Genomic DNA, 119,142 nt, shown 5'->3' on the forward strand with positions numbered 1-119,142 from the left:
AAATACTATGCAAAATGGCTCTTCTTTCCAAACAGATTGCTGCCCCTAAACCCTTCTAGTATATAAATTTTGGAGGCGTCACTAGATTTGTGTACTTCAGTTTCTTAATGTGTATACTACAGAATAATATTACGTGACCTATTATGCGACCTAGTTTCCTTCAGGTTGTTCTTTAAAGAGGTGGTGGCGTTACTTAAAAGAACAGCCTTTAAGAGAGACAGTTAAAACAGGGGAGGAAACTCTCAAACAGCCCACTTGTAATTCTCAGTAACTTAACTGAGATCCAGCGTCTGGGGAATCCTCCTAGGTCCTGGACGTTAGGCAGTCAAGTAAAAAGCGACCACAACTCCCGGACTACAACTCCCAGGAGACATTGCGTCCACACCCTCTGCGCACGCTCGACCTCGGTGATTGCACACGGCTGCGAGCCCGAGGGGGCGGGGCTTGGGCCTGAGCCGCGAATCGTGGGCGGGGCTAGGGGCGTGGCCGCGGAGGGGGCGGCGCTGCCGGCGCGGCCCGGAACACGCTAGTGGAGCGGAAGATGGCGGCGGCAGCGGTGGCTGCAGCCGAGACCCCAGTCGGGCTGAAGCGGAGGAGCCGCTGGCTCTGACCTCGCTCTGGCTCCGGTGCGCGCGGCGGAGCGTGTGCGAGGCCCCGCGCGGCGGGCAGGGGCGGCGGCGGCGACTGCGCGCCGCCCTGAGGAGCGCGGCGGCGGCGCGGCGGCGGCGGAGGAGAGAGCCGGCTCCGGGCCTCTGCGTTCTCCTGCTCCCCGGGCCCCCCGCCTCCTCGGGGGGGCGGCGGCGGCGATGTTCTCGGTCCTCTCGTACGGGCGGCTGGTGGCCCGCGCCGTGCTGGGCGGCCTCTCGCAGACCGACCCCAGGGCCGGCGGCGGCGGCGGCGGCGGCGGCGGCGACTACGGGCTGGTGACGGCCGGCTGCGGCTTCGGCAAGGACTTTCGGAAGGGCCTTCTCAAGAAGGGCGCGTGCTACGGGGACGACGCGTGCTTCGTGGCCCGGCACCGCTCGGCCGACGTGCTCGGTGAGTCCCCGGCCCGGCCCCCCGGCCCGGCCCCCCGGCCCGGCCCCGGCCCCGGATCCGCCTCCCGGGGACTCCCCGCGCGGGGCTTCCCCGTGCCCGCGGGCGGGGAGCGGAGCCAGCGGCGGCCCGCTCGCAGCGAGCGCTTACGATGTGCCAGGCGCCGCGCCAAGCGCTCTGGGGTGCCTTTTCCGCTCGAACAACCCCCATTGGAGAGGTGAGGAAACCGAGGCGCAGGGCTGTCGAGACACGTGCTCAAGGTCACCCAGCCCGAGGATGTGACCAGTTTGTCCGAGTCCAGAACCGCACTCTGAGTCCCCTGGCCGCGGCAGCCCCGGACGACCTCGTCCCCTCCCCCGGCGGCACCTGCAGCTCCGGAGCCCGCTGCGTTTCCTCCCCCCTCCTCCCTCCGCGTGCCCCGGGGATCCCCGCTGCTCCGCAGGCTCCGGACGGCTCCGCCCGGCCCCGGGCTGCGGGATCCCGAGCGACCGTGCGGCTCGAGCCCCGGACACCCGGCCGCATCCCTTCGCCGCCTCGAGCGTGGCCGGGTCTCCATCCTTTCCGGAGTCTCGCGGCGGGGGCCGCTGGCCTGCTGAAAAAGCACTCGCAGCGCATTCTCCCGCGCTGATCTTGCCCACTCGAGGTCACTTGGGGTGGAGGAGAATCTCCTTGACCCAAAATAGAACGGTCGAACACTCTTCCAGACTGCAGCCAGGGAAGCCTTGAAAATTGGTTAAAGGTTTTTCAGGCCACAGGTGCTTCCGAAGGCCTCTTGCAGTCGGGGGCTGGGAGACGGGGCTAAATGTAGTTCCCAGGCGATCAGAAACTTTACCTAACGGACGTCTTTGGAGGCGATGTATGTATGCACCGTGCAGTAGTATGCCATTAAATCTCCTTTAATAAATAAAGCACTTCCTTTGAAATTGAAGGACATGCTGTCATTGAACTGGGAGGCAAATGTCACTTCGGTTTCACTTCTCTGGTGAGATTAAGTTTTTGGTCACTTTTAAATTTCATATGCTGAGGCAGAGTTTGGCATCGGAACAATTGGTCCTGTAACTTTTTATGACTATAATTATTTTTAAATTTGATCTCAGCATAACTGGGTGTTATCTTTGCTTCTCCTGCATGTAGTGTTTGTGAACACGGAACTGGAAAGGTTCTTCTCAGTTTAACTTTAGATGACCCCGTTACCTGCGTTGAGAAAATCCTTTAGTGTGTAGGCAACACTCTTAATGTTAACTTTAAGAGAGAGAGAGACTCCTCAGAAGGTCGAGGAGCTTGCAGATTAAAATCCCACGACTCTACTCTGAAGTCAGCTTGACCCTGACTCAGTATCTTTGTTAAAGGGCTCTCAGTGGCTGTCTTTTTTCCAATACATTTAGGAGCGCTTCCCTCAGTGAGCTTGTGGCCTGTGCTGCTTTTTCAAGTTGCAGTCATAGTGCTACAGGATAGGGGACAGTGAGCCCCTCTGGTTCCCCCTTATACACCTGCTGTCTGCTATCTTTTGTGATTTGGTTGATGAATTGGGGGATATTGGAATGTGTCAAGTCCCTATGCTGAAGCTTGATGTAAAAATTTTTGAAGGCCATCTTCATTGGAGTGGAATATTTATAAGGGTATGGGACATTTTGGTCAAATGTATTCTGAAAAAAGTATCAGCATACCATCCTGGCAGGAACCTAGCCTGATTTGGTGCTCAGCTTCCCCACTTACCAGCTCTGGATCTGTGGTTTTGGGCGAGAGCCTCTCAGCTCCTTGTCCTCATCTAGCCCAGAGGATGAAGGGAGTGGACTACCTGACCCTCAAGGACTTCAGACCATCAGATCATATTTTCCTTTTGTTTGGAAAAGACAGCACTCTGTTATTTTGCCCCTCAAATAACGGGCATTACTTTCTATCTTATTCATGTGGGCACTTTCAGTGGATTTCTTCCGTTTTATATCTGGCACTAAGTCAGTGGTTCTTAACTTCCCTTGGTTCACAGGCTCTGAGAATTTTTGACTGCCCAAGGTCTCTCTCCCCAGAAAAATGTGCATAGACAAAATTTTGCGTAGGTGTCTGGGGACTTCACTGACCCCATGATGTCCATCCATGTACCACCTAGAGGGCCATGTGTGGGTACCAAGTTAATCTCTCTACCCCTCCCGAAAGGAATGTCACCAGGCATAATCCGACAGATTGTCACTTATGTGCCCTGGGGGTGGTCTTTGGCCCTCCCTTTGACAAAGAACCATTTTAAGAATGTGTGTGTGTGTGTGTGTGTTGTGCCCAAATCGGAGGAGACAGGTTCTCCAGGACTGTCCTGTTTTGGAGGAGCTCTTCCGGATGTCATCTTAACTTTCAGGAGCCACCTGAAACGACTGAGTTGGCCTCATTTGATCTCTGGCTTCCACAGACCAGTCCGTATGATAGCGACTTCTGTTTTATCACAGGCAGATCTGATTGTCTCTTGCTGTGAAAGAGGTGATGCATCTTGGCGAGCCTTTAATATTGCTTTTTACTCTGGAAGTTGGAGTTGTAAACTGAATTGCATTAAAAGGCTACTTTGAATAATGATGTTATGTTGAACCTCAGTGCTCTGAACATTCTAGTTCTATGGGTAATCCATTTTCTTTGGTTGACACTGTTTATTGCTGAGTATCTCTGCAAGTCACTGTGGTCATCTAGGACTCCTTGACTGTTTGGAATGAAAGCTGCTTATTTCTTTTTGTGATAGAAAGAGAAAGCTGTTTCATTTCTTTAATTTCGAATAGATCTGTCTTATTAGTCATGCAGTGACTAAGAGTACTTGGTGCTTTACAACATTTTGTAGAGTCCCGACTGGATTTCTCTTAGGAAAAACCAACTATGGTGGGTGTGGTGAGACACAGGAACCACTCCTATCTCCTGGAAAATTGGCAAAGGTGCTTTCTCTTTATTAGGTCCAGCAGGAGTAAACCAGTACCAGCAGGAAATGTGTGCACTTTTTCTTTTTTCTCTGTGGCTAATCTTGGGTTCTCTTGTTACTTTCTATGGCATGGATACCTAAGTACACAAAAATATGAGAGCTGCCTAGTGTGTAATCGCTGGACGTCCCACAGCCCTAAGCTGCTTAACAATAGAATCCAAGACTGTTGAGAGTTGTAAGACTTAGAAATCTTGGAGTCCAGTTCTTTCATTTTACTGATGAGAAATGGAGGCCTCCAGAGGGTCAAATGACTTTGCTGAGGTTACTCTCCTAGTTAATGGCAGAACCAGGGCTAGCACCAAGGCTCCCCATTCCAGTCCTCTTTCCGTTACACCTCTGGTTAAGTTTTGTTGACAAGATAGATGAATTCAAAACCAGTCTGTCCTCTCATACTGTTTGTCTTTCTAATGCTTTTCCTGCTGAAGAGTGTGTGTGTTTTTACAACTTCTTTATTCACTCTATGACTCATAATTAAAATGCACCAAAACCTCTGCATCCTAAACCACAATTTACTGAAACCACTTCTTTAAAAAATGGCAGCATCGTCTATGCCATGTAAATTCTGACCTCTGAGTATTGTTTTAAAGTAATTCTTATAAAACTGAGAGATGTTTGTTTAAGTTTGATTTAACTTGAAACCTCAAAAAGAAATGAAAACAATTTCATTTGGATCTGATTTTGCTTGTGGCCAGGATTTTGAAATGGTTTTGTGAGTAATGTGAGTCTTAAAATGTGTTGTCTTGAGGTATAAGGATTATATGAACAATATAAAGATCTGAATTTTATTTAGGAAGTGAATAGACTGAGTAGGATTTGATGTTTTCCAACAGTCATGATAGTTTCAGTATATTTGGTAAAACCTCGATATCTGAAAGCGTGTTGTCCTTTTAACAAAGCAGTCACCTTGGGAGAGGGTGTTTGTGTGCTAATTGCAGCCCTTCAGGATGTCCTGTTTAGAATTTCCCTCAGCTAGATTTCAAGCCTTGTCAAAAAAACCAGTCTTACATAGTTATAATTTTCTGAAAGTCAAAATCCAGCCTGATCTATCTATTGACAACAGACATGACCCTGGTTGAATATTTGAAAATCAAAATATGTAATTCACCTGTCATAACATTCACCTTTTAAAGTGAAAAATTCAGTGGCACTTAATACATTCACAAGGTTGTGCAACCACCACAACTAACTAGTTCCAGAGCATGTTCATCACCCCAAAAGAAACCCCCTACCTTTTAGCAGTCACTCCCCAGTCTCCCCTCCCTCACTGCTTGGCAACGAAAAATAGATTTTGACTCTATATATTTGCCTGTTCTACACATTTCCTATAAATGGAATCATAGAATATGTGGTCTTTTGTGTCTGGCTTTTTTTCACTTAGTATTGTATTTTCAAGATTCACCCACATTGTAGTGTCAGTACTTCATCCCTTTTTAGGGCAGAATAATATTCCATTGTATGGATACTACATTTTGTTTATCCATTCATGTGTCGATGGACATTGGGTTGTTTCCACTTTTTGGCTGTTGTGAATAGTGCTGCTGTGACACATTCATGTACAGGCCTTTGTGTGAACATATATTTTCCATTTTCTTGGGTATATACGTAGGAATGGAATTATTGAATCATAGTGTAACTCTATAACTTTATGAGGAATATGGTTGTTTTTTATATATTTATTTTACTATAATTCTAATATAATTATTTTATACAAGGGAAAGCGTTCTAAGGGTTCTAAGATCGGTCAGTAGTTTGAATATACCTGATACCATATGCCTGCTTTCAAGAGAAATTGGTAGAATGTAAAGGAAGTGTGAATTGTGGATTTAGTAAAATAGCCTTCAAGGACTCATAGAACACCAGGGTTTAAGAAGCCACTGACCCCCTCCCCTCCAGCCCCCCAAAAAAAGCCACTGACTAGTTGCTGTTTGACTTTTCTGACTGTTCCATCATTCTGAAATAAATAAGATTACAGGGTTGATGGGTAGAGGCATTTTGCTGTTTGTTTGTTTTTTAAAGATTTTATTTTTCCTTTTTCTCCCCAAAGCCCCCCGGTACATAGTTGCATATTCTTCGTTGTGGGTCCTTCTAGTTGTGGCATGTGGGACGCTGCCTCAGTGTGGTTTGATGAGCAGTGCCATGTCCGCGCCCAGGATTCGAACCAACGAAACACTGGGCCACCTGCAGCGGAGCGCGCGAACTTAACCACTCGGCCACGGGGCCAGCCCCATGCTGTTTGTTTTTTAAAGTCTGCTCTCTGATATTTTTCTCACTTAACTGTATAGAAATACTGTACTTTTCATAAGATTCTTAAAAGGCACATTATTTTTAAAGTCATTTCCTCATTTGTTATACTGTCAGAGCTACGTTTCCTTTGTTCACAGTCTTTAATCTAGAGATTCTCAAGCATAGTTTTAAATTTTTCTAACTTCCAGCTTCTCTCTCAATTTGTTAATAATCTCCTTAAAGGATTCTGGATGAATCTTTTTTTGTAGAGCAAGTGATTAAATTTTAAAAGCATGACTGTTTCTACTTTTTAGAAAATACGTTTTGGTAAAGGAGTTTTAAGTTGTAGCGGAAGGTAGGCCGCAGGTTTTAGCTGGTTGGGTTGGGGGGTTGGAGGGGTACCTGGGCTGGGGGAGGCTGGTCCCTGAACTTTAGCACTGCTCTGTGAAACTGGGCAGTACATAACCTGAATGCTTGCAACACCATCCAGTGGAGTTTGTACTGCTCTGTGACTCGAGGCACTACACCGGGTCAGAGTATTTGACCTACAACCACGTTCTTTCAATAAACGCTTATGTCAAGTTCAAGCTAAATGCCAAATTCATGTTTTTGTACATCCCCATGCCTTTTAGAGAGGCCTTACCTGAAGCTTTAGGTTCAGAATTTTCAGAAAAATGCTTTGGAAAAGTAAGTTAACAGTAAAGTTAACAGTTTTCTTTCTAAAGAAATTCTCTTTTCAAACCAGGCATTCTGGTTAGTTGACCACGATGTGCCTTGTGAGTTTGCCTTTCAAAATGGTCTCATTTTAAGAAGTGGTGCCCTAGGTCCTAATCTTTATCGTTAGTAATAAAATTCAGTGACCTGTCTTGTTTGGGAGTTGTCAGATATTTTTAATATCTGATAGTTTTCCATCTCCCTGAGATCTAAAATCACTGTTTCCTATTGTTAAACAGTTCACCATAAATTGCATCATAAGCCAAGAGTTTTTGCAAAAGCTGACCCACGGCAGAGGGCCTGGGCTGATAGCACACACTTACACGTTTAAACTTGAGTTGGCGGGTGGCACAGCTCTTTCAATTTAATTTAAAATGTTAAGGAAAAGATGCTCAATGCTTTTAAATAGATCCCAAAAGAAACTTGAGTGGATTGGGGACTGGGGCAGGAGTTTTCTTTACAGACTAAAAGTACTCTTCTCTGTTCCTCGTAAGCATTTATTCAATATCTGACACAAAATATGATTCATCTTACCGGGGCTTTATATAGTGCTTTAGATTTTACAGCGTGTTTTTGTTTTACCTGATTTAATCTTTCAGCTATAAACGAGCTGCTCTTATCTCCACTTAGTCTGCATCTGATTCCCCATCTATAAAGTTGACTCACCAGTAAGGTCGATACAGCTGGTATCAGAGCTGTGACTTGGACCTAAGTTTCATGCTTGCATGTCTGGTGCTTTTAAGTAAATGGTATTGTTGTGTGCTTATAAAAGTAACGCATGTTCAGAAAAGCATAGTATAAAACACGTGTAATTCGTGACTCAGCTGTACTCAGCCTGGTTTCCTCCAGCCTTTGTGTATAGATTGTATGTATATACATTATTAAAGAAAGTTAGATTAAGGTGTGTTCTGTGTGATCAGATTTTTGTGTAATGTAAATTGAGCATTTCTATACTGATAAGCATAACTACATCATATTTTACTGCCTGCACAGTCTGTAATTTATTTAACCAGTCCTCTATTTTTAGTTATTTCAATTATTTCCAATTTTCTGTTACAAGTAGCACTAGAGTGAATATCTGTACATCTGAATATTTCCTTAGCATAAATTCCTTGAAGAAGAGCTCCTGAGTCCAAGGCTGTGAACATCTACAAGGCCTCTGATATAAGTATTAGCACAGGTCCCTCCAGAAAGGTTATACTAATTTACACTTTTGCAGTTGCTGTGAAATCGCTCTCATCATTAAGCTCATTGTTGATCTTGACTCTGTCACATTTAACAATTTATAAATTTACCAGGTTCTTAAACATTGTTTTTGAGGTAAGTTTGTAGCTGGTGAATAGTTCTAGAATGATTGAGTTGGTGGTACGAATCCCAGAGACTACAAAATGACTGCAGAACCTTTGCCACAGACGACAAAAGTGACTTCCTACAAAGAGTACTTTCTGTTGAAGGCCCAGGACTATTTTGACTCAGGGCAGTTCCAACACATTTTTGCACTGATTTTTCTTTCGTTAACAGACTATTTTGAAAAGAAAGGGAATTTCTTTCTTTTTGTACTACTGCAACTGTACATTTTGGTCTTTTGAGGATGCCATCACCCAGCAAGTTTTCTGACTTCCCAGAATTAGTCTGTGCTGTCATTTGTGGTAGATGCGAAAGGTTAGCTGTGCTGAGTGGAGCAAACAAAAAAGTGCTTCTGTTTTCACTTCAGTGTTTGGAGAGCAGTTCTGGGTAAGAAAATGGATTTGAGCTATTTGCATAAGAGCTAGAAAACTGCCCATGGCCTCCAGGTTGACCACTAATTGGTAATACAGTCATCAGTGTTTCCATGAAATGAGATAGGTCTAAACAGGAATGTCCTGTACATGCACTGTTTTTAAAAATCCGCTTCTCTTGGTTCTTGAGTGGCAGCTTTGATCTTCTCGTTGTTTTTCTTGTTCACGTACGCTGAATTCACTGAACAGTCAAGGGTCGTTGGATAACAAGGTTAGTGTGTTTTATGAATACATTGTACACATGCATATTTATTTACAGATCATTTGAATTCAGTGAAGTCTGTTAATACTAATCTGTAACATGTTTTATTCTTTTATCAGAATTTAAGTTGAAAAACGGTTGGCTTGACTTTTTTGTTAGTGGCTCAAAGGAGAAAAAGTTCTCTGACATTTTAGGTGGTTAAAACTAAAGTAAAAGCACATGGATTAGTGTTTTTATTCTCGGAATTGTTATTGAAACTCCTCTGAAAACATGCATGTGGTGGTGTGCTAAGGGGAAAGGATAAACTGGAAAGCCTGAAATGGGGCCTATGCTTCAAAGCTAGTTCATGCAGTACTGTAATATTGTATGTGAAAAGTAAAGTACAGCCGCATCCGTTAACCATTATTTCATAAAGAGTTCCTAAGACAGGCTCCCTTTTCTTGCGGTGTGACTTAGAATCTCAGAACCTTAGATCTTAGAAAAAGGAACTCTCGAGAGAATTTGTCCTCCTGCCCCTTATTTCACGGATGAGAAAACTAAAGCTTCGAGAAGTGATTAGCCAGTGTCCTACAGCCAGTTAGTGGCAAAGAAAGCTGGGAGTGGCACCCTCTCCAGACTCCTTTTCAAGCCTCCTTCCCTCAAGCCTTCTTCTGAAGATGTTCTGTGAGAGGAGCGTCTTGTAGCCAGCTCTGACCCAGGGCACGACACCTTGTGCAACTCGACGATGAGATAATGGGTTCCTTCTCTTTTTGGTGTTCTTGGATGAAAGTTTGTATACCAGAGTGTTGGTATTTTAACTTTTCCGTACAGTCAACTGAACTCAGTGTTCACTGGTTGTCTCCTGTTAGTCCCTGACAGGTGCTGTGGAGAAGACCATGAACCAGACAGACTTGAGCCCTGAAGTTTCCATGTGGTGGGGAAGGCACACATATGAAAGGATCACACACGTTAGGTGTTGTGGAAGCCTGGAGTCAGGCCGTGAGAGATGGGTTTCTCGGTAAACCGAGGCAAGTGAGGAGAAGAATGGTAAGGCCGCAGAGGGAGGGCTCAGCAAAGGCACGGAAGAAGACACCCCAAGCACAGCTGCTTTGTGGCTAGAGAGTAGTTTGGGCTGGCAGGGTGGGGATGGCAAGGGCGGTTGAGAAGCCGATGTTAGAAAACAGATTGAGACCAAATTGTTGGAGGTCACAATTGCCATGGTAAGGGGTTGGGTGTTGTTTGTTTTGTTTTTTGGTGGAAAGCTATAGAAGATGTTTTTGCTTTTGTTGTTTGAGTTTGGTCTGGTTGTTTTTGAAGAGGCGGCACATTCAGATGGTAGAAAATTGGAAAGAGCACACGGTGAAGTCTCCCTCTCACCCTTGTCTCCCTGGGAGGTGTCTCTCAAGAGGAAGCAATGTTACCAGTTTCTTGTGTATCCTTCTAAAGAATGTTTTTACATATACAAGGAAGTAAGTATGTATGTGGAAGGTATTTGACAAGAAGAGTAATATGGACATAGCGATCTTGTAGGGAAAAAAAATGATACAGAGGGTATAATGGGAGAGCAAGAGGCAAAAGACCAGTTAGGAAGCTACTGAAATAGTCTGAGCTAGAAAGGACTTTAACTAGGGCCCTGGAAAGTAGTTGGACTTCAGACACATTGCAGACATAGAATCAACAGGACTTAGTGACAATTGGACCAAGAAGGTGAGCAAGAAAGAAAAATTGATTTTGAGGTTTTGCATCTGGAAGCTTCCTTAAGGTTTCCAGCCTAACAGTGTGGGTGGGTTGGGTTAGGAAATGCGAGAGAAAGATCAAGTTTAGAAACAGAAAACGGGGATTGCGTGGTGCAAGAGGGACTTCAGAGGCAGAATCATCTGGCTGGCAGGATGCTTGCATCCAGCGGCCTTTATCGAGTTCTGAGTGCTCCAGCAATGAGTCTCATTAGAAGCACCTGTGCAGTTTGGCTTTTCTACTTTGCTGGAAGGCCCACGCCCACCCTGACATACTGACTCAGGAGGTGGGGCTTGGGTTCCACGAGTAATCTCAATGCGCAGTAAGAATTGAGAACTGTTGTGCCAGGTACGAGGCCAGCCCCTGTGGATGAAACGATGGTTAGTACTGTGAAAGGGCCTCATCCCTGAAGGGTCCCAATGTGAAGAGGGAGAACAGAGACAGGAACGTCATGATAGAGGTGCTGCGGTTAGTGACCTCAGGACATGCTTAGGCCCATTTATGTATTACTAAGTGTCATAAGATTTCCCACTTAAAGTGAGAAATTTCTAATGAGCTGTGGCACATAGTAGACAGCAGGCACCTAAGAAATATTTATCAAATAAGGGTACTTCAGAGTTACGTCTGGAAAAAGAAAGCTTATTCATTTTCAAAGTATAGGTGAATCTTTTTTTCCTTGTGTATTTTTTGGAAACAAATGTATGTTTGTTCTTTAGTGTTTGAAAATGTTACTGTTAAATGTTTAATGGAATATTGAATGGTGGTGGATGTGTGGCTCAAAAAGCTGAATGGACCACTCATCTTTCATACATCATCTGTGAGTGGCAATTGTCTTTTGGTTGTGACCACACACCAGTGTTTGTAGAGCTTTGTAGCCTGCAAACACTGATCAAAGACTGTTTTCTGATTGCTACAGGCTAGACTGGTCTATGTGCTGTTATTTGGTCTTCCTTAAGAGAGGCATAACTTTTATTTACTGCATGTCGGCTGTGAGCTGACTATGGCAGGCGCTCTTTAACACGTTATCTCTGTTCCTCACACCGGCCCTGTGATGTCCATGATGTTATTCCCATTCACGGCTGAAGATACTGAAGCTCAGAGAGCTGCCCGAGGGCACCCTTAGTGCTCCTCATCCTAGTCTTGGAGGTGGGATTCAAACCAGGATCTGACCCCAAAGCCTGTGCCCTTGCCCCGCATGTGTACACTGCCTTTTAAGTCAGAAATGATCATTGAAAACCTTGAAGTGATCTTTGCTGAGTCTGAATACTACTTAGTTACTAGCTATTCCTAGGCTAATAGTTGAGCAAAGCCCCTTAATTAAAGCAAATAATGGCCTCAGCGAGCCTCGTTGCACTAGTCAGTGGGCTTCAAGGAGTTTGGTGGCCTGGGGCCAGCCCTTTTCTTCTCGGGACCTCCTGAATGCCTTCCCTCCCACGGTGGTTGTTGGGCTGGTGCTGCTTAGCGGTGCCTGGCAGAGGTGTAACAGCATTAGCTGCAGGTCGGGCTTCCCTGCTCTTAGAGCTCTCTCTGCTGCACCTTTATGACTTGCGCTTCATCCTTATTAGCCAGAGTCATAGGGACCTGCCCGAAGTGCCTCCGTCCTCAGCCTTCTCCCCTACAGCTCGTGTTTTCATCCTTCAGAGCTCTCAGACATGTCTTCTCTCCATGGACGCTTTTCTCATTCCTTCAGCTAGATGGAATCTGATCTTCCTTGCTTTTGTTCGTACTGGTGCGTGTTTGTTTTGTTTTATTATAGCCCTTTATCTTAAACCTCTTCAAGCCTCCTCCCTTACCACAGTCACTACCATTTGATTTGAAGTTGCTGTGGGCAGGAAATCTTTTGCTATTTGTAAATCCCTTTAGCTCCCTTTTGTCATCATGTCTTGCATATAGAAAATGTTTAATAAAATGTGTTGAATAACTTTAATATTTAATGTAAGTGTAAAATGTAGTTCTGACTGGATTTGTATAGTTTTTGTCGTCCCTCCCATAAGGGTAACATGTACTTGGTAACATGGGAAAGCATGGAAAAGAAAAAGAAAAAATTGTCCTATTACTCAGAGATCATTACTTCATTGAACAACATGTAGGAAAAATATAACCAGTGTTCAGAAACTAAGGGACAGTTCTCCCCCGGCAGGCTTATTCAAAGGAATTATGTTCTCATTTTAAAAAAGGCGCTTTTGTGCCAGGGCTACATGTGACTCCTGACCTCTCCCAGAGGGTGGTATTTTAGTAAAGGCCAGCTCTCATTTTTATGGAGGGGTGAAGAAAGCAGAGGGTAAATAGTATCCTCTTTGGGGTTAGGTCAAGGATATACGGTTTAATTGTCACAAATATTAGGTTAACCTTTAAGACCAGAATTCTAGATCTAATCTTATAAAGTTATAAACAGAAGGAAAAATTTTCTCTTAGCCTCAAAGGCAGTACAAGTAGGCACACATCAGATAGTTGGATTTTAATTGCTGTTCTTTCTTATTTAAACATTAAATTATTAGGTGTTCTACATATAACATTTCCTAATATCTAGAAACTAATAGAAGCCTTAGCTTTAATAGAAGCCCTTAATTCTGTAACACACTATGGGCCCTGCCTCTACGATTGGTAATTTACAGTGTGTGACGCCCCCCCCCCCCGAGACGATTTGTCTGTTGCTTCCTCCTGTCCAAAAAGCTTTGCTACCAGCATTTAGCATTTGAGGAAGATACTGTTGCAGCCCAGAAAGGAGTGAAGTGACTTTTCTGTGACTTCACCTTCAACTCTACAGTTTGTGTGGCAGGAAGGCAATGATTCATACCCAAGTCTATAAGATACCCATGGTCCCCAAGCCACAATTGAGCCAAAACACATCATTCCACATTAGGTATTTGGTATTTAAACAGAAGAGCTAAAGTTAGAAGAAGAACATTTTTATTTTAAAAAGGTGAACTTTGAGTTTCTTTGCCCTCACACTATCATTTCCTGATCCTCTTAGCATTTTTCACTGCTTTTTGGGACAAAGCAACTGCTGGAAATTACCATCTCTAGTTAGTGGAGTGTTCTGGAAAATAGGTGTGTGTATGTATGCATGTGCATTTTAATTTGATTAGTTATTAAATGATTTCATGGGGCCGGCCCTGTAGCCGAGTGGTAAAGTTTGCGCCCTCCGCTTCAGCAGCCCGGGGTTTCGCTGGTTCGGATCCTGGGCGCAGACATGGCACTGCTCATCAGGCCATGCTGAGGCGGCATCCCACATGCCACTACTAGAGAAGGACCCACAACTAAAATATATACAACTATGTACTGGGGGGATTTGGGGAGAAAAAGCAGGGAAAAAAAAGATTGGCAGCAGTTGTTAGCTCAGGTGCCAATCTTTAAAAAAAAAAAAAAGATTTCATGTGTATTAAGCTAGAAAGGGAATAACTCTTTTGTTTGGAATTCTAAAACATAAAATTGACCATTTATTCCTGCTTTGAGGCCATATTTGAGTTTTGTTAACTGTCTTGGACAGTTCCATTTCTTTAGCATTTGGGTCCATTTTCACACATTTTATCACAGGGTTGAATCTTTCTTCCTTTCCATCCTTTGAGCTCCGTTGCCTCAGCTTTTGAGTTAGCAGTTCTGCTTAGAGACCTTGAGCTCTTGGCGTAGACGAAGTCTCTGGAGAATCGGAAGACGCGAGTTTCGTTGTGATTAATGCAGAGTGGTTGCAAAGGGAATCTATCACTTGCTTGTTAAGGCAGGAAGAACATCATAATCTGTATAATTTCACCTCTAGAGAACTGAAAGGACTGTTAGTCAAAGCAAATTGTACTTTTCTGAATAACTCAACTATTGAATATATTTTTTCAGTAATCCTGCCTTTTGTTCCCTTTGGGATAATTATTTGCAGATACAACATTTCACAGTCCTGAATCACAGGGGAGTGTTCTTATTGCCCAAATAGTTGAGGTTTCAGAAATGTTGATACAAATGTGATCTGTTGCATTTGATAGAAATTGAGTTTATACTTCGGTCTCCTTTTTCTCTGGTTATCATGCTTCATGTTGTGATGTTGTAGACAGGCAAGGCTGGCTGTGCAAACGCTAGATGATAGTCTTTGAAGAAGAGCCTCTGCATCTAAACAGAAGTGGGCCGCAGCACCGAGCTGAATACCGCCTGATCGCTTCTTCCTTAGGGGGGCGCTCGCTGCGGAGCGTGTGAAACCAGATCGCTCCTCGTGCACCGGGTCTCCTGCTGCTCTTCTTGCTCAGCCCTTGTGGTCCAGCTGGATTCTTACTTAGTTTCTCCTCCGGAGTTGCAATTCACTCTCAAGTACCCATGCTAGTAGATAGGAGATGTGTTTCATTGATGGAGAAAAATCCCTGTAGAACCATCTTGCTTCATTAGTGTGAAGCCCGATGTGGAGTGCTTCAGGACCATCAAAGATGCAAGGGATAAAGCTGTTACCTTTGGTTGCTGCTTAATGTTTGAAATTCTGCCAGAGCCTATGTTTGGATGAGATCTGCCAGATTTTTCTTCACTGATGCTTATATTAAAATTGAAATTTAGTATTTGCTTTTTGGGCATTACTTTCTCCTGGAGAATGTTTGCCTTGCCACTAATTGCATGTCAGTCTGAAAGTGAGTGTGGCAGGAAGGGTTTAGGAGGAATGGCAGCCTCATGCCGATGGCTGATAAACAGAGGACAGTGCTGGGGAGACTCAGGCTAGTGTTAGCTTAGTTCAGTGTCTTTCAAGGTGAGCCTTTTGCAACTCCACGGTTAAGTGGCCATATGCAATTGGAAACATAAGATTTTTAAGCTTCCACAATTTCAGCTTACCAAGCCTTTTTTCCTTGAACTTTTGGCCTAGAACAAAGCTATTAAGTAAAATTCTGTTAATAAAAAGCTAAGTGATTTCTTAAAGTACAGCAAAATTTTGTTTTCATATGGTTATAACTAAGGCAAAGACTAAAATGTGTTAATTAGAAATGTGAAATTGGGTGTTACTTTAAGAATTTTCTTCTTATAAAAAGATACATTTAAATGATGGGATACACACCAGGATTATTCTTTCTCCTCTCTTAACCCTTCACTTTAGAAAAAGTCTATTGAAAACTTAAAATATTATAGCAAACAAAATTTATATAACAAAATATTGTATAAAATTATAAATATCATAAATATTTTCTAGTTGATTTCCCACTTCATAAAACTGACGTTTCCACATAAATGGTACAACTAAAGGAATTTTCTGTGCCCTGTAGACTCCTCTCAGCCTTTTGCTTAGCTATTTCAGATATGTAACCAACCATTATCTTAATCTGTTAATGGTTTTAATTGGATTTGGGGTCGAAGGAAACACTTAAGCTAGACCTGTGCTGACAGAATGTTATTAATGGAGACATAAGATGATTACAGTGAATTAAAGGAAATAGCTTCTATATTCAGTGCAAACTCTTTATCTTGGCGTTCAAAGCCTTTCCCGTTATTAACTGAGCCCACCTTTTCAGCTTCACCTCTAAAGAAATTATGTCATTCTGACAAACTAGATTACTTGGCTGTTCCTTAAACTTAATCAGTTATCATATCTATGATTGTAATTTGATGCCTAGAGTAAGATGCGATTAACAAATGAGTTATTTGGCCAGGAATTCTCGTTCCTAAGATAAGATCCCCCTAAACTCCTTGAACTTATTACTTTCTATACTCTCCCTCAGCATCTCATCCACCCCTGTGGTGTCAATTCTGGGTCTTTGTCAAAGGTCTCTCCCCAGTTGCCTTCCCAGCTGCAGACTCAGAGTTCCTGATTTCATGCAGAACATTTCCACAAAAATGCCCTGCTAGCACCTGAAACTCAGCAAACCCAAGACAGAATTCCGTATCTTCTAAAGGCATTGCCAACTGGAGAATCATCTAATCAATACTCATTCCTGAAATCCAGGAACCTATTGATAGAGAGCCCAGGTGTCCGTATTCATCCCTTTGTATTTCTAGTGATTGTCTATTCTACTTTTCTCATTACCTCTAACCTCAAATCTTGGAGTTAATGCCTGACCTCTAACCTCTCCCAAACCATTCTCTCCACGGCTATCAGGATTATTTTTCTAAAATATAGATTGGATTATATCACTTGTACCCAGAAACCTTGTTGACTTTTTATTATCTATAGCAGTGCTGTTCAGGAGAAATATACTGTAAACTACATATGTAATCTTAAATTTTTTAGTAGCTACATTAAAGTAAAATGAAACAGATGCAGTTACTTTCAATTAATATAGTTATTTAACCCAGTATATCTAAAATATTTCAGCATGTTCAATATAAAACTATTACTGAGATAGTTTACCTTTTTTTTTGGTACTAGGTTTTTGGAATCCAGAGTGTACTTTACGTTTAACAGCACATCTCAATCCAAACTAGCCACATTTCAAACTCATAGCCACATGTGGCTAGTGGCTCCCATATGAGACAGTGCAGGTCTGTAGCAGAAAGCTTAAAGTTTTTGGACCGCAGTTCTGGGCCCTCCACAACTTCAGCTGCTGCCCTGCATATTTCAGCTCCTCCCCACTCAGGCAAGCCCCAGCCGCACCTAGCCATCTGCCATCTTGTCCTTTCATTACTCTTCTCTGCCTGTGGAAATCTGACTTACCTTCCAGGGCCTAATTTGAATGCCACTTCCTGAAGGAAGGCTTGCTCCATTCTCGCAGAGCCCCATAAGCATTAACTGCTTGCTCTGTCGTAGCATTTCTGGGAGCTCTTAGTCCAGTTCTGTGTGAGTGAGTAGCCTGGCCACCCACCAGAAGGTGAGCTGCTCAGAGGCAGGATGGGTCTCCTCGGCCCTCAGTTTCCTAGTGTTCACTGTAGCCTCGGTTTGCTCTTAGGAATCATCTTACCCTTTGCTATTTGATCTCTTTGAGATCTTAAGCAGTCTCTCCTTTACCAGTTGTTTTCTTTACCCCTGAATGAAATTTCCCTTTATATCCGGGTTAATTCCACTGCTTGAAAGGTGCTTTCTCTCTCTGTGGATTCAAACTTTTGCTTATGCAAGAGAGGAAATATTCATTTCCTTCTAGAAATAATTGCCTAATATGAATTAGATTAGGTTTTAAATGTACGTGTGGTAGGTTATTCTGGTTTTAGCCTGATTCTAATCCCAAATACGACTCTTCCTATTATATAACTTGTTCTTTGTAAGTAAATTATATATGTATACTTAGGCTTTTTTTCCTACAGCCTTATTGAAAAGTTTATATGCTTTTTGACTCTGTTTTTTCCCCTAAAGAGATTTGGCCAATGGAATTTTGCCTGGGTTCTTTTCCCAGATAAAAGCAAACAGGTGCTTTAAGGCTTGCACTCCATTCTGGGAGAAATCTGATTAAATGTTGAAGGGCGGTGTCAGGTCAGACTCTATAACCTGCTGACAGATAACTTAGTGAGTGCCAGGATTGACTCTCACCGTATCTCAGGTTTTAATGCTTTTCTTGTGAAGGGTATTTGTAGATGAAACCAGTTGGTATTTAAAGTTAATTGTGGCTCTTAGGTCAGAGACTGGTTAAGAAGAAACTCTTCTCAAGCAGGCAGTAGTTTGGAAAGAAAGAATGATTCATCGGAGTTGCAAGGATTATAATTGCATTCTGGGTTTTAACACAAATTGCTGCATTTAAAATCGTGGTAAAATCTTACCCTTAGTGAAATAAGAATTCCTCAAAAGAAGTTCCTATCAAACTATCTTAAATTCTCTTAATTTCCAGATAGCCTCACAGCTGCTTAACAGCACAGAGAGAAGTGATCCTTCTTCCTGGCAGGGGGGAGCTCAGTGATCCCTGATGCTACCTCCCCCCCACCCCCGCCCCCTCCGCCCCGCTGCTGCTGTCCCCCGTCCAGTCCACCTGTGAGTCCTTTTGTCTCGCTGGATCTGAAACCCCTGTGCTCTGACTGCACTGCCACCATTTCACAGCTCAGCTACTGACACAGACTCCTGACTCATCCCTTTTTTCCACTCATGCTCTCCACACAGCAGGCAGAAGGATCCTTTTCCTTTCTTATTATCATTATTACTATTTAAACTTTGTATACTGGAAAATTTCAAATATATATCAAAGTAGAGAGATGAGCGTACCTCTCATTCAACTTGTTATCCATTCTTGGCCAATCTTGTTTCATCTACTCCTCCATCACTCTTGCCCCCTATTATTTTGAAACAAATCCTAGATGTCATATCTTCTAATCAACTAATTTGGAATTGCCCCAAAGTGAAATTTTGCTTATTGGTTGATCACAAAAAGTGAGGAAAGTTGCTGCCCCAATAGTGATAAGTCATTTGTCACCCTCTTTACAGTCTTCCAATTCTATTCCTCTTATTTTTTCAGGATGTGTTCCATTTCTGTTTGATAAATGCCATCACCAGAAAAATAGAGTTTCATGCATCCACTTCACGTTCAGCCAGGTTTTCAGGGACGCATATATAGGCACTCTCCTACTTTTGTACCAAATATGTTCTTTAAAATGTGTGTGAAAGTTGAGTGTACAAAAGATGTAAATGTGTATGTGGGGAGGATGTTTCATGCTCAGAAAACCTTAAAAATTATAAGATCCCTGGGGCTGCCCCAGTGGCATGGTGGTTGGGTTTGCATGTTCTGCTTTGGCGGCCTGGAGTTTGCAGGATCAGGTCCTGGGCACAGACCTACACATGGCTCATCAGGCCATGCTGTGGGGGCGTCCCACATACAAAATAGAGGAAGATGGGCACAGATGTTAGCTCAGGGCCAATCTTCCTCACCAAAAACTAAGTGAATAAATAAAATCCCTAATTTAATATTTTTATTATAAAATACATGCTCATTGTGAAAATAAAATTCAAATGATATAGAACAGTGTGAAATGTAAAAAGCTAAAATCTCCCATTTGCTCACAGATCACTTTCAGTCCTTTATTTCCAAAACAGTTGCTATTAACATTTCTTATAGAGTCTTCCAGAAAGGTTCATATATTGTCATTTAAGGCCTTAGTATATGTATTTGACATTTTCATCCTCTGTTTGTTTGAATTTACTGGACAGAAGTTGATTTTAATGTTGAATAACTAGCTTGGTGTTTTGCAGGGAGTTGAATAGGAGATGCTGTGGTGTTGACTTTGATGTCTTACTCACTTTCTTGAACACTAGTTTCCTCTTGAGAAAGGAGTCTCAGGCAGACTGTGAACTCACCAAGAGCTCTTTGGACCCGTGAAAAATCTCTGTACCAGCGCTGTCCAATAGAAATACAGTGTGAGCCACACATGGCGTTTACATTTCCTCGTATTCACATTAATTAAAAATAAAAAGAAACAGGTGAAATTAATTTCAATAGTGTATTATTCTCTTTAGCACATTATATCCAAAATATTGTTTCGATATGTATTCAATATAAAAATTAATGAGGTATTGTACCCTTTTTTTCATACTAAGTTTTCAAAATCCAGTGTGTGTTTTTACTTAGAGCACCTCTCAGTGTGGATCAGCCCCAGTTCAGGTGTTCAGCGGCGCGTGTGGTAGGGCTGTCGCCTTGGGCAGCACAGCCCTGTACGGGACAGTGCTTGTCTCTGAGGAGGAGGAAAGGGGAGGGGATAAGCACTTCAGTGACTGGACAATATGTGATGCTTGCTGCTTTTGGTATTCTTAATCATTGCCAGCTCTGGCTCAGTTTTATCATCACAAGCATCAGCACTTTTTAAGAAAATCACTTTTCCTTCTTATAAAGTACAACAAAGATTAATAACTCAGATACTTCTATACAAAGATGATAATTCTGCTGAAGTTGAATTCTTGGCTGGTAGGCAATGCCACCCTGTGGCAGCTCACATGTTTATTCATCAGTATATGAAAGATCAAATTCTAAGTAGAGAAAGTGGAGTGTTAGTGTAAAATACAGTAAACTTGAGCATTTTTTGTTCGGAATTGCAGGGTAAATATATGTACTAATTTGTAGTAAAATTAACTGTTGGGAGGGGCCAGGGGTGAGTTCCTGAGAAGCTGGTAAGAACATCCTTTAAATGTGATTATTTTTTTAGGGGTCGCAGATGGTGTAGGAGGATGGAGAGACTATGGAGTTGATCCGTCTCAGTTCTCAGGGACTTTAATGCGGACGTGTGAACGGTTAGTAAAAGAAGGACGGTTTGTCCCGAGTAATCCCATTGGAATCCTCACCACGAGCTACTGTGAGTTGCTGCAAAATAAAGTACCTTTGCTCGGTAAGTAGATATCCTGTGTGTTTTCCTCTTTAAAGCCCAGGAGATGGTTAACAAGAAAATCACTTACTGGCTCAGATTTTTTTCTTCAAGGCTCTTCCTATTAAGCAGAGTTTGATAGAGAAGCTATGGAGTAACCAGAATACTTAATACTTCCTGGAGAGAATGTAAATAGGTACAACCACTTTGGGAAACAGTTTGGAATTACAGAGTAGAGTTAAACGTGAGCAGATCGTATGTCCCAGCAGTTCCACTTGTGAGTCTATACCCTAGACTAGAGAAACTCTTGCACATCTTTGTATCAAGAGATAGGTACAAGAATGTGCATAGTAGCATTGTTTATAATAGCAGAAAACTGGGAACAACCTAAAAGTCCATTTATAGCAGAAAACCACATTTTGAAAAGGAAAAACCTAAAGCTGCGTGCAGTGCTCAGGAACATGCTGAAGGAAGAGAGGACATTGCAGGCTACCACCTAACAGTCTGATGCCATATATTTCAAGTTCAGAAACATAAGAAAGTAAAACCAATTGTTGGGATTCTAAAATAAATGATAAAAAAAGAAAGAAAAGCAAGTGGTTGTATAATTCAGGATAGCAGTTCTTTCTGCGGGAGGAAGAATAGGGGTGGGTCCAGCAGGTAAAATTCATTGGATTACCTGTGGGGAGTTCACGATGCAGACAGGCACCCCAGGGTGCTGGTGGTTAGCTGATTAGTCCATGAAATAGCATGGCACCAAACAGATCCCTGTTAATCTTGCTTTAGAAAACTTACAAATACCCAGTGTTGGTTTATCTGGTATGCTAATGGAGCATCTTTTGGCCAAGCTTCTACATTTGTTTGTTAAATGGTTTCCTGGGAACTTGCCCAACAACTTACCCAGCCTTCTAAGCAGACTCACGGAAAGGGTGTTATTAAGTTTCTGCTAATTGCCAGCATCTTTCTGCTTACTAGAAGGCCTTCCTTGCAGTTGCCATCCGCATTTAAAATCAGCCTCTGCTTAGTGTTGATGGAGATCCCGCATTGTAGAATCTTGCCTGCAATTTAAATCCTTTGTAAGAAGGGGGGTTCTTTTCATCACGCTGCCGTCTTCTGTCTTCACTGTCTTCTGTCTTCTCCCTGCGGTGATTAATCATCTTGTTTTCCGTCTAAGTGAAGAGAAAATTTGTCTTGAGGTTTCACTATACCGCTTTGTCTTAATCCACTATTTTGGACATGTAATCTGGAGCTTGCCTGGCACAGTGAAACATCCTAGTTTCTATTTCTAGCACCTCTCGTCAATTTGCCATATGAGAAACCACTTAACCTCTGACCCCCTTGCTTCATATTTTAAACTGAGAGATCTTTTCCCCCCTTCTTTTATTTATTTATTTATTTATTCTTCTCCCCAAAGCCCCCCAGAACATAGTTGTATATTCTAGTCATAGATCCTTCTGGTTCTGCTATGTGGGATGCCACCTCAGCATGGCCTAATGAGCGGTGCCATGTCTGCGCCCAGGATCCAAATCAGCAAAACCCCGGGCCACTGAAGTGGCGTGCACAAACTTAACCACTCGGCCACGGGGCGGCCCCTGGAGAGATCTTTTTTGTGAAAAGGAACAACTTAAAGCTTCATGTATTAACTCAGAAACATGTTGTTGGAAAGAGGAAAAGTAGACATTGCAGAATACTATCGAATAGCCTGACACCTAGCAGAGAGCCTGTCAGCACAGATTCCATGGGCCTGACTCTTGCATGTTCCCATGAGCCTCCTACCGACTCTCCCCCATGCATTTCCTGTGACTTGGAATAACCAGTTACAAAACAACTATCCTGATTTTGCACTTTGAAAGCTTTATTTTTTGCTGTGTTTCTTCTTTATCCCTGCTTCCCTTGTATTCACCCTCATCTAACTGGAAGATCTTAGTAAAATAAATGTAAGGACATAGAGGTTTCTTACACTGAGTATTATAATTACTTTTTTTCTCCTAAAAGACACATTGAAATAATCCTTCTTTACCATGTTTGACACCTAAACACTTCTCTCTCACCTATCACACATCGCTAAGTTGTTTGTAACTAAACTCAAGCATATTTTGGCCAAGACAGGCTGCTGAATTTTACTGAAACGCAGATATAATTGCAAATAGTGATAACTTTACAAGATTAGGTAATCCTTTTTTTTTAAAATCCAGCGATTGCTAAAAAGCCTATAAGACAATTGTGAGATATAGTAAAGGGCAAGCTCATAGCTGGAACCACTTACTTCTTGAGAAGTTCTATCTGCGTTTAGATCTGGGTTGGCATCACCAGCTAATTGTGGACATATATTTCCTCAGAAACCCTTAAGTGGATTTAGGTCTTAAGGAGCCAACATATCTTAAGAATTTGAGGGGTCAGTCCTAATAAGGTTATCCCTTTCTCTCTTTGCTGCACAAAAGGCTTAGTCGTAGTTTACAAAATGAGGGGCAGGGTGATAAAAATATCTCCATTTTCGCGTGAGGGATTTGCTTGTGCCTGTCCGGATTGGTCAGTCGTCTGAACATCCAGCAGGGTCCTTCTCAGCACTCTCTTCTCTTCTTTGCCTGCTTGTTCCTCTCCAAACACATAAGAATGATGAGCTTCCCTCCGCGTCAGGCTGTCGGGGCCTGCGCCACGTGCACACGTCAGTAACTGAAGGGCGGAGGAGGAGCGTGCGCACTCCAAGCCCAGAGGATCCTGGAAGGCCGCGCTGGCCTGCAGTGGTGCTGCTTTGCATGGTAAAGCTCTGTCATTCTCGAGGACCATTCTGCTTCCAACTCAGCCAGTTACTGCCATAAGGGTAGCAAAATGATAGCTTGGGTTTGTCAGTGAGTAACGATGAGTCAACATGAGTCCTTCCTGCTGCACAATTTTCAAGGCTGTGCTACTCATCTGTCATTTTTCATTCTCAGATTAATGCCAGCAGCTTTCAGAAGATCTTCTGTGTGGTGATTCTATTGATGACAATGATTGGAGTTTTTGTGCACTGAGTTAGCCAGAGTGATTGGTGACCTTAGCTCTAAGGTAACCTTTGGAGCAGGTCATCTGACGGCATTGCCGGTTACATCACTGTTTTTCTTCTCTGTGACGTGTAATGGGTGGGGAGTAGACAGCTTAGCATTCTAAGGTCAGGTTAGTACCCATGCATGTACTGTAGACAGCAAGGAAACAGAATTTTGAACATTACGGTGAGACAAATGCTTATATTTAGGTGTTTTTAAATTAAGTTACACATTTTCATTAAGGAAAAAATAATAACAAAAGTTAAATTACCAATAATTCCACTAAGAAAACTCTGAATGTTTTAGTGATCGTGCACCCTGATTTTTCTGTGGCTGTTTGTGCACAGAGCAATGGTAACAGGAATTCACTGTACTGTGTGCTCACGACAGCCCCACGAGGTAGGTCTGTAGCTACTGTTACTCCCCGTTTTGTTAGGAAGACACAGAGTCCTAGAGAGAAGCAGCGACTTGCCAGCAACCAGCCAGCTAGAAAAGGACAGCGTGCTGGGTTTAACACAGCTGCTTCTACAGCCTGTTTATTTTGCTCCTTTTCCTTTTTAACTGTCAGCAGTTCAGATTTTCCTACTGTTGCTTTTTGGCACAGTAAATGTCGCCCTCTTTGATGTGCGGCTCTTTAAGTGCGACATTCTTTTTTGTTTTAAGGAAACTTTAATACTAGTTTGTCATCTGCTTGTTTCGCTTATGTGATAACTTAAGTGCCCTTTCCTTTTCAAATATATTTCTATAACACGATTTTAGTGGCTATCAGATAGCTAACCCGTATTACGTGTTATAAATGTTTGACATGATTTAACTAATTTTATCCTCACAAACAACTCAATGAAATAGTTACTGTTATCCCTATTTTTAGAGATAAGGAAACTGAGGCACAGAGAGGGTGAGTAATTTGCCCAAGGTCACACAGCTAGTAAGTGGCAGAGCCAGCATTCAGACGCAGGCAGGCTGACTCCAGAGTCTATACTCCTGAATATTATATGATAGATAGTGCATAGCCTTGCTTGTATGAATGTACTGTAATTTATTTAACCAATCCCTTAATTTCACATGTTGAGGTTGTTTCCAGTTCTTTCTGATCTTAAACAACTTTAGTTTTTGTCCTTAAGTCTTGTTTGCATCTCTAATTATTTTCTTAGAATAAATTCTCACAAGTGGAATTGCTAGATGGAGGGATATGTACATTTTTCAGGGTTCTAGTGCCCTTTAGGGAGATTGTTTAGTTTTACTCTCTCACCAGCACGGAATGAGAGTACCTGTGCTCCCTACACTCTTGCCCACGCCGTGCATTATCTTCTTCTGACTCTTTGTTAAACGGACAGGCAAAATGGTTACTAGTGTGATCATCATCGTTTCATATGCGTACAGGCCATTTACATGTATTTCTTGGTGAGCTGCTTATTCTTCTCTTTTGCCATTCTTCTGTGGATATAGGTTTAAATTTTAGTACTTGAAAGCAGCCTTCCTAGTTGTACGATCAGCCTTTCAGTCTGGGGCGGGTCGTGCAACTGTGCTGCAAAGGTACGTGGGAGCTTTTTGCTGTCTGCTTGGAATGTGTTTTTTTCCTCTGGACTTTAGTAGTCTCTGTAAAGTGAACAGGTTGATTTCACAAGCTACCTGGGAAAGTAGGTCTTGTTACTTCATAGTGAGTCAGTCTCCAGTAAAGTTCTTCATGACCTTAACAGATGGAAATCTGGTTAAAAATTGTAGTTGTGTGCCCCGTCTTAAATGCTAGGGAATTTCGTGGAGAAGGCTTCCTGCCACTGACTAAGGAGAAGGACCAGGGAAATGTAACATTCTCACTCTGGCATTTAAGTGTTAAAACTTAATATCTCAACAACACGCTTCTGAGCTTTTGGCATAGATTATAGCACTGTTGAAATGAAATAGTGTGGTTATATAGCACACATTTTTATTGTTTTTTGCATCTGCAGATGAAAGAATTCAGATCATTAGTGGCTCACTGAGTGTCAGGTTACTGTTGACGTTCATTGGCAATGTGGAGCCTAACTAAGAAAGGTCCTGTTTAGACAAAAGAGATTCAAATTGTAGCATGTTTCTCTTTGAGGTGTTGTGATAAAAATGTGTGTACAGAGTAGACTAGGAAGAAGAACTAAGTGGAGATGGTTTTTGTTTCTAGGTAGCAGCACTGCCTGCATCGTGGTGCTGGACAGGAGTAGCCACCGCTTACACACAGCAAACCTGGGCGATTCGGGCTTCCTGGTTGTGAGGGGCGGCGAAGTTGTGCACCGATCGGATGAGCAGCAGCACTACTTCAACACCCCATTCCAGCTCTCAATCGCACCCCCCGAAGCCGAGGGAGTCGTCTTGAGTGACAGGTAATCTCCCCTCTCGGCCACTCGGTGTGAGCAGCACATGGCTCACCCACAGCTTCCCCCCCGTGCCCCTTAACTACAGTGGGCATGGGCGTTTTTCATTCTCATGTGGGAAAAGAAGGCACATTGAGAACGTTCTCTCCAGGAAGACCTTCTAGTTTGACTTCAAAAGATATTTTGCTTAAACTTGATATTGCAGCCTAGTTGAATTCTGATAAACTCTCAGTAAGAGCAGACTATGAAAATACTGTTTCAAGCTTACAGATCATCAGTTTTTCATCCAAGGCTACATGGCACATACACTTGTATTTGTTAACTTGTGCAGGAGAAATGCGTCATTGCTCACGTGTGCTATCGCTATACGAGACTTTGCATGTGTTACCAGGGAAGTGCGTGAACAGCCGGCTGCTAGATTTACCAGAGTAACTTCCTGGTTCCCCGGGCCTCCTATTGCATGCCTCCCATAGAGCAGCCCCTGCAGAAGCTGTCCGGGCAAAGTTAACTCGCATGAAAAGGAACCAGAAATGGTCTGCGATATGGTCTTTGGTGATGCTGTTGAGGTATTCTCTTTTTCTTCTGACACCTTCATTCAGTTCATTTTTAAATTGTCGAGAACCTTCCAAGATAATCAGTACTTTTTTGAATCAACTTTTACAGTTTCTCTTTTCTAAGATCCAAGTCCAGAGTAAGGCTAAGACAGTCTCAGATTTCACTGCCTTTAGCAGCCTTACAGGACCTGGCGTGAGCATTGTTGGCGATTCATAAATGTTGTTAAACAGATAATGAACCTTTTGTAAAAAAGAGAAGCATTCCAGCAAGTGCCTGTTGTCTCTACTTAATAGTTCTTATTAAGCCAGATCTTAAAACTAAGATAAAATGATTATTACTGCCATCTTTTCAGCTAGAATGAGCATAAAATATAAGGCGGTATTCGGTATGGCCTATCTGACTCTACTGCGGACTCCCAGCGAGAGGGAAGCATTTTCCAGTTTCAGATTAAGGCAGACTGCTATAACTGGGGGACTGATTGATTGTAGGCTTCCTCAGTTGTCTGTGATGCACGTTAAGATCAGCCATATTGGAGTGGGGAGGACTCAAATCCCTGGGGCCTTGGTTGCTATCAAGCTCAGCTAACACCTTTGGAGAAGAGTATTTTACTTTTCCTGTGTTTGACTCTTGTAGTCTTGGCTTCTGAGCGCTAGAGTGGCCCTGCCGGATCCGGCCTGCTGTCTTTGGGGTGGTCTGGTTAGGGCAGCACTTGGCCTGGCCTGCCAGCAAGGTGGAGGTGGCTTCCCCGGGAGCCCAGGGACAGCTTGCTAGCATGTGATTTCAGCTCGTGTTTCAGCACAGTCAGAAGTTTCCAGCAGCACAGTGTGTTCAGTCAGAATGGGCAGAGCTGCAGCTGGCGGAGCACCAAGCTCAGGGGTGGGCGTGTGGGGAGAGGAGGACGGACTGTCCAATGGCAGCGAGGCTCTCACAGGCGGAACAGCAGAGGACGCTCCCGGGGAAGAAAACCTCAGCATAAAATGGAGCTGCAGTGCCAACCTGCTCACTGATCCCAACTTCTAGAATCTGATTTTTCTAAAGACAGAGCAAATGTGAAGTGTCTTGTATTTCCTTTTACTCCACAGAAGAAATCGACCTGGTTTCCATCAGTTTTTTAGTGTTCTTTTCCCCTGCTGCTTGTTATCTCTTTAGTTAGTTGTCTTTATTATCTATAAAATATTATTTTACCCATAACTTACAGGTTTTCCTTTAGTAGCTGTTTTTACAAAGTATTGATTGTATAATGTGTGAGAGCTCGCTTGTGCCTTGCCAGAGCCCATCACAGAACGCTTAGCTGTGCTGCTGCTTTCTTCAGCCAGGAGAAGATGAATGAGACATTTTCTCAGTGCCCCTGGTGTGAATCCCCAGCAGGCACGGCCGCGTTGTTTGTTTTTATATTTTCTCTTCATAAATTTTATAACATGTTGCTTATGCAGGTTTTGAGGTTTCTCTGTCAAGTTTAGGGTGGTTTGGTTCTGGTCCCTCCCTCCGGGGTCAGTGTGTGAACTTTCTCCCGGCTCTCATTCCCTGATGACAGGTGAAGGCAGCGACGAGGAGCCCCCTCACCTTTCCCTCACTTTCCCCCCTTTCCTTGGAGGCCTGCACGCAGTGGAGCTGGCCTTGGAGTGGCTGGGAGCCAGCCTCTGAGGGGCCATAACTCTTTGAATACGTGGTCTTTCCTCTTCTCCCCACCTGGAGTTATTCTCCCTTCTTGTCTGTTTTCATCAGGTGTTGTCAGAGAAAAAAATCTCCTATCTTTTTAAAAGTTTTACGCAAAAACATGTAGTGAAAAATCTACCTCTTGCCCCTGCCCCCAGCCGCACGTTTCTCCTCAGGGGCAGCCACCGTGACCTGTTTCTTTGAATCCTTCCAGTTTACTCTCTGCCTACAGAAGCATCTATCTGGATCTTCCCTGCACGCTGTCTGCACCTTGCTCTTTTCATTAACAATATGTTAAAGAAGTTTTTCCCCCAATTTGGAGGGTCAGTTACTTTGTTTCTTCATTCCTTTAGTAATTCAACAGATATTTCTTGAAGACCCACCATGTCCCAGGCACATTAATAAATAAATACCTGTGCATGATGAGCACTTTGTAAGCCCTGGGAGACACACTGTCTTTACTCTGCCAGAGTAAGTATTACTTAGTAATACTAATATGGTATTACTTGTAATTACTAGTATTACAGTAGGAAATACCACTGTTTAGGTATTTCATATGAATTAATTTTTACAGGATTTGCATGCTCTCCTGCATGGTGCTAGTTGTTCCACTATAACGCAGCCTCCTAAAAGCCAGATTCAAGCCTGCAGGGAAACTGATGAGTGGAGAATGACTAAGAGAGGAAGGAATTTGGCTCTAAAGAATTAGGAAATAAAGACTCATTTCCACTAGGATTTTTAGAGGCACGTTAGTATCTGACTCATAGAAGAACCCACCCTCCTTTAAAGCACGTGATTAATCAGCAAACTCAGTTTTACTTGGTAGTTTCAGTCGAGCTTTCTAAAATTTATATCAGAGTTTTCAATTAATTTTTTTCAAGGTTAGGAATTTCAGAATGACTTTTTTATTATTGACTCTGTTTCTATAAAGCAGTTTTTCTTTAAAGTCTCATTACGTTGTAACAGAGTGCCCGTTGGAAACTTTGAACAGTATCTCTAAAGGGCTCTCTTAACTTTGCCCCTACCCTGTCCTTGTCACAGCCCAGATGCTGCTGATAGCACGTCTTTTGATGTCCAGTTAGGCGACATTATCCTGACGGCGACAGATGGACTCTTTGACAACATGCCTGATTATATGATCCTTCAGGAGCTAAAAAAGTTGAAGGTAATGAACTCAGAGGTTGGCCCTTGGAAACAGTGGCCCTCTCCGGGCAGCTCAGCTTTATGGATTTGATTGCATTACCTCTTTCTGTAGTTTTGGAAAGGACTGTCTTGTGAATTTAGGAAAATAATAATAGTTCTAATCTTTCAAGCAACTGTAAATGGAAATATTCACAGTGGGTGAACTCGAGAGTAAAAGAGGCTTCTCACTCAAGCCTTTAGTAGGGTGGTAAAGGTAGGAAAAGTCCAGATGAGGAAATTTCTTGTTTGTATTTTTAGTTGTATTTTCATGATGTTGGCTCCTGGTTGTCTTTTTCTCCTTTTATTCTCGTAACAAGCCCAGCAGGGGTTGAGGCTGGGAAAGATGGGAAATCGTCATACCAGAGCCAGCCAAGGGCAGCAGGCCACTAGGGGCCTTGACATGATCTGAGCTGTCACCAGTAATGACACAGTTCACACTCAGCCCATACAGAGAGTGGCAAGAACTGAAAACCAGCCTGTCTGTAGTCTGCTGGCTTTATAAAAGTACTAACTCTGGGAAAAATTAGTCTTTTCTCATGTTTTTACCACTAAGCAGTATGACTTTAAGTTCTAAACTTTTTTTTTTAAAGATTTTTTTTATTTTTTCCTTTTTCTCCCCAAAGCCCCCTAGTACATAGTTGTATATTCTCCGTTGTGGGTCCTTCTAGTTGTGGCATGTGGCACGCTGCCTCAGCGTGGTTTGATGAGCAGTGCCATGTCCGCGCCCAGGATTCAAACCAACGAAACACTGGGCCGCCTGCAGTGGAGCGCGCAAACTTAACCACTCGGCCACAGGGCCAGCCCCATAAGTTCTAAACTTTTTAAGCAATATTTTCCTTACCTGTAAAATGGGGCTGGGGGTGGTACAAAAGACCCTCTTTTATGGAGTTGTTGGTGAGAATTAACTAAGATGGTGCGTGTGAAATCTTGAGCACCGTGCCTCGTCTGTGGGGTCAGTAAAGGTCAGGTGCTTACATGAACTGGCACTACGCGCTGTATCCCTGCCCTTATGGAGCTTACATTCTCGTGGAGGAAGACAGATAATACAGAGAAAGGAATGGATGCTATAATCTTGGTGGTAAATAAGAGGAAAAGCAGGGTGAGGGAACAGAGAATGGAGAGGGCTGCTATTTTAGAACGATTGGTCAGAGAAGGCCTCTTTAAGGCGACATTGAAGCAGAGGCCTGTTATTATTTATACTGAAACTATTCCATGTCTTAGAGTGTTAGAGCTAAAATGGACCTTGTTTCCCATCCCCGTTTTACAGATGAGGAAGTTGAAGCAGCAGGGATAAGGGTATGGCTCAAGAATACACAGCTAGACAAGAATCTTTCATCATGATATAAAATTCTAAAGGTATTTTCAGTAGGGCAACTGGCAGCTCTTACTTGGAGAGCAGACTGGGGTTGGCCAGGGGTGCGCTCCTAAGGAAGGAAACTTTTGCGGTCATCCCTGACGTGCTAGCAAAATCCGCCTTTTCAGTCTCATCCCATTTTAGCAAGAATACCGTAAGAATTTCAAATGGGAAAAAAAGCAAAATTGAAAATCGAGACTTCAGGGCCCAGGGCCACTCTGGCAAAGGACTTTCTGATTGACATCTTGTGCAGGCAGCACTGGTGGTCTCGTTCATTTTAGTCACAGTGTAATGTTTTAATGTCTTCTCTATCTGGAGTAAAACTTAAGTAAGAAACTGTGGTTAGATCAATGTTACTGTCTTAAAAAGTGATGTTTGCAAATGTCCTTGCATGCAGAAGTCCTGTGAAGCAATGCAGTAAGAATAACTCCCTCGTCCTTTCCCTTAGAATTCAAATTATGAGAGCATACAACAGACAGCAAGAAGCATTGCTGAGCAAGCTCATGAGCTGGCCTATGACCCAAATTATATGTCACCTTTCGCACAGTTTGCATGTGATAATGGACTGAATGTGAGAGGTAAGCACTCTTTAGGGAAATCATAGGGACTAATTGGGCACATGGTAGGATGGGAGCCTTCCGGGCTTGGGCTGAGGTGAACTAGAGCACTGGGGTGAGACTGCCGGGGTGTCCTCTCCCAGCTGTGAGCCCACGGCAAGGTCAGCAGGCCTCAGCACTGGAGGACAAGAGCAAGTGCATGTCATCATGTCTTCCCCACAGAGGATGACCTTCAGAACTGAACTTCACTGGCTGCAGAGGCAGGCAGAACCTGAACCTTTTATTGCCACCGCTGCACTGCTTGGACCTGAGCCCAAAAGGCCTCCGAGTTCTGCCTGGAGGGCCTGGACATTCCTAACCGTTTAACATTCTGCCCTTCATGGGTCTGACATTTCACTTCTCCCTTCCTCTGGCTCCAGGGGACTTGTTGACAGTATTTGCCAGCCAGATTGCCTCAGCAGGTCTTGAAGAGGGAAGCAGTGTTAAATTGTCCTTGCCTAAAGAGGCCTTCTGTTTCCTGAGCGATGTGTAACTTTGGGAGCGGGCCAGTAGCTCAGTCTTAAGGCCGGGATGACATGTTGGTGCTAGCATATCAGAACTAGGAGAGTGGGTCAGTTTCTTGCTGATACAATATTATGACATGTAAAGCATTTCTTAGCCCTCCAGGAAATATTAAAATAGAAAAAAGCACATGCCATAGCTGTTTGACAGATTTAGAATACAAGGCTATTCCTAGTTTCAAAACACTGGATATGTTTGTCCAAATTAGGATTATGGATAGAAGCATGTAACTTTCTCGTCCAGCAGAATTTGCCCTAACCAGATTTCGTCTTTACTGTGATTGCTGTAAACAGAGGATATGGTGGCCATTTAAATGGAGCGTCCGTTGTAAAGGAGCAGGGAAGAGTTTTCTTTTTAAAGCTTCAATTAAAATTACATGTAATTCCTTGGTGTTTTTTAAACTATTTCTCCTTATCGAATCTTTTTTTCTTTTTTCTTCTAGACTATACTGACAAACCTAACCTGTCTGAATTGCAAGCATTTGTCTCCTAGCACTTACTTAGGCTTGTGTTTTTGATTGACTCTTCCTTTTGAGATACATGAATACATTTTCATTTTCATTTTAGGTGGAAAGCCAGATGACATCACCGTCCTTCTTTCAATAGTGGCTGAGTATACAGACTGAGTCGCCTAGGTGTCAACTCCTGCCTTTCCTTTCATCACCCCAAATTCTCCCCTGCCATGTGTGCTGATCCTGCTGGCGGGACCACGTTTCTTTGCCACTGATCTCAATGGCCAGTGATGTAAGCCTTTGCCTGTCTTTTTGAGACCCTGTTGAGATCTATGTTGAGAACCACTACTGTCACTCGCTAGCTCATATCTGCCAGCAACATTTGAAGAGAATCAAGATTTGGAGATTGGCCTTTGCTTCTCATTGTCCTTTTCATGATGGGATGGAGGTTTTCAAAGCCAAAACCGGCAATTACTTTTCAAAAATGGTTGAGGTATTGAAAATGAGTGATGTTGGTAAAGTGAAATCAAAATCACAATGTGTAAAAGTGATTTTAAAAGTCTAACACAAATTGTATGTTATTGTACAACTACTAGAAACATTATTCATCAAAAGAAATGTTACACGTGTATTATACAAGTCTTTATGATTGGGTGTGGCTTTATGTTTTCATTATAAACTCCTATTTTTCAGGGGCTTATAATTCTGCTCTAAAACATTGCTCTGGATTATGAAATCTTGATCCCAGGAGCTTTTTTGTTAGACACTTGAAGAAAAATTCAGTTTATTTCTACGGAGGCAAACATTTCATGGTTTTTAAAGGATGCTCAATTGTGTGTGATTTCAGCGGTTTGATTAGTCCATATCACAGGCTGGTGGCCTGGTCTGCAGGAGGGGTAGGGGAGATTCCTCACCAAAATGTTTTAATTGAAATACTACTCAAGATTGTAAAACTCCTCAAAGCCTAGACATTTCATGTTGTGGCTGAAATTCCTCCCAGCTGTCTGCAATGATGCCCCTGCGTGGGCGCTCTAGGCCCTCGGGCCTAAAATGGGTTGACAATGGACAGCTGTAACTTTGAATTTTGTCGGCTTTTGATGGTCATGCTACCCCTGGTCTTACTCCCAGACCTTCTATTAGTAGCTTTGCTTGCTGTAGAGCATGCACCAAATTCAGGGCGTCCACATTGAAAGAGCACCGTGGGCAGTGGCAGTGGCATGAGAGTCCACGAGGAAGACTCCTGGTGATGATCTGACATTTGCATTTGCCCTCCACAGAAATTTAGCGGTTTCTGAATCAAGCTTAATGTTTACAGTTTCCAAATAGCCATCTTGCAGTGTGTAGTTCCTTATAAAACTACCCCGCATTCAATTTTCCCATTATCTGCAAGCTCAAACTTATTTTTAAGGTTTGTGTACAAGTCGACTGCTGTAAAGATATATATTTTTGGGTCAGTTTTTTTCCTTCATTAACTTGTTGGTAGAAAAATATATATACTTAGAAATCTTTAAATTAAAGCCATGTTTTATATCTAAGTCAGGTAACGTTGGTTGTATAGATGAGAATGCAATTAAACCTGAGAAGAGTCTAGAAAGTCTCTTTCTCTAAAGGAGATACTTACTTCCTGGTTTATTGCATAAAGACTTATGTTTGAGGTTACCTCAACTTGTTTCAAAAGATTTTGTTTTGTGAATTTGTACTGTATATTTGAGTAACTGTCAAGCTTTTGTTTTATTTAAAATTGTTTAACATGTACCATGTACATGTCATTACTATATTTCAATGCATCATGCTTGTAACAGGCATTTCATTTATAATAAGAATGAGTTATTCATTTGTAAGCTGTTCAGTAATTTATCTACTATTCCTAAATTGGCATAATGTTAGATATCTATTTTAAATCACCTTTAATTACATGTCAGAATGCCTTAATTACCCTAACTTGACACAACAGAATTCTTTGGTAGAGCAGACGGGGGCGGGGCGGGAGGTGGAGGGAGACTTTAAATAATGCGAGCCCATTGTGCTACGAGAAAACACGGAAGCGTGAGTGGCAAGTGGCGGGGTATTTATTTTGCACAAACTATTTGCAGTCTCTGTGTATTTAAAAAGTAAAGAAAGTTGCATCCAGAAGGGTTTTGTGGGAAGGAATACATTTATACTTGGGCTGACGACTTTAGTTCTTTTGCTTGGGTTTTGAATTATTTCTGGTCAGAGGTATATGTATCCTTATGACCTGGATATATTTTGCATTAATTTTCCAATGCCTACATTTAATTCCTGGTAAGAGCAGTGCTGGTCAAGTCACTGGCTTTTCTCTGCTCTCATCTAACCCATCAAACACAATCTTTGTAAAGCTAGATTGGTAGTGGTTTACACAACTCATTTAATCAACTTAATCTTTTTTGAGAAATGATTGTTAGAAATCAGCAATGTGTTTGTTCCAGTGACATTGAAAATAGTGGGACAAGAATTGAGTTTCACAATGGAACTGACTTTGGACCTGGCCTGTAGATAAGTGACACAAAATATTTTCTCTGTTTTCTTTTTTCCTTGTCCTTTTTGTGTTATGCACTTAATTTTATAACCGCTGGGGGTCATGTGGAGTGCTACTTGACAAGTAACTCCTTCCACTCTCAGTGGTCAGAGGCTGTGTTTGGACCCATACTGGAATTTTCTAGATCACAGGACCCAAGTCTCTGTGGGGTGTGACTGAGATATACCACTTGGTGGGTCTGATTCTTAAACTTGATGTGTGTGTTAACTGTATTTTAAATCAAGCAGTATAAAAAACCACACACATTTGCCTCATGTAACGGACTTTTATAACAAAAGAGAATTTGGGTTTCTGATTTACAAATGGCAAATTATTTATCCCTCTCTGGATGCACCAAAGACCAGTAAAGTTTATAGCTTTTCCATCTATATTTATAAAGCAATACTGTATTATAAAAATCAATATTTTTATCACATGCTTGAAATTTTTATTTTGTTCTGTTTTAAAATGTGCACTCTAAACATATCAGAACCTTATTTCTTCCTGTGAACTTAAGCTGCCTGCGCACAAAAAAAATTTATCGAACAGATATTCAGTAGAGGCCATAGGCTCTTAAAAACTGAAAGAAGAAATGAGGGGGGAAATTTGTCCCGAATTACTGTACTGGCTTGACATGGTTGATGGGTACTAAATCACAAAAGCATCCATTCCAGGTGTGCATGTCTGGGGGTTGGGCTGTGTCTAGATTAGAGACTAGATTTCAAGCTCTGCGTGATGGGAGGGCATGCTCTCCTCTCGGCTGCCTTTGTTCTGGGTAGAACAGTAGCCTTCAGTACCACCTGCAGTACCACCAACCTACCACAGCAAGTAACAAGGCAGGAATTGGGGGAATTCCGGAGTCAGTTTGGAGCGTTGTGGAGATTGTAAGCAGGATGGGCTAGAACTGTAAATGTTCGTACTTTGGAATAAGTTCATGTTCCTTGTCACCTTTGGCAGAAGCTACAACATCCAGTTTCCCTGGAAACTATCACATTTTTGCAATTAATACATTTTACAATATTAAAAAATCAAAATCTGCTTATAAAGCTGAGAATATGAAGCAGAAAACATTTGGATTCTGTTTTAAAAAAAAATTAAATTCATTGCAAAATTGAACTTCTCAACTAAAAAGCGACAGTGTCCATGTCAAAATTTTAACTGTTAGCAGGTCGTTTGTGGCAAAGATGGCTAAATATTGAAGTAAATTTGAATTGTGTATACTAATGAGCTGCTTTTTTTCTGTTGAGACTATCATTATTTGTCTTACCCAAGAGGCAATGACCTGAATTGGATGTCTGAAATATAACTTATGCAGGAATAGTTCTGTAAATACATTTAAATAAACTGTAAAGATATTTAATAAATATAGTATTTATACTAATCTGTGTCCTCCTTTTAATTCGAATATAACTAAATAAGATACCAGCCCTTGACACTGAGTTTGTTGGTCTCTGTCAAGTCCTCATTTCTCAGCCTCGTAGTGGAGCGGTGACCCCGTATCTCTTTGCCGTCATTTTCTGTCTTTCACTGGTTTATCCACCTTAGCTCTTTTTCACCAGCTGGTTTACTACATCAGTGCAGCTTCCTCAAAAGTTCATCATAATGGACTGATTATTGAATGTAAAATATATGTTTTCCCAGCTAAGGTGGCTTTTTGCATCTTCCAAATGGTATGAAGGGAAGCCACAAAAAAATCTGATGTCATTTAAATTTAGTATTCTGTATCCAAATTCTAAAATCCAAATTCTACACCATTTAACAATGTAACTATCTTTTACAGACCGGTGCTGCATCCAAGGATTACTGATGATGCCTTCACAACCTAACTCCCCCTGCCTGTTTCAGTGAGTGAACCAGAAACTTCGTCCTCAGCAAGGAGACCTACAGTTACGCTTGTGTCTAGATGTTCTCTGTGTCGTCATCTGCGTTTGTTAGGAATGTGTGAAAGTCATTGTTAACCATCAGTGTAAGCATAAGATACATCAATTTTTAGCCTACAGTGTGAATGGACTTCTTGAAATTATGTGGGCATTGCCAATTTCCACAAAAAGCTTGGTGAAGGCCCATTTTCATTCACTGAGAAACATTTTGGGATGAACTTGAGTTTTTATTAGGTTATTGTGGGTAGTTCTGACTCATTACTAAGGTACAAGAGCCAAATTCGTTCTGGTTTTAGTTAGAACTCGTTCACAGTTCTAAAGTTTAGTAATCCACTCAGCCACCTTTGTTTATGAATTCCTCACAAATCTAAAGTACAGCTACTTGCCAGTTAACACTTCCTTGTGACTTGATGGTTTCACAGAGACAATGTTACAGAAGTCTAGTCTGTCAGGTTATAATTGACTATAAACAGGTTTGGGGGAGGGAGGGAGAGGCATGCATCATAAGATATTACATAACCATGTTTTTGTGCCAAATTTTTTAGTCTGTTTGTGCAGGTAAGAAGCTAATTCTTAAAGGGGAAAGAACAGAGAGTCATCTTCCACCTCACCCCACTCCAAACCCAGGCGCTCTTGGCAGTGGAGGTTGCCGCTCTGTATCAGATAACACAGAAATAAACTTTTGGCATCACTTAACATTAAATTCTTTTCTGATTCACACTGCAAAATTTAAAAATCACATCTGAAAATCAGAACCATTTAAAGCTATAAAATAAAATTTTACAATATATAAAAAAACTCCAAAGTGAAGGGGGGTAGCTATGTATTTTTATTCTTGACCTTTTTTCAAGGGTTATTTTACTTAAAATCTTAAAATAGAAAAAGCAATGGACAAAATAAGTCATGGCATTACATGAGTAAAGATTGCATAACTTTTTACTATGTCTGGAAGTACCAAAATGAAATGTTTGTAATCAAATACAAAAGACCTGACTACTCATCACAAAACCACAAGCCATGCTGACGCACTCCACACGGCTGCCGAAGAAAGTTTCACTACCTTGATAATACTGGCAAAGCAGCAAAGAAAATGCTAAAGTCCTAGTGTGAACGTGCATTGAAGAATTCTAACGAGCTTTTTCCCTGCACAGAAAACCCTTCTGCGTCCCAAGTAGCATAATGGATTTAAAGCAAATTACATACACTTGACAAGCAGCTATTTCTAGAGATGGTTGTTGTGCAAGATGATGTTCAGAAAGGCAGAAGCCCATCCTCCATTTCAAGGAAGCCCAAGACAATATCTTTAGACTAAGTGTGAAAACATGTTTGAGATGCAAATGAGCTAGTGAATGGCCTGGGGGCCAACTCAGTCATCATTAAGTGTTAGAATGTGGAAAAACTGCCATAATTCACGTCCTCTTCACTGTCACTTGCTGTTGCCAGACTGTCGAAAGGGTGGCTGAAGTGCTGGTCAGAAGAAACTGCTCCAAAGAACATGCAAGAAAACTGGAGGGAAAAAGGTAACTGCACTTTATTCAAAGCTAAAGTCAGTGTTCCGTGAATGCTCCAGGTGACAGCCCCTTTTCAGAAACCTGGCCAGTGTGGTCTCCCTGACTTTGATGGTGATGGTTCATGCAACACCCAGAACTGGCCAACACATCCTAAAACGCAACCCTTCCTGACTTCAGAGGCATGCAGCTTGGGATCAGTGCTCTGCTTCTGACTCTCCTGCCTAAGCCGCTCCGTACTTGGGGCTGTGGGGCCACTCTGCAGCCAATCCTGCTTGACTCCGATCCAGCGTCCCTTTTTCTCCTCTGCGACAGGAGCTACCCCTCCAGGCTAAAGCCAGTCCTTGCCCCCCTAACTGCCTCACAGCCCTTCCCGTGCTTCTCTACTGGATAGGAATATCAGCATTTTTAAATAATCACGTCTCTCATCTGTACATAAACAGCCTCATCCCATTCTTCCCTGCAGCTGTCGCCTTACCTCTGCTGTAGAGTGGTCTGCACTTGCTGTCTCCATTTGCTCATTCTCCTGTTCTTCAGTCCTAGCTGAAATTCCTGACCCCACCACTTCACAGACACTGTTCGTATTATGGTCACCGCAAATTGCCACATCCTTAAGCCAATGACCATTTTCCTTCTTCATCCCACTTGATATTCACTCTGACACTTTGTTCTTGTACCTTCCTCATACCACACTCTCCTGGCTGCTCTGTGACTTTTCAGCTGGCTTACCTTCTACCCAGCCTTTGAATCAGAGTTTCTCAACCTCAGCATTAGTGACACTTGGGGCCTGATGGTTCCTTGTTGTGGGGGCTGTCCTATGCATTCGAGGATACTGAGCAGCATCCCTGGCCTCTACCCACTAGGTGACGGTACCCCCTTCCTGAAGTGTGGAATCTAGAAGTGTCTCCAGACATAGCCCAATGTCACCTGGGGGGCATAATTGCCCCTGCTTGAGAACCACTGCTTTAAATAATGGCAGTCCTCTCCTCTGTACCCTCTGCCTAGGAGATTTCATTCAGACCCCTGGCTGAAATTAGCATCCATATGCCAGGGAGTCTCAAAGTTAGAATTTGAACTTCAATCCGTATATTCTACTACCTACTTGGTTTCTGCAACTTCACATATCCAAAATTGAATTCATGATCTTAGTGAGCATTGATCTCGTTTCTCCAAACCTAAGTCATCCTTGATACCTCCTTTGCCCTTAACCCCCAGAACCAATCCATCACCAAGTCTTGCTACTTTTGTCTCCTCTATTAGCTGTCTCCTGTGGCCACCTCGCTCCATCTGGACTGTAAGGAATCACCATCTCTCACGTGCTACAACTTCTTCCATTCTTGCCTCACTGCACCCCACTCTTCACACAATAGCTGCAGCTAAAGTTATCTTTTAAAAATTCAGCTCAGTCAGTCCACCCTATCAAAACCCTTCAAATACTTTAAATGCCAAGGTACTTTATCTCGTTCTTTAAATGGCTTACGAGACTCTTCTGGCATGATTTGGCACTCACCAATTTCTCTAGCTTCACCCTGTGCCATTGTTTCTCCCTGCCTATCTGCTCTCTAACCACACTGGCCAGCCTTCATCATTCAGTTCCTTAAAACCACCACACTCCCTCCATCACAGGGCCTTTGCACATGCCACACATCCACCCAACTCCCCACCTACTACCTTATCCCTTCCAGCTTAGCCCAAACACCAGTTTCAAAGAGAAGACTTTCTGACCTCCTGGATTAGGTCAGTTCACAACTTAAATCCTCTCAAAGCACCCTGAACTTTTCCGTTATTGAACTTATCACAGTCTTTAAAAATTATCATATATTTAGTCATGACTGTTTAATGTCTATCTCCCCCCTAGTCTCTTATAAAGTTTAGGAACTTGTTTATTTTGCTCACCATTGTAAACCCTACATCTATGACATGTGGCCCTCAACAAATACTTGTGGAAGTCGCACAGTAGACAACATGAATGAATAAATGAATGACCCTGTTCTTGGCTCATCCTCACGAACCAGAGGGTGAAGATGTCCTCTGCACGGTGGCAAGTGTGATACCAGCTGTTGAACTCACACTCCAGATGGAACACCCCAAGTTAGCTGTGATATTGGCTGTGGTAGGCGGAATGATGGCCCCCCCAAAGATGCCCACGTCTTAATCCCAGGAACCTGTGAATATGTTATGTCACATGGCAAAGGGGAATTAAGGTAGCAGATGGAATTAGGTGGCTAATCAGCTGACCTAGACTAGCCAGGTGGCCCCAACGGAATCTCAAGGATCCTTAAACATGGAAGAGGAAGAAGAGGAGTCAGCGTCAGAGTGAAGCGATGTGAAAATGACTTGATTGGCCATTGCTAATTTTGAAGATGGAAGGGGACCACAAACCAAAGAATGCAGGTGACCTCAGGAAGCTAGGAAAGGCAAGAAAACAGACTGTCCCCTAAAGTCTCCAGAAAGGAACCAGCCCTGCTGACACCTTGATTTTAGCCCAGGGAGACCCATTTCGAACTTCTGATCTCCAGAACTGTAAGATAATAAGTTTGTGTCGTTTTAGCCACTAAATTTGTGGTAATCTGTTATAGCAGCAATAGGAAACTAATATACTGCCTTTGATTGTACCTGGAGGCATAGTCTGAATTGCCTCTGAAGAGTCTAATCTTGGCCAAGGTCAAGATCCTAAAGCTAAAAGTGACCTTAAGACAGTATCTGTGTCTCTTGAATGTACAATACTATGTGCAGATAGCTCTTCATTAATGTTTATGGTGCTAATTAAACTAGAAAGCTTAGGTTTACTTTGGTCTTTGAAAACTGCCCTGAATTTGCTACTGACTTAGGGTAAATGTTACTTGCTACCCTCTCTTGTCCCCACCTACTCTTTGGCCTTTAAGTCTGTGTGGCTGGATGATTGAGTCCTTCCCTGGTATCTGACAGTCTTCTAATGGAGAAAGCTTGTGAACAGCCATGCAGCTGGGAATTAGCCTCAAGTCCAATATGAATTGGGTAAGATGATAAATTATTATAAACCATTATAATCCCAACAAAATTACTTTTTAAACAAGAAGATAAATTATTATAAAATCTTTTTTAAAAATACATATTTTTCCCATTTTGGTGCTCTGGAGAGCTGCGTATAACTTCTTGTTTAAACTTATTTTATTGAAAATCCACAATGGAAGAAATCACTGGTCACTGTTCAGAATATTCTAATACTCCTCTATCACAGTTTAAGTTTGAAAATCCCCTTTCCCAAAGTAGTATACTACCATAGATTTATTTTTTTAATAAGGTGAATTTAAATTGCTTTCATTTGGGAATTTTGTGATACGACTGGAGGGATTTTAACCTTCTTAAGCTATTCCAAACCAGGGCTGAAAGTTTGTCAACCGCTGGCTATGCACTAGGAATACAGAGATGGGTAAGACTCAGGCCTGCCCTGATGAACTCACAATATACCTAGTGGAGCGACAAGCATCTATATTAAATTATCATGTGACGGTAATAATGAATAGGATCAACAAATGCTTTGAGTAGAATGAGATGTCTTCAAAAAGAGAAGTAGCATTTGAGCTGGGCCTTGAAGGGTAGGTAGGAGTTTAAAAGGTGGAGAAGAAAGGAATAATATCACCTCAGCTGCAGGAATAATACCATGAGCAAAAGTAGAACACGAAAGTGCATGCCAAACGTTTCCACTAAGGAGCTAAGCAAGGATGGCTACTGCCCTCACTGCCATGCAGCACTGCTGAAGGCGATGAGCTGCTGCAGCTGAGCGGAGGAGGCCCACGGAGCCGTTAAAGAAAACCAGCTCTCCCTGAGGCCCACAGCGCGTCTGGAAACCTGAGAGAGAATCAAATAATTCAGCAAGACAGCAGGGAATCAAATCAACATGCAAAAAACAATACCCTTCATATACACAAACAATAGGCAGTCAGAGAACATAATGCTAGAGAAAACTCCATTTACAATAGTAACATAAAAGGTTACTTAATAGTGAATAGTGAATAGTAAAACCTATATAAGGATAGTTTTAAAACACTTCTGAAAGACACAAAAGTACACCTGAACAAGAGGAAAATACACTGCTTGTTTTAGGACAGAAGGACTCAACATCATAAAGATATCAGTTTTCCCCAAGTTAACAGAAATTTAAGGAAATCCCAATAAAAAAATACCAAAGACTTTTTAATGGAGCTAGATAAGTTGATATTAAAGTCCAAGTGAAATAGCCAGGAAAAAAATGATAAAATCTACAAAAGGATACTAACACTACCAGACATTAAATATACTCCGAAGCCTCCATAATGAAAAATGTGTACCGACACATGAAGAGACAAACAGCTCAGCCGAGTTGAAAAGAAAGTCTAGAAATAGACCCAAATACAGAAATGTAGCATATGATAAAGGGAGCACCTCACTAGAGCAAAGGTAGACCCTATAAGAAGTGGTTCTGGGATAGCTGAATAGCAAAAAGATAAAATTAGATCCATACCTCACACCATACACAAGACAAGAAACTCCAAATGGTTCAGGATGTAACTATAAAAAGATGAAAAACAAGTTCTAGAAGGAAACAGGAGAGAACTCCTCTTTAACCTCCAAGTGGGGCAAGGCTTTGTAATTAATGACTCAAAATCAAGGGGTAATTTTTTTAAAGGTTGATAAAGCTGACTACATAAAATGAAAATTTTTATGACAAAAAAAATTTAAAGACAACTGACTGTTAGAAAATGAAACTGACTGGGAGAAAATGTTTGCACTATATATCACAGATAAATGGCCAATATCCATTTATATATATATATATACCTATATATATGAAGAACTCTTAAAAATTAAAGGAAAAGGATAAAAAAATAGAAAAATATGAAGACAAAATAAACAATTCCCTAAAATTATAAAATGGCCACATGAAAAGATGTTTAACCACATGAAAAGATGTTAACCTCACAATTAGAGAAATGCAAATCAAAACTACACTGAGGGGCCGGCTGCGTGGTCGAGTGGTTAAGTTCGCGCGCTCCGCTGCGGCGGCCCAGGGTTCGGATCCTGGGCGCGGACATGGCACCGCTCATCAGGCCACATTGAGGCAGCGTCCCACATCTCACAACTAGAAGGACCGGCAACTAAGATATACAACTGTGTACAGGGGGGGTTTGGGGAGATAAAGCAGAAAAAAAAAAAGATTGGCAACAGTCGTTAGCCCAGGTGCCAATCCTTTAAAAAAAAAAAGACTACACTGAAATACCAACTGAGATATCATTTCTCAACTATCAGTTTGACAACATAAGCTGTTTGCCAGGCTGGGTTTCCCCCTGGCCCTCTCCTCCGTCACAGGAGGGGACACAAACTGGTCCAACCCTTCTGGAGAGGAAGCTGGCAGCACCTCACAAGACTACATATGCACTACCTTTTGAAGGAGCAATCACACTGTCAGGAATTTGCCTTGAAGTTACACTTCTGATAATATGAAAACATATGTATAAAAGGTAACTCACTGCAGCTCTGTAACTGCAAAATACTAGGGGATATCTAAATGTCAGCAGATAGGAGAGTCGTTGAATTAACTATGGTACATTCACACATGGAATACTAAGCAGCTGAGGGGAAAAAAGAGAAACTGATATGGAGTGATTTTCAGTATATACTGTTAAGTGCAAAAACCAAAGTGGAAAACAGCATTTATAGTATAAGAAAGAAGAGACAAAATACATAAGTATCTGCTCATTTGTGCACAAAGAAACATAGAAATGATAAGTGAGAAACTTAACGAGATTTACTCCCTACAAGGGGCCCAGGCCCGGGCAGAGGAGGGAGGGAGTGACGCGCCCTGCATATACCTTTGTATAGTTCCCACTTTCAGTGCTGCTGATGGCTCAGCACTCGAAATAAACAAATAAAATCAACAAGGATTTGAGGAGAACCAAAACGGAAGACAAGCAAACAAATAAGGCTACCTGTATTACAGAGGATGAACAACCACACCGAAATATGAGAGAGGGAAGAACTAACCTAAGGAACTTTGAAAAACAGTATTTTGAATATATACTTTACGACTAAAGACAAAATAATGATGACAGATACTGTACCTCTAGTTAGCAGATTTGTTTTTCGTTGGGTATGGATTAGCAGTTCTGAAACTGTGTGTTCTAGGATTGAACAATAAGTAAACATACTGTGAATAATAAGCCTAGTTTCTGTCAGAAAAAGGAGTTATAAATAAAGCAAGCAGGAGGCTAGCATGGACTCAGTGGTGTTGAACTGGAATTGGAGGTATTACTATGAGTTTATGGATTTTAATATATATACGTATACAAATAGATATAAAATTAATCAATACATGTGTATGTGTCAATAAATGCATATACTTCCTAGCTCTGTCTGCTGAGAGGGCCCAGAAGCAATGAAATCCTAGTACAAAAGGGCACACCTAGCACTCGGAACTTGGTTTCTATATACCATCTCCAATCAAAAGAACCAGGGCTCTTGGGAGAAATGGCTGATTCTGGGGCTGGAGCAGGAGAAATACAAGTTAAGCCTAGGACATTTTAAGCTTCCAAAAAGTAAGGAAGTGCTCAAAAAATGTTGGAGACAAGGGCTAGCCCCATGGCCGAGTGGGTGAGTTCATGCACTCTGCTTCAGTGGCCCAGGGTTTTTCCGGTTTGGATCCTGGGCACAGACCTAGCATCGCTCATCAGGCCATGCTGAGGCAGCGTCCCACATAGCACAACTAGAAGGACCCACAACTAGAATATACAACTATGTACTGGGGGGCTTTGGGGAGAAGAAGAAGAAGGAAAAAAAGACTGGCAACAGATGTTAGGTCAGGTGCCAATCTTTAGAAAAAAAATGTTGGAGACATGTCAAAGGGACATAGGCTACCAGTGGCCAAATATGGAGCAATTTAAGCAAGAAAATAAATAATGCTAGTAATGGATTAAAATTCATAGACTAATATCCAAGAGTATATCATGATATAAATAAATAATTGAATAACAAATAAATAGGGCAGAAGGGAAAGAACTTAAAGTGAAGTTTCATCCGACAAAAAGAAAAATCACCATTTGGCAAACATCACAGTGATAACTATTTTAAACAGAAAAAGAAATCAATGAATGCTAAAATTAGTAGGCAAAAAGTATGATGAGGAACAGGATCTTTTATAGTCTCAGAGTAGCTCCCCACAAGACTCTTTCAATTACTAACAGAAAAGCAGTCGCTTTACACTGGAGAAATCTGGCAGATAGCACCTTAATCAGATAAAGACCATCAAGGAGACAAATCTCCATCGTGGGGCCGGGCCGGTAGCCGAGTGGTTAACTTCACGCGCTCCGCTGTGGCAGCCCAGGGTTTTGCTGGTTCAGATCCTGGGCGCAGACACAGTACTGATCACCTGTTGAGGCAGCATCCCACATGCCACAACTAGAAGGACCCACAACTAGAATATGCGGCTATCTACTCGGGGGATTTGGGGAGAAAAAGCAATAAGAAAAAAAGAGAGAAGATTGGCAACAGTTGTTAGCTCAGGTGCCAATCTTTAAAAAAAAAAACTCCATCGTGTGCCTCCACGTATGATAGACTAAAAGAACTCAGCATCACTGTTATATTCTTACCCAAAATGCACCACTGAAATTTAATCATGAGAGGATTCAAATTTGAGGACATTCTACTAAAGCATCAAGTAAAGAAAGATAAAGCAAGACCTAGAAAATATTCTAAAGGAGACTCTATTAACCTATGATGTCAATATTTAGGGAATCTGGATGAAGGCATATGGGAATCCTTTACACTATTTCTGCAAGTGAGTCTGAATTTGCTTCAAAATTTTAAAAGTTAAAATTTGATATGCATGTGTGCAAGTATGTGTATATATATGTGCATAGAAAAAGTCTTCAAAGGTAGAGTAATAATAAAAGGATGTGTAGTGATTATCTTTGATTACCTTTGATTTGTATTTTCTGATTTTTCTCCAATGAAATGATAATTGTACTATTATAGAAAATGTTAACACTTGGCGAGTCTGGGAGAAGGGTATGTGGGAATTTTTTGTACTGTTTCTGCAACTTTTTAAAAGTAAAATTATTTTAAAGCAAAAAGCTAAAAACAAGCAAACAAATAGTGTGGGCTATATTGTTATAAGAACGTCACCAGCACCTTAATGGCTACAGCTTTAGTCTGGTCCACAGGTGACAGCCCTCCAGTGCGCCTGGCAGATGCTGCTGATCAAGTGAAGATACAGCTATGCGTCATTCTCAACACTGCTTGCCCAGACAAATGCTCGGTGGTGTTACCAGAGAGGAAACCCACGTGCCCTTCCTGGCACCGAGTGTGTTTTGTTTGCGGGCAGGAGGGAAGAAAGAAGGTGGCCTTGTGAAGATCACCTCAAATACCCGAGGGAAAGTCCCTCAATGAAAGTCCCTGAATCCAAGGAGTTTGGTGCGATCCCATGGGAGAAACGGAATGACCCAAGAGCTTTAAAGGCAGGAGATAACTAACATTTAATGAGCACTGACCATGTGCCAGCTCCATGTATAAGCTCAATTAATTTTCACAACAATTCTATGTAATGGGTAGTATTATTATTATCTTGATTTTACTGATAAGAAAACCGAGGCAAAGATAAATAACTTGTCCAAGTCACACAGCTAATAAGCGGCAAGACCAGGATTTGAATCCAGGAACCAGAACTCCAGAGCCCGTGCTCTGCAGCCCTATTCCTCGTTGTGGATGAAGGCTTGGACAGTCTTCTGCACACTGTGGAGGCGAACCAGAGTGGAGGAGAATGGAGGCCTGGAGGCCAATCAGAAGCCTGACAGTAGTTCAGGTGGAAGATGATAAGGCCTTAAATAATTTACCCATAATGTAAATTCAGTTTTGCAGGAGATTGACACATTCAAGCAAATAATTCCTTTAAAAAAAATGGAACTTCCATTTTAGAATTTAAGCGACAGGATAGGACACTTGAAGAAAAGAGTGCTGCAATGGGGCTCATGGAGCTTTCAATTCTAAAGGTCACTCTCCCTAGAAAGGAAATCTGCAATCTAAGTGGACTGCAGAGAGGTGAAGCAGCAGGAAAGTGTTTTCTTTTGCTGCCTATGAAGAAGTAAGTAAGCACAATATGTGTGACCAAAAAGACAGGCGAGGGAAAATGCTTCTGCATAATGAAAAGACAGACTTTGGTTCTCACTTTATGGCCAAGCTAGTAATACACAAGAGAAAACTGCCATAAGTGCCAGGCATGTACTAGGTATTCAATAAACAGTGATGGCATCAAACTGAATAATAAGTGGACTTTACTATCCAATTTGTCCTAAAGGTCTTTTGTACAGCCAAAGATAGTGACTTTTTGAAATATTATTTCTCCTTTCAAATTTCTAATTCTAAGAAACTCATATTTCCAAACCAATAATAGTAGCAACAGCAAAACAAGCTTGAATAAAATATTAATGTAAAGATGCAAAATCGAGATTATCATTATTTGAGATACCTCAGTTTCTAATAAATTATCTTTATCTTCAATTCAATAGATTTCATAAGGTTTGACACTATAGCATTCTGTAAGCTTATCATCCTTCTAGTAAAATACTGGTAAAATAATAATATGTTATTAACTGGGACTCCACTATGAAGGAATTTGTCATGTTTGTTGGGATGGAATTTACATTTGTACTACTATGAATAAAGGATTTCCAACAAAATTTGAAAAATAGAATTAGAAGGACACTTATTTTGAAAAACGAGTTAGGGGCCAGCCCCATGGTTAAGTTCACGCACTCCACTTCGGCAGCCTGGGGTTTCGCAGGTTCAGATCCTGGGTGTGGATCTAGCACTGCTCATCAAGCCATGCTGAGGCAGCGTCCCACACAGAACAACTGGAAGGACCTACAACTAGAATGTACAACTATGTACTGGGGGCTTTGGGGAGGAGAAGAAAAAAAACAAGATTGGCAATAGATGTCAGCTCAGGTGCCAATCTTTAAAAAACGAGTTACATGACTTAAGCATGATATTTACATTCAAACAAAGTATGCTATAAGCAATCATAATTTATTCTTTAAAACAAGTGACCCAAACCTCACTTGAATATATTTTGTTAGAAATTACTCAATGAGCAGTTTAACTATTTTGTGTTGACATTCTATAAATCAGTCTTTTCTCTACCTCAGACTGGCTTCACCTCTCCTCTATCAAAACGTAAGAGAATTAATTTTCAAGATATTGAGGGTGGGCTGGGGCAAAAGGAAACAGAGGATGAGAATTCCTGAGCGAGACCTGGTCACGTCTCAATGTTTTCTGTTACCTTCCTGAGACACGGAGACGCCAGCACTTCCTCCGCGCGCCTGACACTGCTTGCTGGTACTTCACCAACATCTCCGCTCACTCTTTTCAGTGGAGGGCTGCCACAGTTTTCCAAGGCAGAGATGTCTGTTAGTGTCTCATTAGGACAAAGCCTTTTGGGTGCCGCTTTTCTCGAGATATGCTCCAGGGCCTTGCTGGTTACATTTTTACCAGCCTTTGAATTTGAACGTATCAGATCTGACCTGAGTTATTAATAGGGATTAAATGAATGAACCGTTTACTTTGAAATACATATTTTTATATAACCAATGGAACAACAGGGGATGACAATGATAACACTAGTTTAGGAAATATATTGCAATAACATGGGACTAATTGTTGAAAGTTAAGATTTACATATACAATTATTTAGAAATTCTCTAGACAGATTTGAATTTTTCAGTAAAGCAACCCAGTGTGCATGAGACAATCTTATGATAACAGGGCCAAATCAAAAAAAAATCAAATACATTACTATACATCTATATGATAAAATTTTATACAGCCACAAATATCATGTTTCCAAGTCATAATCAGTGATACTGAAACACGTTCACAACATCATATTTTGTGGGGAAAAAACAGGATCCAAAACTACATATGCTATATGATCCCAACTTTGTTTTAAAATATAAGTGTATGCACAATAAAAAGTCTGAAAGAAAATACAGTGAGCCAAACATTAACAGTAGCTATCACTACGTGGTTCAAGTGTGGGTGATTCTGATTCTCTTCTTCGTACTTTTCTGTATTTTCCAAATTTCCCATAGTAACTTTATGCTACTTTTATAGTCTTTGTACTTTTCTGTATTTTCCAAATTTCCCAGAGTAACTTTATCTTACTTTTACAGTGAAGCACCACCCAGAAAAAAAAAAGTTACTTAAGAGACAAAAGACAAACAATAGCTGTCCCCATGTTTGAGAAGAGAGTTCTAGGTAGTGAACACAGACTCTCCTGTGAACTTCCACACTGTAGCACTCCTAAAAAGCAACTACTAAAAACGGAGCTTTGGGTAACAACAAAGATAAACCAGAGAGTCTGGTTAAATTCTGATCAGAAGGAAAAAAAGCAAATATCTAGTGCCAGATTGGTGATATTTCTATGTTACAGTTAGATCTTACTATAGCTCTTCCTGATCCAATCAAAATTTCTCATCTTCTAATATTTTTCTCTTCAATTGTTTCCTAAATGAATGCCACTGAATTATTTCAGAATAAGATTGCAATGGCTTTTTCCCAACCAATAAAGACATTAAAACACGGCCTTACCTTTTTCGTTTCTGTGACAGACACAGTGATTGTGGAGAAGATGCTCTACTCGGCTCATCAGCTAATGTGGCCAAAATAAAGTTAGCTTCCAGTAACATATCATCAATACTTAGAGCCATAGGTCTAAAAAAGGCAAAGTCAGAGCAAACATTACACTTGTTTTCTGATGGGCATTGAGAAAACATTAGAAAATGACAATTAATTCAGGAGTAAAAAGAAACAGTAAAACTAGAAGTCCTTTATGTTTTTTCACAAATTAACACAGTTCTAAGAGCCAGAGGGCCCTTAGAAATCATCAGATCCAATTTCATAAAACACATCTATCCTGGGGCTGGCCCAGTGGCACAGTGGTTAAGTGCACACGTTCCACTTCGGTGGCCCGGGGTCCGCCGGTTCAGATCCCAGGTGCAGACATGGCACCGCTTGGCAAGCCATGCTGTGGTAGGCATCCCACATATAAAGTAGAGGAAGATGGGCATGGATGTTAGCTCAGGGCCAACCTTCCTCAGCAAAAAGAGGAGGATTGGCGGCAGATTTAGCTCAGGGCTAATCTTCCTCAACAAAACAAAACAAAACAAAACACGTCTATCCTAACTCAATCTCATTTGAAATTTCAGTTCTGAAATATCATATAAAGTATCATAGTTTCATAGAGATTTAACTTGTTTAAGCCATGTATAATTTTCTAATTAGGCAATTTATTCAGCACCATGTCAAATTTACAAATGTTTTCACTCTGTAGAATATATCGTTCTCCATCAAATTACCAATTAAAAATTGCTATGTTATGGCATCTTTCAAAATTTCCGTTTGATGCGTGTTGCTAGTAAAGTTAAGGAATTCCTGAGGTGTGAATTAATTTTGAAGTGATCCAAAGGATTTTATTATTAATATATGACAAAAGGAAAATAAAAACAAACTCAGAAAAGTTCCCAAGGACCTACTTCCCAGGAAAATCAAAATGAATGGATATAGGAGCATGTGTAGCTTCTGAAAATATCAGCATTCCCTGAAAGGAAAAGAAGAAAAAAACATGAAATCTTTATTAAAAACTACCAGTGAAAATTTTAATTTGACACAAATTTTTGTTTACCTTCAATTCTTTGAAGCAAAATGTTATTTCAGTATCAACTCCAATTTGAAAGAAGTCAAACTCATCTGGGCCAACGAACATCTCACTGTGTACAGAACTGGTCAAATCTGTTCAATATTATAGGAAAACAACAAAATTAGTTCCAGGGGTATCTGTTAAATTTTAACATGAAAATATAACCTTAAGTGTGAGGTTAAAAATAGCCACAAATTCTTTGATATTCCTTCATTGAGAGATGGGGTCTACGCCTACATCCTCTCCCCTTGAATCTCAGTGGGTGGGCTCTCTGACTGCTCTGCCCATTAGGATATGGTGAAGTGACCTCGTGCTGGTTTCTGGGCCCAGGCCTTAAGAGACTGGCAGCCTCCATTTCCTCTGTCCTCTGTCCACTTCCTCTATCCTGCAACACTCACTCTTGGAACTCAGACACCAAGCTGAGTTCCTGCTATATGAAGTCCAAGTTAAAGGAGAGGCCACATATGTGCAGGCACTCTGGGTAACAGCCCAGCATCAACTACCAGGCATGTCAGTGTGCCACCTTGGATGTCTGCAGGTGATTCCAGACCTGCAAGTGATTGCCACTACCTGCAACTGCATGAGAGACCCCAAGTGAGAACTTCCCAGCTGAGCCACATCAACCCACAGAATCATGAGAGAGAAGAATAAACTATTTTAAGCCATGCCAAAACATAGTGGCTTATTATAAGCAATTAAATAATCAGGATACCATAAAAACTAATTTATTTTTGTTAGTACTATTAAAGGGAACTACTATTTATAAATATAGTTTACATATAATAACAAAGTTATGTTTTACTTATTTCATTATACCCCATCTTGTTTCAAAAATATTAACGAACCCAGTTGCCTAGTGGTTAAGTTTAGCACGCTCCACTTCGGCGGCCTAGGTTCGGTTCCCAAACACAGACTTACACCCATCGTCTGTCAGTGGCCACGCTGTGGTGGTGGGTCACATACAAAAAACAAAAGAGGAAGATCGGCAGTGGATGTTAGCTCAGGGCAAATCTTCCACAGCAAAAAAAACTTTTAAATTTTTTTAAAAAAGAGATTAACAGACAACATAGATGTATCACACTAAATTATAAAACATGGCTTAAAAAGTGAATTTTAAAAATTTTAAATTGAGATATAATCACATACCATAACTTTCACCATTTTAAAGTGTACAATTTAGTGGTTTTAGTACATTCATAAGGTGGTACAACCATTAACACTATCTAATTTCAGAACATTCTGATCACCTCAAAAAGAAAACCCACATCCATTACCAATCACTCCCCATTCCTCCCTCCTCCCAGCCTCTGGAAACCACTAATCTAGCTTCTGTCTCCATGGATTTAACTATTCTGGATATTTTGTATAAATGGAATCATCCAATATGTAGCCTTTTGTGCCTGGCTTCCTAGTATGATGTTTTCAAGGCTCATCCATGTTGCGGCATCTATCAGTACTCCATTCCTTTTTATTGCTGAATAATATTAAACTGTAGGGATATGCCACATTTTACATATCCATTTACAAGTTGATGACACTCTGTGGCTATTATGAATAATGCTGCTATGACTGTGTGGACTATGAAATAGAAGCCACTTATTAAAGATACCAGAGAAACAAGAAACAAACACCTGGTGCCTTGATGATTGTGGAGTAACCACATCTACCACGATTATTTTATTTTGTTTTCTGTCACTCCTAGTTGGAGATAATCCTAAGTAATACGCTCTCCAATTTTTTAATGTAGACTTTTGCATATCATGTTTCCTTAAACAGAGGTAAATCCTATCTTCTATGTCTTCTATTCAAGAAGAGATTATTGGATTTTTCTCAACAACTATTGTCATAATGAAGCCTTACATTTAGAACACTACATGTACATTCCAAGATAATCAAAGATACAGACATTACGGGCTTTATTCCTTTATTACATATTCTTTTATGATTTAAAAAACGATTGATGCACTACAAGCACAAGGGACAAAAGAAAGACAAATAAATTGGACTCCATCAAAATAAAAAACTTTTGTGCTTCAAAGGACACCATCAAGAAAGCAAAAAGACAACCTACAGAATGGGAGAAAAGATTTGAAATCATATTTATGATAGGGGGCTAGTATTCAGAACAATAAAAAGACAAATAACCCAAGTGAAAAACAAGCAAGGGATTTGATCAGACATTTCTCCAAAGAAGATATACAAATAACCAATAAGCACATAAAAAGATGTTCAATATCATTAGTTATTAGGGAAAGGAAAATCAAAACCACAAGAAGACAACACTTCACACCCACTAGGATGGCTATAATCCAAAAGACAAACAATAACAGAGTATTGGTGAGGGTGTGGAGAAATCAGAACCCTCATACTGCTGGTGGGAATGTAAAATGGTATACCCGCCTTGGAAAACAGTCTGGCAGTTTTTCAAAATATTAAACATAGAGTTATTGTGTGACTCAGCAATTCCACTCCTAAGTATATACCCAAGATGAATGAAAACATATGTTCACACAAAAACTTGTACATGAATGTTCATAGCAGCATTATTCATAAGAGCTAAAAAGTGAAACCAAAATGCCCATCAAATGATGAACAGATAAATAAAATGTGGCATATTCATACAATGGATTATTATTCATCAGTAAAAAGAAATGTAATACTGATACATACTACTACATGGAACAACCTTGAAAATACGACCCTCAGTGAAAGAAGCCAGACACAAAAGGCTACATGTTACGTGATTCCATATATATGAAATGCCCCAGAATAGACAATTCATAGAGACAGAAAGTAGATTAGTGGTTGCCTCGGGGTGGGTTGGAGGTTGGGAGGAAATGAGAAATGACTGCTAATGGGTATGCTTAAATGCTCTAAGATTGATTGTGATAATGACTGCACAACTCTGAATATACTAAAAATCACTGACTTGTACACTCTAAGTGAATCAATTGTATGGTATCTGAGTTATATTTCAATAAAGCTGTTTTTAAAAATGAATAATGATTTTGAAGGAAAAAAAGATATTTTTTGTCTCCCATGCCCCATCAAAATTTACTCCTACCCCACATGATCCCCCCATATCTCTATACTATTTTCAAATAGCTATGTTTAAAAAATAAATTCAATGTGATATTTATAATAAAGTATACATTCCTCTTGAACTCCTCAACAATTTAGGATCTGCTACAAATTCACCTCACGTAAATCAAACTGTTTATGTTAAATACCAGAGTTCTTATCTAAATTGACATAAGAATAAAATTTCAAATGGGAATGATATAAAGATATAATTTTGACTCACCTATACTTTTTTCTTTTTCATTCATATCTTTTTATTATTATTATTATTATTATTATTATTGCTTTTTCTCCACAAATCCCCCCAGTATATAGTTGTATATTTTAGTTGTGGGTCCTTTTAGTTGTGGCATGTGGGACACCGCCCCAACGTGACCCGATGAGCGGCGCCATGTCCATGCCCAGGATCTGAACCGGTGAAACCCTGGGTCACTGAAGTGGAGTGCACAAACTTAACCACTTGGCCACGGGGCCAGCCCCCTTAAATCTATTGATATAGTGTTTTATTTTCTTGGATTTGCTAATATTGAACCAACCTTGCATTTCTGGAATAAATCCCACATGGTCATGGTATAGGATCTCCTTAATGAAGTGCTGAATTTTGTTTCCTAATATTTTATTCAATTTTTATGTGTATTTTTAAAAATGAAAATGTGATTATACTGTGCATACCACTTTATAATCTATTCAATAATATATCGAATAAAATGTCAACAAGTACATTTTTCTAATTATTTGTGTGTATCAGTGTTTTATGTTTTTCCCTACAAAATTAGCTTCAACAAACATCTCTGATATACACACTCAGGGAGAAAGGAATGTACATACACACATATAACATTACTTTTAAGAGCTTCATAGTATTTCATTACCTTCACTCAACCAATCTCCTGTTGTTAGGTCTAAAGGATAGAAGAAGATGTACCAAGCCATTATTATTATTATTATTATTATTATTATTATTGCTGAGGAAGATTCACCCTGAGCCAACATCTGTTGCCAAACTATGAAAAGTGCTTGTCTCTGGATAGTGGGATTTCAGGTGATTTTTTTTGTTTTTAATTTTCTTCAATGAATATGAATTATATAAGTGTAAGGACACAGGATAAATGGTATATATTTTTTAAAAGGACCAAACAATATCTTACACATATATTCACCTCAAACAAGAAGGCTCATGTCACTCCCAGTGTAGTAGCATAGAGTAAGTTCGATAATAAAATTAAACAATTGGGTCCCCAGTCAACCATAACTATAAGTACTCATTGGAAAACTGCCCATGAGGGACAGTGTCTCCTGGTTACCAAATGGCATCTTTATTGAGATGGCATTATGGAATATAAAACAGACCCTTCACTAGCCAAGCATATATTTTCCAGATCATGCACTCCTGAGTGCCAAAAGAGAATGCTGCACAAGACCTGAGAGAAGCAATAATAGCACAGCGGGAACGAGTCTGAGGCCTGGGGCCCAGCTGTGTATTCAGATCATAATCCACCACTTACTGTGTGACACCAGACAAGTCACTCAGTTTCTCTGTGCTCCAATTTCTTCATATGGAAAACGGGGATAATAATAGTACTTGCATCACAGAGTTGTTATGAAGATCAAATGAATCCAGAAATGTAAACCATTTAGAATAGAACCTGGCACAAACTAAACACTAAAAAAGTCATCTGACTCAACTTAAGCCTGGAATACCTTACATTTCTAATTCAAAGTTACTTTTTATAACTTTTTATCCTTATGTGGTCAAAGATCATCTCAATTGCATTGCTGCCCTCTTAATTTTTCTTTACGCTAAACACAAAGGATGACAGGATGAGAAAGAGACCTTAAAATCTTAACTGAAAATATATTTTTCTCAGTAACCATTCTCCCAATTTTAAAACAACCTGAATCTCAAAGCCAAGTTTTTCTTTGTTGTTTTTTTTTTTTTTTTGAGGAAGATTAGCCCTGAGCTAACATCTGCCGCCAATCCTCCTCTTTTTGCTGAGGAAGACTGGCCCTGAGCTAACATCTGTGCCCATCTTCCTCTACTTTATATGTGGGACGCCTACTGCATCATGGCGTGCCAAGCGGTGCCATGTCCGCACCCAGGATCTGAACCGTGAATCCCGGGCTGCCAAAGCGGAACGTGAGCACTTAACTACTGCACCACTGGGCCGGCCCAAAGCCAAGCATTTTTAATTACTGATTGTGTTAACCTTCCTGGATCTCTTGAAAATTTTAATGATCTTTCTACATCTTAGAGCTTTTTTAACAAGAATAAATATTATGCCACTAATATTTACTGTATACTTCAAGAAAGCCAGGAAGTAATATTCCATCAAACACCATGACAGATAGAATCCTTACCCATTGATTCCTCATTAGAACTCTTAATGCAAACATTGAATGGAGTAACGGCAAGAGTAACTTCCTCTTGACTTGATGTAAAAAGAACAATTGCTTCAGCAAGCACTCTATAAATAATGAAAAAAATTACATTATTTGCAAACGAATAGAAATAATCTTATTAAATAGGACTCAAATCTCTAATATGGAAATAAATAGGTTAGTTCGCCTGGATTTAGAAAAATTTACCCAAAAGACCTACCTTCTTTCTTCTATATGAACTGCTTTATTTTTAGTATATTTTAAAATTGTCACTTCATTTGAAAGCCAAGAGAATAGTAAAATATATTCTTAGTAAAACATGTGAAAACTGCAGGATAAACCAAACACTAGAACAAAATGTCTCTAATTCTATGTTTTTATATACCCAATATATTTTTTAAAAAATTTGAGCAGCCAACCCAATGGCATAGTGGTTAAGTTCGTAAGCTCTGTTTCAGTGGCCTGGGGTTCATTGGTTCAGATCCCAGGCGCAGACATGGCACCGCTTGGCACGCCATGCTGTGGCAGGCATCCCACGTATAAAGTAGAGGAAGATGGGCACAGATGTTAGCTCAGGGCCAGTCTTCCTCAGCAAAAGGAGGAGGATTGGTGGCAGATGTTAGCTAAGGGCTAATCTTCCTCAAAAAAAGCCAAAAAACAAAAGAAAAACAGCCCGAGATCATACTCCTATGGGAGATAGTAGAAAACAGAGCTGTTCAAATAGAACTGGGGTGAACTATGCTGGAGACCCAGTTGAGGGGCAGAGCTTTACAAGCAGCCTGCTGCCTAAATTCTCTTTCCCTTTGTTACTTGCCCTAGATATTACCTATTACTTTCAAGATTGTCTTGATATCTCAAATGCCCTTTCATCTGGGCTCCCTTGTTAGAAAGAGCTTTCTTGAAATATATTCACATACTGCACAAATCAGATTTAAAGTTGTTTGATTTGCATTTCCCTAATGACTTAATAATGTTGAACATCTTTTCTTTTTTTTTAAGATTTTTTTTTAATTTTTCCTTTTTTTATCCCCAAAGCCCCCCAGTACACAGTTGTATATTCCAGTTGTGGCATGTGGGACGCTGCCTCAGCATGGCTTGACGAGCAGTGCCATGTCTGCACTCAAGATCCAAACCGGTGAAACCCTGGGCTGCCAAAGCAGAGCGCAAGAACTTAATCACTCAGCCACAGGGCCAGCCCCTGAACACCTTTTCATGTGCTTGCTGCCCATTTGTATATCTTCTTTGGAAAAATGTCTATCCAAATCCTTTGCCCATTTTTTAGCTAGGTTATTTATCTTTTTATTATTGCATTGTAGGTTTTGGGCTACTTTCAAAGATTTTATTTTTCCTTTTTCTCCCCAAAGCCCCCTGGTACATAGTTGTCTATTTTTATTTGTGGGTCCTTCTAGTTGTGGCATGTGGGATGCCACCTCAGCAGGGCTTGATGAGCGGCGCCATGTCCATGCCCAGGATCTGAACTGGCAAAACCCTGGGCCGCCAAAGCGGAGCACATGAACTGAACCACTTGGCCACCGGGCTGGCCCCATGGGCTACTTTTAAAATTGAGGTGCTGTTAGATAACAGTGAGATCCTTAGAATTTATGTAATGTTGGTGTTAACCTGATGCTAGACATTAGCTCAGCACTGTTTCTTGATGCCAAAATGTCAGGAACACCTACCAAATTCATTTGGGAACATTTCCAGTGTTAACGGGGAGGTGTTGTACAAGATATCAAATAACCTGATACAAAAAATGACAACATGAATGTGCAATTCAAAAAGGAATAAAAATATAAATTGCTAATAAATATATGGTGATGCTTAAACTCCTTTGAATAAACATGACAATAAAGAGCATCTAATAATACCATTTTCTACCTATCAGATTGGCAAAATTTTTTTTTTTTTTTTAAGATTGGCACCTGGGCTAACAACTGTTGCCAATCTTTTTATTTTTTTCCCTGCTTTATCTCCCCAAACTCCCCCTGTACATAGTTGTATATCTTAGTTGCAGGTCCTTCTAGTTGTGGGATGTGGGACGCCGCCTCAACGTGGCCTGACGAGCGGTGCCTTGTCCACGCCCAGGATCCGAACCCTGGGCCGCCGTAGCAGAGCGTGCGAACTTAACCACTCAGCCACGGAGCCGGCACCAGACTGGCAAAATTTTTAAAGATTGATCATATCCTTTACTTGGAAGGGGTCTCCTTACACTTTTGGCGGAAATGTAAATTGGTACAAACTTTTCAGATAGCAATTTGGTAGCCAGTATGTATGCAAATTTAAAATTTGTCTAAGCCTTTGACCCAGCAATTTCATTTCTAGGGCTCAATCTGTGTTAGGCAAACAATAAGATGGCCCCCAATGATCCCCACCTCCTAGTATTCACCCCCTTATATAATTCCCTCCCCTCAAGTGTAGGCTGGACAAAGAGAAATGGCAGACACCAGGAAATGTCATTCTGAGATTACGTTACAAAAAGACTATGGCTTCCTTCTTGGGAGTTCTCTCTGTCTCTTTCTCTCTCTGATTACCAGCTGCCAGGTTGTGAGGAGATCCAGGCAGCCTAGAGAGAGGGCTGCATGGTGAGGAACTGAGGCCTACCAGCAGCCACAGGAGTGAGCTTGGAAGTTGGTCTTCTGAGGCCTTGTAACAGCGTCAGCAAGCTTGGGAGTGAACCCTCCCAAGTCCAGCCTTCAGATGAGCCTACAGCCCTGGCCGCCAGCTTGACTTTAACCTCAGGAGAGACCTGGAGCCTGAAGTACCCAGCTAAACTGTACTTATTACTATGAAGTAACAATGTCTGGATTTTTAAAGCTCTCAGTTTTGGAGAAATTTGCTCCACAGAAATAAGTAACTGATACACCATCCTATGTACTACTAGCAGCATTGTTTGTGATAGCAAAAAGTTGGAAATTATGGCTCAGTTATACAATGAAAAAATATGCAATCATTAAAAATAATAATATTGATTTAACTGAACTGACATAGAAACTAAAAAAAGCAATTTGCCAAACAATAAGAATACTAGGACATTTTCTTTGAAAAAACTATGTATAAGTATGTATGCAGTATGTGATATAAATTTGAGAGAGAGGGTGAAAGAGGGGGAAAGGAAGAGATATCCATAGCTATAGGGAGAGGGAGAGTTACAAAGAGACTGGTTATAAGTAGAAGATCTAGAAGGATATACACCAAGTTGTTAATAGATGTTACCCCGCCATGTGGGATACAGGGGCAGGTAGAGGAGAAAGGCTTTCATTTTTTATCTTTGTGCTCTTCTATAAATTTTAAATATACTGTAAGGAGCATGTATTACTTTTGTAATTTAAAAAACAATAAGTATAAAATATCTTTAGGCTCAGAAAGTAATTATGTTTAACGCTACACCTTAACTGAAAAATTGGGTGCCCTACACTGACAAATATGCCTCACTCATTCTCTAGAGAAAAAAATGCAAACACTTAGAGATAAAATCAGTTCATATCAAAAATGCTAAAATTTCCTCATCCTGTGTGTTTTAAGACTCAGACAGAAGGCACCATATAAATGCAAAGTATTATTAGATAATATTTTTCTCTCGATATCACTTGATATAGAAAGCCACTGATGGGACATTTTTAGAACTTTACTAGCCACTAAATTATTATTGCTACCATTAGACAGTCATTATCTACTATTATCTTTCTCAAGATCCTGTAAGGTGATTTCTCCAAGTCCAGTGGGAGCTTTTTTAAAAAAAGTAACTGATTTAAAAGCTCTAGGGCATTAATTCTTTACTCTGTGACCATAATATATTCAGAAAAGGAAAATAAACAACAGAGAACTCATTACCTTGGTTGAATCATTAGTGTATTAGAACACGTACTCTTTTCAAAAATAACTTGCAAAGGCTGACTTTCTTGAAAACACACATTGTGAGTCCTTTTAATACCTTAAAAAGAATAAAGCAACTTGTTAATAATTTTATGTACAAAATTAACACATTAGAAAGTCTGTAAGTTTCACAGCCAAGTTAAAACAATAAAATTAAAGCAACATTTAATATCTGGCAGGTACACACAGCTTAGAGCAGCACTATTCCTTAATGAATGTGTTTATCGCTCCCTGGTGGACACCATGCAACATGTCATACCCTCTGACCAATCAGGCAGTAGAATTCCCACACTGTTTTGAAATACAGGTAATTTCTTAAATTGTGTATAAAATAGTGATTACCCATGACAGATCATACATCTCTGATTCTCTCTCAGTACTGGACATCCGGTCTGTGAATTCTTTTCCTCTGAGAGGAGGAGGAGAGGAGTGTGTAGCAATAACGGCTATGGCCCCGTTTGCCAGCAACTGCAGTGTACATTTTACATACATTGCCTCTGAGCCTCACAATAGCCCTGTGGAGCAGGTACTTAACCTCAGAAAAGGAAACTATAGCTCGGTGAAGCTAAATGACTTTTCAAGGCTATGCTGTTTTAACAAGTATAGCTAGAATTTGAATCTAAGTTTGAATATAGAGCTCATGAAATAAAATCCAGCTGGGCAATAAGTTTCTACAGCATAATAATGTTGTAGTAGGAATCAAAAGGGCTCACTAGAAACAACATTTCTCAACTAATTTTTTTTTCACTGAGTCAATAACAACAGCAACGTTTATTAATTTCATGAATACTTACTGTGCACCTACTATGTACAAGGTTGTATCAGTTAGCTTTTGCTGGATAACAAACCACTCCAAAATTTAGTGTTTCAAAATAACAAACACTTGTTATTTTTCATAATTCAGCTGAGTTGTGCTGGTTTAGGCTGGTTTAGCTGTGGCTGGATCATCTTGGTCTGACTTTCAAGTCTGAGGTCTCAGCGGGGCAAACTGGGCCAGCTGGGCTGGCAGAGACCTCTTGCCACATGCTCCCTAACCTTCCAGGAGTCTACACTGTGCTGCGCTTGTGCTCAAGCTGATGGGGAGCTTCTTAGTTCAACAGTGGAAGCTGACAAGCCTCTTGAGCCTCGGCCTGGAACTCACACAGTATCACTTCCACTGCACTCTACTGTTATCACAGAAGTGCAAGGCCGGCCCAGATTCAAAGTGGGGAAACAGACTCCAGCTTCTGAAGGAAGGGGCTGCAAATAATTTATGAGCATTTGTTTTTGTAATCTACCACACAGGGACTATTTCAGGAAATGTGAACCAGCAAAAAACAAAACTCTCTATCTTCACAGAGCTTACATTCTAGTGAGAGGAGACAGACAATAAGAAAACAAATAAGTAAAACAACTGGTATGGCACATAGTGATAAGTGCCACAGGAAAAAAGGAAAGCCACAAGGGGACGGGGGACTGCTAGTGGTGGTGGGCAGCAATTTTAAACAGCAAGGTCAAGGAAGACCTCATGGAGAAGATGTCACATGAGCAAAGGCCTGCAGGAGGTGAAAGAGCAAGCCGTGTGCCCTCTGGAGCAGGAGGCTGTCTGGCAGAAGCAGCAGGCCACAGTGCCCAAGTAGGAAGCACGCCGGGCTTCCTAATCACAGAGCCATTGTAAGATCTTTGGCTTTTACCCTGGATAAAATGGGGAGCTTTTTGAGAGTTTTGAGCACTAGAATGACATAATATGACCTATTTTAAAGGGATTACTGTGGCTGCTATTTTGGGAAGACACGAAACTCAAAAACTGACATATTTTACCTATTTGAAAGAAAATATTTTCAAGTTACTTTTGGAGTGACATATAATAGGTGCCCATGGTATAAAATTCAAAAGATACCAAAGGATAGACAATGTAAAGTAAGCCACCCAAACCCCTGACTCCTGACACCCCAGAACTCTCCACAGAAGCAACTACTGTTACCAGTTTCTTAGGTATTCTTCAGAAACAGCCCACGCACATACAAGCAGAATCATACCTCTATAACAAGTATCTGACTCAGGTGAATAGTGGCATTGCCGAGGACATCCAAGCTGAGACATATCTGATTTCTTTGTCATCCCATGCTCCTTTTCTTGCTGCTGGCTTCCTTCCCCTTCTTCCTTATCAACACACACTAAACACGGCCTACACCTTTGATCACACTGCTCCCTCATCATTGGATGCCTTCCCATTTCTGCTACTGGACACTTCCCCCGATGTGATGCCACTCCCCAGAAAAAGCCTTTCCTCTTCCCCTTTCTTTCCTTGAAATCTCTTGCCCAAAGACATCCATTGTACCCTTTTTAAAGCAATTCAGCTTGATGTATCTCTTCACTGTGGTTTTTCTAGTCTTCCCATTTAATAATAATTTTCCTTGATAGGATGCAAATGGGATAATAATTTAGAAGTCCTGTTTTCTTTCTGTGTCATTTATTAACTTTACCTAGTGCTGCACAAAGTACTGGGCTGTAATGAGATAAGGAGTTTTCATCAGAATTTACTTCTTTCACCGAGAAAGTCTTATTATTAAAAAAAGAAAACAAAAACAAAACAGCAGAAGTAAAGAGAACAGTTAGTAATGTGCTTGACTTAAATTCTGGCGTAAGCTCCTTATCTTCTCACAGACCAGTAACAAACAGTTTGGGGCCCAGCAGCCAGCCCATGGAACACTTTGCATGGCAGTGCATTATACCATCTGCTCCCGGCCATGGATGCTATAGCAGAATTCTGCTTGCCACTTCATAAGCTCAATTTGCAACCTCCCTCAGCGGGTCCAGAGAACTCTTTCAAACTCGAAAAGGTACAGCTAAGGAATAACCATTATTTTGGAGATGTTACATTTGTGGAGTTTGGAATTTCAGAGACCAATGATACTTCAAAAATCTTATGAGTTATCCAAATATTCCCCCAGAACCTTCAAGTTCACTGTTAAGTGAGTTTAAAGTCATTTGCACATCTGTAGAATGTCCTTTTGCAAAAACTTAAAAGCTTGAAGAGGGAATCCTGCCTCCTGATATCATTTCATTAATATACGTGTATGAATCAGAGTTTTATTTTCACTCAATAGCCCAACGCACTTCTCAAGTGGAAGCCCCTCTCTGTCGGAGACCTGTCTCCTTGAGCCCTGAACTTATCAGCAGGTGGTTTATATCAGAGTGTGCTCTTCAGGGACAACTCACTGACTCATTTTTCACAACTCTGGGGCCAGCGCAAAAAAAATATGGCGAATTGGTGAAATTATCAATAGGCAGATAAATATTTCAGATGAATCTTGGTTCTTGATGATATAAATCATCCTTTTTTTCCTATTAGCAGATGCTAAATAATCATCTTAGCATCTTAGTAGATGCTAAGAAATCATCGTTTTAGAAATTGTTTATGGTTAGATTCAGACAAGTTAGTCCTTCATAGTAGCTCGTGTTTTTGCAATTGTTTTCTATCAAGAAGAGAGCCAAATTTACTCCACTATCCTTAATTTCTTCCCAAATTCCAAATACATATTTCTAGCAGCTTACTGGATACCTCTGCCCAGGTGATTTTTCTTAACTAAATTTGAACAATGTTTCTCCAACAGATTATAAATGTAAAATCGCATGCATAATTTGCTGAGGACATACAGTTTTGGAAAGTATAACTATTTATCCCAATTACTATAGCAGCATTTATTCCCTGCTTCTCCCTTCCTTCCTGAGCCATCCCTTCCCTATTGTGTGGCAGCCATGACGTTTGGGTGGGACTGACTGCACTTCCAGCATCACCGGTGGGCCCTCACTGGTATAAACCAGCTGATGTAATCTTATCCTCCTGCAGTTGAATTTGGTCCAGATATGGCAATAAGCCAAGACAGAGAATGGCATTCCCCTGGCCACCAGGATTAGTTTAGGTTGGTCCAATCAGAGGAAAGTCAAACACTTTTGTTTAATGGATGTATGAGGTAAGGCTCTCACTTCCCCTGGATGTAAAACAGCAGGCATGTAGCCCCAGCTGCTGCTAGAAGTCACCTTATGGTTAAAAGTTTATAAGAGAAGCTGGCCTTGGGATAAATCACATGGAAGAAAGCAGAGCTGAGAGAATTTTAAAAAGAAGGAAAAGAGGCAGCAGTTGCTGCAGGCTGGATAGAACCACACCCATGACTTAATTGTGAACTTTTCGTTTACGTGAGCCAGTATTCCTCCTTATTGTTTAAGCCACTTTGCGTTCGATTTTCTAGTTATTGTCTTTTGTTACTTGCAATTAAAGCAACCTAACTCATACAACTTCCCTACAAAAGATATTAAGTATCAACCAATCACAAATATGTACTGGACACTAATCAAGCCACTTGAGAGACACTTAAGAAATCAAAAAGCTGGTTCTTCAAAATCTAGCTGGAAATAAGGGATGAGGAAAACTGTAATGATAGCAGGCCCTGACTACTTAGTGCTCCATCTGTGTCAGGCACCATGCTACGTGCTTCACATGTGATTTCGCTTCATCCTCATGTTAACAACCCTGGAACACGAGGGTAGATAAGATTACCCCCATTTTACAGAAAAGAAAGTGAAAGTTCAGAAAGCTTATGTACTCTCACAAAGCTAGTAAGAAGTATAGGAAGTATAGAAGAATCCACGCCCAAATCTGTGCGATGTCAAGGCTTGCTGTGCTTTTAATCACGCTCTTTACAGGATTCTGCTATTATACGAACTAAAAGTCAAAGAAGGCAAAAAATAACGTTAAATCGTTGATATTTTGCAGTGAAAAAATAAGGAATATAAATATAAGCTGAAATAAAAATACTAAGACAAATGTAAGACAAAATTAAGAAATATAAATTGTAACACTAAGATAACCTTCCAGAAGACCATTCTGCTAGGAAAAAAACATTTAGACCATTATCACAAGTACAAGATTTTTTAAAGCATACAATTCTACCTGCTAACTTCAAATAAAATAGCTGCAATCATAATAAATATAACTAGAGCTAACAATCAGACAATGTGCCAGGCGTTCTTTTAAACACTTTAGAACTGTAACTGCCTATAATTCACTGAATCCTCACAAAACCCTAGGAGGCTGGTACTAACATTATCCCCATTCTACATATTGGGAAACTGAGCCACAGAGATGTAAAATAGTTTGCCCAAAGTCTTAGCAAGGAAATGGCAGAGCAGAATTCCACCCCAGACCTTGTGGCCTCCAGAGTCCACGCTCCTAGTCACCATGCTACAGGTATTTAAGCATGTAACGGTCCTGAGTACAGCATTTAAATATCTACCATGCAAGGCTGGGAGGCAGGAAATCGGTTTTACAGCTTGGTGGCGCAGAGAGTGAATGAAGGGTTTGGCTCCTACTGTTGTGGGGCTGGATAAAAATCCAGGCTCCGCGACTTACTAGTTCTGTGACCCTGGGCCAGTTACCACACTTTTTTCAGCACCAGATATACTACTATCTGCCTCCTAGCGGACTTTCAACACAGGTAGGCATTATTCTTTCCTGTTCTCACCAAGGAATGCTGCTACCAAAGCTCTCTTACAGAATATCATCAAGCAGCCAGTTAATTTTAGAACCACCAACTGAATTTGGTTGAATTCAAACTGACATTAAAAAGAAATTGGTTTGTATGCAGGCAAAACTTGTGCCACTGACAAGTCAAAAAAGGAGATAATACCATTCATCTCACAATAGAGAGACTTTTCAAGTACTTCCAACTGTCCTACCACAAAACAACACAAATTCTAAGCAATAACGCAATGTGAAGTCTTGACGTGCAGTCTGAATATCCTAAACATGAAAAATATTAGCAAAAACACACAATACTTTAAACTAGTTTTAATTATACCTACCATGTCTGCAGAAGAATTGAATGACTACTTTGCACTTATCTGATCTGGTGAATATTTTGCAGCTCTCTACATTTCTTTCGAGGGAATTCAGACATTTAAAGATGGGGAGAATTGACTGTAACACAAACACATTATAGAACAACACAAATAGGGTTGTTTGATTAGTTAAAAAAACAAACAAAAGCAGAGCATGTATAGTCATAAATGAATAGACTTGTCCTGAATGCCATTTAAACCAAGTATGAAGTACAGAATAACTATTATGTCCTATATAATGAATATTTCTACAATACAAGAGAAAACCAGGGCCACTTATATTTACCTTCATACCCAATTTGCAATTTAAATTCGATATTGTGTCATTATCATTCATTTTCACTGAAGTTGACCATTGATATTGTTGAAAAAAGACAGGAGAGAAGAGAACACATCCATATGCTGACCGACAAGAATTCACAGATCTTAAAGCAAGCTGGAAAAATAAAATAATAGCTATTTAGGAAAAAAATCAACTTTCCTTAAACGATTAATTCAAAAAGTTCTATTACCTTTCCCATCGCAATTAAATGTGTTCAAATAAGGCTATGAGATATTACCTGCATTATATGGACTACATTATACATATGAATTATTATATATATATGATATAGGCTGCATTATACAATGTGTATTGAATTTGCGTATATATATGTGTACATATCTATATGGAATACCTATGTCTTAAATCTAAAATCTTCCATGTTGAAATAGTAAAACTGTAAATGCCTACAGGGGCCTTAACTTTAATGCACGAAGTGGCAGACAGTAATATAAAAGGGAGTAAAAAGACTGCAGCAAAATGACGATCTCTTGCCTTATCTTACAGGAGAAACAGCCAACTACCTCCACTTGGGAATGGAGGCCCAAAGTTGTCAGATCTGAGTTTTCAAGAGATTCAGATTTTTACGTGGACTCTCCCAATTATTTAAGTATTAGAAAATTATTTCAATTTTTTAAAAAACACAGCACAGCCCCCACAAAACACTGCTGCAAGCCATATCCAGCCTGTTGACCACCAGTCTGTGACTTCTGGTTTAAATAAGTTGGGCTTATCTGCATGATTTTTTTTTTCTTTTTTTTAAAGATTGACACCTGGGCTAACAACTATTGCCAATCTGGTTTTTTTTTTTCTGCTTTATCTCCCCAAACGCCCCCTCCCCGGTACACAGCTGTATATCTTAGTTGCACGTCCTTCTAGTTGTGGGATGTGGGACGCCGCCTCAACGTGGCTTGACGAGTGGTGCCATGTCCTCGCCCAGGATCTGAACCCTGGGCCGCCGCAGTGGAGCTCACGAACTTAACCACTCGGCCACGGAGCCGGCCCCTATCTGCATGATGTTTAAGTTTACTATGCTCTAAATGTATTCAGATATGTAAAAGAAGGATGAACAGTCAAAGGGATAATTACAATTTCTGAATTTCCTGGTTAACATTCAATCTGGACTGGGACCTTTAAACATCTGCTTCTGCCTTAATAGGAGGTCTGTTAGTTAACGTCCTTACTTACACCTTTTTCAGATGGGTCCAGCCACAGCTCGTCACTAACTCGTGATAGAGCTTGGATTGCTTTCCCAAACACTGTGGAGAAAAAGGAAAGGTGCTGCTGACATTCTTTCAAACAACAAAGACAAACCAGAGGGCCACTTCAGCATTCACTCAAGCAGGACTCAAGATAAACCCATAGGGAACAGTGTTCTATAGACTAAGGCTACTTTGCTTAAGAAATACAGTGTAATACCCTTGGCAAAATGCCACGCAGAGCTCCATAAATTCAAAGAATGAGTGTGTGAAGTGACCAAATGCAACACAATTCTTCTATATGTTTGCAGCATTGCACAGAGCTACTGCAACCAGGCAATTTCACACTAATGCATTTTTAAACTTGGTTTAAATAAATGTATTCCCCTCCACCCACCCCCACCCCCCAAAGTGTGAAAACAGCATGGAGAGGATGGTTTGAAGTGTTTTAACATCTTCACAGGTGGCAACGTCAAAACAAGTCATGAGAGAGACTGTAGAGACATTCAAGATGCATCTCCGACGTTTGAGGGCAGCGTGCAAGATGCCAATCTTTCCACCAAACACACTCATACGGCCTCTGGGAAAGAGGCTTAGGCGGGACCAACGATGGTCTCATCTGCTATGACACTGCCAACGTTCTCACGATTACAAATAACGACAAAATGTGGCAAACAGAGGCGGAATACTATGCTGCGTTAAAAAGGGATGCCCTATCAACCCAGTAGAAAAATGGAAAGATAATCCCAGAACATAAAATCAGATTATAATACTTAAGAATCAGAAGGGTGTGAGTTACGCGCGCAGCCTTCAAACTGAGAAAGACAGCATGACCACGCGAAAAAAGGGGGGGGGGGCACCTGTCCTTTTTACCCCTTCACAGTCACCACTTTTTCCTGGAGCTGCTTAATGCAGACCTTTCATCCATCCAATGGTGTGTATCGAGCAGCTGCTGTGTTCCAAGCACAACCCAAGGCAATGGGGGAACAGCAACGAACAAGCCGGGCACAGCCGCTGCCTCGCAGGGCCCACAACCCAGGAGGACGACACTGAACCATCGCCCAGTGCTTATTAAGAAGCGAGGTGCCCACTGCCAGAGCACCGCCTAGCGCCCGAGGACGCGAAGGGGGCTGTGCCCCTCTCCTGTCCACGAACACCGTCCCCCACATGTCCCCCACGGGGCGAGCCCGCTACAGCACAGGACGCCCTTCCGCGCTCATCCTCAGGGTCCGATCTGTAGGAAACCATTGCTCTTCTAAGGAGGGATTTCCTGGAGTGACTCTCACGTTTAAAGTACGGTTTAGGATAATCGTTCCGTGCATTCCCACCTATTATTGAGCTCCTCACATGCATTTCCGTTTCATTCCTACAGCAAACCCGATAACAAAGGGGCTGTTACTATTCTCACTTAACACATGAGGAAACTGAGCCTCGAAGAGATTCGGTGGCTTGCCCCGGGTCATACATTAAAAAATGGCAGAATCCGGAATAGAAGCCGGGTTTGCGCTTTTCTCGCGACACTAAGACACTGTGGTCGTGCGAGCCTTCTTGCCCCCCATCTCTTCCCCGCACGCTCCTCCTCAGCCCGGTGCGAGGCCGCACTCGGGGCTCCGGCCCACGGCGCAGCGTCAAAGCACGGACACCCCAGAACGACAACAGGACACCAAGAAAAGCGGCTGGGCCTCCCCCCGCCTCAGACGCTAACGGGCCTCGGTGGGCGAAGGCGGGCTGCGGCCAGGCCTCCTGTCCCCAGCCCCCGTGCACGAAGGCAAAAGGGAATCCAGACTGCCACGGCAGAGTCGGCCCCATGAACCTCAGGCTTTCGTTTTCTACACAAGAAGGTAAGCAAGGCCGTCCACCTTTCACCTGACTGCCGCCCATTCCGCACTTCAGCATGGCTGGGGCCCTAACCAGTCGGGTCGCAAAACGCGCCTCAGCTTGACGGCCCCGAGTGCCCGGATGTTGCCCGCGCTTTTCGAAGCTTCGAGATTTCACCCCTCCCCTCCTCCTCCTCTTTCCCAGAGATGAGTTTCGCTTTACGGCGTAAAAGGGCCTGTGCGGGCCGCCGTACAGCAGCCTCCTGCGGACCTCGTGTTTCATTGGCTGCGAGCGGGGTGGGCGGGTCGCCGAGGAGCCTGAGGAAGAGGGTGGCGGCGGTGGTGGTGGTGACTGAGCGGAGCCCAGTGACAGGATGGTGAGGACGGCAGCCGCGGAGCCCGGGGCCTGGCCCTCGGCCGGCGTGCTGTGTCGTTGGGAGCCGCTGGAGTCTCGGGGCGAGGGCGTGGGCGATCCCGGAGGCTTTGGCGGGCGGGCCCGGGCCTGGGGGCGGCCGAGGGGGAGAGCAGGCAGGGGCGGGAGCGGCCACCTCTGGGTGCGGCCGGCGCGGCCTCGCACCCCCGCCCTGGGGGCCGGAGGACTGCCGAGGGGGAAAGGGCCCCTCTCAGCTGCTCGGCTGGTCACGAGACCCGCACGGGAAAGGCCTTTGGGCCTGCGCCTGGAGCGTCCCCGAGAAAGGAGCACGGGCCCCTTCCGTTTCCAGACGCTTCCCTACTCCTTTCCCACAAAAAGCGTCTCCCGCTGGTTGGGATGCACCGGTTACCACCCCAGTGTGGCAAAAGCTGGCTTCTCAGCTGCAGAACGGGAAGTCGCAAGCAGAATCCCCTAAGCATTTTAGTTTGCCGTCTAGGGAAAGGGGGTAAAAACCCTCCGCTTTCCCCGGAGATAACGTCCACCTGCCATTGAAACGTGGTAGGATGCCCACCAGGACTGGAGGTGGCTCTTAGAATTCTTGGGACCCTGTAGAGTAGGATTGCTTAGCGGTTTATGAACTCTTTGAAATTGTTTGGAAAATTTTGTGAATACGTACGTTTTTCTGGGTAAAAGGTCAGTGATTTACCTCGGTCGTTGATCACACTGCCGCAGCCAGCTTCAAGGCGGCCCGTCACCCCCTCGGCCCCAGAAGGTTGCTACCCCTAAGACCTTCCTACATAGAAACTCGGGAGCATCTGCTGGAGAGGGTGCATAGCTGTAATCAGATGTGCAAAGGTGCCCTTGATCCCCTAAAAAGTTAAGAACGGTTTCAAGAGGAGCTCTGATTATCTTGGTATTTGTGTTGATGAGGTTAACTGTAAAGGGACTTCTCTCTCAGATGAGCATCCATTGCATTTTGAAGGTTGTCATGATTATGTGACAAACAGCCTTTCAGGTGGCTTATAGACGTGACAGCTAAAGATTTATGGTGTATGCTTCTTTAGTTTCTTTATATATGTAAAAGGCTTTAATCCTACTTTTGATTTTTGCTTCTAAACGGACTCCACTTTAGAGTAATCCATCTTACAGTAATTTTGAGACATTTATCGCTGGGAGAAGACGAAATTATCTGACATATGATTCCATATTCATGTTTCTGCAGTTTTTTTGAGAGGTGAACACTTTTTTAGAGTAGTTGTACTGGAACATGACTTTTCACATGAAATAGGAAGAACTGGGCAAAATTTAGCATTAGCTGATTCTTTTATGATTAAAAGCGTTTTATTTGGGAAAGGAGACTAAACTAAAAATGTTCAACACTTAGTAGTATCCAGAGTCTATGGGCAGCAAATTCAAGTGTGGGGAGGGTCCACTTTTAGTGGAGAAATGTGTTTGCTGTTATCATCTTTAGTTGGTGACTTCATCACTTGATAATGTATTCATAGCATTGTGTTAGATCTTCTATACAAAATAATGACCTACCTGAGCATACTTTCCCAACTAGTAGAATTTTGAACATAAGAAAATTAAAATCAGTGTACTTGAGGAATAATTAGATCTTAAGAATCCAGAAAATGTTAGCTTTCATTTAAGCTATTACTAATGAATTTTCCAAATTGTCTTGTAAAATTCTTAACAGAACCGGAAACAAAAGAGATGGGAGTCGATGTGGAGAACAAGATTAGGACTAATAGGAAAAATTGACGAGGCAAATTTTTTTAAAGAGAGAGCCTGTGTGTGTATGTGTGTAAAATGTTTAAAAATACAGCAAATGGTTCTTTTGGTATTGTTTTGAGCAAAGCTGATTTTTAACATTTTCTTTCATAACACTCAGAAATCATTAACAATTGTTTGCATATTCATTTGATACGAGTTTTTTGTTCCTTTTTTTGGTTTGATTCTTTTTGTTGCTTTCTTTTAACATTGGTCATGTTTCACCCTTTTTTTTCATTCCCCTGTCTGCAATCAACTTCTTCATTCCACTAAGGCTGGGCACAGAGTAAGTTTCTTCTCTTAGCTCCTACTAACAATGGTGATCGGGTGGCTGATTACTGGGATGTTCACCCTTTTATGGTCTGTCAAATAGGAAGTAACCAAATTCCTATGCTTTGATTGGGTTGGTTCTTTATTTGAATTTAACAAGACTGCCATTGCCAGGATCTTTTGCTGTCTTAAAAGACGCTGTAATCTATGTCTAACCTGAATTGTCAAGTGTGGAATTTGGGCAAGGAGACGCCTTCAAGAATGACATTTGTTAGGTGACACTATTTTCCCTATAGCTTTGTCATGTGCAGGAAACCAGATTCCTAGTAAGGATCCTTACTACTTTGAAATAATTTCTGTGTAGTCATTCATACAGTTATATCCTTAGACGGCTAACAGTCTGGGTACACGTGGGCATAGTCCAGAGTACATTGTAGAATAGGCCATCAGTTATTATAAAGTATCATGTCTTAGCTAATGTTCTTTCTAGCACATTCAAATGGAAAAGTGCATTCATTATTAGTCCTAAACATTTTCAGCCTGGTATAGACATGTACCCTTTTAAAAGGTTGAAGTTCTTTTTTTTAATATAGAAATCTATTTTTTACCTTTTTCTCAAATGCCAGCTTCCCATATTAACTATGTACTTCAATCCATATCTGAAGGGATCCCCCTCTAAAGATGAAGATTGTTCTATATCCAGGTACTTTTGTATGGATTCCTGATGAGGGTGGAAACTTCTCGGTGGTTTTTAGTTTTACAGATGTTTTGTCCACTAAGATCTGGATTGAAACAATTAATATGTCATTGAGCAAATACCAGCTGAAACTGCTTTTTATAAAGAAGAAACTTATTTAACAATTTCTTTTAAAGTGTGCTAATTTTGTAACCTTGTGTTACTTTAGTTGCTCTACATCCTTTCCCTTGTAATCATTTTGGTATTTGTTGCAAGATGAAGGAAGCTTGTTCTAGTAATAATTTTAATTTCACACATTTTGTTTTTAATTTCAATTAAAAATTGACAGATTTTAATTTGGTGACAGTCTGTGGTGGCAAAACTATTTTCTGGGGGCCGGCCTGGTGTCACAGTGGTTAAGTGCGCACGTTCTGCTTCGGCAGCCCGGGGTTTGCCAGTTCGGATCCCGGGTGCGGACATGGCACCACTTGGCAAGCCATGCTGTGGTAGGCGTCCCACGTATAAAGTAGAGGAAGATGTTAGCTCAGGGCCAATCTTCCTCAGCAAAAAGAGGAGGATTGGCAGCAGATGTTAGCTCAGGGCTAATCTTCCTCAAAACAAAACAAACACTATTTTCTGTTTTACTCTATTTCAGATATTTAATGTCTTCTTTGATAATATTAAGGAATAGTCATGCCTTCTTTAAAAGCAGTTAAAGGGCATGTACATTTATGGATGAGATGTCTGTGTGGGAAGACATCCTGACATAGAATAAAGGAGCTTATTCTAATCGACATGAAGAAATTGATTCTCTTGTTCTTTAGAGGGCAGATATTATTTTTAAATGAACTTTTTGACAATATTCTATTAAATGACTGAATTAAATAGTGTTTATATGTCAACTGTTAAAATTTTTAAATTAAAATTTTACAGGATTGAGGTTTTCTATTCTTTTATGTTTAAGTGCAAAATTTATTTTTGTCATCTGAGACTATGTTGCAACTCTACCTCCTGCTAAATTCATCAAGCTTTTTTTTTTTAATGCTTTTATGCACATGATTGAAAATGTTATTTTAAGTTTGAGAACTAAACTGGGGGTACATAAGCAGTTTAATCTAGATAATAACGTGACAGTGAGGATTTCTAATAATGAAGAAAAAAGAAGATAACAGATTATAATTCAGAAGCACACATTTGCCCTATTGAAACTCTTTGAAACATAGGCTGTTTTTATTCTTCTGTAATGTATAGCTAATAGTTTTAAGTAGCAAATATTGTAAATTTTGGCTACTGTTCCTCCAAATAGTTGTTAGTCTGGTAAACATAAATTATAGAATTAACTTTGTTCTCTGTTATTACATTTTTAGTAATTCTCTTCATTAACATTCTATGAATCAATATATAAGGTTTTACAACTGCAGAAATATGGGGGCCGGCCCGGGTGGCGCAGCAGTTAAGTGCACACATTCCACTTTGGCAGCCTGGGGTTCGCTGGTTCGGATCCCGGGTACGGACCTACACACCACTTGTCAAGCCATGCTGTGGTAGGCGTCCCACATATAAAGTAGAGGAAGTTGGACATGGATCTTAGCTCAGGGCCAGTCTTCCTCAGCAAAAAGAGGAGGATTGGCAGCGGATGTTAGCTCAGGGCTGATCTTCCTCAAAAAAAAAAGAAATATTAATTACCGTATCAGTCTTCAAAATGCCAAATTCCACAGAGCCCAGTAGTATTTTTTTCAGTGTAATTCATAGGTCTCTAAGTGAACCACACTAGAAAGCTTGATTTTATTCTTAGTAAATAGAGTGATTACCTGTATTGTGTACGCATACCTGTTTATGACCAAAATAAGATAAGATTGATTTAGAACAGAGTATGTTACCATATGTGTGTTTATTTAAATGATCATGATAGGAACTGTGTGAATAACTTTTGCTCTTTTGGGTTCTGGAATCTCTGATTAGTTTAATTTAAAAGGGGAGTTTTGGGAGGAGAATCCTTGTTTGGACATCATGTTTAACGTTACACCTTGTCTCACCTTGACACTTTAAAGTTGGTGTTGGTATTAGGAGACCTGCACATCCCGCACCGGTGCAATAGTTTGCCAGCTAAATTCAAAAAACTACTGGTGCCAGGAAAGATTCAGCACATTCTCTGCACTGGAAACCTTTGCACCAAAGAGAGTTATGACTATCTCAAGACTCTGGCCGGCGATGTTCATATTGTGAGAGGAGACTTCGATGAGGTGATGTATTTCCCTTTCCCTTCCCAAATAGTTCCTTTTCTGGATAGTTACATATATAAGCTTTATCTTTTAGACCAGAATTTTTCAACTGTTAAGGTCTTTTTTCTTTTAATTTTCCAAATATAAAATTACTACACATACTCCTCTCTTACTGTTTGAAAATCACTGATTTTAGATTAATCAATAAACATATTAAGTATTCGTTCTAACTAAATTGATACGAAATAGAAGTGGTTTTGTCATTATTTTTTGTACTACTGTCATTTAGTTTCTAAAGTTTTTGTTGCAAACTTATCACCGCCCCCACCTCTGCTACCCTGTTCCAAGCCACTGGACCCCTTTCTTGGGGTCCCCTCCCTGATTCTACCCTCCTCTTTCCATAGTTTGTTCTCCAAGTAGCAACCAGAGTGGTCCTTTTTCGGTGAAGTAAGATCACATCACTGGTCTCTGAAAACCCTGCCGTGGCTCCCTGTCTCAGGGGTGAACTGTAAGGGGGCATGAGGGAGTTCTGAGGAGGTGGTTGACCTGTTCTGTATCTTGATTGTGGTTGTACTTGAATAGACGTGTGCATTTGTCAAAACCCCTTGAAGTGTACACTAAAAAGGTCAGTTTTACAGTATGTAAATTATACCTCAATAAACCTGACTTTAAAGAAAGAAAATAAGTTAGGAATTCTGGAGTTCCAACTTTGCCCATTAACAATGGGCCAAAAAAAAAGTTAGTAATGAGATTTTAGGCAAATTACATCCTCTTTCTGGTCTTAATTTCCTCCTACATAAATGTGATTGGAATAGATGATTTTTAAGACTCCTGCCAGTGCTAACATTGTATGATTTAGCATAATAAGTCTGATTCTAGTGTGAAAAATCTATTTTGTGTTTCTGGGAATATAAGCTTTTTCATTAATTATTTAACTTCATTGGTGCTCTTTACTGGGGTTCCTGTATACCAAACCCAATGAGCGTAGTGTCTTTTTTTTTTTTTTTTGAGTGGATTTAAAAAAATAGTTTGGATAAGGGGGCCAGCCCGGTGGCGCAGCGGTTAAGTTCGCACGTTCCGCTTCTCGGCGGCCCGGGGTTCGCTGGTTCGGATCCCGGGTGCCGACATGGCACTGCTTGGCAGCCATGCTGTGGTAGGCGTCCCATGTATAAACTAGAGGAAGATGGGCACGGATGTTAGCTCAGAGCCAGGCTTCCTCAGCAAAAAGAGGAGGACTGGCAGTAGTTAGCTGAGGGCTAATCTTCCTCCAAAAAAAAAACAAACAAACAAACAAACAAAAAGAAATAGTTTGGATAAGCTAGTGGTGGCATGGAGCTAAAAGATAGGGAGATGAGAAGCAAAGGGGCCAATTTCTTGTCGGTAATTAGAATGTAGTTCTGGTTTGTTAAAAACATGTTACGGGTTCCATTTGTGTGATGCTAAAGACAGTTTCAGTAGCAAGAATTAAAATTTCTTGCTTCTAATTTGCTAAATTCATAGACCCTGGAGCCATTCTACCAGGGTTTGGATGTTGGCTCAATCCCTTACTAACGTGACCGTGGGCAAGTTATTTTAACCTCTCTGTGCCTCAGTTTCCTCACCCATAAAATGGAGGTCCTACTAGAACCTACCTCTTAGGATTGTTCGTAAGGATTAAATAGGTTGCTATTTATAAAGCCCTTAGAATAGTGCCTGGTTCATACTAAGTGCTATATAAGTGTTAACTATCATTATGATTTTGAGCCATCTATAAAACTGTTAAAGCCTGGAATATGATTTCAACACACCCTAGCTTACAGCTTATATGCCTAGGATTCTTAGGTAGAGAAAACTCACAAATTTGGGGCAATAATTATTCTCTACAGCATGCCCCAAAGAACCCATATTCTATAAAAATAAACACAATAAAGGGGTTGCATGATAAATTCCAGTTTACCTGATGTAAGTTATGTTTTTTGCATAGTTGCAGCCTTAGTGACTGAGAAGAAATCAAATATTTAATAAATGTGTTGGTTGTGAGGCACTGCATCAAAACATACATATGAGATTGAATATTTAAGCAGATTGTTTTTTAAACATCAGTATCTCTAAAATATATTTTTTCTTACGTCTGTTTCTCATTTTAGAATCTGAATTATCCAGAACAGAAAGTTGTGACTGTTGGGCAGTTCAAAATTGGTTTGATCCATGGACATCAAGTTATTCCATGGGGAGACATGGCCAGCTTAGCCCTGCTGCAGAGGCAGTTTGATGTGGACATTCTTATCTCGGGACATACACACAAATTTGAAGCATTTGAGCATGAAAATAAATTCTACATTAACCCAGGTTCTGCCACTGGAGCATATAACGCCTTGGAAACGTGAGTAGTATGCAATTTGGGAATTGGGGTTTTTTTAAAGTTAATAATTGCACATGACATTTCATAAAAGAGAAATGTGACCATTTAAATATTTATAGCCTTCTTGGCAATCTTCTTTTGGTGATGATTCTTTTTTATGTGTAACAACAAGATTTCTCCTTGAAACCAGTTGTCATCCTAAAATGACTTTGTAGTGCTGCTGCTTTTAGTACAAAACACTGACATTATTTATGTTTTCTTCCAGAAACATTATTCCTTCATTTGTGTTGATGGATATCCAGGCTTCTACAGTTGTCACTTACGTGTATCAGCTAATTGGAGATGACGTGAAAGTAGAACGAATCGAATACAAAAAATCTTAAAGCTAGGCCTGTCTTGATTTTTCTGTTGGGTTTTTTTTTTTTTCATTTTCCTGTTCAAATCAAGTAATTAAACATTTAAGAGCCACAAAACTGTATCACTTTTATAATATTTTGCAGTAAAATATAATAGCGTCTTCTGTTAATACAATGTTCTAAGCTTCTTGTAAACTATAAGAATATATTTAGTTTAAGTATATGATTTCTATGAAAAAGTGTTCTCCACACAGTAAATGGTCACGTGTTAGGGAAAGTTTATCCTTGTAAATATTTTCAAAGTTGGTATTTGGAACTTTAGTACAAAAGTGCATGAGAAGAAAGAATCTAGTCTTTCTTGTATACATTTTTTTCTTCTCCAGGAATAAACAGTTACCTTTCATTTATGCTTTCTTGATAAACTTGCGTTTTAATTTTTACAAATCATAGAAATAAGAGATTGAATCAAACTGTGGACAAGTATTAAAGTGATAAGGTAGCTGAGATGACCTTTCAGAGCTCTCTCATTTCTTACAATGTTCTGGGTCATAATGGTGCACTCAGATTTTAGTTTCTAAATAATATACCATATTGGCATGTGAAATCAGCAGGGATTCTTCAAACTGTTGCTTTAAATTGCCCTGTTCCTATTTTTCAAGTTTTAACAAAATTTTTTAAAAACAATATTTAGAAGGAAAGCACACTAGAGTGCATATATAACGTAAGGAATCGCCTCCTTAGCACTATTCCCAACTTAATCTAGTTTGAGAGTCCAAGTGTTTGTGTGGCAGTTTTCATAAAATAGGGCAAATTTATATTTCCATTTTTAAGTTGTATTCAAGCAGCAAATATTTATTAAATACCTTCTTTGCAAGCCAGGATGCTATCTCTATCAAATGCTGTTCTGAATCGGAAGATTTCAGAGTTTTCCTCAGCTCAGTCAAGAAAATACTTGTCTATTCTAATGTTGCTGTTTTAGGACTTATTGTAAAGCAGAGAAAGAATTACACAATGTACTTGTTAGATTTAAAGAAAAATTACTCAATTTTAAGTGACAAGAAAAATTTTAATTGTATCTAGCTAGAAATATAAGCATATATTATACGCAAATTTTATTACACAATCCTTGGTACATGGACCTACATCAAACCAATTAGATTGTTGTAAAAGTTTCTGAACAAACCAAAATTACTTAATTACTTAATGGTAAATAACAATACTATCCTAAATGTAGAGAGAGGACACAAATCACAACCTCTTACCCCTACTTTTGGCACGTTATCAATACACAAGACAAGATTGTCAAGTTAGCATCAGATGTTCTCCCTGTTCTTCAATTGACATTGATTGCATACACTTTAGTAAATCTTCTTCCTTTTTTTCTTCATTCGTGTATGATTCAGAATCATTTGTAGAAACTAAGGGGAAAAAAAAGAGTTTATAATGTCTGGTTTGGAAATAAGTTGTATTTCATCCTGAAAATTTAGACTTGTATATAAGAACCGCCTTCAAAATGACCTACGTCACTAATGAGCCTTTAGCAAAAACAAATTGCCTGCAAGTTTCAAAACTTAACCACCTCCCCTCCTTCCCCCACATCTCTTACTTTTTAAAATAAGATACCCAGTACTGTATTCTAGCCAAGTTACTATGTAGCAAATTCTCTGTTACTAAGTCCTGTTTTCCCTTTGCTTTTCAAAATCTTTTGTTTAAGGGGGAGTTCTAGCCTCAATATTCTCCATGTTCCTTAAGTGCCTTCTCATCTCTCTTTTGGGGACCACAGGGACTTTTCCCCTATCTGGAGTTTCCTCTAGCTGATCTTTTTGGAACCAGACTTACCTTCTCCCCTGCCATTTCACTCATTTCTTGGATAGGCATAGCGTGATATTTACAGCAGAGCTGAGTGGCACTGTCACACGGAAATGGGATATGGGTTCAGAAGGCCTAACTTCCCTACCCACTGTAGTAGTAAGGGGAAATTATTTAACTTTCACTTTATCAATTCTGAGGAATATTTCTGAACGTTCAGTCTTTCTCTTTTGCCTTTTTCATTTTGCGGTATTCTGCACTTGTGTAGAAGGATCCTTTCTGCTGATCCTTCCCAAGTCTGGATTTGTGAGTTGCTCCAGAAAATTTTGATAATATCACCTGATTGGCTTGCTTGCACTGCTTTGTTGAAAATTAAACAAAATGGTATAGGTGATGCAGCCCTTTGTAAACTGTTCAATGCTGTACAAAATATGTTGTCCATCCAAAAATGTCACTATCTCATAAAAGGAGTGCTGTGGCTTGGAAAAGTCATGTTTGTGGCTCTGGGTTGTGACAAATTCATTCTCTGTTAAATCTTTGATGTTGATGTTATAAATATCTTTATTTAGAATTAGAAATACCTTGAACCTTACTCCCCTGAGCAGTGTGTTCTTTAAAATGAAAGCAGAAACTATATTTTACTCTAAATTTTTTAATGTCCTCTGTAATAGAAATGAAACTTGGGTTTAAATATTTGTTAAGCATAAGATCTTTTAAAATGCATATTTTAAAAATTCCACATTTACCTGATTGCATGAACAGTCTCCCTGGTTTTCTAAAAATCTTCAGCAACTTACATCTTGTTTTAGATGCATATCCAGTTTTTAAACTATAAGAAAGAGAAGCATCTTAGTTGGAACCAGCAAAGTGAACAGCTGCCTAATGCATGTGCAAGAGCATACAAATACTTTTTATTAGGCTGCCAGCATCACCAAAAAGATCCTTTCAGCCCCTGAATTCTCCTGTGGCTTATTAACCTTGAAATGCAAAGCTAACTATTGTAGTTCAGGTTGGATAATCAGGCTTCTTAATCTCTTTTCCTCTTTCCTTTTTTGTTTATAGTATTCCCCCATGCAGAAGCAACCATATGCTTCTTTTGGAAGTGTTTGTATTATTTTGAGTTTGAGTGGGAATCATTGAAAGGGGCAGTCTTCTATATCTCTATCTGATGAAGAAATTTTTACAATTCCACAAAATATGTTCCAGAAGAAGTGGCATATCCCAGTCAGCTCAGTAAAAGAGACTGTGAGATAACATCCTTTTGTGCTTTTTGTCCAACCTCTTCTGAATTTATCAAAGTGAACATATTAGGGAACACAAGCTTTAATATCATTTAGCTACCCTTCACATAAAATTGGAGTACATTTTCCTCCTTGGAAACAATAAAAAACAGACCCTTCTTTGTTTCTCACTGGTCGCCAAAGGGAATGCTGTATGATCATTTCAGATGCACATATGGCTGCGATGTGAGAAGGCCCTGAGTCCTCTCTCTCCAGTTGATGTCGCCATGTAGTGCAGGGGTAATGCTTCTGTGCGTAACGAGAGCTGAGGCGGCTCCTGGGATGAGTGAGGGCACCTGTCATACATACAAATCACCTCTATTAGAAGACTTCCTCATTTCTTGTGAGAACTAGTGAGGGACTAACTGGGGGTGCACCTGCCTGGCTTGTGTGAGCTGCGCTGGATCACATGCATGTACTGCCTCTTCATTAACGTCCTCAGATAGTTTGCATTATAGATCTTAGCAATGCTGCACAGATAACGCTTCTGGCCTATGGTGAGGTCTCGATGCTAAAAGACAGAACAAGATTTATAGGCTGCATTGTAGAACAGAGGTTGGCAATATTCCTGATCCGAAAGGATGCATGTTCAGGACAGTTGTACCATCTGTACATTTTACTTACGCAAATCAGCTATGTTAATTTGGCCAAAAAGAGAGAGAAAGAAATGGCCATTTAAACAAGTGACTGCTTGCCATTTCCACTCAATTCAGATGCCCAAAGAGGTTTGAGAACCACTGCCCTAGAAGAATAGGAAAGTATGAATCTGCTGTGCTGTCAGTGAGTCTTAGTTCCCATGTGCCTCTCAGTGGGTATAGGCATCTTGCCCTCTATGACTTTTGAGGTATAATGTGACACCTAAAAGCAACCCAATTACTGTACTTAGTTTTAACTAAAGAAACAGCCTTTTCTTGCCCCAGAGAAATAACTGTTGTGTTGGACAGACTCAGGGATCTGTTGGTCTCTGATATAAGTAATTTCAACTAAGATTTTCACTGTGCTTGCTGATTTGAGAAGTTGACGCTCACCTAAAATGCAAGGCCCTGCTGTGTAAGCATATGTATGCACACACACACAGGATTTACTGAACTGAATAGGTAATAAATCCAGAGGAAATTCAAGATGTTGGTCAGAAAAATTTACCAGTTTGCACCAATCTGTAGTAACCCTAATTCGCAGTGCTCTAGAGAGGATGCTCCTGGCAGCTATGATCTTTAATGGGGTAACACAGGTCAACAGTTGCAAATGCTTATTGCCATTTTCTTTACTTGCTTCTAATTTTGTAGTCCTTGAGCAAAACTTTATAAGGTTGGGTTTCCATCTCTAGAATGGAACTTTCCTCAAGCATCTTTGTGTTTGGGGCAGTGAGCTTCCTGAGTGAAGGTGCATTAGATCTAAAGTATCGTAAAGCCCTGAAAGAACTCTTGACAGGGAATCTATAATGATAAAATCCTTGCACTCATTCACAACTTTACCCAGCAGATCTTTACAGACTCCTAGACAATATGCTGGGTGTATTTTGTCTTCCACAGTGCCTTACCGTCGAAGCAGCTTACCTTCAATAAAAAGTGCGGTTGTGAATACAAAGAGTATTGGTATTTAAATAAAGTAGTGGTATTTAGTTAGCATACCTTTAGAAAGGGCACATCTGTCATTGATTTAGGGATGTGAATTCTTTGAATTTGAGGAGTTTTCCATAACTCTTGCAGCTTGGCTATGTTCACTTTATGTCCACCTTTGAATCTATCTGTAGGCAAGGACATTATTTTGTCAATTTCATGAGCAAAGATCAGTTCAACAAATTATTAAGATCTACGTACTTACATGTGTCCGTGATTGTCCTGGAGTAGTAGTATGAGTCAGGCTGTTAAATCTGAAGACTGTACTATAGGCCATTTGGTTTTAGAGCACGCAAAAAGCGAAGACATTTACAAATATTTAACTATATATATATTTATCATTATATATGGACTACATTATTTTGAAGTCAGCTGAGATGCAAACTGTTGACAATAACTTACTTTTTTAGTTTATTGTATATCAGACCATACTAAACAGGAATATACATGTAGGATTTGCACTTTAAAGATTTACAATATTTTATCATTCATTTGACTTTAGTATATAGTTTTAAAATTCTTTTCTGCATTAGACTCAAGAGGGAATAACATAAATTTTACCACTTTAATGAAGCAGTGTTAAAATGAAGGACTTTGCAGAAATTTATTAAAGTTTTTACATAATTTCAGTTAGTACACTATTTTAGATACTGATGTGGGTAGATTAAAAGAATAGTCTTTTAATAAAAATAAAACTTGAGACATATTCCCAGAAGAATGGAAACTAGTTTTCAATTTCAGATGTATTGAGACCAGTACCTTAATATAGGCTATAAAATTCACTAGCAGTTTGGGGAAAAACAATATCTGGAAAAATTTAATCAGGAAATAACTCTTTATACACTCTCTTCCTCTCCACACACCTACTCTTTGCAGGCAACTACTGATGTGCTTTCTATCACTAGAGATTAGTTTGCATTTTCTTTTTGTGTGTGTAAGAGGAGGATTGGCCCTGAGCTAACATCTGCTGGCAATCTTCCTCTTTTTGCTTGAGGAAGATTGTCCCTGTGCTAACATCCGTGCCAGTCTTCCTCCATTTTGTATGTGGGACGCTGCCACAGCATGGCCTGATGAGCAGTGTGTAGGTCCATGCCACGGATCCAAACCTGTGAACCCCAGGCCACCAAAGCAGAGTGCAGGAACCCAACCACTGTGCCACTGGGCTGGCCCCAGATTACATTTTCTTGAGTTTGATATAAATGGAAACATACAGTATATATTCTGCTTTTGTCTGGCTTCTTTCATTCAACATAATTATTCTGAAATCATTCATATGACATGTAGCAATATTTCATCCCTTTTTATTGTTGGGTTGTATTCCATTGCATGTATGTATATACCACAATTTGATTATCCATCCACCTCTGGATGGACATTTGAGTTGTTTCCAGTTTTAGGCTATTACAAATAAAACTGGCAGAACAGATTTTAAGTTAAAATTTTGTAATTTGTAAACTCAAAAGCACAGTTTTGTTTCAATACTATTGATAATGAAGGCCATAATTTTACATATTAAACTTTAAATTTACTTATTTCTTCAAGATTTCAGCAAGTTGAATGGTTAGTGCAGATAAGTAAGAGTTATATTTGCATACTTGAAGGACAAACTAGTTTGCCAACAAATAGAAAATCATCTGGAAATTATGTTATTATGACCCTTAAAACATAATTTGGAATCTGTAATAATAAAATGAATACCATTTCAAAATTTTAAGTTTTTTAAATCCTTTTTCAAATCATAAATGTGAGTTAATTAAGAATATAGTTTTTGTGTCCCTACTAATCAGTATTTCTGAGATGTGTATTATAGCCTAGACTAAAATTTAATTTCTCAAAAGATAGCATTTCTTTACAGAAAAATGAAACATTTAAAAATAATGGTTAAATTCAACAACAAGCAACCCAGTTGAAAAATGGGCAAAGGACTTGAACAGAACAGACTTGGGATGTCTCCAAAGAGTATATACAAATGGCCGATACGTGCATGAAAAGATGCTCACCATGGCTAGTCATCAGAAAAATGCAAATCAAAGTCACAGTGAGATACCACTTCATACCTATAAGGATGGCTACCATTAGACAAGCAGAAAACAGTGTTAGCTACGAGATGAAGAAATTGGAACCCTGTGCATTGCTGATGGGAATGTAAAATGGTGCAGCTGCTGTGGAAAAAGTATGGCAGCTCCTCAAAAAGTTAAACAGAATTGCCATATGATCCAGCAATTCCGTTTTTAAACGACCATATCATTTATTTATATATGTACATGTGTGTATTTTTATATATATGTACATACAGTCAGGCAACTGTGAGGACTATAAATTTTCCAAGGAAAAGCAAAGTGAATTCAGCTTTATATAGTATTGAACTGAAATTGCTCTACCTGGGAAAAATTAGTGAGAGGCCTTTGGCGGGCCTGTCTGACTCTCTCAACTCCAGCAGCTCTATCCTTTATTTCAAGTGAGAGGAAAATAGCAGCACCGAGAAATATTTCATGTTCCTCAAAGTTGTTCAATTTGGATTTTTTCCCTTCACTCTGCATAGAAACCCCAGGCTGTGCTCTGTGCTTTTCAATCAACATCGGTTATAAACACAGTTCTTTTCAGATTCATTGCTATTTTGAAGCACTCTTTTTAAAATGCTTGATGTGAGATATCTTAGCAGGAGAGAAAGAACCTGCTGGATTATGCTTTGTAAATCTTAAAGGCTGAGTTCACCAAGGATGCTGATAAAGTCTATTTTTAAAACTCCATTGTGTGAGTAGTTATAGCAAAATTGGCTTCTCTGTACCATGTTATTTATAGGTATTATCTGCTTTGTATGCTCTACTCACCGGTACCTTTGGAATTCTGGTAATAACAGTGTCCAGCTGATCTGTTAAAAAAAAAGATTAAATAATATGTAATAGTTGACAGATTTATAAGCAGTAAAGAAAGTATTTTAAATGAAAAAAAGACAGTATTTCATATGCTTTTTACTTTTCATGTTTCCATCAGACAGCAAGTCTTGCAAATTTTCTCCTATAATTCTGGTTGTATCCCAATGGTTCCAGGCTTTTTCAAAATGAGTTATCTGAGATTTTTACCATACTAGAAAGGATTTACTTTAAGTCAGATTTGGTCTTACTCTTACAGCCTCGTAATCTAATTCCTGCATTAAGCTCAATAAAGTATTGGGCTTCGGTGCTATCCATGATATTTTCTTGCTCTCTTTATTTTTAATAAAGTAATTTGGGTATGGAAAAGATTATCTTGTTCTTTATTGCATATATTTAAGGTATACTGGAACTGATAAGTTGGTCTGGAATGTTTCTAATTTTGTACAAGTTCTTTTTTTCTTTTCTCAAATTAAGACAAAACACCGTTGCATCCCTCTTCTTTCTATTTATTCAGTGAGCAAAAGTTCATTGATCTCCCAGCATACTAGGATCCAGCACTTCACCAAGCACTGTGATGAACAGAAAAGAAACACAAGACTCCATCCCATCTTTAAAAGTCTTCAGTCCACCAGATGTATATCAGAAGGAGCCATGACTGTGGCCTGAATTCAGAGAGGGAACGCTGGGCAGCTCTAGATTTGGGGAATAACTGATGATAGGGATGAGGAGTTACTGCCTCCAGCAGTGACTTCAGCATCAAGGAAAAAGTAGTAAAAACCTGCTCAAAATGAAATGGATTTACTATGGAAGGAAATTCTGTGGGAAGAAAATGTCAAGATCAAGTGCCTCTAATATTCATAATCGTTTGTCTCATTGGCGATTATGAATCCCCTTGACATGAAGGTGCCTAGTGTCACGTACAAGGAACTGATTTATCGACTCGGAAGCCCTCGGTGGAGCCGGAGGAATCTGTTCCCCTACCTGCCTTTATATAGAGATCTTGCGGCCGGCCGGCAATTTTTCCAGTAGGTTTCGCAGCGCCCCCTCGGGGCAGAAAGACCCACGCAAGCGACTGTCGCAGTCACTGCATTTAAGTCATTGCACCAAACCCTCCTCGTAAGCTTCCTTCAGAAGCCCTTCCCCTAAACAGTGTGTCGGCTTCCATATTTCCCATCCCGGCCACCAAAAAGGTTCTCTCCTCCTCTCACCTCAGTGCACTGGGGAGCCAGCTCCCACCCTCTCCTCTACAGGGGGATCTCGACCCTGGGCTGGTCGCCTCCTCCCTAACCCCTCAAGGCCCCGCAGTCTCACCCGCCGCCGCCGCCCACTGTCCTGGCCACTGCGGGCGGCTCTGCGGAAGAGCTGCACTCCGTCCAGACGGACACCAGACCCTGGCCGGGCATCTCCTCCCGGGGGCCAGGACCGCGAGGTGTGTGCGGGAGCAGCTTTCCCCTTTCCCCTCCCCTGTCAGCACGCGTGCGTCAGGCCAGGCGATACTGGGGGTGAAGAGGTGGACGCCGGACGCCAGCCCCCTCCGAAGCGGTCCGGACACTGCCCGAACAGCTTCGGGAGAGCGGGGAGGACAGATCCACGATCTTGGAGTTAAATTGGGGGAGGGGGCGGGAGTTCTTTAGTTGATTGTGCGTTTGCACGTTTGCATCTTTTTGTGGAAGGGAGGTGTCACGGGAAGGAAATATACATGCTCTCCAAAACGAGAGGTGACTTCCACCTCAGCATTCCAGACCCTCAGCAAATTTGCAAGTCTTGAGTGTCACCATATAGGTCAAACATCAGTACGCAAACCAAGGTCCAGAGCGCCCGGTGCAGGGATGCTAAGTGTTATCGGTTATCGGTTATCACCAAGGCAACCAGTCTCCGCCAGTATCGCAACGGCTGATTTCCACCAACTACTGCTGCGCACGCGCAAACGCCCCCTCCCTCCTCGGAGTTGTCGGAGGGCGCGTTTCACACGGAATTTGGCCTTCGGGACGCTCCGTAGTCAGAGGTGTGGCAGAACAGAAGGCACAAAAGGAATTTGGATTGCGATTAGCTCGCACGCCGTGTTCCCGGAACTCAGAGGGCGTCGCGCGAAGGCTGAAGGGAGCTTGGGGGTCCGGCTGCTCGTCCTGTGGTGCGGGGGGCGCCGGAACCGGGGAGCCGGCATGCCTCGCTATGCGCAGCTGGTCATGGGTCCCGCCGGCAGCGGGAAGGTGAGGATTTGGCGGGAGAAGGGGAGAGAAGTCGGGGTTCGTGGGAGGCAGAGAGGTTCAGGTTCTGAGGGAGGGACCGGCGGGTGTGTGTATAGGGGACTGACCCCGAGACCCTGGGCAGGTCGCTTCTACAGTCTGGGCTTCAGTATCCTTTTTGTTGTTGTGTTGAAAGGAAAGTAATGATACTTGCTAATATTTATTGTGTGCTTCTGCCCCATATACTGCGCTAAACGTCTCATTTATTTTCCACAATCCCTCTGTGGGATGTCCTATTATTCCTATTTTACAGATAAGAAAAATGAGACACAGAAAAGTTAAGTTCTTTGCCCAGGATCACACAGCTCGTAAGTGGCAGCTGGAATTTGAATCTGTTTTTTTCTGCCTCCGGAATCTAGCCCTGTATCCCTCCCAGGAGGATAAAGTGGGGTCTCGTTAATCACTGTTTCTCAGAGCTTGAGACACGGATTTTTGGTATTTGTGGCGATCTTAGAAGGTACACGGGCCTGACATTAATGAGCATTGAATCATATATTGAGAAAAGTGCTCCCTTTTCAGTTTTCTTTCAGTTTGCATTGAGGTGGAATTGTGAGTTTGATGCTAGTGTATCTTCAACACTTCTTTAAAGTCTTTTCAGAGAGCAGATCTTAGAGCTTTTGACAGGCAATTTTATTTAGCTACAGTGAAACGAGCTTTAAAGTTGTATTTAATTTTATGGTTACCTTCACGTTATGATAAGTATAACTGGTTTCCTGTTTACAGTAGAGATACAACTTTTTCTTGTAAACAAATATTAAGGGAGTAAATTAGGGTCATTCAGATTGGTAGAAATGGTGAAGATATTGGTCAATTCACAGGAGTGTGGGAAACACTCGAGTCTATGGAGGTCTTGTGTGGCTTAAACCTTTAACATATTGTTCTGAGGTTTGCCCTATTCTGGGTGCAGGAGATATACATGTGACTATGATGTGGCCCTTGCCTACGCAGAGCCTATAATCTGTTTGGAAATACAGATACGTGACTTGTCAATTAAAATACAGTGTGATGCATGGAGAGGGTTTCCTAGGCAGAGAGAATAGTATGTGTAAAATCATTGAGGGGAAAGCGTGCCAGAAGTTATTTCTATGTTCTAGACTGACTTTTGTACTGATTGTGTTAGATAAGTATCTTTCTATAAATTTTTGATGCCTACTATCAGAAATACTTGTTGAGGGGCCGGCCTGGTGGCGCAGCGGTTAAGTTCGCACGTTCTGCTTCAGCGGCCCGGGGTTCGCCAGTTCGGATCCCGGGTGCGGACATGGCACCGCTTGGCAAAAGCCATGATGTTGCAGGCGTCCCACATATAAAGTAGAGGAAGATGGGCATAGATGTTAGCTCAGGGCCAGTCTTCCTCAGCAAAAAGAGGAGGATTGACAGCAGTTAGCTCAGGGCTAATCTTCCTCAAAAAAAAAAAGAAAGGAAATACTTGTTGAGCATGTTCTTTATGCTAAGCACTGTTCTGGGCCCTTGAGGATTTTGTTACTGAATAAAACGCATGTAAGAAAATATCTGCCCTTGTGGAGTTTATGTTCAAACATATTAAGGCACTCAATTAGAAATCATTATCAGGCATTTAGTATGTATCAGGTATTGTGCTAGTTAGTCCCTGGGCTTATAAAACTGAATAAGACACATCCCTGCTTTTAAATAGAGGATGGGAGAGACAGACAAGTAGCCTAGAGATTTTTAACATAGTGTAGTAATGACTACATGAGGAATAAAGAATTCTGTAAACCAAAAGCTGCAAATTGGTAGGCCAGCTCCATGCTACGTACTGACCTCAAAGTTCTCTCATCTTGGTGTGCTCGTCCCCTGGCTTGGCAAGCACATCCCCATCCCTCGGCTCAAATATCCCCTCCTCGGAGAAATGGTCTCTGACCACCCTACCTAAAGCTTTGTTTGGACCATTCAAGTCCTAGTGGAGACACTGTGTGTTAGCAGCTGTACTGTGTAACCAGAAATACTTCCTTTAAATTCCATTTGTTGCACCTTAGAGCAGTAAGGAGCCTTAGTGATCATGGAGGTCGTTCTAGTTAGAGATGAGAAAATTGAGGGGCAGTGTGGAGAAGCAGCTTCCCCCAAATTATCCTTGAGTCCGGGCCAGGCATCTGCAGCGCACTCTGGTGTCCTGACTCCCAGCCCAGCGCCTTTTCCATTTTGAGTCAGCTTCTTACTCAACGAAGGCATAATTTTAGCCGTAGTAGACACTTGCCAAGGGGTGTAGAGAGTCCTTCTAGGGGTGCAGGCAGTAGCAGTACACTGCCTGTTGCTCTGACCCCTCATGCCTTGTGACGTTGCAGAGCACCTACTGTGCCACCATGGTCCAGCACTGTGAAGCCCTCAATCGGTCTGTCCAAGTTGTGAACCTAGATCCTGCAGCAGAACACTTCAACTACCCCGTGATGGCTGGTGAGTCCTGAGGAGAGCCTTCCTCCTCCTTCAGCAAAAATAAGGGGGTCGGGAGGCAGTGAGTACTGGCTGCTCAGCACAGAAGCCAACAATTAATTATTACAGTCTGGTCCCCTGGTTTCATGGGGAACAGCATGAGGCTGGATGTCATTTGGTGACGTCCACTCACGGTGATGTACGTGACAGTATCCTTTCTTGGTCTTTGATGTAAGAATTACGAGTGAGTAGATTCCTCCCTCATCACCTTTTCCTTCTCTCCCTTTCGTGCATAGTCCTGCTGTGGCGAATGTGGTATACTGCTGATCATACTATGAGTGAGCAGCCTAAGTGTTTTGCTTTTTTAAATTCTTTTAATATATTCATTCAGATGTCTGTTGAACACTTACTTTATGCCAGGCACCCGGGTTATAGCAGAGAACAAGACGGATACTACCCCTGCTGTCATGGACCTGTTAGCAGGGGAGAGAAGCAATAAGCAAAACGGTAAACCTGTTAGAGATTGTGATAAGGACTGCAAATGGTCTGATGAGGAGGAGTAACTGGGGGAGGTTGATTTAGGTAGGGTAGTCAGGGACGACATCTCTGAGGAGGGGATATTTGGGCTTAGGCCTGAGGATGGTAATGTACTCACCAAGCTGGGGAAATGCTTTCCAAGGTTAAAGTCAGTAAATAGCCTAGAGATGGGAAAGGGTTTGGTATGTTCCAGAAAAAGAAAAGGTTTTGTTGAGCTGGAACCTAATGAATGAAGAAAAGAAGTGTATAGGAGCTGGTAGGACATGAGAAGTTTGGATTTTATCCTGTTTTCTTCATCCCTTCAGGCTGCTATAACAGAAAACCACAGCCTGGGCGCCTTAGAAACAACAGACATGTATTTCCCTTAGTTCTAGAGGCTGGAATTCTAAGATCAGGGTGCCAGCGTGGTCAAGTTCTGGTGAAGGCCCTCTTCTGGGTTTCAGACCGCCAGCTTCTTGCTGTGTCCTCACATGATGGAAGGGAGGGTGGGATGTCTTTGGGGTCTCTTTTGTGAGAGCAGAAATCCCATTCATGAGGGCTCCACCCTCATGACCTAATTACTTCTCAAAGGCCCCGACCTAATACCATCACTGTGGGCATTAGTTTTTCAACATAGGAATTTTGAGGGGACACAAACATTCCATCTGTAGCACCTGTCAACAGTGGAAAGCCATTAGAGGGTTTTAAGCAGGGCAGAGGATTGACATTTATGTTTTTCCTTTTTTTTTTAAAGATTGACATCTGAGCTAACATCTGCTGCCAGTCTTTTTTTTTTTTTCCTTCTTCTTCTTCTTCTCCCCCAAAACCCCCCCAGTACATCGTTGTATATTCTAGTTGTAGGTCCTTCTGGCTCTGCTATGTGGGATGCCGCCTGAGCATGGCTTGATGAGCGGTGCCATGTCTGCACCCGGGACCCGAACCAGTGAAACCCTGGGCCACCGAAGTGGAGTGCGCAAAATTAACCAGTCAGCCATGGGGCCAGCTCCTGACATTTATGTTTTTAAAAATAACTCTAACTCTCAGATGAAAAATGGACTCTGAAAGGTCAAGAGTAGAAGCAGGGCCCAGCAGTGTGGCTATTGTAGTTGTCTAGACAGCTTGGACAAGGATGGTCATGGGGGAGATGTGAAGGAGCACGCAGATTCGTTATATATTTTGCAAGTAGAATTAGCAGCATCTTGTGGGAGATTGAACCGGAAGTGTGTAGGAAAAGGAGGAATCAAGGGTGACTCTGAGGTTTCTGTCTTGAGCTGCTAAGTGCATGACAGCATTTACTGAGGAGGAAGACAAGTCAGTTTAGGTTTGGGGCGGTTCTCAAGCCTACTTACAAACTTACTAAGTTTGAGATGTCTGATAGATAATGAATCAAGGAGGCAAGTGGATGTAATAGTCTGGGATTCAGGGACGAGGTTTGCCCTGGAGATATAAATTTGAACGTCAGCAGCATAGAGATAAAATGTAAAGCTACAGGACTGGATGAGAACGTGTTGGGAGGAAGTATGGTTAGAGAGAAGGACCCAAGACCGAGCCTTGTAGTCATCTAACCTTCAGAGGTCTGGTAGAGGAGGTGGAGTCAGTAAGGTAGGAGAAAAGTCAGGAAAATGAATCGTCACAGAAGCCAGGAGGAGAGGCTGTTTCAGGAAAGAGCTGATGGTTGGTTATGTCAGATACAGCTGGGAAGTTGTGTAAGATGAGGACAGAGTGGCTGTTAGATGTGGGGACGTGGAGATGTTGGTGACTTTGATGAGAGATTTCAGTGGAGTGGTAGGGATGAAAGCCAGATTGGAGTGGTCTGAAGAGTACACTGGACGTGACACAGAGTAGGTGCTGAGAGGAGACAACTCACTGAGGAAGTTTTGCTGTGAAAAAGAGTAGAAAAATAGAATGATAGCTGGAGTGGGGGGTGTGACAGTCAAGGGAGGTTTTGTTTTAAGACTGGATATGGCACCTGGAATGGACTCGAGTGCCAAAGAGAAGGATCCCATAGCAAGAAACTGAAGATGCCAGAGAGTGGCAGTAACTGTAGGGGTGACTGCAAGAATGAGAAAGGAAGGGCGTCCCCAACACGGGACCTTCGCTAGGGAAGGGGTACTTCTTCTGCTGTAACAGGAGGGAAGACAGGGCAGAAGGCATCGTGTAATATTGGTGGTGGGAATGTGGGGAATTCTCTTTTGTTGGTTTCTGATTTCTGTTAGTGCCATGTGTGGTCATCAGCTGAGAGTGGCTGGAAGTGGGTGCGGTGGGGTGGGGTGGGGGAGGCAAGTTGAAGAGAGAGGAGGGGTGAGATAGTCATCTTCCTTGAGGAACGAGGCATGGCACTGCTGAGGGATCGTTTGGTTGCCCCCAACAGAAAGTACTAAAGCTAGCTCACATAAAAGGAAGATTTATTAGAAGGAATCGGGGACCTCTTACAAAACCCAAGATCAAAGCTTTATGAGAGACTATAACCCAAAACACGAAAAATAACAGGAACCAAGGCCAGCTTTCTGTCTGTCTCTGTCTTTTTCTCTCCCTTACGGACCACCCTTCTCAGCTTTAGGATTCACGTGGCCCGACAAAGTCCCTCGAACCCCAGGTTCACATTGCTTTCTGATCCAGGTGTCTTACTGACTGACTAGTGTCCTTGAGTCATCCTTTTAGGAGACCAATTTTTTTTTTTTTAAAGATTGGCACCTGAGCTAACTACTGTTGCCAATCTTCTTTTTGGTTTTTTCCTGCTTTTTCTCCCCAAATCCTCCTAGTACATAGTTGTATATTTTAGTCGTGGATCCTTCTAGTTGTGGCATGTGGGACGCCTCCTCAGTGTGGCCTAACGAGTGGTGCTGTGTCCGCGGCCAGGATCTGAACCAGCAAAACCCTGGGCCTCCAAAGTGGGGCACACGAACTTAAGGTCTCGGCCACGGGGCCAGCCCCTAGGTGACCACTCTTATTGTCCCAGCTTGGGTTAGATGTTTATCCCTGGGAAAGTACATGGGTAGATGTGATCCATATAAACATGGCTATGAGTGAGGCACAGTTCTAAGTGGAGATTGTAGATTTAAGCACAAAAATAAACACCTACGACAGAAAGTTATAAATACTGATTTCCAAAAATTAGTAATAAAAGAGACCCATACATATACCAGAATTTTTTAAGTCCCTGCTGTAGGTGATTTAGCCATGTTATCTCCTATAGTCCTCACCCTTCTACCCCAGGATATATGATTTGCCCTCCATCTTATAAATAAGGAAAGTGAGGCACAGGGAGGTTAAGTAGCTTCCCTGGAGTTGTGTTAAAGAGATGGTAATTGGTTTTCTTGGTTTGGTTTTGTTTTACTTGTTTTAGAGTAGGTAGTGTGTGTTCACATGGTTCAAAATGCAAAAGTTACAAAAGAATAAGTATGCAGGAAAATGTCTCCCTCCCAGCTCCGTGTCCAGGTCATCGGCTCCCCTCCCTGGAGACAGCCAGTTTTGCCAGTTTCTGATGTGTCTTTAGAGAGGCTATGCATATAAAATCAAATATGTATATTAGTGTATATGTATGGTGAATCTTTGTCTCTTTTTCTTTTTCACACAAATGATGGCTTTCTTACAGAGTTCTGCATCTTGCACTTTTCACTTAACAGTATACCTGGGAGATCATATCATATCCATGCTTAAAGAGCTTTTCCTTTTTATGGCTGCATAGATTCCATTGTCAGGCTAAACAATAATTTATTTAATTAGTTCCAGCGGACACTGCTGCAGTGAATAACTATGTACAGAAATTCTCATACATGTGAGTTTTTATATAATTGCTAATTATCACTAGCAAGGATAACAATTTTCAAACAGACAGTCTTATATTCTGGGCCCTGTCTCTCCTTTGCAGACATCCGGGAACTGATCGAGGTGGACGATGTGATGGAGGACGGTTCTCTGCGGTTCGGTCCTAATGGAGGATTGGTATTTTGCATGGAGTACTTTGCCAATAATTTTGACTGGCTAGAGAACTGTCTTGGCCATGTGGAGGACGACTACATCCTTTTTGACTGTCCAGGTAAGTCATCAGTTTCAATGTGTTATGTTCCTTGAGGTCACGCCAGTTCTGTCCTCAGTGGGAGAAAGCAGAGTGAGCACTCGTATCTCTAAACTATACTCTGGTAAGGTACAGAAGCTCTTATTCGTTGGCTCTAAATCATTCATTGAGTTTACTGGGTGCTTCACTTTGGACACTGGGAATACCATAGAGAGCCAAGTAGCCTTGGTCTCTGCCCTCGTGGAGCTCAGAGTCAGGTGGGAGTGCTAGACAGCATAAACAAAAACCACCCGAATGATTATTTCATATTCATTTGTGATAGCTGCCCCACAGGCGTAGCACAGACCATACCGTAACAGGGAGGTTCAGGAGGATTCTGATCCGGCGGCCTGAAAGCTGAAGGTGAGGGACACTGTGCTCCAGGCAGAGGGCACAGCATGCTGTAGGCCTTGGGGCAGGAAGGAGCGAGGCGAGTTTGAAGCACCAAAAGGGCTGGTGTGGCTGGAGCACAGTAAACGAAGGGAAGTGTCGTGAGGTGAGGCTGGTAGGGCACAGACACATGACTTCTTAAGCCAGGTTGTGAATTTTAGACTTGAGCCTAACCTAGCTTTGATCATTTGTGGCTCTCACTTTTTTCCCCCTTCCTTTTAGTTGGACATACATAACACCCACAGAAAAGTGCAGATGTCCTAAGTGTACGCTTGATGAGTATTCCCAAACTGCATACACCTTTGTAGCACTCACTTTTGATCAGCAAAAGCCTCATTTTCTACAGAAAACTGAAGAGTTTCTTTGGGATTCCCCTGGTGGCAGTACCTTAGATTTTATGATTGCTTCAAGACACTGTTAGATCCCTTAAAAATGAATATACTACTACCAGGGGTTAACTTCTTTTTTTAAAGATTGGCACCTGAGCTAACAAGTGTTGCCAATCTTCTTTTTTTTTTCTTCTCCCCAAAGCCCCCCAGTACATACTTGTATATTCTAGCTGTGAATGCCTCTGGCTGTGCTCTGTGGGACACCACCTCAGCATGGCCTGACAAGGGGTGCCATGCACAGGATCTGAACTGGTAAAACCCCGGGCCGCCAAAGCAGAGCGCGGGAACCCAAACACTTGGCCATGGGGCTGGCCCCTTCCTCTTTTTGGCTTGAGGAAGATTGTCCCAGAGCTAATGTCTGTGCCAGTTTTTTATGTGGGGTGCCACCACAGCATGGCTTAATGAGTGGTGTGTAGGTCTGTGCCCAGGATCCGAACCCACAAACCCGAGGCTGCTGAAGCAAAGTGTGTGACCTTAACCACTATGCCACCATGCTGGCCCCTTAACTTCCTTTTTTTTTGTTAAGATTGGCACCTGAGCTGATGTCTCTTGCCAGTCTTTTTTCTTCTTCTTCTTCTCCCCAAAGACCCCCAGTACATAGTTGTATATTCTAGTCATAGGTCCTTCTGGTTGTGCTATGTGGGATACCACCTCAGCATGGTTTGATGAGCGGTGCCATGTCCGCATCCAGGATCCGAACCAGTGAAACTCTGGAAGTGGAGTGCGTGAACTTGACCTCTCAGCCACAGGGCCAGTCCCTTAACTTCCTTTTTTAACCATATTATGAGAAAAATTTCTTCCTGTAATTTGATGATTTAACGTATTTCCTGACTGTAATAGTCTTGTAATGTTCTTTATGTAGGTCAGATTGAGTTGTACACCCACCTGCCCGTGATGAAACAGCTGGTCCAGCAGCTAGAACAGTGGGAGTTCCGAGTCTGTGGAGTTTTTCTTGTTGATTCTCAGTTCATGGTGGAGTCATTCAAGGTTTGAGGATAAATCTCTTGTTGATTTTTCAGTCATGAGTACAAACAGATGACAATCTCCTTTAATTGTGTGATTCTGGACATTTCAGAAATTATACTCCAGAGTTATTTAGTATCCCTTATTATTAAATTATTTTTAACTCCAAAATGGTACATTATGATATCTTATAGATTTGGGGAAAGTATTTACCGAGAAAAATGAGACAGATGCATATTTTATGTCTATTTTTAATTTTCTGAGGACCTCTTGTCTAGTTTATGAACTATCTAAAACTTTATTTCTCATGAATAGCTCTTAAGGAATATTCGATGGGAAGTGGGCTTAAAGATACCATCTAAATTGAGATTTGTGAGCTCTGTAGATGAAATCTACCTCTTCCCCCCTGGTCCTCATCTTTGGAAGATGAGCAGTGCACTGTCTTTAAGATTAGCATTTTTTTCACATGAGCCAGTTCTCTGCCAGTGAGGAGCAGAAGCCTGTCTTTTATGTGGGGACCAAGGAACTTCAATGGCAACATCTTCTCTTTTCTGTTTCCTCCTTCAGTTTATTTCTGGCATCTTGGCAGCCCTGAGTGCTATGATCTCTCTAGAAGTTCCACAAGTTAACATCATGACAAAAATGGATCTGCTGAGTAAGAAAGCAAAAAAGGAAATTGAGAAGTGAGTTCACGTCTTTTGTTATCATCAGATCTCAGGTAGAGATGTGAGGTTCCGTCAGTCTATAAATCTAGTTTGCTGATTATCCTTCCTTTTATTCATCTCACTTTTAAAGGTTTCTAGATCCAGACATGTATTCTTTATTGGATGATTCTACAAGTGACTTAAGGAGCAAAAAATTTAAAAAATTGACTAAAGCTATCTGTGGACTGGTAAGCTTTTTAAGTTTTTCTTTTTTTAAATGACTTCGTCAGGTTGGAAAAGCACAGTCCCACCCTGTTTTCTTGCAAAGCAGAGGAGGGTTGTGGGAGCCTGTGGGCTGGCTGGTCAGTAATTTAATTTAGAAGTAGTCGGTGGTAGCTAATAAATTAACTGACATGTCTATTATTCCAAGCAATTTTGAGAGTTCCAAACTATCTTTGCTTGTTTAAAATTTCCAGTGGTGGGGCCAGCCCCGTGGCCGAGTGGTTAAGTTCACACACTGCGCTTCAGCGGCCCGGGGTTTCACCGCTTCGGATCCTGGGCACGGACATGGCACCGCCTATCAGGCCACGCTGAGGTGGCATCCCACATAGCACAACTAGAAGGACCCGCAACTGAAAATGCACAACTATGTACTGGGGGGCTTTGGGGAGAAAAAAGGAAAAATAAAATCTTTAAAATTTCCAGTGGTTGTTGAATACCTAGAAATTATTTCATAGGTATTATATATATATTACATTTTCATAGATAAATAGTTATGAAACAGTAAGTGTCTACTTAGGCAGTAAGTTGAGTATTCTAGTAGGTTAGGAAAATCGATGATTTGCTGCTGTTCTGCCTCTATCCCTCCACCCCACTCCCTGCCGCACAAATGTTTTTAATCAGAAGTATAAATGGTTATAAGGTCAACCAGGAGTTGAAAATTAAGTATTTTGTACAACTTGAGAATGACCCTTTCTGAAATCCTACCCTTGTAGATTGACGACTACAGCATGGTTCGATTTTTGCCTTACGATCAATCAGATGAAGAAAGCATGAACATTGTATTACAGCATATTGATTTTGCCATTCAGTATGGAGAAGACTTAGAATTCAAAGAACCAAAGGTAATTTTTGATTATTGGCTTTCGGTAAAAATATTTGCCAGTGCTCACTGGCCATCCTGCATAACCTCAGCAGCTCCTTAAATTAATTTTTGTCTCAGTGGCAGCAGTAACCTGGGCTTTCTGGGTGATCTCTGAAATTGATACCTGTGGTCAACAGGCAGTGTCAGTTGTACTCTACCCGTTACTGAGGCAATATTATTGAGCTAAGTTTCTCTGTCCTCAGTGCTTGGGGATATGTGCAAAGAGGAGGTGAAATCCAGTTGAACCTGGGCTGCCCTCTTGTATGTCAGTGGAAGGACCGATGATAGTTGTCAATAGGGCACTGTCACAGCAGATTAGCTGAGAATTGGTGTGAGCGTAAACTCAAGTAAGAAATGCTTCTCATGAAATATAGCACTTTAGTTTACCGCATAGCTGGGAAAATTCTATCAGTCGTGCCTTTTGTCACTATAAACAACACGTGGAGCTGCTGCTGAGCATCGGCTCTTTCTAGAGCATTGCCTGGAAAATAGGTAGCACATACTGGGTCTAACTGAGAGGAAATGAATGTATTTTCTATTTTGTATTTCCTTTTGTCAGGAACATGAAGATGAGTCTACTTCTATGTTTGATGAATATTTTCAAGAATGCCAGAATGAATGAGGAATTTATTAAAAAGTAACTATATATGTGAAGAGCTTGTGGCTGAACCAACAGAATATTCTTCTCTTCAGAGGATGCAATACCAGAAAGCTACTTATTTTAATGGGCTTTTTATCAGCAGCATGCCTGAATCACGTTCTAAGTTATTCTGAACCTACTGCTGTTGAAAGTGGAATCTTTTAGTATTATTTTAACTGCATCAATTTAGATTTTAAAAGGCAAAATTGAAAAGAATGCACATAGATTTGTATATAATATAAATTAGCACCTGTGGTATAATTAAGACCAGTCTACCTTTATTTTTACTGTTTGATTTTTGTTATTTTTGAAGGTTTTTTTGGAGGGGCAGTAATTAATTGTAACAAATATACATATGTCTGTCCAAAGGGAAAAATCTGGAAGAATATAGATATGATCGTTGCTTATCTGAATCTTCCAGTTTTCCTACATTGAAAATGTATTATTTGTATAATTAAAAGATGAAAAGTATGTTTTAAGATATGTGTATATAAATAAAAGAAACAGAAAGATAGCACCAACTTTTCATTACACTGGTATTTTCTAGTCAGAATTTGAAGTACTCACCAAATTTTTGAATGAGTAAATTTCCCAAAGTGTCAAAATGTAGGCAGCGATTTCTTTAAAAATGCAGTGTATGGTCTCTGAGAGTTTAAAAATGTATGCTTTCCTTGAATAATGGCAGATGTACACAGAAATGCAAAGGATGTCATTGTTTCTTCTTGTCACATTGATTGAATTATTTTCAGTATTTCTAAGTGCATTTAGGTTGAGTGGAAAGCATGGGGAATGGCTGGTCAGTCAACAGATGTTTCTCTAGCACCCACTATAGGCCAGACCCTGCTAAAGCAAAATGGAATCTCAATTATCAAGTTCTGCCAGGCATTGTGCTAAGAAGCATTTTCAATAATCTGGTTCATTTAATGCTCATACGCAGGCCCAGGCTCCATCGGTCACTTGGCATTGAATTTTCCAACTGATACAATGTAATCCCTTATAGAAAACCTGCAACTCAGGTTAAATTTTTAATCATTCTTGGACCTAAGTAGCAGAAGTACACCTGCAGGGTCAGATATGGTCCATTTTATTTAAGATGAAAAACGTGAGGAGCCACATCTATCAGAGGTAACTTGTGCCTGGGTGCCCAGGCTAGGGGCAGGAGTCAGGCATTGCTCCGTGGCCGGTTGGTGTGAGCTTGTCTCCCAGGGGCAGTCGGAGAACTTGATGAGTAGGCAACATGGGCATGTGCTGCCCTGCCTGGGGACTTTTTTGGTGGCCCTTAGAGTACAGGAAGTGTGAAAATACCCTGAGCTCCCTGTGTTGCTAATTTTTAGAAATTTTTTTGTCACATGGGAGGGAAGAAAGAAAAGGTAGCTTTTCACTAGCCTTCCTTATTGCTCCTTGAGCTGTATCTGGAGAGTCTGGTTTGTCCCTTTGGGCAAGAAGTGAAGGGCCAGATTCCACTTCCTTCCCCTCTGAACACTGGGGTTTCGGATGAATATGACAGTTCCAGTCATCAAGGATTTCACTGTCTTGTAGGAGAACCCAGTGTGATTCTTTGGACAAATTTCCTGGTGGGAGCCAGGCACTGGGGATGAAAAGGGAGCCCTAAGGCAGCAAGGCCTCTCATGGAGCTGATGTGCGGGGCCCTTGAAACTAACCATAAACTCTGATAAGAAATTTTAAGATATTTCTCTGATAAGAAATGGGAAAATAAAACAGTAATGAGGGGCCAGCCCCATGGCCGAGTGGTTAAAGTTCTGCATGCTCCACTTTGGTGGCCCAGGTTCACACATTCAGATCCCAGGTGCAGATCTACTCCACCTGTTGGCCATGCTGTGGAGGCATCCCACATACAAAATAGAGGAGGATTGGCACAGATGTTAGCTCAGGGCTAATCTTCCTCACCAAAAAAAAAAAAAAAAAAAAATGGAGAGAGGCTAAGGGGCTACTTTGGGCTCGTTGGCAAAGAAGCCTCCTAATAGGTGCTATTTGGCCAGAGACCTAAACGAGAAATCAGTTGTGGGAACATGGGGCAAAGTATTCCAGTCTGAGGGTCTGGCAGAAGAAAGGGCCCAAAGCAGCAACGAACAGCAATGAAACAGCCCGTGATTTCTAGTAACAGTAAAAACTCCTGAGCTTTTAGTATGTTCCAGGCATCTAAGTTCTAAGTACTTGATATGCAATTCATTTCAACCCCACAAAACTGAAGTAGTTATCTCCATTTTCAGGTGAGGAAACTTGAGGTGCGGAGAGGTTAAATAACTTGCACAAAATTACACAGCTAGTAAGTGTCAGAGCTGGGCTTCAAACCCAGAGTCCACTTGCTCAACCATTGCAGTATTGCAGCATTACAAAGAACTGCGAACCCCTTCTTCCCTGTGCTCTCCTTTCCCCATTGTTAAAACCAGTGGGTTGGGTTCGCTTATTCAGTAAGTATTTATTGGTGCTTACTAAGTACCATGCCTGTTAATAGGCACGGGAGATACAGCAGTGAACAAAACGGACAAAATCCCTGCGTTTTTGACGTTCACATGAATGGGGAGACAGGGAGACAAACACCAAAAGTAAACCATAAAAGAATCATAAGAACTAAGGGAAAGAAGCGTGAGGCAAGGGAGTTGGAGTGGGGCTGAATCTAAAATAGTGTGACGCAGGGAATGCTTCACTGAGAAGGTGATCTCTGAAGAAAAACAAAGGAGGCGACTAATCACTGAGATTCTCTAACACCAAGACCCAGCTCCCTGTCGCACAGGCCTCACGCATGCGCGACACTCAGCCCCTGCCTGCTGCTCGGGCGCCCCCTGGCGCGCCTTCGGCTCCACGCAGCCGCAGCACCCAGAGGCGGGACCGCAAGGCCGGAAGCGTGGAGGCCTCCCCTTCCGGCTCACTTCCGCCTGCCCCGCCTGGGCCGCCAGACCGGAAGCGCCGCGCTCTAACCCCGTCTTCCTCATCTGGGTTGGAACCGCGGCGCCGTCAAGATGCCGGTAAGGCGGCCGAGTTGGGGATGCGGGGAGACGGCGAGCATTGGGGAGAGCAGCAAGAAGTCGTGCATGCGCCGAGAGAAGCGGGCCGAGGAGGGCAGAGAGGAAGCAGGGGCCGAGAAGGGGAGGCCGAGGGGAGGGGGCCGGTGCCTGCAGGATTGGGGCGGCCCGGGGTGTCGGCCGTGGGGGCGGGGGCGCGGCCGAGCGCCCGGAGACCAGGGCCGTGCGGAGGAGGCTGCCCGGCCCTTCCCGCCCCCTTCTCTCCAGTCCCGACGCCTTCTCTCGCCCGTTCTGCACCCCCGGCTCCGGCAGGGTCCCCCGAGCTTCCCCAGAGCCAGGAGCCAAGGGCTGCGCGTTTTGTTTTTCATTTTTCAAGTCCGGGGTCCGGCTTCTCCTTTTTTCCTGGGGGCCCACTTCCTCCTTCGCCCCAGGGGGCGGGTCCCTCCCGCAGCTCGTGCCTGTCGAACCCCGCTTCCCGGACTCGGACTCCGCCCCCGTCCCCCGGCGGTGACGGCCACCCCTGAGCCGCTGGGCTTAGGGCCCCAGAGCAGACTCAGGTCCGCGCCTGGTTCCCAGATGTTTCTGTCTTCTTGTGCTTCGGAGTAGGAGCGAAATTGACGGTGGTCTGGTTGCTCTTAATTTCTGACAGCCAGTCTGGGGGGTAGATTTATTGCCATCATGGTCTACATTTTACAGATTAGGAAAAAGGAGGTTCAGTAACATGGGCTTATTCAGACGACAAACATTACTGAGCACCTGCTGCATGCCGAGCACTGTTACGGCACTGAATGAGCCCAGCAAATCCCTCCTCTGAAGGAGTTTACCTCTAATGGGGAGACAAACAATTAACACGTAAATGTAAATAAAATAAAGGAGATCGTTTCAGACAGTGAAAAATGCCATCAAGGAAATGCTAGATGGGTAACAAAACATGAAGGGGAGGGTGGAGGTTGCTTTAAATGAAGCATACCTGTGACAAAAAGGAGCAAGCCATACTTAGAGATGTATATCTTATGAGTCGCATAGCTACCATTTGACTCCTGACGTGTGCCAGCAGGCCTGAGCTGCCTGCTTTATATAAATTATCCCATTTAATCCTCACGGTGACCCTGTGAAGTAGATATGTTATTGTTCTCTCCTTTTGCAGAGGAGGAAATGAGGCTCAGAGAAGATAAGTAACTTGCCCAAGGTTGCGCACAAACCAGATTTTAAGCCAGGACCCTAAAGCCCTGTGCTCATTCCAGTTGCGCAGAGTACCTTGGACTTCCCCTGTGATCCCTTATTTAATATTTGTCTTCTCCGTGAGCCTGAACGTTCTTCAAGGGTGGAAACCATACTGGGCTTGCATCCTGTTATGTCACTGTGCCTTGCCCATAGATGGTGCTTAGTAATCGTTTTGTGAATGAATGAATTCGTGAATGGTGCCCGTGTTGTCTTACAAAAAGCCAGACATCTTGTAAAAAGCAGAACTGGGAATCAGCATACAAATTGCTCTCATTAATTTGATTTTTTTCCCCTCCTTTAACTCACACCTACTCACTGAAGGCAGTATATATCTCTTCATTTTACAAACTTGGAGACTGGCTAAGAGAAGAAAAGTGATGTCGTGGTCAAACACCAAGCCAGGAAGTGGCAGAGCTGAAAAGCAGTGCTTAGGTTCTGGCTTAACAACAGCTGGGGGAGGGGTACCCCTAATTAATATCGTGTTTGCCTATTTCTGTAGTGTGGATACTCCTACCACTTAGCAATGTGAACATGGAACTGGAAGAGATGCACAGTAGCACCCCATTGTATAGTATTTCCACCATAAAGATACCAAGACATAAATAACCTTAAGATGGTAAACAGTAGTAAAACAACTTTTAAAAATAGGAAGTTGTGAATTTTGACTATTTATTACCTTTGGTGGATGTGGTTTTTAAATTTTTTTGCTGATTGTCCCTGAGCTAACATCTGTGCCAATCTTCCTCTATTTTGTCTGTGGGATGCTGCCACAGTGTGGCTTGATGAGTGGTGTGTAGGTCTGCTCCCGGCATCCAAACCCACGAACCCCAGGCCACTGAAGCGGAGCATGCGAACTTAACCACTACACCACTGGGCTGGCCCTACCTTTGTTTTTAATACTGTTTATTTAACTGTAAATTTGTATAATTTTAATTTGTAATAATGGCTGTGTTCAACAACCAACTTGGCTCAAAATTTAACAGTTTTCATGAGCCAGTGAGAGCCAGCCACAGCACGTGGCTGCCACCATCCCTCTGCCTCATCCCCTAGTTAATCTTGGAGTGGTTGCTGTCTTTTTCCCTTTGAGGAAATGTTCTTGTCTCCCCTGCTGACGTTGCTCTCTTTTTGCTTCTATATTCTTACCTGGCTTGCCACTACAGGCTTACCACTCTTCTCTCATGGACCCTGACACTAAACTCATTGGAAACATGGCACTGTTGCCCATCAGAAGTCAATTCAAAGGACCTGCCCCTAGAGAGAGTAAGTTGAAACCCCTTTCCATTATTTTCAGATTTGGGTATGAAACATCCCGCGACCCTCTGACATCAAATTGGGGAAATTCTGAGCTCAGTCTTCTGCTTCAGATTGCTTTTGTATTTTCTATTTGCTTGGCAGATACTGTTTTCTAGACCTTTCAAGATCATGGGTATATGTTGCATCTAATGGGGAACTGTATTATTATTGCTGCTCATTTCTCCAGGATATTTTGTTGAAGGGAAAGAAAAAATGTTCTTAATTCTTGACACTGTTCCTATCATCCCTATCAGTCAGTTCTTTGAAACTGAGCTAATGCTGCTACTTCTGTAAAATGCCATGTCCTCATCCTTTCTCTGTCATCACGATGGAAAAAAAAACATATTTTAACCTCTTCCCCATCTAAATCTGCTTCCTTTCTCCATTCTTCAGGATCTTCATTTTTAGCAATACCTTGATCTTAAATCTTAAGTGTCCTATCTAATATTACTCATTTCTTCTTTTGCTTTCTGAATTTTATATCTTTGCTTTCTTTCTTGGCATTCACTTTCTTTTCTTTAACCATTTTTTACTGTTGAGAAAGCTCCATCCTTTTCATACACTATGTGAGACTCTTCTGACACATCCTGAGATGTTCTGCCAACCGTGTAATTTGTCTGACATTAGACATGGTTGCCCTGCCCCAGAAAGGGTCTGCAGTGAGTTCCATTCATGGTCTCCAAGACCATGTTTTTTTTTTCTCCCCTGCGTTTTTTTTTCCTCCCCAAATCCCCCCAGTACATAGTTGTATATTTTAGTTGTGGGTCCTTCCAGTTGTGGCATGTAGGACGCTGCCTCAGCATGGCCTAATGAGTGGTGCCATGTCTGTGCCCAGGATCTGAACCAGCGAAACCCTGGGCCACCAAAGTGGAGCATGTGAACTTAACCCTCGGCCACGGGGCCAGCCCCTAAGACCATGGTTTTAATTACCAATTTTGTACTGACCCTATCTCCATTCCTCTGCCAGAGTGTTTGACTTGATCTCTTTTAATTTAATTTTGTTTTCAACACCAATCGAAAGCTCGGTAAATGTCATAAACTTGGTGAGTCACCGCAGTCTTTACTTGATTCTGAGATGAAGAAAAAGGAAGAGATGGAAAAAAAACAGACCAAAAAGAAGTAAAATAATATAAAGGAATTACAGCAAAGGAAAAATAAGAATCAATGTTGGCCCAGATTCCTTGAGAAGAACACTTTTAAGATCATTGCAAAGTACTATATAGTATGTCAGAAGATTCCATTAACTAGGGGTGGAGGAAATCTAATTACCACCTTTGCAATTCTTGGGCCCTTGAGGGAGAATGGGACCCCAAGAAACCAGATTTTCCTGATTGCTGTAGTCGAGGAATGACCTGTTACTCTTACCCGGGGGACTGGATTAGAACTAATTTGGAATTATGGAAGCGTATAAGCCTGTGCTGTGAGCTAAAAAACTGTTAGCATTAATCAAATTAATTTATTTATATCCAACAGATAACCTTTTGAACATCTTTTATGTGACAAACACTCTTCTGAATCCTGTGGCCTCCCCCTCACCCCCCACGTCATTACATTTAGAAGAATTAGCTGGTTCTGTAGACACTATTGAATCTTCTGAGGAAGTTTCCTTTTTGTAGATGAGAAAATAGATTACGAGAAAATAGAATTCTGTGGAAATTCCTTAGCAGGAGAATGAGCAGGAATAAAGACAGCTGAATTATAGAGTAGTGAAACTGCAGGGTCCCTTTGCATTTCTGCTGTGTGAGAGGGATGGCAGTCACAGACGAGAAGTATAAATAACCGTCTGCGTTGCTGAAACCAGCTGCCGGGTATCAAGACCCTGGGATTTTGACCTTTTTAAAATGAAAAAAGGAAAACAAAAATTACCAAAGAAATTGTGTCATGAGATCTGTCTTTGTCACAACAGTATTTCTGGCTTTCGTCAGTCTCTGACCATGTAGAACAGCTTGTACAAATATATTTTAAGGCATAGTTTTTATAAAAAGAAAGATGGATATGTAACCCCAGTGTGTTCCCACATGACAATTGAGAGTTTTTTCCCCTGAAACTATCGTATGTAAATCCAAATAAAATTATATTGAATACTTTTTTTTTTTTAATGGAGGAGTCTCCATGGTAGACACATAGTCCTCTCTCATGTTAAACTGCCTGGCTTCTTTTTTTTCCTTATTTTTTTTTTTTTAATGAGGGAGATTGGCTCTGAGCTCACATCTGTTGCCAATCATCCTCTTTTTTTTATGTCCCCAAAGCCCCAGTACATAGTCATATATCCTAGTTGTATGTCCTTCTAGTTCTTCTCTGTGGGATGCTGCCACAGCATGGCTTGATGAGCAGTGTGTAGGTCGGTGCCCAGGATCCCAACTGGCAAACCCTGGGCCGCTGAAGTGGAGCGTGTGAACCTAACCACTATGCCACCCATCCAGCCCCTGAATACTTTTCATTTTTAAAATGTATTCTGTTAAAGTTAGTCTGTGCTGTCTCAGTCTCTTTTATAAATGCATTGAGAGATGTCTGGAATGATGTTCACCAGATGTTAATAGTAGTTATTTCTGGGTAGTGAGGTTTGGGTGACAATTAAAAATTTTTTTCCTGTATTGATTAATTTATTTTTCTAATGAGCATGTATAATTTTTATAAAGACAATATATCCATAAGAATAAACCATGTACTTAGTTTTCTAGAAATCGTTTGTAAAGACTTTATATTTCAGCAGCCTCATTTTATTTTGTTCAGCTCTAAAACCCTTGACTGTTGAGCTTAGCTATATATAGTTTTTGTAGCTTTGTTCGGTTTTATGTTTTGTATTTGGCTAATGTTCTCTCTCTTCTTGCCCTCGTATCCTGCTTAGCAAAAGATACAGATATTGTGGATGAAGCCATCTATTACTTCAAGGCCAATGTCTTCTTCAAAAACTATGAAATTAAGGTAAAATACAGAGCTTTTAATATTTAATTTAGTTTTCTGATAGGGATAATATCTACCTGGCAGTCAGGGGTGCTCTGAGGAGTAAATAAAAGAAAATGAGGTTGTGTGATTTTAAAAATCCAGAACAGTGCCTTATGTTAGACTCCATATCAATATTAGTTTCTCATTTTTCCTCCAAAGTCTACACCAGGGGTTGGCAAACTACAGCCTGAGGGCCAGTCTAGCCCACTGCCTCTTTTTTGTAAATAAAGTTCTGTGGGAACACAGCCACCCGCTTTAGTTTGTATATTGTCAGTGGCTGCTTTCATGCCACAACAGCTGAGTTAATTGTGGTAAGGACTGTACAGCCCGCAAAGCCTAAAATAGTTACTGTCTGGTCCTTTACCGAAAAGTCGCCATCTCATGGTCTGGACACGTCTTCGTTTATTCAACATTAATTAAGCACCTACTAGGTGCCAGTCCAAGACTGAAAATCCTATGTGCTATGTTATTTTTTCTATGCTTCCTGGGTCTTGGATCTGAGATGGAGAAATAAACTTCACTGACCCTGTCCCTTGCCTCAGCCCCCTTCTCTTCTGCTCCTAGTTCCTGTGAGGAATGAGGTCAAGGAGAAGGTAGGAGGAGGATGGCAGGAAAGGAGAGGGGGAAATGGAAAAAAAGGTTTTCTGAGCTCCTGCTGTGAGCAAGTTACCAGGAATGTCACACATTTTCTTGATAATATTCAACAATTTGGAACTTTAGCCTCTGCTGCCGAACTTTGACCTTTTGGAATCAAACGGTGTGAAATCTTTATTTGCAGACTCTTGGTCTACAAATTGTAGTGTAAACATTCTGTGGTATTAACGGAGTGATTTCTGTGTCTAATGCATGGTCTAAGTGTTGTGGTTGTAATAGGTATAAATAAATATTATAATTCTACCACATTTCATTCTCTCAAATATCATCTGATCTTAAAAATAGGAAAATGTGTAGTTTGTTTTTTTTTAAACTATAAATCTGTGTAACATTTGACCTGAAGTACATACCACATTTGATCAACATCCATTTGTCTTCTGCACATTTTCCTTTTGGGTGGGTCAAGAATTGGGCTTATGGAGCTCTTCAAGAACAAGTCACATGTGAATTAATTGCTTCCTCTTTAAGAGTCATGAATGTTTCTGTTCTCAGCAGAGATCCTAAAGTGAAAGTGTTTTTAAAAATTAGCCAACCATCTGGTACACCTCCGGTTTTCCAGGCAGCCTTGTTAACTCTCCTTCCTATACAGAGTGAGGGCCTGGTTGCACAGCTCCCCGGGAACCCAGGGCTGGGGGAGCTGAGGCAAACAGGATCAGCCACACAGCTCATGGTGGAAGCTGGTGGCTCCCTCCCCAGGAGCGGACAGAAAAGGGCCTTGAAAAGACTGCATTTGGAGCATGGGAATTTGTGATGCTGTAGTAACTATATTTTCACAGTGTTCAGTTGATAATCAAAAGGCAAAGATTGAATTCGTTTATTGCACATAATTGTTATGTTTTAATCAGCACTATTTTTAAACTTTGTTTTCCCCCCTGTAGAATGAAGCTGATAGGACCTTGATATATATAACTCTCTACATTTCTGAGTGTCTGAAGAAACTCCAAAAGGTAATATAACTTGGATGATCATCTATCAGGAAACCAAATTATAATAGGTATTTGGACTTGTTGAGACAAGTAGAAAATATTTCCTCTAACCTAGAGCATGGACGTAACAGTAATAGTTGACAAATCAGAAGATAAGGGTAGTGGTGGTTTAAGGCTTTTGCATGTGTTTTCCCAAGACAAAAGTCTTTTTTCTTTTTCTTTTTTTTTTGGTGAGGAAGATTGGCCCTGTGCTAACATCCATTGCTTGTCTTCCTTTTTCTTGAGGAAGATTTGCCCTGAGCTAACATCCATGCCAGTCTTCCTCTATTTTGTATGTAGGATGCTGCCACAGCATGGCTTGATGAGTGATTTGTAAGTCCACACCCATGATCCGAACCCGCAAACCCCAGGCCACTGAAGTAGAGTGTGCAAACTTAACCACTATGCCACCAGGCCAGCCCTCCAAGACAGAAATCTTGACCAAAAAACTCCTTTTAAGCCCTTGGCTCAGGGGTTCTTAACCTGGGGTCCAAGGATAGAATTCAAGGGTCCATGAACTTGAGTAGGAAGAGATTACATCTTTCTTTTCATTAACCTCTAACTGAAATTTAGCATTCACTTCATTATTAATGTAGGCAGTAGCCCACAGTAGTGTTAGCAACACCTCTGCCTTTTTCTCCACTAGAAATCACAGCATTTTTCTCTTACATTTAGAGTTGAAGATATTTTGAAATTTTGTTTACACTCATTACTACTTCAAAATTTAGTTATTAACCCCTTGCTGGATCTTGTTATTTAATTCATGAATAAAGCAGCATATTTATGACTATGTCATAAATTTGTTTTTTATTATAATTATTGTATTTCACTATAATTGGTTTCTTTTGTGATTCTATGTATTCTATCTTATTCATTTAAAACATTATTCTGAGAAGGGGCTTACAGGCTTCACCAGATTGCAAAAGGGCACCAAAAACATTAATAACGTAAGCCGTAGCTACTTAGACTAAAGAACTGCAAATTAGTTATTAGTAATCTTTTCCCTGTAAAATACTTGTGTGTGTGCACATATTTTTTTTTTTTCAGTGCAATTCCAAAAGCCAAGGCGAGAAAGAAATGTATACACTGGGAATCACTAATTTTCCCATTCCTGGAGAGCCTGGTTTTCCACTTAACGCAATTTATGCCAAACCTGCAAACAAACAGGAAGATGGTAAGAGCAGGGTCTCCACCTCTCTCTATGGCACAAGATTTTCTCCATTTGACCTTTTCCCCCCTCCTTTTCTTGCCCTGATTGGTATACAGATTGAGAGTGGAATCACTAGCATGTACATCATCTTACTAGTCACTCTCAAAAAAGACTCTTGGCAACACGTATAACATGTAGAAAATGTTTTGGACCAAAATGAATATAGTTATAAAACCGTTTGGCCTGCCATTTCTATTTCTTATCGTTTTCGACTATATAGGAATGTATTGCCAAGGTCAATGTCTAGATCAGCAACTAGCACATTTGGGATGCATTCTCAAATACGGTTTTTTTTGTTGTTCTCCCTGCTCCTTATTTTAGAAGTCATGAGGGCCTACTTACAGCAACTGAGGCAGGAGACTGGACTGAGACTTTGTGAGAAAGTGTTTGATCCTCAGAATGATAAACCCAGCAAGGTAAGACCCTCTTTGCCTGTTTAGTTGATGCTTTTATCCTGTAGCCACCATTAAACACACTCAGGTCTCCCATTGCAAGAATACTTTCAGTTTCCACATTGCAGTGTTACTTAACTTTGAATATGTGCCTTGTGCATAGAAGGTGTTCACTGAATCACCCTGAATAATGAATTGCATATGGTAAAAGATTTTGGTTGTATGTTCTTATGTCGGGGTTTTGTAAATCTACACAACACGTTTTTTGCGTGAGCTATCTTGAATGGGTTATGTCTATTTTGTCATAATTTTGAGTGACCTGGGAGTTGCTCAAAAAAAAGAAAGAAAATTTTACATGTGCTTTCGAGGAGTTTATAATGTAAGGGCTGCCAGACTAATATTAAATCTTGTTAGTCAGTAAATTCATATTCGGACCTTAACCTTGAATTTGCATTGTGATTTGACCACCATCGTTCGTTCTGTTTTGTCCCCTCTTGTTAGTGGTGGACTTGCTTTGTGAAGAGACAGTTCATGAACAAGAGTCTTTCAGGACCTGGACAGTAAAGGGAGCCTGGGCAGACACCGTCCACAGCCGTGGGCAGCATTTCACAGCAAGATGTACACGGTTCTTTGCCTTTATTTCATAAAGTTTTATACAGAAGAAGGAAGAGAGCATGTCTTTACTTGAAGAGCTCTTTATCAAGAATTTGGGTGGGGGAGGGAAAAATGGGCTGTTGATGGGTGATTTGAAATATTCTCCACTATTAAGTTGGTGCTTAATAAGTAATAATAATAAAGAAATTTCTAACATTCCATGTCAGAAAAATTTTATTGCTTGTATTTGACACTCAAAATTTTTTGTGAAATAATATTCACCCTTTTAAAATGTACAATTCAGTGATTTTTCGTATATATACAAAGTTTTGCAACCATTGTCACTAATTCCAGAACATTTTCACCATCTCCAAAAGATGTACCTGTTCTCTTTAGCAGTCACCCCCGTATTCCTCTCCAACCCCCTCCTCCTAGTCCCTGGCAACCACTGATCTGCTTTCTGTCTCTATGGATTTGCCTATTCTGGACATTTCACATAAATAGGATCATATATCGTGGCCATTTGTGTCTGGTTTCTTTTTTCTTTTTTTTTTTTTTGAGGAAGATTAGCCTTGAGCTCACATCTGCTGCCAGTCCTCCTCTTTTTGCTGAGGAAGACTGGCCCTGAGCTAACATCCGTGCCCATCTTCCTCTACTTTATATGTGGGACGCCTACCACAGCATGGCTTGCCAAGTGGTGCCATGTCTGCACCTGGGATCTGAACCGGCAAACCCCAGGCCACCATAGCGTAAAGTGCGAATTTAACCACTGCGCCACCAGGCCAGCTCCTGTGTCTGGTTTCTTTCACCTAGTGTCATCTTTTCAAGGTTCATCCATGTTATAGCATGTATCCGTACTTCATTCATTTTTCTTTTTTTATTATAAAATACACACAAATTTCCCATTTTAACCATTTTTAAGTGTACAATTCACTGGCATTAATTACATTCACAATCTTGTGCAACCGTCACCATTAGCTATTTACAAAGTTTTTCATTACCCAAATGGAAACACTAACCATTAAAGCCCTCGTAATTGTAACTTCCAACTCCTTTTAACAGTAATCTACTTTCAGTCTCTGAATTTGCCTGTTCCTGGCACCTCATAGAAATGGAATCAGACAATATTTGTTCTTTTGTGTCTGGCTCCTTTTACTTAGCATAACATCCTCAAGGTCTGTCCGTGTTGTGACATGTCAGAACTTCATTCTGTTTTATGTCTGAGTCATATTCCATTGTATGGATAGACCCCATTTTGTTTATCCGTTCATCAGTTTATGGACGTCTGGGTTGTTCCATGTTTTGGCTGTTAGGAACAATGTTGCCAAGAACATTAGTATACAAATTTTTGTGTGGACGTATGTTTCCATTTCTCTTGGTTAAATACCAGCAAGTGCAATTGCTGAGCTGTATGGTAACTATGTTTAACTTTCTGGAGAACTGCCAGCCAGGTTTTTCCACAGTGGCTGTACTATTTTACATTCCCACCAACAACCTGTGAGGGTTCTAGTTTCTCCACATCCTCACCAACACTTAGTTGTTTAGAGCCATCCTAGTGGGTGTGAGGCAGCATCTCATTGTAGTTTTTATTTGTTTTTCCCTAATGAAGAATGATGCTGAGCATCTTGTCATGCAGTATTGACTGTATATCTTCTTTGAGGAAACATTTATTCAAATCCTTTGCCCTTTTCTCGTTTTTTGGGTTTTTTTGGTGAGGAAGATTAGCCCTGAGCTAACATCTGCCACCAAACCTCCTGTTTTTGCTGAGGAAGATTGGCCCTGAGCTAACATCCGTGCCCATCTTCCTCTACTTTATATGTGGGACGCCTGTCACAGCATGGCTTGGTAAGCGGTGCCATGTCTGCGCCTGGGATCTGAACTGGCAAACACCAGGCCACCAAAGCAGAACGTGCGAACTTAACGGCTGCACCACTGGGCCAGCCCCCCATTTTTTACTTGAATTATTTGTCTTTTTGATGTTGAGTTGGAGTTCTTTATATATATTCATAATACTAGACTTAGCAGATAATGTGATTTGCAAAAATTTTCTCCCATTCTGTTGGTAGTTTTTTCATTTTCTTGATTGTGTCCTTTGAAGCACAGAGGTTTTTAATTTTGGTGAAGTTTCATTTGTCTATTTTTTCTTTGGTAACTTGTGCTTTTGGTGTCATATCCAAGAAACCATTGCTTAATCCAAAGTGTTGATTTATTCCTGTTTCTAAGCATTTTATACTTGTAGTTCTTACATTTAGGTCTTTGATCCATTTTGAGTTAATTTTTATATATGAAGTGAGGTAGGAGTCCAGCTTTATTCTTTTGCATGTGGCTATCCATTTGTTGTGGTACCAATTATTGAAAAGATTATTCTTTCCCTTTTAAAGATTTTATTATTCCTTTTTCTCCCCAAAGCCCCCTGGTACATAGTTGTATATTTTTAGTTGTGGGTCCTTCTAGTTGTGGCATGTGGGACGCCGCCTCAGCATGGCTTGATGAACGGTGCCGTGTCCGCGTCCAGGATCCGAACTGGCGAAGCCCTGGGCCACAGAACTGGAACACATGAACCCAACCTCTCGGCCACCGGGCCGGCCCCCATTCTTTCCCTTTTAAATTGTCTTGACCCCTTTGTCAAAAGTCAGTTGACCATAAATGTACGGGTTTATTTCTGGACTCTATATTGTCTATCTTTATGTGACATTCACTTTACATTTGGCCAGTTTTTAGCATGTAAGAAGTTTTCATTATTTGGCTGACAGAAGTAGCTATTATGTGAGTTCTTCCAGAAACATATGAGACCACACGTTTCCTGGTATGTTAAGGTTATAAATTAGATCTTTCAGGAAGTGCCTTGAGTCCTTTGGACATAAAGTTACTGCACTGCCTTCTCTATTGCACCTTTATGCATTTGGCTTTTAAGAGGCAGTTTTTTCAATATCTGTGCTGGGATTGTATTTAGCTCAGAAAACCCAATTTAGAAGGCCTTGGGGGTTCTGTGTTTCTTGGAGTCTGGAAGTAGCACCTGAATGGGGCAGCCATTTAGGGTGTCACTGGGGACCCAGCCTCCTCCTATTTTCTTGCTCCACTCTCCTTTGCACGTGGCACTCATCCCCATAGTCTCTACATGCTCCTGCAGCTCTGGGCTTGGCAGGAAGAAGAGGGGAGAGCAAGAGGGATGAAGGGGCATGCCAGTGAGTATCACTGTAAGTACCCTTCTCAGAAACCCGTCCCAGAGACTTGCACTTGTGTCTCCTTGGCCTTTAGCTACAAGGGAGTCTGGAAAGAGGAAAATTTTAACCGAGCCTGTTGCTACCCTGATTATTTGTATTGTGCTACTGAGGACAAGGGGAAGGCTATACAGAAGCAGACCTAAGTTTAAAATCGTATTCAAACTGGAGCTTTATGGTGATACTTGATCAACTAGAGCATTCCATTTTGGTTTTATGGGTTAATATGTAATTTTAATGCATGAGTTAGATGCTCTTGAGCATGTGTTCACTCAAGGTCTGAATTATGGATTGAGTACAACATTTCACAAACCCAAGGCTATGAGTATGTAAAAACACGCTCCACAGATACACGAAAGGGCAGTCTTTAAAGAGTGTTGTTGTTGGGTTGTGTTTTTGTTTTATAATTAAAATTCTCATCTAAAATCAGATTCTGGGTGTTTGGGTTGAAACTTCAGTTACAGACTCAGAGACATGTCAGAAAGGAAGAAAGAAAGCCACAGTGATCCTTATCACGATTAAAGGTTTCTCATCAGTTGTAACAAACGTCCCAATCTGGGGTGGGATGTTGATAGCAGGGGAGGTGTGGGTGTGCGGGGCAGCCAAGGGCTGGCAGGGAGCTCTCTGCACTTGCTGCACAAGTTGGCTGTGGACCTAAAACTGCTCTACATTAGGCCTGTCAATTAATTCATACATAGATAAACACAAAACATTTTTTTAAAAGAGTAAAGGTTTATTTCTAACAAATGTATCTTTTTTAATTGTGGAACCTTTGTGATAGAAACCAACTCACTCTGGTGCCTGTTCCCTTAGTGCCAGCAGGGGGAGCACAGACAATAAGAGCTAAAAACTTGGCTTCTAAATGATTTCCCCTTTGGTGCCGTACAATGGTGGGTGTTCGTTTTGTTTTTTAATGTACCTGAGAGAACAGTTTCCGAAGGATTTAGAATAAATTATACATGAAGTATAGCATAATGGATTTAAAAATACAGCTTTAATCAAAATGTAATGTCGACATTAAAAGAAGAATGTTACAAGGTAGGACTTTTTAGGGAAGGTAATTTAGTAATAATTATCAGATTTTTTTGGTCTTTTTTTAATTGTATTAGATTTTTTTTTTTTTTTTGGAGGAAGATTAGCCCTGAGCTAACAGCTGCTGCCAATCCTTCTCTTTTTGCTGAGGAAGACTGGCCCTGAGCTAACATCTGTGCCCATCCTCCTCCACTTTATATGCGGTTCGCCTGCCACAGCATGGCATTCCAAACGGTGCCATGTCCACACCCGGGATCCGAACTGGGGAACCCCAGGCCACTGAAGCAGAACATGTGAACTTAACCACTGTGCCACTGGGCTGGCCCCTCCAGTCATCTTTTAATAGAGAATTGGATAAATAAGTTATGGTACATCCATAAAATGAAACATGCAGCTGTTAAAAATAATAAAGGGGGACCAGTCCCATGGCCGAGTGGTTAAGTTCATGTGTTCCTCTTCAGTGGCCCAGGGTGTAGCCAGTTTGAATCCTGGGCGTGGACATGGCACTGCTTGTCAGGCCATGCTGAGGCAGCATCCCACATGCCACAACTAGAAGGGCCCACAACTAAAATACACAACCATGTACCAAGGGGCGTTGGGAGAAAAAGGAAAAATAAAATCTTTAAAAAAAAAAAGGGCTCTATCTGTTCTGTTATGGAAAGATGCCTTAGGATGCATCATTGGGTAAAACAAAGTTGGGGGCAGTATTATAGTATGATTCCATCCTTATTTATTTAATTGTATGTACTCCAGAAGAAACGATGGCAGCACATACACCAACTGTTAACAGTGACTATCTTCAGGCAGGAGCAATTGCAAAGACTTGTATGTTCTAAGTCATACGTACTATAATTCAGTAAGATGTGTTACCTTAATAACCCAGTGAAAAAAGAACTTTTTAAAAAAGATAGATAGAAAATCAAATATTAGAAAATGTTACGTTAGTCAAAAACAGGCTGAGGACAACAGTCACCTTGTTCTTTTTCTTAAGCATCCTGTTTACATTTATCATTTTAATAATGCCACTAATTACTCTCATATGTGTAGGACGATTACAGTACGTGGAAATACTTGAACAAGATGTATGAGAGTTGTTGTATTCTGCATTTTCCTTCTCTCCAAAATTATTCATTCTGAAGACCTTAATAAAAAGTTTGGAGCTGTTTCCAGAAAGAAATGTAATCCTATTACACCAAAGGCCATTTGGTTTGTCTCCCCCTTCATTTTGTTTATAGACGTTTGGAAGACCATTCCGTTAGGAGAGCGTAATTTTAGGGCCACATCTGTTCTGTGTTGATTTTGAGATAAACCATCAATCGTGATTTTCCACTTTGCTTTAACACTGCAGCTCCAGTTTACAGGTGACCTGGCAGTGTGCTAAACACTTTACATTTTTAAATCTTATTTAACCTTTGCAAGAACCTTTGTGGCAGATACAAGTACTATCCCCTTTTCCAGATGAAGAAGCTGAGGTCTACAGAAATTAAATGAATTGCTGAAACTCACACACTTGGAAGTTGCCAGAAATGGCAATTAAACCTAAGTCTTTCTGAATCCAGGGCTGGCCCTCTCAGCCATTATGAGATGGTCACTTTGCTCCATTGCAATTTTTAGTAACACGTTAGGGCAACAAGATCAGGAGATTGCTTTGTCCATTGCGCTATACCAGCTATTGAAACGATGTACAGGAAATGTAAATGTGAACTCTGTTCTCTGGGACTTTAACTATCTGATGAGAAATGTGGATATCAAGACAGAAACCAAGAAACACTGGAAGATGGACATCACTGCCCAGTGCTGTAGAAGCCCAGAGAAAGGGCAGGCTGTTATTGGTGAGGTCGGTTGGAGAAGATTTAGTAAAGATGGCACTCAGAACAACTGAGCTGAGAACAAGTGAGCCAAATTGGGCAGGCTTGATGAGAAAAGGATATACTGAGCCAGCTACATGATATGATCAAGCCTGGCATGAAGGAAACCTTAGGGCAAAGAATATGATGGGGACAAAGTTGCCCTAGCAGGAGGTAATGCTCCACGTTTTTGAGAGCCAGGATCAGGCTTAGAACTTTAAACTGTATTCTATCAGCAGGACAGAGGACATGACAGACTCTCCACACTAGGGCACCATTCTGCTTTTACCCACCACTATGAGAACCATTTGCCCGAGCAACATCACTTTTCCTGTCCCTTTTTTCTTTCCAAGTCATTCCACAGTTTCTGTGCTTGACTCAACAGTTTTTTTTAAACAGTTTTAATGAGACATAATTCACCCATTTAAAGTATACAATTCAATGGTTTTTAGCATATTACATGATTAATTTTTCTATATAACAAAATTTTTCATTTTAACCATTTTAAGTGCATAATTCAGTGGCATTAATTACATTCATAATATTGTGCAACCATCACTACTACCTGTTTCCAAAACTTTTCATCATCCCAAATGAGTACAGAAACTCTGTCTCCATTCTCCTTCCCCCAGCTCCTGGTGAGCTCTAATCTACTTTCTGTCTCTGGATTTGCCTATTCTAGATAATTCAGATAAGGGGAATCATTTGATACTTGTCCTTTTGCAACTGGCTCCTTTCATTTAGCATCACGTTTTTGGGGTTCATCCATGTTGCAGCATGTATCAGAACTTGGTTCCTTTTCATGGCTGAATAATATTCTATTGTGTGGATAGACCACATTTTGTTTATTTGTCTTTTGATAGGTTGTTTCTACCTTTTGGCCATTGTGAATAATGCTATAATGAACATCAGTGTACAAGTTCGTGTTTGAGTTCTTGCTTCTCACAGTGCTTTAAAAAAAATTCACTTATTTGCCATTTCATCGTGTGTCTCCTGAAGACTTCTCCTGGAACCATTATCTGGCTGTCTTATATGGCTATTTAAGTTTTTTTACATGGCCATAGGCCATGCCTATCATCATTGTAGCCCCCAGTGCCTGGGATGGTGAAGTGCACACAGTAGGCACTCAAATATATATTGAATGAGTGAAGATTTTTGAGGGCCAAGACAGAGTGCTTCTCACATAGTAAATACCTAGTAAATGTTTGTTGAGTTATTATGCTTAAATTTTCAAGTAGAGGGCCAGGATAAAGTCAGGATTTTTGTAAGACTGAGTTAGTTACAGAGCACCAGATGGATGGGAGGGAGAGAATACGAGAGAGGAAGGAGCTTGATTAGTGGTCCTGATGTAAGAGCTTAGCGGGTGTCAACAGGAATGTAAAAATAAGGTGAGATCTGAGAGACATTCTAAAAGAAGAATTCACTGCATTGGATTCAGCAGCTGAAGGTTAGGTTGAGGGTTTGAGTCCAGTTGACTTGGAAAACAGGAAGCGGTGCCTTTGATGGAAATAGGTTTGGTGACAATATACTTGTCATCCAAACTCTTGAGCTTGGAAGAGCATGCTATGATTAATTCTTCTGGGACAGTAGGCATAAGCTGGGATTGTCCCCAGCAAACTTCTAGAAATAGGTAATTGGGCTTGGAGTCCTTTGGAAGGGGAGTGGGAAATGAGTTTAATTCTGAGCACAGTGAGTGTGAGGGCCTGGGTGACAGCCCGGAGCAAATGGAAATACACATGAAAGATCAGGAATACTAATAAAGACCTGGGAGACAGCAGGTTCTAGTGGAGTTAGGAGATAGCCTCTGATCCCTGAGACAAACCCATAGTTAGGAACCAGCAAAGAATCGTCTAAGAGGTGAAGCAGAGGAAGACGTTGAGCAATGAAGCATGAGAGCCAGGAGAGGAATTTCTTGGGGGGAGTTGTTCACAGTATTAAGATCTCCAGAAAACTTTATTTTATGGCAGTTGAACTCTGACTGGGCAAGCCCTCTTGGTTTTTGCATTTGTGTGAATGAGCTAATCGCTCTAGCCTTGCTTGTCTGACCATCTCATAAACAAAATGCCAATCTGGACATCTTAGAACCTTAGAATATGTTACCTTGCTAGCCACTTTTACCAAGAAGAGAGAAAATCATTTGGAAAGATGGTTGTATCTATTTATTCCC

General features: G+C 41.3%; 6 protein-coding genes across 17 annotated transcripts; 4 read left to right on the plus strand and 2 right to left on the minus strand.

Moving 5' to 3' along the window:
• The first annotated feature begins 502 nt into the window (after window positions 1-502).
• PPTC7 (protein phosphatase targeting COQ7) lies at window positions 503-36,380 on the plus strand. 2 transcript variants are annotated; one of them, XR_011542421.1, is made up of 7 exons: window positions 529-1,038; window positions 20,624-20,803; window positions 25,958-26,156; window positions 26,479-26,713; window positions 29,400-29,523; window positions 31,343-31,472; window positions 32,579-36,380. XR_011542421.1 is itself a non-coding variant. In XM_070628976.1 (6 exons), the coding sequence occupies exons 1-6, from the start codon at window positions 807-809 to the stop codon at window positions 32,635-32,637; spliced, it is 924 nt and encodes a 307-aa protein (XP_070485077.1). In that variant the 5' UTR covers window positions 503-806; the 3' UTR covers window positions 32,638-36,380. The 2 variants fall into 2 exon arrangements, 1 of the variants encoding a protein (XP_070485077.1); XM_070628976.1 differs by lacking the exon at window positions 26,479-26,713 and having other exon boundaries at window positions 503-1,038.
• RAD9B (RAD9 checkpoint clamp component B) lies at window positions 13,509-69,927 on the minus strand. 9 transcript variants are annotated; one of them, XM_070628968.1, is made up of 14 exons: window positions 69,687-69,927; window positions 67,817-67,887; window positions 66,593-66,742; window positions 66,271-66,385; window positions 60,385-60,484; window positions 56,533-56,639; window positions 51,079-51,185; window positions 50,930-50,994; window positions 49,986-50,108; window positions 48,679-48,919; window positions 21,838-21,948; window positions 19,725-19,821; window positions 18,696-18,763; window positions 13,509-15,453 (listed from the first exon to the last, which is right to left on the minus strand). In XM_070628968.1, the coding sequence occupies exons 1-13, from the start codon at window positions 69,925-69,927 to the stop codon at window positions 18,711-18,713; spliced, it is 1,581 nt and encodes a 526-aa protein (XP_070485069.1). In that variant the 3' UTR covers window positions 13,509-15,453; window positions 18,696-18,710. The 9 variants fall into 9 exon arrangements, 7 of the variants coding, with proteins under 7 accessions (XP_070485069.1, XP_070485074.1, XP_070485072.1 ...); XR_011542420.1 differs by lacking the exons at window positions 13,509-15,453; window positions 18,696-18,763; window positions 21,838-21,948 and adding an exon at window positions 21,680-21,837 and having other exon boundaries at window positions 19,492-19,821; XR_011542419.1 differs by lacking the exons at window positions 13,509-15,453; window positions 18,696-18,763 and having other exon boundaries at window positions 19,492-19,821; window positions 21,680-21,948.
• On the plus strand, window positions 69,893-78,062 carry VPS29 (VPS29 retromer complex component). 2 transcript variants are annotated; one of them, XM_070628979.1, is made up of 4 exons: window positions 69,893-70,021; window positions 74,788-74,979; window positions 77,085-77,320; window positions 77,565-78,062. In XM_070628979.1, exons 1-4 carry the CDS (start codon window positions 70,019-70,021, stop codon window positions 77,680-77,682), a joined length of 549 nt encoding a protein of 182 aa, XP_070485080.1. In that variant the 5' UTR covers window positions 69,893-70,018; the 3' UTR covers window positions 77,683-78,062. The 2 variants fall into 2 exon arrangements, with proteins under 2 accessions (XP_070485080.1, XP_070485079.1); XM_070628978.1 differs by having other exon boundaries at window positions 69,895-70,033.
• Window positions 77,700-86,792, minus strand: FAM216A (family with sequence similarity 216 member A). 2 transcript variants are annotated; one of them, XM_008508384.2, is made up of 7 exons: window positions 86,551-86,792; window positions 85,195-85,235; window positions 82,376-82,491; window positions 81,126-81,255; window positions 80,860-81,040; window positions 80,211-80,293; window positions 77,700-79,073 (listed from the first exon to the last, which is right to left on the minus strand). In XM_008508384.2, exons 1-7 carry the CDS (start codon window positions 86,640-86,642, stop codon window positions 78,958-78,960), a joined length of 759 nt encoding a protein of 252 aa, XP_008506606.1. In that variant the 5' UTR covers window positions 86,643-86,792; the 3' UTR covers window positions 77,700-78,957. The 2 variants fall into 2 exon arrangements, with proteins under 2 accessions (XP_008506606.1, XP_008506613.1); XM_008508391.2 differs by having other exon boundaries at window positions 85,201-85,235; window positions 86,551-86,685.
• GPN3 (GPN-loop GTPase 3) lies at window positions 86,793-99,130 on the plus strand. The gene is made up of 8 exons (XM_008508399.2): window positions 86,793-87,449; window positions 89,786-89,894; window positions 94,258-94,425; window positions 96,085-96,209; window positions 96,753-96,868; window positions 96,981-97,077; window positions 97,825-97,953; window positions 98,533-99,130. The coding sequence occupies exons 1-8, from the start codon at window positions 87,069-87,071 to the stop codon at window positions 98,593-98,595; spliced, it is 1,188 nt and encodes a 395-aa protein (XP_008506621.1). The 5' UTR covers window positions 86,793-87,068; the 3' UTR covers window positions 98,596-99,130.
• A 2,282-nt stretch (window positions 99,131-101,412) lies between these two features.
• ARPC3 (actin related protein 2/3 complex subunit 3) lies at window positions 101,413-111,096 on the plus strand. Its single transcript, XM_008508366.2, has 7 exons — window positions 101,413-101,600; window positions 103,982-104,081; window positions 106,963-107,039; window positions 108,593-108,661; window positions 109,727-109,853; window positions 110,211-110,305; window positions 110,783-111,096. Exons 1-7 carry the CDS (start codon window positions 101,595-101,597, stop codon window positions 110,843-110,845), a joined length of 537 nt encoding a protein of 178 aa, XP_008506588.1. The 5' UTR covers window positions 101,413-101,594; the 3' UTR covers window positions 110,846-111,096.
• The last annotated feature ends 8,046 nt before the right edge of the window (window positions 111,097-119,142 follow it).

Source organism: Equus przewalskii, chromosome 7, assembly GCF_037783145.1.
Source record: "Equus przewalskii isolate Varuska chromosome 7, EquPr2, whole genome shotgun sequence".
Taxonomy (NCBI): domain Eukaryota; kingdom Metazoa; phylum Chordata; class Mammalia; order Perissodactyla; family Equidae; genus Equus; species Equus przewalskii.

Excerpts from the sequence above, each read along its gene's own strand:
- ARPC3 (XM_008508366.2), top strand. Across the intron at positions 104,082-106,962 it reads AGGACCTGCCCCTAGAGAGA|CAAAAGATACAGATATTGTG; the intron begins GTAAGTTGAAAC and ends TATCCTGCTTAG. Across the intron at positions 109,854-110,210 it reads TGCAAACAAACAGGAAGATG|AAGTCATGAGGGCCTACTTA; the intron begins GTAAGAGCAGGG and ends TCCTTATTTTAG.
- RAD9B (XM_070628968.1), bottom strand. The coding sequence starts at position 69,927 with ATGAAACACGAGGTCCGCAGGAGGCTGCTGTACGGCGGCCCGCACAGG. Across the intron at positions 67,888-69,686 it reads GGGCGGCAGTCAGGTGAAAG|TGTTTGGGAAAGCAATCCAA; the intron begins GTGGACGGCCTT and ends TTTTCTCCACAG. Across the intron at positions 60,485-66,270 it reads TCAATTCTTCTGCAGACATG|GTATTAAAAGGACTCACAAT; the intron begins GTAGGTATAATT and ends ATTCTTTTTAAG.
- VPS29 (XM_070628978.1), top strand. Across the intron at positions 74,980-77,084 it reads TGAGAGGAGACTTCGATGAG|AATCTGAATTATCCAGAACA; the intron begins GTGATGTATTTC and ends TTCTCATTTTAG. Across the intron at positions 77,321-77,564 it reads GCATATAACGCCTTGGAAAC|AAACATTATTCCTTCATTTG; the intron begins GTGAGTAGTATG and ends GTTTTCTTCCAG.
- FAM216A (XM_008508384.2), bottom strand. The coding sequence starts at position 86,642 with ATGCCCGGCCAGGGTCTGGTGTCCGTCTGGACGGAGTGCAGCTCTTCC. Across the intron at positions 81,256-82,375 it reads CAGATGTGCCCTTTCTAAAG|CATCGAGACCTCACCATAGG; the intron begins GTATGCTAACTA and ends TCTGTCTTTTAG. Across the intron at positions 79,074-80,210 it reads GAGACTGTTCATGCAATCAG|TTTCTACAAATGATTCTGAA; the intron begins GTAAATGTGGAA and ends TTTTCCCCTTAG.
- GPN3 (XM_008508399.2), top strand. The coding sequence starts at position 87,069 with ATGCTAAGTGTTATCGGTTATCGGTTATCACCAAGGCAACCAGTCTCC. Across the intron at positions 87,450-89,785 it reads GTCCCGCCGGCAGCGGGAAG|AGCACCTACTGTGCCACCAT; the intron begins GTGAGGATTTGG and ends GTGACGTTGCAG. Across the intron at positions 96,869-96,980 it reads GCAAAAAAGGAAATTGAGAA|GTTTCTAGATCCAGACATGT; the intron begins GTGAGTTCACGT and ends TCACTTTTAAAG.
- PPTC7 (XM_070628976.1), top strand. The coding sequence starts at position 807 with ATGTTCTCGGTCCTCTCGTACGGGCGGCTGGTGGCCCGCGCCGTGCTG. Across the intron at positions 29,524-31,342 it reads AGGAGCTAAAAAAGTTGAAG|AATTCAAATTATGAGAGCAT; the intron begins GTAATGAACTCA and ends CCTTTCCCTTAG. Across the intron at positions 31,473-32,578 it reads TAATGGACTGAATGTGAGAG|GTGGAAAGCCAGATGACATC; the intron begins GTAAGCACTCTT and ends TTTTCATTTTAG.